General features: G+C 47.5%; 2 protein-coding genes across 3 annotated transcripts; one reads left to right on the top strand and one right to left on the bottom strand.

The window, feature by feature from the left end:
- Window positions 1–22010: 22010 nt before the first annotated feature.
- Window positions 22011–89341, bottom strand: LOC116958036 (BPTI/Kunitz domain-containing protein-like). Of its 2 annotated transcripts, XM_076058141.1 has the most exons (6): window positions 89131–89341; window positions 75500–75703; window positions 72815–73000; window positions 67020–67182; window positions 63869–64444; window positions 22013–22046 (listed from the first exon to the last, which is right to left on the bottom strand). In XM_076058141.1, exons 1-4 carry the CDS (start codon window positions 89222–89224, stop codon window positions 67025–67027), a joined length of 642 nt encoding a protein of 213 aa, XP_075914256.1. In that variant the 5' UTR covers window positions 89225–89341; the 3' UTR covers window positions 22013–22046; window positions 63869–64444; window positions 67020–67024. The 2 variants fall into 2 exon arrangements, with proteins under 2 accessions (XP_032836407.1, XP_075914256.1); XM_032980516.2 differs by having other exon boundaries at window positions 22011–22046; window positions 63869–67182; window positions 89131–89340.
- Window positions 23955–51136, top strand: LOC116958034 (E3 ubiquitin/ISG15 ligase TRIM25-like). The gene is made up of 6 exons (XM_032980514.2): window positions 23955–26951; window positions 30213–30308; window positions 34359–34592; window positions 35417–35439; window positions 42838–42941; window positions 46064–51136. Exons 1-6 carry the CDS (start codon window positions 26373–26375, stop codon window positions 46609–46611), a joined length of 1584 nt encoding a protein of 527 aa, XP_032836405.2. The 5' UTR covers window positions 23955–26372; the 3' UTR covers window positions 46612–51136.
- Window positions 89342–124839: the final 35498 nt, after the last annotated feature.

The raw sequence follows: 124839 nt of genomic DNA, 5'->3' as shown, positions 1-124839 counted from the left end.
CTGCTCTACTCTCTCTGCTCTACTCTCTACTCTACTCTCTCTGCTCTACTCTCTCTGCTCTACTCTCTCTGCTCTACTCTCTCTGCTCTACTCTCTCTGCTCTACTCTCTCTGCTCTACTCTCTCTGCTCTACTCTCTCTGCTCTACTCTCTCTGCTCTACTCTCTCTGCTCTACTCTCTCTGCTCTACTCTCTCTGCTCTATTCTCTCTGCTCTACTCTCTCTGCTCTACTCTATCTGCTCTACTCTCTCTGCTCTACTCTCTCTGCTCTACTCTCTCTGTTCTACTCTCTCTGCTCTACTCTCTCTGCTCTACTCTCTCTGCTCTACTCTCTCTGCTCTACTCTCTCTGCTCTACTCTCTCTGCTCTACTCTCTCTGTTCTACTCTCTCTGTTCTACTCTCTCTGTTCTACTCTCTCTGCTCTACTCTCTCTGCTCTACTCTCTCTGCTCTACTCTCTCTGTTCTACTCTCTCTGCTCTACTCTCTCTGCTCTACTCTCTCTGCTCTACTCTCTCTGCTCTACTCTCTCTGTTCTATTCTCTCTGTTCTACTCTCTCTCTGCTCTACTCTCTCTACTCTCTCTGCTCTACTCTCTCTGCTCTACTCTCTCTGTTCTACTCTCTCTGTTCTACTCTCTCTGCTCTACTCTCTCTGCTCTACTCTCTCTGCTCTACTCTCTCTGCTCTACTCTCTCTGCTCTACTCTCTACTCTCTCTGATCTACTCTATCTCTGTTCTACTCTCTCTACTCTTTCTGCTCTACTCTCTCTGATCTACTCTCTCTGCTCTACTCTCTCTGCTCTACTCTCTCTGCTCTACTCTCTCTGCTCTACTCTCTCTGCTCTACTCTCTCTGCTCTACTCTCTCTGCTCTACTCTCTCTGCTCTACTCTCTCTGCTCTACTCTCTCTGCTCTACTCTCTCTGTTCTACTCTCTCTGTTCTGCTCTATTCTCTCTGCTCTACTCTCTCTGTTCTACTCTCTCTGTTCTACTCTCTCTGTTCTACTCTCTCTGCTCTACTCTCTCTGCTCTACTCTCTCTGCTCTACTCTCTCTGCTCTACTCTCTCTACTCTCTCTGCTCTACTCTCTCTGTTCTACTCTCTCTCTGGTCTACTCTCTCTGTTCTACTCTCTCTGCTCTACTCTCTCTGCTCTACTCTCTCTGCTCTACTCTCTCTGTTCTACTCTCTCTGCTCTACTCTCTCTGCTCTGCTCTCTCTGCTCTACTCTCTCTGCTCTACTCTCTCTGCTCTACTCTCTCTGCTCTACTCTCTCTGCTCTACTCTCTCTGCTCTACTCTCTCTGCTCTGCTCTCTCTGCTCTACTCTCTCTGCTCTACTCTCTCTGCTCTACTCTCTCTGCTCTACTCTCTCTGCTCTACTCTCTCTGTTCTACTCTCTCTGCTCTACTCTCTCTGTTCTACTCTCTCTGCTCTACTCTCTCTGCTCTACTCTCTCTGCTCTACTCTCTCTGTTCTACTCTCTCTGCTCTACTCTCTCTGCTCTACTCTCTCTGCTCTACTCTCTCTGCTCTACTCTCTCTGCTCTACTCTCTCTGCTCTACTCTCTCTGTTCTACTCTCCCTGCTCTACTCTCTCTGCTCTACTCTCTACTCTCTCTGCTCTACTCTCTCTGCTCTACTCTCTCTGCTCTACTCTCTCTGCTCTACTCTCTCTGCTCTACTCTCTCTGCTCTACTCTCTCTGTTCTGCTCTATTCTCTCTGCTCTACTCTCTCTGTTCTACTCTCTCTGTTCTACTCTCTCTGCTCTACTCTCTCTGTTCTACTCTCTCTGCTCTACTCTCTCTGCTCTACTCTCTCTGCTCTACTCTCTCTGTTCTACTCTCTCTGCTCTACTCTCTCTGCTCTACTCTCTCTGCTCTACTCTCTCTGCTCTACTCTCTCTGTTCTACTCTCTCTGTTCTACTCTCTCTGCTCTACTCTCTCTCTGCTCTACTCTCTCTGCTCTACTCTCTCTGCTCTACTCTCTCTCTGCTCTACTCTCTCTGCTCTACTCTCTCTGCTCTACTCTCTCTGCTCTACTCTCTCTGCTCTACTCTCTCTGTTCTACTCTCTCTGCTCTACTCTCTCTCTGCTCTACTCTCTCTGCTCTACTCTCTCTGCTCTACTCTCTCTACTCTCTCTGCTCTACTCTCTCTGCTCTACTCTCTCTGCTCTACTCTCTCTGCTCTACTCTCTCTGCTGTGCTCTCTCTGCTCTACTCTCTCTGCTCTACTCTCTCTGCTCTACTCTCTCTGTTCTACTCTCTCTGCTGTGCTCTCTCTCTGCTCTACTCTCTCTGCTGTACTCTCTCTCTGCTCTACTCTCTCTGCTCTACTCTCTCTGCTCTACTCTCTCTGCTCTACTCTCTCTGCTCTGCTCTCTCTGCTCTACTCTCTCTGCCCTACTCTCTCTCTGCTTTGCTCTCTCTGCTCTACTCTCTCTGTTCTACTCTCTCTGCTCTACTCTCTCTGCTCTCCTCTCTCTGCTCTACTCTCTCTGCTCTACTCTCTCTGCTCTATTCTCTCTGCTCTACTCTCTCTGCTCTACTCTCTCTGCTCTACTCTCTCTGCTCTACTCTCTCTGCTCTACTCTCTCTGCTCTGCTCTCTCTGCTCTACTCTCTCTGCTCTACTCTCTCTGCTCTACTCTCTCTGTTCTACTCTCTCTGCCCTACTCTCTCTCTGCTTTGCTCTCTCTGCTCTACTCTCTACTCTCTCTGCTCTACTCTCTCTGCTCTACTCTCTACTCTCTCTGCTCTACTCTCTCTGATCTACTCTCTACTCTCTCTGCTCTACTCTCTCTGATCTACTCTCTCTGCTTTACTCTCTCTGCTCTACTCTCTCTGCTCTACTCTCTCTGATCTACTCTCTCTGCTTTACTCTCTCTGCTCTACTCTCTCTCTGCTCTACTCTCTCTGCTCTACTCTCTCTGCTCTACTCTCTCTGCTCTACTCTCTCTGATCTACTCTCTCTGCTTTACTCTCTCTGTTCTACTCTCTCTGCTCTACTCTCTCTGCTCTACTCTCTCTGCTCTACTCTCTCTGCTCTACTCTCTCTGCTCTACTCTCTCTGCTCTACTCTCTGCTCTACTCTCTCTGCTCTACTCTCTCTGTTCTTCTCTCTCTGCTCTACTCTCTCTGCTCTACTCTCTCTGCTCTACTCTCTCTCTGCTCTACTCTCTCTGTTCTACTCTCTCTGCTCTACTCTCTCTGCTCTACTCTCTCTGCTCTACTCTCTCTACTCTCTCTCTCTGCTCTACTCTCTCTGCTCTACTCTCTCTGCTCTGCTCTCTCTGCTCTACTCTCTCTGCTCTACTCTCTCTGTTCTACTCTCTCTGTTCTACTCTCTCTGCTCTACTCTCTCTGCTCTACTCTCTCTGCTCTACTCTCTCTCTGCTCTACTCTCTCTGCTCTACTCTCTCTGCTCTACTCTCTCTGCTCTACTCTCTCTGCTCTACTCTCTCTGCTCTACTCTCTCTGCTCTACTCTCTCTGATCTACTCTCTCTGCTCTACTCTCTCTGCTCTACTCTCTCTGCTCTACTCTCTCTGCTCTACTCTCTCTGTTCTACTCTCTCTGCTCTACTCTCTCTGTTCTACTCTCTCTGTTCTACTCTCTCTGCTCTACTCTCTCTGCTCTACTCTCTCTGTTCTACTCTCTCTGCTCTACTCTCTCTCCTCTACTCTCTCTGCTCTACTCTCTCTGCTCTACTCTCTCTGTTCTACTCTCTCTGCTCTACTCTCTCTGTTCTACTCTCTCTGCTCTACTCTCTCTGCTCTACTCTCTCTGTTCTACTCTCTCTGCTCTACTCTCTCTGCTCTTCTCTCTCTGTTCTACTCTCTCTGCTCTACTCTCTCTGCTCTACTCTCTCTGCTCTACTCTCTCTGCTCTACTCTCTCTGATCTACTCTCTCTGCTCTACTCTCTCTGCTCTACTCTCTCTGCTCTACTCTCTCTGTTCTACTCTCTCTGTTCTACTCTCTCTGTTCTACTCTCTCTGCTCTACTCTCTCTGCTCTACTCTCTCTGTTCTACTCTCTCTGTTCTACTCTCTCTGTTCTACTCTCTCTGCTCTACTCTCTCTGCTCTACTCTCTCTGCTCTACTCTCTCTGCTCTACTCTCTCTGTTCTACTCTCTCTGCTCTACTCTCTCTCCTCTACTCTCTCTGCTCTACTCTCTCTGCTCTACTCTCTCTGTTCTACTCTCTCTGCTCTACTCTCTCTGCTCTACTCTCTCTGTTCTACTCTCTCTGCTCTTCTCTCTCTGTTCTACTCTCTCTGTTCTACTCTCTCTGTTCTACTCTCTCTGCTCTACTCTCTCTCCTCTACTCTCTCTGCTCTACTCTCTCTGTTCTACTCTCTCTGTTCTACTCTCTCTGCTCTACTCTCTCTGCTCTACTCTCTCTGCTCTACTCTCTCTGCTCTACTCTCTCTGCTATACTCTCTCTGCTCTACTCTCTCTCCTCTACTCTCTCTGCTCTACTCTCTCTGCTCTACTCTCTCTGTTCTACTCTCTCTGTTCTACTCTCTCTGCTCTACTCTCTCTGCTGTGCTCTCTCTGTTCTACTCTCTCTGCTGTGCTCTCTCTTCTCTACTCTCTCTGCTCTACTCTCTCTGTTCTACTCTCTCTGCTCTACTCTCTCTGCTCTACTCTCTCTGCTCTACTCTCTCTGCTCTACTCTCTCTGTTCTACTCTCTCTGCTCTACTCTCTCTCCTCTACTCTCTCTGCTCTACTCTCTCTGCTGTACTCTCTCTGCTCTACTCTCTCTGCTCTACTCTATCTGCTCTACTCTCTCTGTTCTACTCTCTCTGCTCTACTCTCTCTGCTCTACTCTCTCTGCTCTACTCTCTCTGTTCTACTCTCTCTGCTCTACTCTCTCTGCTCTACTCTCTCTGCTCTACTCTCTCTGCTGTACTCTCTCTGCTCTACTCTCTCTACTCTCTCTGCTCTACTCTCTCTGCTCTACTCTCTCTGCTCTACTCTCTCTACTCTCTCTGCTCTACTCTCTCTGCTCTACTCTCTCTGCTCTACTCTCTCTGCTCTGCTCTCTCTGCTGTACTCTCTCTGTTCTACTCTCTCTGCTCTACTCTCTCTGCTCTCTCTGCTCTACTCTCTCTGCTGTACTCTCTCTGCTCTACTCTCTCTGCTCTACTCTCTCTGCTCTACTCTCTCTGCTCTACTCTCTCTACTCTCTCTGCTCTACTCTCTCTGCTCTACTCTCTCTGCTGTACTCTCTCTGCCCTACTCTCTCTGCTCTACTCTCTCTGCTCTACTCTCTCTGCTGTGCTCTCTCTGTTCTACTCTCTCTGCTCTACTCTCTCTGCTCTCTCTGCTCTACTCTCTCTGCTGTACTCTCTCTGCTCTACTCTCTCTGCTCTACTCTCTCTGCTCTACTCTCTCTGCTCTACTCTCTCTACTCTCTCTGCTCTACTCTCTCTGCTCTACTCTCTCTGCTGTACTCTCTCTGCCCTACTCTCTCTGCTCTACTCTCTCTGCTCTACTCTCTCTGCTGTACTCTCTCTGCTCTACTCTCTCTGCTCTACTCTCTCTGCTCTACTCTCTCTGCTCTACTCTCTCTGCTCTACTCTCTCTGCTCTACTCTCTCTGCTCTACTCTCTCTGCTCTACTCTCTCTGCTCTACTCTCTCTGCTCTACTCTCTCTGCTCTCCTCTCTCTGATCTACTCTCTCTGCTCTCTCTGCTCTACTCTCTCTGCTCTACTCTCTCTGCTCTACTCTCTCTGCTCTACTCTCTCTGCTCTACTCTCTCTGCTCTACTCTCTCTGCTCTACTCTCTCTGCTCTACTCTCTCTGCTCTCTCTGCTCTACTCTCTCTGCTGTGCTCTCTCTGCTCTACTCTCTCTGCTCTACTCTCTCTGCTCTACTCTCTCTGCTCTACTCTCTCTGCTCTACTCTCTCTCTGCTCTACTCTCTCTGCTCTACTCTCTCTGCTCTACTCTCTCTGCTCTACTCTCTCTGCTCTACTCTCTCTGCTCTACTCTCTCTGCTCTACTCTCTACTCTACTCTCTCTGCTCTACTCTCTCTGCTCTACTCTCTCTGCTCTACTCTCTCTGCTCTACTCTCTCTGCTCTACTCTCTCTGCTCTACTCTCTCTGCTCTACTCTCTCTGCTCTGCTCTCTCTGCTCTACTCTCTCTGCTCTACTCTCTCTGCTCTACTCTCTCTCTGCTCTACTCTCTCTGCTCTACTCTCTCTGCTCTACTCTCTCTGCTCTACTGTCTGCTCTACTCTCTCTGCTCTACTCTCTCTGCTCTACTCTCTCTGCTCTACTCTCTCTGCTCTACTCTCTCTGCTCTACTCTCTCTGCTCTACTCTCTCTGCTCTACTCTCTCTGCTCTACTCTCTCTGCTCTACTCTCTCTGCTCTACTCTCTACTCTACTCTCTCTGCTCTACTCTCTCTGCTCTACTCTCTCTGCTCTACTCTCTCTGCTCTACTCTCTCTGCTCTACTCTCTCTGCTCTACTCTCTCTGCTCTGCTCTCTCTGCTCTACTCTCTCTGCTCTACTCTCTCTGCTCTACTCTCTCTCTGCTCTACTCTCTCTGCTCTACTCTCTCTGCTCTACTCTCTCTGCTCTACTGTCTGCTCTACTCTCTCTGCTCTACTCTCTCTGCTCTACTCTCTCTGCTCTACTCTCTCTGCTCTACTCTCTCTGCTCTACTCTCTCTGCTCTACTCTCTCTGCTCTACTCTCTCTGCTCTACTCTCTCTGCTCTACTGTCTGCTCTACTCTCTCTGCTCTACTCTCTCTGCTCTACTCTCTCTGCTCTACTCTCTCTGCTCTACTCTCTCTGCTCTACTCTCTCTCTGCTCTACTCTCTCTGCTCTACTCTCTCTGCTCTACTCTCTCTGCTCTACTCTCTCTGCTCTACTCTCTCTCTGCTCTACTCTCTCTGCTCTACTCTCTCTGCTCTACTCTCTCTGCTCTACTCTCTCTGCTCTACTCTCTCTGCTCTACTCTCTACTCTCTCTGCTCTGCTCTCTCTGCTCTACTCTCTCTGCTCTACTCTCTCTGCTCTACTCTCTCTGCTCTACTCTCTCTGCTCTACTCTCTCTGCTCTACTCTCTCTCTGCTCTACTCTCTCTGCTCTACTCTCTCTGCTATATCTGCTCTACTCTCTCTGCTCTACTCTCTCTGCTCTACTCTCTCTGCTCTACTCTCTCTGCTCTACTCTCTCTGCTCTACTCTCTCTGCTCTACTCTCTCTGCTCTACTCTCTCTGCTCTACTCTCTCTCTGCTCTACTCTCTCTGCTCTACTCTCTCTGCTCTACTCTCTCTGCTCTACTCTCTCTGCTCTACTCTCTCTGCTCTACTCTCTCTGCTCTACTCTCTCTGCTCTCCTCTCTCTGATCTACTCTCTCTGCTCTCTCTGCTCTACTCTCTCTGCTCTACTCTCTCTGCTCTACTCTCTCTGCTCTACTCTCTCTGCTCTACTCTCTCTGCTCTACTCTCTCTGCTGTGCTCTCTCTCTGCTCTACTCTCTCTGCTCTACTCTCTCTGCTCTACTCTCTCTGCTCTACTCTCTCTGCTCTTCTCTCTCTGTTCTACTCTCTCTGCTCTACTCTCTCTGCTCTACTCTCTCTGCTCTACTCTCTCTGCTCTACTCTCTCTGCTCTACTCTCTCTGATCTACTCTCTCTGCTCTACTCTCTCTGCTCTACTCTCTCTCTGCTCTACTCTCTCTGCTCTACTCTCTCTGCTCTACGCTCTCTGCTCTACTCTCTCTGCTCTACTCTCTCTGTTCTACTCTCTCTCTGTTCTACTCTCTCTGCTCTACTCTCTCTACTCTCTGCTCTACTCTCTCTGCTCTACTCTCTCTCTGCTCTACTCTCTCTGCTCTACTCTCTCTGCTCTACTCTCTCTGCTCTACTCTCTCTGCTCTACTCTCTCTCTGCTCTACTCTCTCTGCTGTACTCTCTCTGCTCTACTCTCTCTGTTCTACTCTCTCTCTGCTCTACTCTCTCTACTCTCTCTGCTCTACTCTCTCTGCTCTACTCTCTCTGCTCTACTCTCTCTGCTCTACTCTCTCTGCTCTACTCTCTCTGCTCTACTCTCTCTGCTCTACTCTCTCTGTTCTGCTCTATTCTCTCTGCTCTACTCTCTCTGCTCTACTCTCTCTGCTCTACTCTCTCTGTTCTACTCTCTCTGCTCTACTCTCTCTGCTCTACTCTCTCTGCTCTACTCTCTCTGCTCTACTCTCTACTCTACTCTCTCTGCTCTACTCTCTCTGCTCTACTCTCTCTGCTCTACTCTCTCTGCTCTACTCTCTCTGCTGTGCTCTCTCTGCTCTACTCTCTCTGCTCTACTCTTTCTGCTCTACTCTCTCTGCTCTACTCTCTCTGCTCTGCTCTATCTGCTCTACTCTCTCTGCTCTACTCTCTCTGCTGTACTCTCTCTGCTGTACTCTCTGCTGACGCCTGCTCTCCCCGATGTGACGCGCCCGCAGGTGCTGTCCTGCTACGACCTGGTGCGCTATTGTGTGGGCGCGTGGCTGCAGGTGGCCGCCCACCTCCACGGCTCCGTGATGGTGGTGGCTCCGCCCAAGCCAGCGTCGCGACACCGCGACACTGCCAGACAACAACAACAACCACAACAACAACCACCTCAATACAAACAACAACAATCACCACCATCACCATACAAACACAGCTCCCAGCAGTGAACACAGAGGGCAGTGGGTCTCAGGGTCAGTGTGTCCTGAGGTTTTGAGACCGGGTCTCAGGGTCAGTGTCCTGAGTTGAGACCGGGTCTCAGGGTCTCAGGGTCAGTGTCCTGAGTTGAGACCGGGTCTCAGGGTCAGTGTCTAGAGTTGAGACCGGGTCTCAGGGTCAGTGTCCTGAGTTGAGACCGGGTCTCAGGGTCAGTGTCTAGAGTAGAGACCGGGTCTCAGGGTCAGTGTCCTGAGTTGAGACCGGGTCTCAGGGTCTCAGTGTCCTGAGTTGAGACCGGGTCTCAGAGTCAGTGTCTAGAGTAGAGACCGGGTCTCAGGGTCTCAGTGTCTAGACTCGAGACCGGGTCTCAGGGTCTCACTGTCTAGACTCGAGACCGGGTCTCAGAGTCACTGTCTAGAGTTGAGACCGGGTCTCAGGGTCAGTGTCTAGACTTGAGACCGGGTCTCAGGGTCAGTGTCCTGAGTTGAGACCGGGTCTCAGGGTCAGTGTCTAGACTTGAGACCGGGTCTCAGGGTCAGTGTCTAGACTCGAGACCGGGTCTCAGAGTCACTGTCTAGAGTTGAGACCGGGTCTCAGGGTCAGTGTCTAGACTTGAGACCGGGTCTCAGGGTCAGTGTCCTGAGTTGAGACCGGGTCTCAGGGTCACTGTCTAGAGTAGAGACCGGGTCTCAGGGTCAGTGTCCTGAGTTGAGACCGGGTCTCAGGGTCAGTGTCCTGAGTTGAGACCGGGTCTCAGGGTCAGTGTCTAGAGTAGAGACCGGGTCTCAGGGTCAGTGTCTTGAGTTGAGACCGGGTCTCAGGGTCAGTGTCTAGAGTAGAGACCGGGTCTCAGGGTCACTGTCTAGAGTAGAGACCGGGTCTCAGGGTCAGTGTCTAGAGTAGAGACCGGGTCTCAGGGTCAGTGTCTTGACTTGAGACCGGGTCTCAGGGTCAGTGTCTAGACTTGAGACCGGGTCTCAGGGTCAGTGTCTAGAGTAGAGACCGGGTCTCAGGGTCAGTGTCCTGAGTTGAGACCGGGTCTCAGGGTCAGTGTCTAGACTCGAGACCGGGTCTCAGAGTCACTGTCTAGAGTTGAGACCGGGTCTCAGGGTCAGTGTCTTGACTTGAGACCGGGTCTCAGGGTCAGTGTCTAGACTTGAGACCGGGTCTCAGGGTCAGTGTCTAGAGTAGAGACCGGGTCTCAGGGTCAGTGTCTAGAGTAGAGACCGGGTCTCAGGGTCAGTGTCTAGAGTAGAGACCGGGTCTCAGGGTCAGTGTCTAGACTCGAGACCGGGTCTCAGGGTCAGTGTCCTGAGTTGAGACCGGGTCTCAGGGTCACTGTCTAGAGTAGAGACCGGGTCTCAGGGTCAGTGTCTAGACTTGAGACCGGGTCTCAGGGTCAGTGTCTAGACTCGAGACCGGGTCTCAGGGTCTCAGTGTCTAGACTCGAGACCGGGTCTCAGGGTCTCAGTGTCTGGAGTTGAGATGGAGTGTTGAGGTAGTTGTGTCTCCCAATCCCTACGTATCAGTGGGTGCACAGATGGAGTGGCCCTGTGTTGGGGGAGTAACGTTTTACGTGTTTTAAAAACGCGAGCACCTCTTCCCCATGAATCACTTTTCGTTCGGCATGTAAAAAAAAAAACCGGGAGTAAAACGTTCGCCCCGCTGCTAAATATCAACCACCTTGGCGTACTAACGATGACGATAGCAATCGCAACAATAATATCGTCTCCCCCCCTCTCCCCATTTATCCGAGACTTTCCTTGCAAGTGGAGGTGCTCCCTGGTTTGGCCAGGTTGTGGATTCGATCCAGACCCTGCGCGTCTCTCTGCCCGTGATCACGTGGATTTTTTTTTCCCGGGTCCTCCGGTTTACAATGAACATCAACGCGTCCGTAGAGTTATTTGACTGCGGTACATCCGCGTTACCTGGTAAGATTTAAACAACAAAAGAAGTGCATTGCTGATTACATTTTAATTATTGACAATCGTGAACGAAATGGGATTTGCCTACTCCTGGAGCATTTTAGGATTTTGTTTCGATTTAAAGCTTTCGTGACTGCAATGATTCATCTTCTTTGGTTCTTTCGGTAAAGTCACCACGTGGAATGAGAATAAAATAATAAATTGATAAAATAAAATAAACACAATAATATTCTCACGACGTTTCGGCCACAATACAAGCGGCCTTCATCAGGTGAAGGGGCGAGACTGTCTGGTAGGACAGCGCTGGAGTGAAAGAGCCACGTTCAGATCACGACCTTTAAGCTGTGTGAGAGGCTAGAATTCGTTTTGCATTGAGAGAAGTTGCAACAGCAGAGGTCAGTGTAAATGCGGTTGGTATTACCTTAGAGTCGCGGCATCTCTTCAGAAAGGTGAGAGACTCGATTAGTTGAGCCTTCTTATCCCGAAGTCTGTTGAATGATCTTAAGGATGTGTGGAATCCCTCCCCGTAGAGGCGGTTAAATTTCGATTTAAAGCTTTCGTGACTGCAATGATTCATCTTCTTTGGTTCTTTCGGTAAAGTCACGTAGAAGGAGAATAAAATAATAAATTGATAAAAAAACGAATTCTAGCCTCTCACACAGCTTAAAGGTCGTGATCTGAACGTGGCTTTTTCACTCCAGCGCTGTCCTACCAGACAGTCTCGTCCCTTCACCTGATGAAGGCCGCTTGTGTTGTGGCCGAAACGTCGTGAGAATATTATTGTGTTATTTTATTTTATCAATTTATTATTTTATTCTCATTCTACGTGGTGGTGACTTTACCGAAAGAACCAAAGAAGACATTTTAGGATTCCTTGTGACTTATGGGATGTGTAACAACACATACGGAGCCGTCCTGGGGGTGGTGGGTGGGTGGGGTGGGTGGGTCAGACATTTGTGACGATGTGTGACGAGCGAGGGGTGAGGGGTGGGGGGGGTTTGAGAAATGTGACGTCACATCAAAATAACGCAACTTTATAAATAAATAAATGCGGACAACACGTTCTACTTAATTAAATAGACTTTTTTTTAATAAACGTTTTCTACCTACAACATCAGAGTGCGGCGCCACATTAAATACGCACTGCTACAATGACAATAGTTTTAAGCGATTTGAAGCGTGTTTAATTTTTTTTTTTGGGGCGGGGTGGGGGGGTCAGAGCTTTGTGACGTCATTTTTGAGGGAGGGGGGGGTCTGACTCTTTGTGACGTCACGTGACGACGACGTTGGGGGGGGGGGTGATCAAAAATCGCGTGACGCCATTTATGGACGGCGGCTACCATGGTAAAGTCGTCACTTTTTGTTGTGCTGCGATCATTTGTGACGGGCCTGGTCGCTTCTGCGGAAGGATCCACATAGCGGGACTCCGCCGGGGCCTTTACACCTGGTGTGTGTGTGTGTGTAAAAAATAATAAATCGAAAATTTGTAGTTAACAATGGCCACGTCAGGTGACTCTTGACAACATTCTGACATCTTGGGTTCAAGCCCCGGGTCTGCTTGGCGTCTTTTGACGAGGTTTATGATGTACACTTTGAGGAAAGTATCTCACAAGGCCCAGGTGCAAACCCCAATTGTCGGGTAGCTCAGGCACGTGGCAGCTATCTGTTTCTGTGTCTGTCTCTCTGTCTGTCTCTGTCTGTCTATGTCTGTCTCTCTGTCTCTCTATGTCTGTCTCTGTCTCTCTCTGTCTTTCTCTCTCTGTTTTTCTATGTCTTGCTCTCTGGCTTTCTGTCTCTCTCTTTGTCTCTGTCTCTCTCTGTGTCTGTCTCTCTGTCTCTCTCTCTGTGTCTGTCTCTCTGTCTCTCTCTGTGTCTGTCTCTCTGTCTCTCTCTGTGTCTGTCTCTCTCTGTCTGTCTCTGTCTCTCTCTGTCTCTATGTCTGTCTCTGTCTCTCTCTGTCTTTCTCTCTGTCTCTCTCTCTGTCTGTCTCTATCTGTCTGTCTCTCTATGTCTTGCTCCCTCTGTCTTGCTCTCTGGCTTTCTGTCTCTCTCTTTGTCTCTGTCTTTCTGTCTCTATTTCCTGTCTCTCTCTCTGTCTGTCTCGCTCTCTCTCTCTCTCTGCTCGCCTTTCTCTGTGTCTCTCTGTCATCTTCTGTCTCTGTCCCAAGTTTGCCGCGTGGGGGAGATTGTGGCCACAAACCCATCGACACGGCGCTCCGGAATGTATCCGACAGAAGTTACCTCCACGCCCGGTCACACGAAAAGACGAAAGGAGGATTCCCCCCTCCCCATGTGATGCGTTTTCTAACAGTCCGCTGGGGCGAGTGCTGTTAGCGAGAAGGCCGGAAACCACCTTTGGCACAGCCGTGTGATGAAGGCGTGACCAGAAAACCACACCCTACCCGGCCACCTTTGTCTCCCCCCCCTCCCTCCCAAGTGGCGATGTTTACTACCACCACCACTACTGCTACTATTACAACACCACCGCTACCCCAGGTACTCGTTGAAGGCCTGAGACGACTCAGGGGCGGGGAAAGCCACAATAACGCTGGTTAGATATTGGCTCTCGCCGTGGATCAAACACTCGGCAGTGGAGGGGGCGTCGGGGGGAGATCTTGTGCTGGGTTTCGTCGAGGGAGGGTGTGTTGTGGGGGTGTGCATTGCTAACAGCTACACCACCGCTCCCCTGCCACGCAAACCCCACTGATAGAGAGAGGGGAGAGTGCCGGAGTCTTGGGGTGGATGGAGGGAATGCTGCGTGTGTGTGTTCGCGCGCCTTTATGCTCCAGAGGAGTAAGTTCGGTATCAGAACTCAGGCCCCGTGTCTCTGCATGTCGCGTGTGCGTTGGACTTCTTTTGCACCGCGCATTGCCAAGCGTGCTAATCTATGGATCTCTGTGGGTCCTCCTATGGGTCTGGGTGTCCATGGGTCTCTGTGTGTGTGTGTGTGTGCGTTGGACTTCTTTTGCACAGTGCATTGCCAAGCGTGCTAATCTATGGATCTCTGTGGGTCCTCCTATGGGTCTGGGTGGCCATGGGTCTCTGTGTGTGTGTGTGCGTTGGACTTCTTTTGCACCGCGCATTGCCAAGCGTGCTAATCTATGGATCTCTGTGGGTCCTCCTATGGGTCTGGGTGTCCATGGGTCTCTGTGTGTGTGTGTGTGTGCGTTGGACTTCTTTTGCACAGTGCATTGCCAAGCGTGCTAATCTATGGATCTCTGTGGGGTCCTCCTATGGGTCTGGGTGGCCATGGGTCTCTGTGTGTGTGTGTGTGCGTTGGACTTCTTTTGCACCGCGCATTGCCAAGCGTGCTAATCTATGGATCTCTGTGGGTCCTCCTATGGGTCTGGGTGTCCATGGGTCTCTGTGTGTGTGTGTGTGTGCGTTGGACTTCTTTTGCACCGTGCATTGCCAAGCGTGCTAATCTATGGATCTCTGTGGGGTCCTCCTATGGGTCTGGGTGGCCATGGGTCTCTGTGTGTGTGTGTGCGTTGGACTTCTTTTGCACCGTGCATTGCCAAGCGTGCTAATCTATGGATCTCTGTTGGGTCCTCCTATGGGTCTGGGTGTCCATGGGTCTCTGTGTGTGTGTGTGCGTTGGACTTCTTTTGCACCGTGCATTGCCAAGCGTGCTAATCTATGGATCTCTGTTGGGTCCTCCTATGGGTCTGGGTGTCCATGGGTCTCTGTGTGTGTGTGTGCGTTGGACTTCTTTTGCACCGTGCATTGCCAAGCGTGCTAATCTATGGATCTCTGTGGGTCCTCCTATGGGTCTGGGTGTCCATGGGTCTCTGTGTGTGTGTGTGTGCGTTGGACTTCTTTTGCACCGCGCATTGGCAAGCGTGCTAATCTATGGATCTCTGTGGGTCTTCCTATGGGTCTGGGTGTCCATGGGTCTCTGTGTGTGTGTGTGCGTTGGACTTCTTTTGCACCGTGCATTGCCAAGCGTGCTAATCTATGGATCTCTGTGGGTCCTCCTATGGGTCTGGGTGTCCATGGGTCTCTGTGTGTGTGTGTGCGCGTTGGACTTCTTTTGCACCGTGCATTGCCAAGCGTGCTAATCTATGGATCTCTGTTGGGTCCTCCTATGGGTCTGGGTGTCCATGGGTCTCTGTGTGTGTGTGTGTGCGTTGGACTTCTTTTGCACCGTGCATTGCCAAGCGTGCTAATCTATGGATCTCTGTGGGTCCTCCTATGGGTCTGGGTGTCCATGGGTCTCTTTGTGTGTGTGTGCGTTGGACTTCTTTTGCACCGCGCATTGGCAAGCGTGCTAATCTATGGATCTCTGTGGGTCCTTCTATGGGTCTGGGTGTCCATGGGTCTCTGTGTGTGTGTGTGCGTTGGACTTCTTTTGCACCGTGCATTGCCAAGCGTGCTAATCTATGGATCTCTGTGGGTCCTCCTATGGGTCTGGGTGGCCATGGGTCTCTGTGTGTGTGTGTGCGTTGGACTTCTTTTGCACCGTGCATTGCCAAGCGTGCTAATCTATGGATCTCTGTTGGGTCCTCCTATGGGTCTGGGTGGCCATGGGTCTCTGTGTGTGTGTGTGCGCGTTGGACTTCTTTTGCACCGTGCATTGCCAAGCGTGCTCATCTATGGATCTATGTGGGTCCTCCTATGGGTCTGGGTGGCCATGGGTCTCTGTGTGTGTGTGTGCGTTGGACTTCTTTTGCACCGCGCATTGCCAAGCGTGCTAATCTATGGATCTCTGTGGGTCCTCCTATGGGTCTGGGTGTCCATGGGTCTCTGTGTGTGTGTGTGTGCGTTGGACTTCTTTTGCACCGTGCATTGCCAAGCGTGCTAATCTATGGATCTCTGTGGGTCCTCCTATGGGTCTGGGTGGCCATGGGTCTCTGTGTGTGTGTGTGCGTTGGACTTCTTTTGCACCGTGCATTGCCAAGCGTGCTAATCTATGGATCTCTGTGGGTCCTCCTATGGGTCTGGGTGGCCATGGGTCTCTGTGTGTGTGTGTGCGTTGGACTTCTTTTGCACCGTGCATTGCCAAGCGTGCTAATCTATGGATCTCTGTGGGTCCTCCTATGGGTCTGGGTGGCCATGGGTCTCTGTGTGTGTGTGTGCGTTGGACTTCTTTTGCACCGTGCATTGCCAAGCGTGCTAATCTATGGATCTCTGTTGGGTCCTCCTATGGGTCTGGGTGTCCATGGGTCTCTGTGTGTGTGTGTGTGCGTTGGACTTCTTTTGCACCGTGCATTGCCAAGCGTGCTAATCTATGGATCTCTGTTGGGTCCTTCTATGGGTCTGGGTGGCCATGGGTCTGTGTGTGTGTGTGTGCGCGGTGGACTTCTTTTGCACCGCGCATTGCCAAGCGTGCTAATCTATGGATCTCTGTGGGTCCTCCTATGGGTCTGGGTGTCCATGGGTCTCTGTGTGTGTGTGTGCGTTGGACTTCTTTTGCACCGTGCATTGCCAAGCGTGCTAATCTATGGATCTCTGTGGGTCCTCCTATGGGTCTGGGTGTCCATGGGTCTCTGTGTGTGTGTGTGTTGGACTTCTTTTGCACCGTACGTTGCAAACCTCGCTAATCGGAGGCGGTCGCCCCTTGTCCTATTCCGCGGTGTCTGCAGGTCGCAGGGGTTGTGGGTGGTGGTGGTGGTGGTGGTCGGTCGGTCTGTCTGTCTGCCCCGTTCGCCGGCTAATCTCGGAACCGCGCAAAACGGGCACAGCATCGATTTTACGTGGAGCGGCAGCGGCAGCGGTAGCGCCGCTGTTTTTCTCAGGACTTCGTTAACCGCGTGAGAGAACCTTAGCGCCGCGATGCGGCTGCCACCACTTCTCCACTTGCAGACGGACGCCAAAAAACCAGCGCCACACGGGCACGCCCCCTCCTCGCGAAAAGCCGCGGGATAGGCCAGCGAGAATCTGCAGCGACGACGACGGCGGTGGCCTCGCCGCGCCGCCGCATCGGGAGAGAGAGAGAGGGCAGGAGGCAGTGGGGGGTGGTTGGAGGACGATGTGGAGGCACATGGAGGACCCTCCCCCTCCCTCCCCGCGTCTCCTTACCGGACATCTGTGGGGGGGGGGGGAGGGGGGGAAACAAAGAGATTCGTAGCTCATTGGATTTCCTCCAGGATAAATAAAGATTCTCGATTTGAAGCTTTCGTGACTGCGAGGATCCACAAACTCTTTGGTTCTATTCGGTAAAGTCACCACGTAGTAGGTAAAAAAAATATAAAACAACAAAAATCTCACGACGTTTCGGCCACAACACAAGCGGCCTTCATCAGGTGAAGGGACCAGGCTGTCTCGAAGACTGCGCTGGAAGTGAAAGCGGAGTGAAAGCGCAGTCTTTGAGACAGGCCGGTCCCTTCACCTGATGAAGGCCGCTTGTGTTGTGGCCGAAACGTCGTGATTTTGTTTGATTTTTTTTACCTACGTGACTTTACCGAATAGAACCGAAGAGTATAAATAAAGATTCTGAACAACAGACGAGTTGGGGAAGGTAGCAGCAGCCAGCGCCGATGAACCGGCACCGCTGACCAATCTTCCCCAAGCTCTGCGGTCCTCTACACTTTGAAGGCGTTTATCTGCCCATTTATCACGAGTGCTTATGCGTGGAGACACCGGGCCGAGTTCTGCTCACGTGCGGCTGTTATCGTGGCAGATTTTCCGCATGGCGGTGGTGAGTTTTGAAGGGTTGCCTCGCTCTTCCCGTCCACCCATCCCCGCGCGGTCGTGTGTGTGTGTATGTGTGTGTGCGCTCGAATCGCCGGTTGGTTTAACGTGCGCCGGGTTGTTTAAGCGAGCGAGTTTGTTAATAACGCGCGCCGGGTTGTTTAAGCGAGCGAGTTTGCTAATCTGACGGATTGTTTTTGAATGCGAACGATGAATGAAAGTTATATTTTTGGTTAATTAAAAATTCAAAAAAAAAAATCTGAAGATAAAAAATCCGAACACCGTTATTTTACCACTCCCCCCCCCCCGCCGCCGGGGGAAAGAATCTCAAAGTCTCCGAGGATTTTAATTGTTTTGGTGGTCATTTCAAGAGGGTCCTCACTGCAACTGCAATGGGATTCGTGGCCACATTTCTTGGTGTCGCGTCTCTCTCTCTCTCTCGGGAGACGCGAGCACGTGACGAAAAAAAAATATATACGTATCGGCTACCGTGCGAGCGGGAATCGGACGGAGACGCGGCTGCGGGTAGTTTAACCTTTTCCCGTTTGGACGACGTACTGTGTGCACGTCATCGGGTCAGGGTTGGAGAGAAAAAAAAACATTGGCACCGAGACTCCCACAAGGCCATGCGAGGGAGGGCAATGCGCCACAGTTTGGCACCGGCCATTGTAGAGTTCTGGCGGTCATGTCACTACGGTTCTCTGCGGTGACGTCTTCATGAAAACAGCGGCGATGCTGCTACCCCTCTTTGAATTAAATTAATGCCGAGCCGCTTTTGCGCGTTCCGAGATTCGGCAGCGAATGGGGACACCAACCACCCTGCAACTTGCAGACATCTTGTGACGGGGAAAGGGTAAAGGCTGTTCCATACAGGTGAAGTGTCAACGATGCAGATACAGAGTTCCTAGGAGGCACGTTCTTCATTAACTTTCACGGTCTCGTCCACACACTCTCCACAGTAGATCATTAGACCTCCTTTGCCAGTACCAAAATGAAATAATAAGGGTTTTCCCCTTTTTTTCTGGCAACAAAACTGAAACCTTTTTACAAGGATTCGTGTCTGCATTAACCACAATACCTGCAAGTCAAAATGCAAAAAAAAAATGCAGACATGAATCCTCGTAAAAAAGGTTTCAGTCTTTTTGCCAGAAAAAAAAGGGGACAAACCCTATTATCTCCACAGTAGCTTAGCCTCGGCTGTACACAACACTAGCCGTCTAACACTGATGGCGCCAACTACAGTAAAACCTTGGGATTGCGAGCAGCATAATTCGTTCCGGAAACGTGTTTGTAATCCAAAGCACTCGTACATCAAAGCAACCGTACATCGGTGGTGTGATCACGTGACGCTCGGCAGTACAAAGCGTGTACACGTGCTACCGCTCGTATTGCTAAGACCCTCGCTCGTTTATCAAATTAATATTTTGTTTACGAATATTTTGCTCGTCTTGCAAAACACTCACAAGACCAAGTTACTCGCAATCCACAGGGTTTTACTGTACTCGCATTATAATCCTCACCGGAGAGTCGGGTGTCACCTGCAAAGCGTGTACACGTACTACCGCTCGTATTGCTAAGACCCTCGCTCGTTTATCAAATTAATATTTTGTTTACGAATATTTTGCTCGTCTTGCAAAACACTCACAAGACCAAGTTACTCGCAATCCACAAGGTTTTACTGTACTCGCATTATAATCCTCACCGGAGAGTCGGGTGTCACCTGCAAAGCGTGTACACGTACTACCGCTCGTATTGCTAAGACCCTCGCTCGTTTATCAAATTAATATTTTGTTTACAAATATTTTGCTCGTCTTGCAAAACACTCACAAGACCAAGTTACTCGCAATCCACAAGGTTTTACTGTACTCTCATTATAATCCTCACCGGAGAGTCGGGTGTCACCTGCACTGGGAGGCGGGGCTGCTGTCGTTTTACCGCGCCGACTCCATGGAGCTGCTGCACTCCATCCACCACTCGTTTAGTCAGCCTCTCTACCCCGCGCCGGGTGCGTGGGGTGATGCCGGCGACTCGGTGAGGATTCTGGATCCGAGTCGTGCGTCCTTCGTGGCGCGACATCTAGCGGAGACGCTCAGCGACGATGGCGACAGCAACAACAAGACGAGTCGCACTCCCAGAACCGGCAGCCTCGAGCCCCCCGCTCTCGGCTCCTTTTATGCTCCCGGCGCGGCCCTGGCTCCGCCCCTTGACCGCGCCCTCGCCTTTCTCGAACCCGCTAGCGGCAGGTTCCAGGGGCCTCCAGACGGGGTCCTCCGTGACCCTTGCCCCGGTTCCTCCTCTCCGCCAACACGCCCCGCGCTCACGCTCACCGGCGTGTGCGCTGTCTGTCCACCCACAGTTGCCGCCGCCGTCCACCAGCCGGCGCTATTGCGCTACGCAGTCAATGGGCTGCCGCAGAGAAAACTGGGCGATGCAGCGGCTACGTAGATGTTACCTCCCTTGCCTGGTGTGCGGGAGGTCGTGGGTTCGATGCCGACCCTGGCACCTGTTGCATATTTGCAGTTTGGGTGTTCCCTCTTTGTCCGCGGTGGCCATGCGGATTTTTCTCCGGGTCCTCGGATTACTCCCTGCACATTTAGAATCGACGTCACGCATTTAGAGTACGAGAATGTTGGCGGGCCTGTAGTTGCTTTGCTCGGGCTCCCAGTGGAGGGCATCTAAGCGCCTCGCCCGTCGCCCCCACTGATGTCCTCTTCTTCCCCCCCCCCCAAAATGTGAACAGATACCACTGACTCTATTGTATGTTGGATGTGTAGGCATATATGCCTACAAAAGACGTTTCTTATTTTGGAGTGGGGGAGTGAAAACACATTTTTTTTTGGGTGGGGTGGGAGGGGGGGAGGTGCCTGTCGACAATTTTTGTAAACTTCTTGGATAAACTTTTTACTTCCACATCTGACGGCGCGGGGTCAACTTTCTAGAACTTGTTGATTCAGGTCCTTCCGAAAGGCTCAATTTAGTTGACGGGCAAACAGACGAAAGAGCACAGACACACGGAACGTGGGGCTTTATATTTGGCTGCTCGTAGAGATTCCCACAACGCGAATAAGCAACTTCGTTGAGCTGCTATCATGGCCAGGTCGCTCCTTTACAAAGAGCTCCATAGCTCAGTGGGGTCTTACCTGGTGAGAACAAAAAGTGTTAAAAATAGTTTTATCTCAGAACACGAGCTGGCACCTGCGTAGGAGAGTTGGACGACGCCTCCTCGCTCGTCCTCTCCGGCGTCGTCCGTTACGAGGAGCCGTGCACAGCTCACAATTTAATTTGTGTGCAGCATTCCCTCGTTATACACGAACTTCTGTGAATCCGCGATTTTGGCTCTGCGCGAATCGCATCTGGAACCTGACTGCATCGCGAGAGAGAGAGAGAGGGAGAGAAAATGATGAGAGAGAATGTGATGCGAGAAAGTGATAAGATAATGCGATGATAAGGTGATGAGAGATAAAGTGCCGAGAGGTATAGTGACGAGAGAGAATGCGATGAGAGAGTGAGGAGGGATACAGTGATGAGAGAGAAAGTGATGAGAGACAAAGTAATGAGACAGTGATGAGGGATGAAGTGACGAAAGAAAGTTACGAGAGATAAAGTATTCACGAGCATTTCTAGAATGTATCTCTCGCAAATTACGAGGGAACACTGTAAAATAAAAATCCTACAATTGTATTGCAGACTAGCGGTAAGTACCCGGCATTGCCCGGACGAAAAAAGCAGACACACACATGGACTTACAGACATCGACCCACACACATAGAAACACATCGACTTAGGCGCACACACGCACATATGGTTAAACCCAAGATGGATTGTTAGCAGGCCAGCCTAAATATTTATAACCGGCGAAGATGTTCCATTAGGGGGGTGCACGTTTCGCAAGTATAGAGAAGGGAGGGAATTACCGTGGCCGAGAAGACCTGGAGCTTCAATCGAAGCGAGAGACCAGGTAGCTTCCACAGCATAACGCGGCCGATGAAAAGATAATGGCGCTCGATTGATTTGGAGTGAGACCTCTGCTGTTAAACCTGAGCAGGTCATGAGCACACTGGGCAGGTATGGGCATCTCTACAATCTCTCCACAACTGCCGCATCACCGATTGTGAGTTGTAAGGGTGGATTGTCTGATGGTAGAAAATACCCAAGCAAGTGTTTAGTTTTGGTGGGGCTGATGATAAGGCCCCACCTCTTAGTGGCAAGCTCCAGGTTCAGCAGCAGTGCCTCCAACTCAGATTGTGCTCTTGACACCATGCAATTAACAAAGATGGTCACCGCATCCCACGCTTTTCAGATGTGCTTCTGCGCCCATCTCGAATGCTCTTCCAATATTAGGGAGCCACTGGAGCTAAGCCCCTTCAAATCACGATTGAAAATTAATTTCTTTAGAACTGCTTTTTGTCTATAGCTTTTTGTCCCAACACACGCACCTCTGATTAGCACGGTTGGCTAGTTCAACGTGCACAAATATATACATGCTGGATCACATGGTGATGAGCAGTGAAACAGCCCCTCATGTTGGAGAACACCCCCACGGAAGCGGATATCACAGAGCAACCTCTTGAGATTCCTTAAAGTCACCGCTGGTGCACGCGCACACACAGGCCGTAGAGAGCAGCATTTGACCCCACTCGCACGAATGCGAGTGATGTTCTTCTTTGGTTCCTTCGGTAAGGTCACGTAGAATGAGAATAAAACAATAAAATAACACAATAAAATTCTCACGACGTTTCGGCCACAACGCAAGCAGGCCGTCTTCAGGTGAAAGGTACAGAACTGTCAGGACGACAGAGCTTTTATTCTCATTCTACGTGACCTTACCGAAAGAACCAAGGAAGATGAATCATTGCAGAGTGATGTTCGTTGAATTAATTTTGACAAAGTGGTAAATCTAATTTAAAGTGGGGGGGGGGGGGGGGGGGGGAGGGGGGCTTTTTTGTGCAGTCATTGGTGATTTAACGTAAACCATCGTCTCACTACAGGAGTGGAAGGTGGCAGCAGCCTTTAAACGAGGCCCACTGTTGTTGCGTGAGAAATCACAAGGAGCGCTGCCGTCAACGCGACTGAACATCGATTGTCGATCTCCCGGTCTCCAGAGTGACAACGCAAAGCCACGCTAACGGCCTTCGTTAGGGCCAAACAATGCGCCAGGCAGTCCGTCTTTCCTCTCCTTGCCTCTTGGTGTCCCTGTATATGTATTTCTGCTGACTTGTACCTCGTATTTGTTCACGCTGTCTATGCTGGTGTGTTCATTCCAAAAGGATGAACACGAAATTCAGCACTCTTCTGAAATTCGTGGTCCGCCAGGCAAGTGTCTGACTGTGTCATTGGCCTGACCGGTTTTGCATCACGGAAATTTTTTCTTAGGTTTGTTGAATTCTCGTCTCTCATCTACTTGTTGTATTTACCTCCGTGCAGTTTGGCGCTCTCTATGTGTTGCGTTGGTGTCGTCCTGTGTGCTCCCTACGCTATTTGGTTTTGACACCTGATGAAGATCGCTTGTGTTGCGGTCGAAACGTCGTGATTGATTTATTTTAATGTAATTTTATGGTATTTCTACATACGTGACTTTACACACGTAACACCGATGTCCTGACACTCCAAGAAACACACGTCTTGGATGTCCCATATTGCCAGTGACTACCACCGTCCATGAATACAACTTCATCAAGAACCATTATCACCCGAAATATGGTTTGGCCATATACGTGAAGACCACCATAACAGAGTTCTATGCCTTCCCACCAACTTCAAAAGAAGCCACCCACACCACCAGCATCAAGACAGGGGGAGCTGCACATCACCAACGCGTACAAAGCCCCTAACTCAAAATGGCCAAAGTCAGCTCCCCCAAAGTGCACCAATCCCAGCCCTCAATCTTGGTGTATTTAATAGCCGCGATACTACGTGGGGCCGATGCAGTGAATCAGGCCGACGGTGAAGGCCTCACCGACCGGAAGCCCACCGAAGATCCGCACCCTGGTTTTCGATCCCAAGCAGCGACCGACTTTAAATTCAAGCTTTTCCGAAAGTCAACAATACGCCCATCGTCACCCACATCGCCACTGGAACGCCCGTGATTGTGTCAAAAAACGATTACCAAGGAGGGAACCCGGGTCAAAGCTGACTTGGGAGCCGCTGAACGGAGGCTGTCGAGCAAAGTGGCGAGGCGAATTGCTGCTACACCAAACCAAAATGGCATCACCGTCTTCTTGTCCTCCTTACCGCATCCGCAGTGAAGAGCATCCCCCCGGGGCTGGACAGGAGAGACCCAATGACCTGCTCCGACAGCACAACCAGACGGGCAGCCCGCAGGTTGGAAAATGCCCCGCGAGTGCCTGCAGACTCAGCCAAGGCACCAGCGGCGGATTGAGTGCGTTGAAGGCCCTGGGACTTCGTACACTCCAGACACCATGCCTGGGCCCCACTACGATGCTTGGCTACTGCTGATCCAAGCCAGCAGAGATGTGATTCCCTCCCCCTCCCTCCCCCCCCCCCCCCCCAGAATTGCTCCCACCACTTAGGTCCTAGGGGACTCCAATGGATGGCAAAACTGTACATCAAAACAATGAAAACCGGATGCATCCCAAAAGCATGGCGGGAGGCGATGGTCATTGTCATGCTATCGCAAATAAACTCCACCTTCTTCTTTGGTTCTTTCGGTAAGGTCACGTAGAATGGAGAATAAAATAATAAAATAACACGATAAAATTCTCACGACGTTTCGGCCACAACGCAAGCGGCCGAAACGTCGTGAGAATTTTATTGTGTTATTTTATTATTTTATTCTCATTCTACGTGGTGGCGACTTTACCGAAAGAACCAAAGAAGATGAATCCTTGCAGTCACGAAAGCTTTAAATCGAAATTTAAACTCCACCTTGGATCGTTACCAACAAGACGATCACTCAAAAATGCTCTAGAGGAGTCGGACAACCAAAGCTGCCACTGTTATCCGGTGGCCTGAAATAAAAAAAATATAGTTATAGTTGACCGATGTATGAAATTATTATGTATTTTTATTATAGTGCGCTGCTACTGCTATTGTTAATCCGGCTGTTATGGATTGGCTTATGCATCTCGCGAAGGACGCTAGGTTTAGTGATGTGTGTTGCGTGTGTCGCTATTGTAAACTTGTAATCACATTTGTTGGGAAAACGGTCACGTTGTTTATATAGCATTGTTTTAGTAAGTTTTAGACGGGCTTGGTTTGGCCCGATTTTTTTTATTTAGTATAGATTTATACTTACATTTTTTAAAATCTTTATTGTATTATGATTGTTAATGGGATCAAACATCGAAATGGAATGTTTTGCACTTTTTGTACGCAGCATGGACGGGTTGCGCTTTTTCCCGTAGGATTTCGTTGTTTACGTGCTGTGACGTTTAGATTTGTGTACAATGAATTTCAGGCGTATCGTGTAAATGCATTGTCTGTTGCGATTGAACCCAAATCAAGAGCCGAATGGCTCCCAGGGTAAATCCTACCAAATGAAACTGAATACTGTCATACCCAAGGCGGGGCAAGCCAACCCGACGACTTGGCAGGCCTATAAACGACCTACAAAATTCCTGGAGAATCATCCCCCTCGTCGATTCGGTGATCCCTGAGGAACAAGCTGGATTTTTCCTGCCCAGGCACTTTGCGGCGCTGGGGCTGACTGATGTGTGTAAAAATAGACTTCTTTTTTCTTTAGACGGCTATTGATTTCTTTGTACAGACATTACTTCACTTGAGACTTAGCCGGAACAGTTTTGTAAATCTACAGCGACGCCTACACGGTTAAGTGCTGTAGCCTTGGGGCCACATTCCATGACGTATCTCGTGGCATTTGAAGCTGCGATCGAAGTCACGTTGTTTCCTTGTTCATTGCCACCGTAAGCCATGGTGATGGTGGTGATTAATGAATCGTTACTGCTGGATGATGATGATGATGATTATGATGACCACCACCCACACCCCCCCCATTAACTGGCCTTACCGGACACCTGTCAATCACTCACCACGACCTACTGACCCATCTTCAGAGCCGACCTACCCACGTGATCTCACTTCCGATCACTCTCCAGCCCTACCGCCTGCCCACCGACCCGCATCCGGCTACTTAACCGCCCTCCTGCACTCAGGCCAGCTCCATCAACCACCCACCACCCGGCCCATCATCTGCACATCTAGCCAAATCACCCACCCACCCAGCCAATCATCCATCCAGTCAATCGCCCACCCACCCGGCCGATCATCCATCCAGTCAATCACCCACCCACCCAGCCAATCATCCATCCAGTCAATCACCCACCATACCGGCCGATCATCCATCCAGTAAATCACCCACCCACCCAGCCAATCATCCATCCAGTCAATCACCCACCATACCGGCCGATCATCCATCCAGTAAATCACCCACCCACCCAGCCAATCATCCATCCAGTCAATCACCCACCATACCGGCCGATCATCCATCCAGTCAATCACCCACCCACCCAGCCAATCATCCATCCAGTCAATCACCCACCCACCCAGCCAATCATCCGCCCACCCGGCCAATCATCCGCCCACCTGACCACCTGTCCACCAAATCCAGATGACCACCAACCACCAGGACTAAGAATATTTTGCGATTCACACGTGAAGTGGAGAGACCACGAGGTAAAAAAAAATGAACGGGTGTTAGTTTGACAGAGATTTAAGACAATTCAAAACTCTGATACTTATACACACATTTTGAAAGGCAAAAGTACAATGACACAAGCAAGATTGTCTTTCACCTTTAAAGTGTATACTTTTTTTTTACCAAGGTGTGGTTTGCTATCCAAACACTCAGCCTCACCCTAGCCGGTGCAACCAGTCCGTGGGATAAACCATTACAGTTTCCATGGTTACCATGGTTTTTTTTTGGACAGATACAGGTGGAACATTCTCAGGGCGCGTCTCGAGGTATTTATAACTTAGCTGCGGGTGAAGTAATTTTATTCTTTCGTTCATCGCTGCTGTGCGAGCCTCATCAACCAGGGTCTCCTGAAAACCCCTGTGAATGATTATCAACATCTCACGAGATTGTGAACGGAAAGTATTTGATTTAAATATTTTTTTTGTTTGTTCCCGAGCCACAGGGAGCCACTAACTTCGAGTGCAGCCTCGGGCCATGGCGAGCACAGCTCCCGCCGCTGAGAACGTGGACCGTGAGTTGACCTGCCCCATCTGCCTGGACACGTTTGACTGCCCCTCCACGCTCAGCTGCGGCCACTCGTTCTGCCTCCAGTGCCTGGAGGACGCCTGGAAGGAGGCAGACTCCTACTGCTGCCCGCAGTGCCGCAAGACCTTCCCGCGACGACCCCAGCTGACGAGGAACGTGACGATCGCCAACCTCATGGAGCAGCTGCGAGTGACTGAGTCCATGGCTGCTGCTGCTACTGATGACGGTGTTGTTTTCTGTGACCACTGCCCAGAAGGCCAGACGCCTGCAGTGAAGACCTGCCTGAGGTGCGAGATGTCCTTCTGCACGGAGCACCTCGCGCCTCACCTGGAGAGGGCGAAGTTGAAGGACCACGTCCTGGTGGCCCCGATTGCGAACCTGGAGCGAAGAAGATGCAAGAGGCACAAACAGGAGCTCATGTTCTACTGCAAACAGGACGTGAGCCTCGTGTGCATGGCCTGCACCATCACCGGAGAACACCGAGGGCATGACGTCGACACGCTGGAGGACGAGCATCAGACACGGAAGGTGAGGTGTGCGTGGGTGCTACCGTCCCCCGCCATCACCGAATTGCCGGGGCCGCTGCCCCCCGACTCCCCCGTTACATTCATGCTACCGCCCCCCCCCCCCCTCCCTGGTTGTTCCGTGGGGTTCGGGTTACCGGCCTCCGACTCCTCGGCCCCCCCTGTGCCCCTGACTGTGTTGTCGACCGCGTGAGCGCGGCTCAATTAGTGGGCTCGGAGGCTTTTCGCCTGCCACGCGCTACCTGCCCAGCCCCGTGCACCAATCACACTCGAGGGAGTTGGGGGTCCGGGGTGAGAGGGCAAGGGGGGCGTCTGCCGTGCGCGCGCCCCACGCCGATTGGAGGGAGCCACTCCCGCTCCGATTTAAAGGGCCGCTTAAACAGCCGCGCGTGTGCACGCGAACGCCAGGCGCTTAGCTCTCCGCTTCGCTGTAAACATTCGCACGGGTACGCGAACGCTAAGTACTCCCGTAAACAGCCGCACGGGCACGCGAACGCGAACGCCAAGCACTCCGCCTCATTGTGAACAACCGCACGGGCACGCGAACGCAAGGCGCTACACTCCCCTATTCGCCGCAAACAGCCTCGTACGCGCGCGAACACAAAAAACGCTCCGCCCTCCCTCTTCGCACTCACGGCGATCACGACACAGTTTTATCCTCTATTAGCGGTTTTATTCCCCGCTGAAAAATATCCCGCTAAACTAGGTGCGTCTGTGGCGAGTCAGCAGACCCTAACTGGCCAATCCTGCGGGAATCCTGGGCTCAATCTATCCTGCCTGGCGCTCCCCTTTCTTCCCTCTGATCGGTTAGCCCAAGCTCACCTGTCTCTCACTTACGCTGACTTCCACTCTGATGCGCTGGGAGCTGTAGAAGGGCGATGCTGTGGGTCGTCTCCGTAGAAGATCGTGCCTGGCTGCGCCGAAACTCGTCACACGGACGATCCGAAACGGCCGGCTCCAATGCTCCGTGGACTTCGATGACTGGAAGAACTCTGCCTTTACTGCCTCAATCACCTGCCTTTTATCCTACCTATCACAAAGGCATTCCGCGGTGCCTGCACTTGCTCACCCGTGCCCTTTGATATTCGGATCTATAATCCTACCTACAACAAAAGGCATTCAGTTGCTCCCGCCCCCGTGCCGCCCTGTCCATTCAGAGGCCTGGTTATTCCTGTCCCTTTGTTATTTGGATCCCCAATCCTACCTATAACAAAGGCATTCCGACCCGTACCTCCCCTTGACCTCCTGCCCAATCGGAGGCCCGGGTTTTCCCTCCTTTTCGGTACTTTGATCTTACTCTGGTGACGTCACCGCGGTGGTTTCTCGGACGTCCGCTCTCCGTTCTCCCCGCTATCGGCCCACTGACTCGCGCTTGTGTGTGTGTGCGGTTCCACTCGCGGTGGCTCAACGGCCTCCGCCGTGACCACGTGACTTTAACGTCGGCACCACAGAGGCCCACGTGGTTCGAACGAGAGCTGCTCCACACGTGGGTTGAACGAGAGCTGCTCCACACGTGGGTTGAACGAGAGCTGCTCCACACGTGGGTTGAACGAGAGCTGCTCCACACGTGGGTTGAACGAGAGCTGCTCCACACGTGGGTTGAACGAGAGCTGCCCTACACGTGGGTTGAACGAGAGCTGCTCCACACGTGGGTTGAACGAGAGCTGCTCCACACGTGGGTTGAACGAGAGCTGCTCCACACGTGGGTTGAACGAGAGCTGTTCCACACGTGGGTTGAACGAGAGCTGCTCCACACGTGGGTTGAACGAGAGCTGCTCCACACGTGGGTTGAACGAGAGCTGTTCCACACGTGGGTTGAACGAGAGCTGCTCCACACGTGGGTTGAACGAGAGCTGCTCCACACGTGGGTTGAACGAGAGCTGCCCTACACGTGGGTTGAACGAGAGCTGCTCCACACGTGGGTTGAACGAGAGCTGCTCCACACGTGGGTTGAACGAGAGCTGCTCCACACGTGGGTTGAACGAGAGCTGTTCCACACGTGGGTTGAACGAGAGCTGCCCCACACGTGGGTTGAACGAGAGCTGCTCCACACGTGGGTTGAACGAGAGCTGTTCCACACGTGGGTTGAACGAGAGCTGCTCCACACGTGGGTTGAACGAGAGCTGCTCCACACGTGGGTTGAACGAGAGCTGCTCCACACGTGGGTTGAACGAGAGCTGCTCCACACGTGGGTTGAACGAGAGCTGCTCATGCCCCACACGTGGGTTGAACGAGAGCTGCTCCACACGTGGGTTGAACGAGAGCTGCTCGTGCCCCACACGTGGGTTGAACGAGAGCTGCTCGTGCTCCACACGTGGGTTGAACGAGAGCTGCTCCACACGTGGGTTGAACGAGAGCTGCTCCACACGTGGGTTGAACGAGAGCTGCTCCACACGTGGGTTGAACGAGAGCTGCTCGTGCCCCACACGTGGGTTGAACGAGAGCTGCTCGTGCTCCACACGTGGGTTGAACGAGAGCTGCTCGTGCCCCACACGTGGGTTGAACGAGAGCTGCTCCACACGTGGGTTGAACGAGAGCTGCTCCACACGTGGGTTGAACGAGAGCTGCTCATGCCCCACACGTGGGTCGAACGAGAGCTGCTCCACACGTGGGTTGGACGAGAGCTGCTCCACACGTGGGTTGAACGAGAGCTGCTCCACACGTGGGTTGAACGAGAGCTGCTCCACACGTGGGTTGAACGAGAGCTGCTCCACACGTGGGTTGAACGAGAGCTGCTCCACACGTGGGTTGAACGAGAGCTGCTCCACACGTGGGTCGAACGAGAGCTGCTCCACACGTGGGTTGAACGAGAGCTGCTCGTGCTCCACACGTGGGTTGAACGAGAGCTGCTCCACACGTGGGTTGAACGAGAGCTGCTCCACACGTGGGTTGAACGAGAGCTGCCCCACACGTGGGTTGAACGAGAGCTGCTCCACACGTGGGTTGAACGAGAGCTGCTCGTGCCCCACACGTGGGTCGAACGAGAGCTGCTCAGGAGCGAACGACACCGTGACCTGAGCTGATAAAGTGCAACAACAACAATAACAACAACATCTCATTAAATCAAAACCATCATGGACGGGATGATTCTCTCTCCACCGTCTTTTTTAAATTTTTTTTTTTATTTCAGGCCAACTCCCTTAGCCTCTTTTTTTCTCTGTTGGGCAATTCTTGAGCCGTCACTGTGGAGGGCTCCGTGTGGAGCGGGGCTGAGAGGGAGCCGCTCAGGGAGTGGAGTCTCCTCTGGTGACTTCGTCTCTTGCAGAGTGGAGTCGGAGCGGAGACGCGAGCGGTGGAGGAGAAGAGGATGGAGGCGGAGGCGTCCGTGGAGTGGATGGAGGCCGCACGCAAGGCCGTGCAGGTACCGCGCGTTGACTCTGTGACCCCGTGACCTCCACCCTGCGTGGAGTCTGTGACTGTCTCCCCATGAGCACGACTCCGTAGATTCAAGTGAACTCTGTTAGGCTTGAGTCGGTGTGTAATAGCTGTGCAGAATATCACATTATTATGGCCGTGGGTGCTTGAGATGTAAATAAGAAAATGCAGCATCATTAGACCTCCTTTGGCGGTGCCAAAATATAATAATAAGGTTTTTTCCCCCTTTTTTTTCTGGCAACAAAACTGGAACCTTTTTTTATTTACAAGGAATCTTGTTACTGCAATAACCACAATACTTGCGGTCAAAATGCAAACAAAAAACACACTATGATAATATGTGATGCATTGTCCTTGAAACCGATTGGTCCACACCAGAGACGGCTTTCTTTTTTTGTTGACCACAAGTATTGTGGTTATTGCAGTAACATGATTCCTTGTAAAAAAAGGTTTCAGTTTTGTTGCCAGAAAAAAGGGGTAAACCCCTATTCTCTTAAGAAAATACAACTTTTATAATAGAAATGTGAAATCTAGTACCACGGCAAAACATTGAATAAAATAATTTAACTGATTTTCTGCGTATTCTTGGTTCTTTCGGTAAAGTCACGTAGAAGGGAAATAATAAAAGAATACAAATAAAACAATAAAATCCTCACGACGTTTCGATTGCAACACGAGCAATCATCATCAGGTGTGAAAACCACAACAAGAAAATTCGAAAAAAATGTCTTGCTGTGGTTTTCACACCTGATGATGATTGCTTGTGTTGCAATCGAAACGTTGTGAGAATGTTATAGTTTTATTTGATTATTTTATTATTTCCCTTCTACGTGGTGACTTTACCGATAGAACCAAGAATATGAATCCCTGCAGTCACGAAAGCTTTAAATCGAAATTAGATTTTCTGCAGTTGAGAAAACAAAAGTGTATGGAGCAACGACTATATTTTAAAACTAGCAATTAATAAAACAAGAAAAGATTTCGGTACAATATGATAGGAAACCATAGCTATTGCATTCTCAGAAAAAAAAACCCATGTAAGATGTGACTTGAAGAGACATTCCAGGAAAACAAAAATATGTTTACTTTCATGAAACACACAACTATACGGCAATATATAAGCAAAGCATTTTCTTAAAACCTGTTTAAAATTGCTTTGTAGTTACCATTCATTTCAAAATGTTGTTGATTGAGTTTTAATGTCATATATTTCGTTGGTAAGGATAATTCTGTAATTGCATCTGCTTTTGAGATTTATGCAAGGCAATGGCTCTGAGCTGGTGTTATCAATTGCATGGTTTTCCATTGTAACCAAATATATGACACACACGAGGGCATATCCTCATGTAGAAAACTAGATGCCTTTGAACAGTGATGCTTGCGATGGAGACTTCGCATTCACTCTGCGAGCTTATCTCAAATACCGAAGTCCACCCATGAACAGCACGACAGCCACTGTCTGAAGCAGTCAGAGCCAGGAGGATCTGGCTCTTCTGAACACATTGCATGGGTTGACACGTTGACTGATCGCACAGGAAGCTCTGCGTGCGACCATTGATGACCTTCGTCGGGATAGGGGGTGGCCCAGGGTCAGGCCGAGGCTGACCTGGACGTGCGTGATAGAGGCCAAACTCAGGCATCGTGATCTAGGCGGCCAGTACTCTGCGTGGCGTGGAACCCTGTACAGGGTTGCTTGGCGATGTATCATGAGCACCGCTACGCCCTCCGCTGCTAATAATTGATTTGTATCCTCAATCAAGTCACCATGTGATAAGCGTAATTTACACCTTTTGTCAAACCAGTGCAACATTCTCCTCCTTTCGTATGGCTGATGTAGATGTCGAGCAACAGCTACAATTTAACATTCAGGTGACACAAGCCAGATAATTGCGCCAGGGGCAATGGAAGATATTGCTGCGAGCTCTCCTTCGTGTTTGTGCATTGGCCATTGCGTCGTTATACGTTGCGTGGTCTGTTCTGGGTGACCGCAGTCGCATGCCGGAGAGTTGATCATTTTCCATTTGTGCATCAGGTATCCGCATCTGCCGCGATTTTTGTGGCGATGCGGTTTAGGGTGGGGAACATGAGCTTTGTTAGAAGCTCAAACGCAGAGATCTTCTGAATTGCTTGTGAGTCGAGTGTTACTACTTCTGGTCCACGCTGGTGCTCAGTAACTCGGCTACAGAGTGCACAAGGGCCATCCATCGTTGATGTCTGTAGCGCTGGGTGCTGACGCTACCCAGCTTGTGCCTACGGTCCAGATTCACTCCGAGAGAGGTTGGAGTGGGGTCGTGTCACACGGTGTTGCTGCAGGAGGCCACTTTCAGAATGTGTTTGGGTATGGCGCTGACCATCACCTCCCTCTATGCTCTTGGGATGCATCCGGTGTTTATGGTTTTTGTGTACAGGTTTACCAGCCATTGGAGTCCCCTAGATCCCATCTCTATGGGGGGCAGCCTTTCCTTTCTTCATTGCAGCTAGACCCTTCCTCACTTCCTCTGCGCTGATGGCAGTGGGGTCTTGTGAAGAAATAGAGGACATTGTCTGGTATAGTTGGCGATGGACATCTCGCTTGATGGTTTTTTTTTTTGTCAAGCAGTCCTTTTGTGTTCTCCACTAGTTTGGAGGCTCTAGAGTTGGGCACGACTCTTGCGGTGCGGTATTCTGTTGGATGAGCGGCATCTCGGCAAAGTAGTAGGCCCCAGCCACGGTGCCTGGAGTGTGTCAAGTCCGCGGCCTTCAACGCACTCAATCCACCGCTGGCATCTGGCTGAGTCTAGAGACTCTAGCAGGGCCCTTCCAACCTGTGGGCTGCCCGACTGGTTGGTCGCACAGTTGGAGCGGGTCCTGGGTCTCTTTTGCCCAGCATGGAGCGGATTCTTTCCGCAATCCTCGGGGGATGCTCTTCTTAGCGCGCTGCAGTAAGGAGGCCAACAAAACGGTGATAGCATTCCGGTATCATTGGAATTTCAACTCACCACTCTTTCTACAGCCTCCTTATAGCGGTGCCATTCAGCTCTGGCCAGGTTCCACTCTGGTAATCGTTTTGACAAAATCACGATGGTTTCGATGTCGATGTGGGTCATGATGGGCCCATGTTGGCTTTTGGGGAAGCTTGGGAGTATTTTTTCGGGGTGCGTGAAGTGTGCTCCCACTTTGATCATGAGAAACAATGGTGAGGTCCGGGTTGTAGCCGCGTTGCCGGCGAACAGAGTGGAAAGTTGCTTGCTGCTTGGGATCGAAAGCCAGGTGCGGATCTTCGGCAGACATCCAGTCAGCGAGGTGCAGACACATAGAATCGTGGCTGTTAAAGTTACGAACGTATAGGGCTGGGATTGGCGCACTTATAAATGCTGACTTTGGCCATTTTGAATTAGGGGCTTGTACACATTGGTGATATGCAGCTCCCCCTGTCTTGATGCTGGTGGTGTGGGTGGCTTCTTTTTCGGTTGGTGGAAAGGCATAGAACTCTGTTATGGTGGTCTTCACGTATATGGCCAAGCCATAGTTCGGGTGGTAGTGGCTCATCGTCAGGTTGTATCCATGGATGTGGTAGCGACTGGCAGTATAGGACATCCAAGAAGTGGGTTTCTTGGAGTGTCAGGACATCGACGTTGCGTGTGTTCATTATTGTTCACGAGATACTCGCAATTCGCCCGGGAGAGTCCCTCAATGTTCATTTGGAGGATCCTTGTCCCAGGGCTTATCTGGCGCATTGTTTGGCCCTGAACATGACCGTAGGCGTGGCTTTTATTGTTGCACTGAAAACTGGGAGTTCGGTGATCCATGTTAGGGCACTTTCGTCGTGATTCCTGCCATCATCCACTTCAGTATAACATCGAGGTCTTGCCACAGCTGTTCGTTGAGCAGATTGTTTAACCATACTTTACCATATTTGTCCATGTGGGTTGGTGAAGGCAGCCCAGCATCCACTCACATATTACTTACCGCACAATTTGATGACCGCTACAACACCGCTACCTGGTGATAGGGCCATGAATATGAACTCACAGCATCCATCACACGCCCCTTGCAGGATTCTATGGTCCAGACCAAGGCTCGCATCTCAGGCGAGTTCACCCGCATGAGGGCGACGCTGGATGAGGACGAGAGGGCGGCTCTGGACCGCGTGGACGTGAAGGGGCACGAGCTGCTGTCCCAGATCGAGGAGAGCATCGCTCATTTCGAGCGCGAGATCGGCGAGCTCCAGGCAGCAGCCACGTGCCTGCGTACTCTGCAGGAGGAGAGGGACTCGCTCACGTTCCTGCAGGTAGAGCGCTCGCCGAGCCAGGACGAGTGCCCCAGTTCGCGTGTTCATTACATTTAAAAAAAAAAATAGAACACATGCGATGCAACACAAAGTTCAGAATATTTCAAACTTACATTAGAAATAAAATCTAATAATAATAATAATAAAAAATGACTGCTGAATTTACGAAGAAAAAACCATTAACGACGAACTCAAACATCCCACGAGTTAATGGTTGGCAATTTGTGGTTGGAAATGTATGCCAACAAATGTAACCACGTGGCCTTGCAATGTACAGATTGAGGCTACTTGACACTAAATTTAAATTATTCACGTAAACAAATGTAGACGCGCCAATAGTAATGCTGAAAACGGAAGGGCTTTTAACATCAGGAAAGCCAGGGACATTAGTATTTCAGAATTGACTGCTGATGAGTCTAAGAAAGTTGAAACCAATCCAGAGATTGCCTGCTTCAACAAATGTTCACCCTGATAAACTATCGACACTGGTAACGCGACGCTCTGGGTATTATTCACCATTGCAATGGAAATATTTGTGTATATTTGCATGTTGGTTAAATTCACTGTAACTCGATGTCGAGCGCCATGGACGCCTCTTCCCCGTGACATCGGGTACCGAGCGGCAACAGTTTCAGAGGCCACACCTTGCTGATGAGAACCATCGAGAGTCCGAACGAGTCCACGGCTTTGCCATGTTAACAACCGACAGCACTGGGATACGCCAATGGCTGAGCCCAGCCCAGCTCATCGCGCCTACCAATCACCGTGTGGTTAACGTGGCTAGAGGTGAACTGACTCGCGCCCCCTGTGTCTGACTCCTGCAGGTTCACCTTAAGGAGACAAACAGGTAAGGGACTCATGATGAACTCACACTGATGAACACACGAGGTGACGCCATGTGTGGGACATGGGCCACGTGATGGTGAGGATGATGATGATGATGGTGATGATGATGCTGCGTCATTCATAATACAGGTTTATTGTGTTGGATTGCCTAAATATAAACATCTCGTTAAACCCGCCACTACCCGCCACAGCGAATTAATAAGGTTTGTCACGTAAACAGAACATGCCAATTTGTTGCTAGTGTAGTGTAGCACAACATACTCTTTGATTCTATTCGGTAAAGTCACGTAAAAGTATAAAATAACAAAAAATATAAATAAAAATGTGTTGTTTTTTATTTTTTGTTATTTTATACTTTTACGTGACTTTACCGAATAGAACCAAAGAGTATGGATCCTTGCAGTCACGAAAGCTTCAAATCTAGAATAGTGTAACACAAGTCGAAGACGAAGTAGTTGCAGGAGGCACCTTCTTCATTGTAAAATTATTCCAGGTTCACACACAGGATCGCCTCCTCCCTTCCCGTCCAGCCCGGCCGAGACATAACTCGCAAAACCTGTCCATCCAGTTCATCATGGAAGTGAAAGCTGACGGAACTTTCCCATTTCTGGATATTCTGTTCGGGTGCGGTCGAAATGTCGTTCACCAAAAGAAAATGTACACTGACGTCTATCTGCATGGAGAGTCACACCATCACCCCGCACAGAAATCCTCCGTTATTAAGACCCTCATACATCGGGCTAAGAAAGTGTCAGATGATGATAGTTGAGAAGAAATTAACCATGTTAAATAAGCTCTGCAATTGAATGGTTACAATGATGCACAAATCAACAGGGCACTGAATTCCAAAACCAAATCAAATAACACGAGCGTTGAAACTAAGTAATTAAAACTATTAAAATACGGTACATTGCGGGAATAACTGATAAAGTAGCCAGATGTTTGGAAAAACAAAACATCCGAGTCAGATTTGGCACGGTACATAAAATACAGAAAATAATATCTGGTACAAAAGATGTATTACCGAAGCTATCAACAGATGGTGTGTACAGGATTAACTGCACTTGGTTTCAAATGCTATGCTGGGCAAACAGGACGAATGATCAGCACGAGACTAAAATAACATCAGATAAATATTAAATACTCCCAAATACAACTATCGACAGTGGCAGAACACGCGTGCCAACAAGTTAAGTGCAAAACTCGTTACTCCTGGCCAAGACTAATTAGATAATCTATCGAAATAAAATTAATTTTAACCGATCGGATAGCTACAGACTTAGTGCTGCTTGGAAGCGAATCATCAAATAATAAATTGTTTAAATGCATGCCTATATCCAGGCCACCACACTTCCATAGGGATTACCGTTGAACAATAGCAGGTCCGGCTATTTTAGTACACACATTCAACAGGGGGTACAAGAACAATGAGCTTGCATAATGTACATTGATTATATAACCCAACCAGCAATGGATAGCCATGGTCATTTATATGCATTCATTAACCCCCCCCACCCCTCTTCACTTAAGAAGGGCTCACAAGTGATGCCATCACGTCTACCCCTCTATTTAAGGAATGAAAGAGGTGGATTTCGCCACAAATCTGGCTGTCGCCTGGCTTTGCGCTCCAACACACCGGTGTGCTGTACTCGTAACGAATTGCCATGTTCTGTTTTACGTGACAAACCTCACTCATTTATTGTGTCGGGTGGTGGCGGATTTTCACGACACGTTTATATATTTACGCGATCTTACCAAGACAACTTCTATGGTGGATGATATTGCTTGTGGAAGCCTCCTACGTGTTATCCCGTGTCGTGACAGTCATACCTCGGTTAACGAAGTCGATGCGCTGCACGACGTCACTTATTTCTCGGAAACTTCGTTGCCAGAGTTGGATATGAACAGGGCGGAGTGATAGGGGGATGCATTTCTGAACTTCAGAGAAGGCGGGAGAGGTGGGGGATACAAAAGGACAACATTTTTTGCGCAGTAGCCTTCACTTTGTCCGTTTAACACGTAGGCTTTCGCGACCAATATTATTCATAATAAAGGTTTTTGGGTTAGATCGCGTTTATTTATAAATGTGTCGTAACCCTCCACCACCCGACACGGCCAATCAGCAAAAAAAGTGTCACGTTGACAAAAGACAAATAATTCACTACTTTAGCCCACCGGTGTGTTGAAGAGTTAATCCACATTTACAGTTTGAGTACGACGTTTCGCTGGTAAATACATCCAGCATCATCAAGCAATTCGCCAGAATGGTAAAGCCCTCGCTCGCTTGCTCCCGGTTTGTCCGCTTGCTTTAAAGTGGTCTTTCAAGGTGAACTCTGCTAACCCCGAACAAACACGCCTACTTCACTTTTCATCTCTCCCACCTCTACCGGTCTCGTGACCTGCATGTTTTGTTTCCAAAGAAATGGATTCACGCTGCACGCTTTTGCCCAGTAAGCCTACGAGCACTCACTCGGTGGTTGTTTGGATGACTTCAAGGGGGATGGCAAAATAACTTTTCACTGCAAAAAAAAAAACAACCCCCCACGATGCATTGCTTTTGTTCCCAACACGAGGAGCCCGAGCAATGGCGGGCACGAGAGGGAGACTCGCAAAGCTCTAAGCTGATTGGCTGCTGATAATGTAGAGCGAACAAACTCCACTCGGTCGTGCTTGCGGGGTACGGGCGCAGAGTTAAATGTCTTACCCTTTTCTATCGCTTCGCAAATACAGTCCGTTCTCTCGCAATACTAATTTTTGATGACGTGAATTGGATATGCCACAATCGAGTGAACAGAACTCGGTCATGCGAGTAGGAACAAGCGGCTGTACGGCTGCCTCAGCGTAGCATCACGCAGGGCACTGGGATGCTTCTAGATGACACTCGTGCGACTCAGCCTTTGTCGAGGCCTGCGTACGCAAACTCACGTGTTATCGCGGACTGTGCTTTGCCCCTATATTATTATTATTATCATATATCATTTAGTATAACGCGGTTTTTCCATAACGCGGCATTCTTCAGGAACGCCGCGACTACAGCCACGTTATAGGAGAACACGACTGTGGTGCGACTTTCATCCGATGCAAACCGCTGGCAGCGTGCGCTGCAGTGTTTACTGCACAGTTGCATTAAAATTGCGTCAATCGATTGAGGTCCGGCGAGGGTTAGGCTGAGGTGACCCCCGATGAGGACAGTTGAAGCAATTGGCGGGACCCCGGGGTCCCATCGCTGCCCAGGAGGCGGGAAAAACCGCGTAGCGACACGAGCCTTGTCGCCTTACCGACAACGACAACACTCTAACGGTCAATCGATCGGCCTCGTCGAGAGCTACTCGGAGACACTTAAGTTTCGTAAAAAGTTGAAAAATTACACAAACACGTTAAATTCGCCGCCTCGGAGGGCGGCGGTGGGGCTCGCCTTGGCAGAGAAGCCGAGGATCGACGGCTGACCGGAGGGCGTCGTCGTCGCCGCTCGCGACCGCGGCTGACGCCCCCCGGGGCTCTCGTTTGGCCGGTGGGGTGGCGCCCGTCGTGTCGATCGGCGCAGCCTGCTGCTGCTGCTGGCGCTTGTTGGTGCGAGTCCGGGCGGGCGGCGCGTTGATGTCGGGATCGCGAGTGTGGGCGGACTGGAAAATAATAATAATTATTATTATTGACCCTGGGGGTCCCGCAAAAATGATTCAATTGCCGGCTGTTTAGTAGGATGATGCCAAGTGCACGATCGCCAATGTTACAATTCAGCCGAAGCCTGAAATTAAGGTCTTCATCTGATATTTATGTATTTATTCTAGAATTATCCGAGCTTCTAAAGGATATCCATCCACACACGACAGCCAAAGTGACGCGTTTCACTCGTAAATCATTAATTACTCCGCGTAAATTTTTTTGTGCTCACCGGTAATATGCTTAACATTTCAAATTGCCTCTTCCAACATTTATTTGGTGAAAAATGATCTCACGCAGACGAGTCGACCCAACAACAACGAAATGAATTCACCGCATTTTGGAAACCCGGGGTCAACCGCCGTCATATTTTGAGGCCACTGTTACAGTGGCCTCAAAATACAAGATAAGGAAATTAAGAAAGCACACACACAAACAACGATCCCTCCCCCCCCACGTGTAGCCGATGCACTGCACAGAACCACGCCCTTCCCGTTTTTGGTTAGCCAGGTCACTCGTTTTTTCAGTTTCAGTTTCATTTATTTTGGTATAGCCCTGTGAGCCATTCGGCTCTTGAATCGGGTGCAACTGCAACAAACAAAAACATAAAAACATGAACAAGAAAACATCTTAAAGTGACTTTGTGTGTGACTGTGCAAACAGAAAATCCAGGAAACAAAACATCAAAATATTCCTGAAAAAGCACCGTTACACCAACTGTGTGTGCAAAAATCCCAGTGGGATGCAAGTCAAACAACAACAACAACCACAAGACAACTTAGATTAAGGCCATCAGTCTAACTCCGTACTACAACAACAACAACCACAAGACAACTTAGATTAAGGCCATCAGTCTAACTCCGTACTACAACAACAACCACAAGAAAACTTAGAATAAGGCCGTCAGTCTAACTCCGTACTACAACAACAACCACAAGACAACTTAGATTAAAGTCATCAGTCTAACTCCGTACTACAACAACCACAAGACAACTTAGAATAAGGCCATCAGTCTAACTCCGTACTACAACAACAACCACAGGAATACTTAGATTAAGGCCATCAGTCTAACTCCGTACTACAACAAACAAACATGGCCAAACCAAAGAACGTTTTCGAAATCACCAAAATAAAGCCATAAAAGCAATGTAACGGTGATCCTAAGAACTGTGACCGAATTTTCACAATAAACGACATAAACAACACGTAACACCAAACCCTAGAGCCATAGCTGGCTGCATGAGTCACTCCACAACAATAGTGCGTTGAGTGTGGGTAAAGTCGGGTGAGCGGCGAGGAAACTCTTCACCTGAAGGCGACTCATCAATAGGGGTTGGTCCGTCTTTAATTTTGGGCAAGCCACCTTAACAAGTTTCCACGCGGTCGTGCAACTTGTGAACATCAAGTTACTCAAAGCGTACAACATACAAACTCGAACGTACACTCGCACCTGTGTTCTAGCTCATTCCCGAACACACTGGGTTGCTGAACTAGTAACGAATTATATTCTTAGCTCTTTCGGTAAAGCCACGTTGAAGGGAAACAATAAAATAATAAAGCATATATAAAACAATAAAAATATATATATATTATTATTTTGTTGTTTCTCTTCAACGTGGTGACTTTACCGAAAGAGCTAAGAATATGAATTACTGCAGTCACGAAAGCTTTAAATCATAATAGTAACGAATCGTCATGTTTTGTTTTACGTGACAACCCTTACTAATTTCGGATGGTGGTGGGCTTAAAGATACTTTTATTATATTCACCTGATCTAATCCAGACAACCTGTTATAGATAATATTGGTCGTGAAAGCTTACTACGTGTTAAACACACACACACTCACTCTTAGATAAGGTAACCTTAGCCACTGCTGGCCATTAAGGGCTACTTTGCCTATCCTTCAGGATATGGGGATATTCCCATTATCGACCAAGGCATGGCGAGTGCCGCAGGATTTCACACTTTTGCGAGCAAGTCCTTGGGTTGCGGAAGACCCGACTTGCGGAAGACCCGACTTGCGGAAATCCGACTTTACAGAAATGCTCCCATAAATTATGTAAAAAAAAAATATGCGGAATTTTTTTGCGTTAGCTACGTAAGCGCAAATGGTTCAACGCTGGTGGGGTTTGCGGATGTATACCGAGGCGCCAGGCGTAATCCCCGCCTTATGCCTCGCTTCATGAAAACGCTGCCTTCACCAAGCACTAGGATTAAGGTAAATGGATTTTTTTGCAGCGTTAGATTTTATTTTCTTTCCTTTGTAGCATTACGTAATTGTTTATTTTCTAGGCTTAAAACTATTTATTTTTTTCCTCCCGTGTTTTTTTATGTATAGTTTTCTTCATGCTAAGTTGATTTGCTTGAGTTATTCAGGGTACGCACTTTATTTTTAACACAATTACACTTCGATTGCATATGGTCTCAGCCAACAGCGATCGGATAAGTCTCGGCCGAGCTTAATGCACGGTAAATGAACATTCGGAAGTGGCTGCTTTCTGTTAACAATCAACATTAAAATGTTTCGTGGCATCCATAAACAATTAGATAGAGCGTATGTTACATTAGTTTCATTATGGACAGTGTTAGCGTAGATATTCGATGAAATGAAAGAGTCATAGGAAGTGCAGGGCGTATGTACAGCGATACGGTACAGGTAGTGAAACATAATGGACGTCAGCACGATGCAGTACTGACGGTTTTCGAATTGGTAATCTGGTTAGAGCAGGCACAGCTAGTTCCGGCTATGGGATTTTATCTTGATTTCGGGGGGAAAATTATTCAGTGTCCAACGTACGGAAAATTCGCGTTACGGATCAATCTCGAGAACCTAACCCTTCCGTGAGCCGAGGACTGCCTGTGTTATGGAAGACGTTGGCTGAGTGATGATGCTGAGCGAGACGCTGGTTGCGTGTTATGATGCTGTGTTTTATGATGTGTGTGTGTGTGTGAGGATACTGTGCATGATGATGCTGTGTGTTATGATGCTGTGTTTTATGATGTGTGTGTGTGTGAGGATACTGTGCATGATGATGCTGTGTGTTATGATGCTGTGTTTTATGATGTGTGTGTGTGTGAGGATACTGTGCATGATGATGCTGTGTGTTATGATGCTGTGTTTTATGATGTGTGTGTGTGTGAGGATACTGTGCATGATGATGCTGTGTGTTATGATGCTGTGTTTTATGATGTGTGTGTGTGTGAGGATACTGTGCATGATGATGCTGTGTGTTATGATGCTGTGTTTTATGATGTGTGTGTGTGTGAGGATACTGTGCATGATGATGCTGTGTGTTATGATGCTGTGTTTTATGATGTGTGTGTGTGTGAGGATACTGTGCATGATGATGCTGTGTGTAATGATGCTGTATGCGATACTGCTGTAATTCATATGCTTAGTTCTTTCGGTAAAGTCACGTTGAAGGGAAACAATAATATATATATTTTATATATATTATTTAATTATCATATTCTTAGTTCTTTCGGTAAAGTCACGTTGAAGGGAAACAATAAAATAAAATAATAAAATATATTATATATTATTAAAATAATAAAATATATTATATATTATTTTATTATTTTATTGTTTCCCTTCAACGTGACTTTACCGAAAGAACTAAGCATATGAATTACTGCAGTCACGAAAGCTTTCAATCAAAATTTGATACTGCTGTGTTAAGATGATGATGCTGTGTAAGACGCTGGCTGTGTGGGTCACTGCTGGTTCTGGTCTCACAGGATAGATGCTTGGAAGGAAGCTGCACACTCATTTCCCAGCGAAGAAGACATTGAAGTGATCGACACTCTCCAGGGAGCTGTGGTCAGACTGCTGGCGTTCATGTGTGAGTTCCACGGAATCTTGCCGTGTGTGCGTGTCTGTTATTCTGTATCTGTGCTTGCACATGTATTGGTCTTTGCTTTTGCAATTGCAATTGCGAGAGTGGAGAGGTTTACGATCTTGGGCAGCGTGCCTATGACCAGCTCCAGTTTGGCCGCTGAGGTCTCACTCCGAATCAGTCGAGCGGTATTATCTTTCATAAGCTGTGTATTAAATTTTGATTTAAAGCTTTCGTGACTGCAGTAATTCATATTCTTAGTTTTTTCGGTAAAGTCACGTTGAAGAGAAACAACAAAATAATAAAATATATATAAAACAATAAAAAAATTCTCACGACGTTTCGACCATAACTCAAACGGTCATCTTCAGGTGTGAAGATGACCGTTTGACGTTTCGACCATAACTCAAACGGTCATCTTCAGGTGTGAAGATGACCGTTTGAGTTATGGTCGAAACGTCGTGATAATTTTTTATTTTTTATTGTTTTATATATATTTTATTATTTTATTGTTTCTCTTCAACGTGACTTTACCGAAAAAACTAAGCTGTGTATTGCTGTGTGGAAGCCACCTGGTCTGTCACTCCACATGAAGCTTTGGGTCTTCTCGGTCACAGTTAAGCCCTCCCTTCTCTATGTTTGTGAAACGTGGAGCCCTCTAAATCAATATCTGCGCCGGTTTGAACATTCAGGCTGGCCTGCGTACGATCCATTTTGGAATTAACCAGACTGGATTGTGTGATAATTGTTTTTTACCCTTTTATCTGGCAACAAAACTGACACCTTTATTTTACAAGGAGTCGTGTTTACATTTACCACAATACCTGCGGTCGGAACGCAAACAAAAAAACAACAACTCTGATAATGTATTGGTACTGTCCTTGAAATTGATTGGTCCACACCCGAGACGGCTTTCTTTAGAGCCTCGTCTCACATGGTGTTGGACCAGAAGACGCCAAAAGGCGCACAGTATGCATTGTCCTTGAAATTGATTGGACCAATCAATTTCAAGGACAGTGCCAATACATTATCAGAGTTGTTGTTTTTTGTTTGCGTTCCGACCGCAGGTATTGTGGTCAATGTAAACATGACTCCTTATAAAATAAAGGTGTCAGTTTTGTTGCCAGATAAAAGGGTAAAAAAACAATTATCATATTTTGTTACTGGCAAATGAGGTTTCCAATGGTTTGTGTGAGTTTACAGATCGTTGTAGATCTGGACACAGTCCCATCAGTGAGCTCTTCCGGTAAGCAAGGCTGCACTGCCCAAATAGCTTCTCTTCAGTCTGGCAGATGGGCTGAAACGGCCACAGCAATGGAGGGCAGAGGAGTGACGCTCACAACAACGAGTGGAGCGCCAGGTAGCTAAAACGCAGAAAATTGCCCCAATGGGGAGCATAGTTGGTGCACCTCCCAGTCATCTCGGTAAGTCAACCCATGGGCCTTCACGTGGCCTCAAAGTGCACCTAGCATGGCACAAGTGCCGTGGTGACGTCACCGCCACTTACTGGTGAACGGCGGTTGTTGTAGTTGTGTCTTTGTGCGTGTGTAGAGTTTATAATGACGAATAAACGTCTTATGAGGCACACTCTGTTTATTGTAATACTTCTCTTTGCACAGTCCTTAACACACAGAGGGGTATACGGTTCCCTCACCGGATACCCTAAGAAGGTACAGCCTCCGGACTTAGCGTGACCTACACACAAGTCTCTTTGCTAACCTAAGCAGGTACAGCCTCCTATCTTGGCGGGACTTACTTATGCGTCTACCGCTATCCTAGCCTAGAGTCCTCTGGTTGGGACCTAGGGGAGGCTATCTGACCCACCGCTGGCCCGGTGGGTCTTGACCACTGGATGCGCCGAGCCTTAGCCCTGAGAAGGGCTGGAAGGCTGGGTCCAGGGTCCTGGCTATCTTCAACCCGGGCTTCGGTCTTCGTGTAGGGAGAGAACTCCCCGTGCTCTGCGTGGTCACCCTTCCTATACTCGTTCGTGGCCAGGTGTAACCAATCACACATTCCCACGTGGAACTGTCTGATTGGTTCTTACCAAACTGTGGCTACCATCCACTTCACTTCGTCTGACGCCAACCGTTATGTACACAGAGGTAACGCTGCATTGCCCCTTTGATACCTAGTGGCAATGCAGGTTACCGAACAGTGAGTAGTTAACACCTCTACACGTGTATGGATAAGTGGGAGTGTGTATGTGGGCAGCGGTAGTCTAGCAGTTATCGCGCTGCGCTATGAACCCACCCACTCAAGTTCAATCCTGCTCATGGCATAGAGACCTCATCAAGCAGTGGATTGACAAAGTGCTGTACATGGTATCACACTGGTAGTTACGTACAGGCATACCCCATTTAGCGTGGGGGGTGCGTGCCTGGAAACGAGAGCGCTAGGTGAATCAGTGCTATATGGGGTCATTATAGCATAGGCCCTATGGAGATGCGTTCTCGACATCATAATTTATAATGTACGACCAACATATTAGGGGTTCATTAGGTTATTGGAACAATAATACAAATGATAAACATTATTTATCAATACCGACGGTACAAAAATGTAAGTAAGATAAACAGTGTACTCATCAGTACATAGTGTGACCGGATATGGTGAACTTGGCAGCATTGGGAGACAGGGTGGGAGCTACAACTTGCACCTGGTGGTTCAGTCAAGTCCATGACCAGACACCCCCCTCTCCCCTTCTGTGAGTGGTGCAGTCCAATCTGTGACTTGACGCCCTCGTTTTTAGTGGAAAGCGCTCATTGGTGGAGAGTGAACGCCGTGCCAACTCAAGCATGATGATAGCGCTCGTTCATTGGCTGAGGGCAGAGAGCCTAAATGGGCGCTAACCCTGTACAGTATTGGGATGAGAGCGTACACTGCTATAAAGTACGGCTTTTCATCCTTGTGTAATATTTTTAGATATACTGTACACAAATAACTATTTAAACAAATATTTTACCGGGAACAGCCCTATAACGAATCAGCGCTGTACGAGGTAGCGCTAAACGTGGTATGCCTGTTTTAAATTATGAGTTTACGTGTTATAATATACGTGCATGTTAATGCATGAGTGTTATTGTTACAGTTGTGCTATTACACAGATACTGTTATTATCGTTACAACAGATGGACGCTCACCGACTCTGGACCCAAACTCAGCCCATGACGAACTCCAGACCTCCGCGGATCTCAGGACGGTGACGTGGATCGGTGTCGCCCAGGGTCGCTCCGTTCACCCACAACAGTTTGATCGCTATTACCAAGCCCTGTGCTCCGAGAGCTTCTCGTCGGGTCAACACTACTGGGAGGTGGACGTGGGGGCCGTGGGGGAGTGTCGGGTTGGAGTCGCGTACGGGACGATCGCGCGGAAAGGTTATGGCGATGAGTGCGAGCTGGGACAAAATTACTCCTCCTGGGTTTTATATAAAAATGACAACATCTGCTGCATGGTTCATGGTGGTGTCGGCACCTCACTGCCGGTGAGAGATCCTCCCCGGAGAGTCGGGTGTCACCTGCACTGGGAGGCGGGGCTGCTGTCGTTTTACTGTGCCGACTCCATGGAGCTGCTGCACTCCATCCACCACTCGTTTAGTCAGCCGCTCTACCCTGCGCTGGGTGTGTGGGGTGATGCCGGCGACTCAGTGAGGATTCTGGATCTGAGTCGTGCGTCCTGAGAGCACGGAGCGTCAGCAGCGCAGACAACAGGCCCAAACGCACAGACTCGTGCACACAAATGCAGCGGCATCATTGAACGTTGAGTGGAACTGCCGCTGTAGTGACGGCCTCGAGCCAACAGGGAGCAGAAGGGAAGCCGAGATGGAGATGAGTGAGGCCGTTAGGCCAAGGTAAACCCCAGTGTAGCTCGGGACCAGGGGTACAGACCCCAGACCCCCCAAGAGGGGTGCTGGGGGACAACGTCACGCTCCAGGCCCCTCCACACGGTTCCAGAAGGGGGGAGTGGCTAGGGGCGGAGTGAGCCAGAAACCGGTATCAAAGCCGGTCCCCTGAACGGGACTGGCAGTCATCGTTTACCTGAAGACCGAAGAGCCACCCCAGATACCTGGAGCTGCCACCTGGAAGACCCGAAGCGAAGAGCCCAAAGGACAGAAGCAGAACCCCTGGCTAGGGTCGGGACAAAAGTTTAACCAGTGTAGAGTCAGTGCTTAACCAGTGTAGGGTAAGAGGTTAACCAGTGTAGGGTCAGAAGTTAACCAGGGTAGGGTCAGAGCTTAACCAGTGTAGGGTCAGAGTTTAACCAGGGTAGGGTCAGAGTTTAACCAGGGTAGGGTCAGAGTTTAACCAGTGTAGGGTCAGAGCTTAACCAGTGTGAAGGTCAGAGTTTAACCAGTGTAGGGTCAGAGTTTAACCAGTGTAGGGTCAGAGTTTAACCAGGGTAGCGTCAGAGTTTAACCAGTGTAGGGTCAGAGTTTAACCAGTGTGAGGGTCAGAGCTTAACCAGTGTGAGGGTCAGAGTTTAACCAGGGTAGGGTCAGAGTTTAACCAGTGTAGGGTCAGAGTTTAACCAGTGTGAGGGTCAGAGCTTAACCAGGGTAGGGTCAGAGCTTAACCAGTGTAGGCTCAGAAGTTAACCAGTGTAGGGTCAGAGTTTAACCAGGGTAGGGTCAGAGTTTAACCAGGGTAGGGTCAGAGCTTAACCAGTGTAGGGTCAGAGTTTAACCAGTGTAGGGTCAGAGTTTAACCAGTGTAGGGTCAGAGTTTAACCAGTGTGAGAGTCAGAGCTTAACCAGTGTAGGGTCAGAGGTTAACCAGTGTAGGGTCAGAGATTTACCAGGGTAGGGTCAGAGCTTAACCAGTGTAGGGTCAGAGTTTAACCAGGGTAGGGTCAGAGTTTAACCAGTGTAGGGTCAGAGTTTAACCAGGGTAGGGTCAGAGTTTAACCAGGGTAGGGTCAGAGTTTAACCAAGGTAGGGTCAGAGTTTAACCAGTGTAGGGTCAGAGCTTAACCAGTGTGAGGGTCAGAGTTTAACCAGGGTAGGGTCAGAGTTTAACCAAGGTAGGGTCAGAGTTTAACCAGGGTAGGGTCAGAGCTTAACCAGTGTGAGGGTCAGAGTTTAACCAGTGTAGGGTCAGAGGTTAACCAGGGTAGGGTCAGAGGTTAACCAGGGTAAGGTCAGAGTTTAACCAGTGTAGGGTCAGACCTTAACCAGTGTGAGAGTCAGAGCTTAACCAGTGTAGGGTCAGAGCTTAACCAGTGTAGGGTCAGAGTTTAACCAGTGTGAGGGTCAGAGGTTAACCAGTGTGAGGGTCAGAGTTTAACCAGGGTAGGGTCAGAGCTTAACCAGTGTGAGGGTCAGAGTTTAACCAGGGTAGGGTCAGAGTTTAACCAGTGTAGGGTCAGAGTTTAACCAGTGTAGGTTCAGAGGTTAACCAGTGTGAGGGTCATAGCTTAACCAGTGTAGGGTCAGAGCTTAACCAGTGTAGGGTCAGAGTTTAACCAGTGTGAGGGTCAGAGGTTAACCAGTGTGAGGGTCAGAGTTTAACCAGTGTAGGGTCAGAGCGTGACCAGTGTGAGGGTCAGAGTTTAACCAGGGTAGGGTCAGAGTTTAACCAGTGTAGGGTCAGAGTTTAACCAGTGTGAGGGTCAGAGTTTAACCAGTGTGAGGGTCAGAGTTTAACCAGTGTAGGGTCAGAGTTTAACCAGTGTGAGGGTCAGAGTTTAACCAGGGTAGGGTCAGAGTTTAACCAGGGTAGGGTCAGAGTTTAACCAGGGTAGGGTCAGAGCTTAACCAGTGTGAGGGTCAGAGTTTAACCAGTGTAGGGTCAGAGGTTAACCAGGGTAGGGTCAGAGGTTAACCAGGGTAGGGTCAGAGTTTAACCAGTGTAGGGTCAGAACTTAACCAGTGTGAGGGTCAGAGGTTAACCAGTGTAGGGTCAGAGTTTAACCAGGGTAGGGTCAGAGTTTAACCAGTGTGAGGGTCAGAGTTTAACCAGTGTAGGGTCAGAGTTTAACCAGTGTGAGGGTCAGAGTTTAACCAGGGTAGGGTCAGAGCGTGACCAGTGTGAGGGTCAGAGTTTAACCAGTGTAGGGTCATAGCTTAACCAGTGTAGGGTCAGAGCTTAACCAGTGTAGGGTCAGAGTTTAACCAGTGTGAGGGTCAGAGTTTAACCAGGGTAGGGTCAGAGCTTAACCAGTGTAGGGTCAGAGTTTAACCAGTGTAGGGTCAGAGTTTAACCAGTGTAGAGTCAGAGTTTAACCAGTGTGAGAGTCAGAGCTTAACCAGTGTAGGGTCAGAGGTTAACCAGTGTAGGGTCAGAGGTTTACCAGGGTAGGGTCAGAGCTTAACCAGTGTAGGGTCAGAGTTTAACCAGGGTAGGGTCAGAGTTTAACCAGGGTAGGGTCAGAGTTTAACCAGGGTAGGGTCAGAGTTTAACCAAGGTAGGGTCAGAGTTTAACCAGTGTAGGGTCAGAGCTTAACCAGTGTGAGGGTCAGAGTTTAACCAGGGTAGGGTCAGAGTTTAACCAAGGTAGGGTCAGAGTTTAACCAGGGTAGGGTCAGAGCTTAACCAGTGTGAGGGTCAGAGTTTAACCAGTGTAGGGTCAGAGGTTAACCAGGGTAGGGTCAGAGGTTAACCAGGGTAAGGTCAGAGTTTAACCAGTGTAGGGTCAGACCTTAACCAGTGTGAGAGTCAGAGCTTAACAAGTGTAGGGTCAGAGCTTAACCAGTGTAGGGTCAGAGTTTAACCAGTGTGAGGGTCAGAGGTTAACCAGTGTGAGGGTCAGAGTTTAACCAGGGTAGGGTCAGAGCTTAACCAGTGTGAGGGTCAGAGTTTAACCAGGGTAGGGTCAGAGTTTAACCAGTGTGAGGGTCAGAGTTTAACCAGTGTAGGGTCAGAGTTTAACCAGTGTGAGGGTCAGAGTTTAACCAGGGTAGGGTCAGAGTTTAACCAGGGTAGGGTCAGAGTTTAACCAGGGTAGGGTCAGAGCTTAACCAGTGTGAGGGTCAGAGTTTAACCAGTGTAGGGTCAGAGGTTAACCAGGGTAGGGTCAGAGGTTAACCAGGGTAGGGTCAGAGTTTAACCAGTGTAGGGTCAGAACTTAACCAGTGTGAGGGTCAGAGGTTAACCAGTGTAGGGTCAGAGTTTAACCAGGGTAGGGTCAGAGTTTAACCAGTGTAGGTTCAGAGGTTAACCAGTGTGAGGGTCAGAGTTTAACCAGTGTGAGGGTCAGAGTTTAACCAGGGTAGGGTCAGAGTTTAACCAGTGTGAGGGTCAGAGTTTAACCAGTGTAGGGTCAGAGTTTAACCAGTGTGAGGGTCAGAGTTTAACCAGGGTAGGGTCAGAGCGTGACCAGTGTGAGGGTCAGAGTTTAACCAGTGTAGGGTCATAGCTTAACCAGTGTAGGGTCAGAGCTTAACCAGTGTAGGGTCAGAGTTTAACCAGTGTGAGGGTCAGAGTTTAACCAGTGTAGGGTCAGAGCGTGACCAGTGTAGGGTCAGAGTTTAACCAGTGAGGGTCAGAGTTTAACCAGGGTAGGGTCAGAGTTTAACCAGTGTGAGGGTCAGAGCGTAACCAGTGTGAGGGTCAGAATAGTCCGGAGGAAATACCTCCTGAGGGTATCTGGTAGAAGGGGCCGTACCCCTTTTGTGTTATGTAAATTTAAAATAAACGTGCTGCCTCCGGAGGAGAGAAGTCTCCTCAAGTTTTGTACCCACTACACAGACATAATACAAATACCCCCCCCCAACCCCCCCCATATAGCCGTCAACAAACTGTTGGGGCAAGTTGCGTCAGTGAGCACTGCAAGTTTGGCCGATCTACTGGCTCAGGTGGAGGGGTGAGCTCTAGTTAGGGGAGCTGTGTATAATATAGGTGACACGGGATGGCTCCAGAGGCTCAGCGGTGGGGGTCCAGGATTCTGTGAGTTCTGAAAGCCACTCCCACGAGCGTTAATACGCTGAATGCGTCATCACGAGAGTACCGGCAGTAGTGAGGCAGCGAGGGTTTTGCCGATCAACTACAGCAATGCTCTTTTCCCGTGGGCGTTGAGGAGCCATAACCTGGCTCACAAGGAGAAAGTGGTATCGCAAAAAGAATGTGAACTCCGCCTATCCCTTCTACATGGGACAGAGTGATGCCCCTTTGCACACAAACGTGGGCTTCTATGGGCGCTCCGGTTTCCTCCCACTTGTAAGTACACTAATGCCGTAATATGTGTGTTATAAATGACTTCCACGTCAATTCTTGTAAGGGGTGCTTCTTTCTTACTCTTTGGCTTCATTCGGTAAAGTCACGACGTAGAAAAAACAAAACAAAATGAAAGAAAACAACTAAATTAAATCACGACGTTTCGGAGGCAACACAAGCTTCCGTCTTCAGGTGGAACAGTCACAGCAGAATATCTGTCCATAAAGGATTTTGGGATAGATCGCGTTATTTATAAATGTGTCGTAACCCTCCACCACCCGACACGGCCAATCAGCAAAAAAAAGCGTCACGTTGACAAAAGACACAAATAGTTCACTACTTTAGCCCACCGGTGTGTTGTTGAAGAGTGAATCCACAACATTTAAAATTTTTGAGTACGACGTTTCGCTGGTAAATACACCCAGCATCATCATAATATTGGTCGCGAAAGCCTACGTGTTAAACAGAATATCTGTGTCAGGAGCACAGTTCAGAGACGACCGGGATTTTACACAGGTTAAGGGGTGGGGGGGGGGGGGCGGTGGAGGAGTCAGTTATGGGCGTGGGTGGGTGGGAGGGCTGGGTTAAGCAGCCTTTTGATAGACTGCAGGGGTTTCGAGGGTTAGGGCGTGGTGTACCGCACGAGAGCGGGTAAAACCCACCTTTTGTTATGCTGCGTGGGGGGTGCCGGGGGGGGGGAGGAGGAGACGTGCTGCGTGTGCACAGCTCCATTTTTTTGAAAGCGGCGACAAACGGCTGTTCAATTACGAGGTAGCCAAAGTTTTTACGTACAACCACTGACGAAAGGAGATGGCTGTTGGCGTGCCGGAGAGGAGAGGCGAGCTCCGCCGGGGGATCCGCCACGTGGTCGGTGGTGAAGACAGGAGATGACGAGTGGCGACGCAGTCCCACACCGACCACGAGACCTCCCCTGCCCCGGCACGTCATCCCCCACCACGGAGCCAGCCAGGGTCCGCCTCTGAGCCACGCCCTCTCGTTGAACCTTCCCAATGGTTCCCGAGGCATCTCTCCCGACTTTGCCAATCTCATTTTTTGGCCCAGATGTTGTTCCCTCCTAGGATTGGATGGCGATTCACATCACGGTGCCTGCACCAAGTTAACCTCTGGCAGCCACTGGATGTCGCTCTCTCATTACATCACACCCCCACCACTTCCCACCCCCTCCCGGAATAAAAAAAAAACTAGCCGTCCCAGCTAAAGATACAACCCATATAAGTAACGAGGAGACCCGCACACGGGAGGATTCGTGGTGCACACCCGGAGGGGTGGCTCCCAAGAGGGATGAGAACCCCATAATAATGCGCAACCCATAACAAGGGAACGAACATTAAGGGACGAATCCAGTAACATAAGGAGGTAAGAACAGCAACACGGGCGACTTCAACGAAATCGCAGCATCCTGGAGCGAGTTCGCGACGCCGGACCGTCGACGGGAGCGGCGTCCTGCTCCACTCCGGTCGGCACGACGGGCAGCAGGAGAGGGGGGGGGGGGGCGGGGGAGCGGAAAGGCTCCACCGCGGTAGGGTCGGTCCGGGCGAGGTCGTGGCTCGCATCGGCAGTCACGGGGCTCGGATGCTGTGGGCGACGAAACAGAATCTTTCGGGTGTCCGTCCTGTAACCGCACCGTCCCCAGCCCATCGGACACATCAGACCCCGGCAGTCCAATCTTTGGAGACGAGGGAGCAACTGGCGGAGGGATAAACGCTTTCAACTGAGAGGGATGGACGAACCAACATAGGCGGCCGGCCCAGATACGCACACCCTGCGGACGATTAAATCTCAGCCACCTCCACAGGTCCGTGCCAGGGCTTATGTAACTTAGGGGGGAGGTGCCACCGGGCACCCGAGGGCAATGTAGCCAAACCCTGTCGCCGATGGACCGCGACAAGTCATGGTCCGACCTACGCGCATTACTTTCATTGCCCGCCTGCGTTTTGGCGGTGTTGATCCAAGCCGCCTCCCGAGCCTCGGAAAAAAACACTGCAAGGAAACACGAACATGTTCCAGCAAGGATTAATCTTCTTTGGTTCTTTCGGTAAAGTCACCACCAGGTAGAATGAGAATAAAATAATACATTGATAAAATAAAATAACACAATTAAATTCTCACGACGTTTTCGGCCACAACACAAGCGGCCTTCATCAGGTGAAGGGGACGAGACTGTCTGGCTCCAGCGCTGTCCTACCAGACAGTCTCGTCCCTTCACCTGATGAAGGCCGCTTGTGTTGTGGCCCGAAACGTCGTGCGAATTTTATCGCGTTATTTTATTTGATCAATTTTTTTATTTTATTCTCATTCTACGTGGTGGTGACTTTACCGAAAGAACCAAAGAAGATGTTACAGCAGTTTAGATTCAACGTTATCTAGCGGTGACCCCAATTGGGTATATATAGGGGGTACGTTCTCCCTCCCATACATCCTGTACTCAGCAAGCACGCTCGGCACATGTAAATCCCAATCAGCTTGTTTGGCGTATACCGTCTGACAGAGCATGGCGGACAAACTCCTCCTGTTCAGGCGTTCAACCATCCCATCCTTCTGAGGGTGGTGCTGCGACGTTCTGATTCTCTTAGTGCCCAATGCGTCGCAGAACCTCGCGCGATGATTTAGAGGAGAAGTTCCGACCTTGGCCTGTAGGCAGCTGTTCGGGAGCACCTTTGCCCATCGCGTAGCCGTTCAAAAACGCATCGGCAATGGAGGCCGCCGACTGATCCGGCAGCAGCCAAGCCATCAGCCGTCAAGAAAAATATTCCACTCCCACCAAAAGGAATTTTTATTACCCCTAGAAGTGTCCGGAAAAGGGCCAAGGACATCGATACGTGAAACCGAAATAGATTGAAGTGGCGCATGACACTTCCGCTGCGGCGGTTTCCTTTGCGCACATTCTGTACAACATCGAGATCCATTTGGAGACATGGGCTGTCATCCCCAGCCAATAATAATGATCACGCTGCAACGTCAACAAGGATTTTTTTGGACGCCGAGGTGCAACAACTTCTCCTCGTGCAGCGCTCGAACCAAGCTGTCCAGGAGGGCCATGGGAACAACAACTCGCCAGCGATACAGCATTTCCTCTCTCCACATCAAAAGGCCATCGTGAAGAATCAACCGTCCCCCTTCACTCGAGGCGTGAGCTGCCAGGATTTTAATCCTTCTGAGAAAATCGGTACCCAACAAGCAGGGCACGGCCAACGACCCAGACATTAGCACAGGGTCCCGATACGGCAACATCGCCGATTTCAATGCGGGCGTCCACCTGCCCAATGACGCCCAATCATGCTACCCCAAACTCGCTGCAACACCAGCGTCAGTGACCGGACGGATTTGAGTAGCGGGGATCGGCGGCGATTGAAAAGTTACGTCCGCGAAATAATGGTAGCGGAAGCCCCCGTGTCAACTAAGAGGCGCGTGGCTGCCCTCTGTGTCGAATCAGAGAACGCCGAGAACCCCGCCGCTGCCGCGAACACGCGACGCGCTAATTTATTCCGGTGTGTTGTCGAATTGGGCCAACCAAGTGCAACCGAACTCGGTTGTTAACAAATGAACCGCGCTGTGAACGGACAAAGCCCCGAGTTACGAGATGCCTGAGGTTGCGAAATGGTCCGGGAGTCCGACGTGCACCAACTCGCCCGTGGGGGGGGGTGGAGGTTGAGCCGTCGGAGGGGCAGCCGAAGTCGGAGATCGAGGGCGACTCCGGCATTCCCTCGCAAAGTGCCCCAGCCAGTAGCAGGTAAAGAGCGGCCTTCGTGCCCCCCCCCCCCCTCCCCCGGTCTTCATGCTGACGTGGTCTCTCGTTCCATTCGGCGACGTGCGGCGTTCGCCCCGTCTTCGAATCCACTACAGGAACCGCAGCAGCGGCGGAATCACCTTCGGAAGACGTATCACCGGGCGGAATCTCGACGACTTTAGTCTGCCGTCCGCGCCGCCATTTGAGACCATCGCTGCGGGCTTTCGCGTGGTGAAGGGCTTGAGGGGTGATGTCATCCCCCAGCCCCCCTGCTGGGGTCTGGGGTATGCATCTCGGTTACCGTTGGGCCCCCGTGGCCCACAGTCCTTTAACACTGGGGCTCAGCTCCTCTTCCGCCCCCTATTGGCACGGATGAGATACCACCGGCAAACGGCACGGGAAAGTGAACAATAATACCTCGACACACGTAACGGCATCGAGATAGAATCAGAATTTGTATTTTTACCGGGGGACTCCGATGAGCCATGAAGCTCCGTTTCACAGATATCCAGTATGGGGCTGGTAGGAACGTTGTTGTGAGCGGAGCGCCGGGCGTTTAAAATGCAATGGGTTGGCACATGGGGTGGGGGGTTGGCACAGTTGGGGGGTACAGCTGGTGGTGCATCTACCGGTCATCTCAGTCAGCCATCCCATGGCACCCGATGAGTCTCTCCCGTGACCTCTTGCCAGCGAGCCTTCGACACTTCACGTTGCTCTCAAAGTGCGCCTAGCCTGGCACAGGCGCCGTCACTTGGTGGCTAATAGTGGGGATTGGTATTGGTAAGAACGTTGCACAGAGACAGACAGGGATGATAAGACACGTGCCTTGTTCATGCATTTCATTGCAACTCCAATGCTGGACAATTTGAAAGTGAATTTCTTTAGAACTGTTTTTTTTGTATGTTTAGTGTTGTTGCCCTTCCCCCGCACCTCCGATGAGCACGGCTGGCTACGTACGGTGAGAAAGAAGTCCAGCATACATACAGGCCAAGTGTAGTACATTTCTGTCACGTCACCTTGTTAATCCACCACAGGATGGATGAGGGCCTCCTCCTTGCCGTGTGGGTCTTGGGTATTGTTTGACCATACTTCGCCGCGCTGGTCGGTGCGGGTTGGTGCTTTTAAGGAGGGCTCTAAGAATAAGTGTCGATATAAGTCGCCACTGCCGTGAGTTTGGTCGTCTGTGGGAATCAAATTCGGGGTCATCGGGTTCATTGGCAAGCTACGCCGCTACCATTGCGCCACCGCTCCACCCAGCCACCTCCGTCACAACACACGATGCTGTGTTCAGAAGTGAAATGTTAAATAGAATGAAGAACAGTAAGATGGGATGTTAACTACCTCGCCTGGTGTGCAGGAGGTCGTGGGTTCGTTCCCGACCCTGCGAGATGTTAACTACCTCGCCTGGTGTGCAGGAGGTCGTGGGTTCGATCCCGACCCTGTGAGATGTTAACTACCTCGCCTGCTAAGCAGGAGGTCGTGAATTCGATCCCGACCCTGCGAGATGTTAACTACCTCGCCTGGTATACAGGAGGTCGTGGGTTCGATCCCGACCCTGCGAGATGTTAACTACCTCGCCTGGTATACAGGAGGTCGTGGGTTCGATCCAGACCCTGAGAGATGTTAACTACCTCGCCTGGTATGCAGGAGGTCGTGGGTTCGATCCCGACCCTGCGAGATGTTAACTACCTCGCCTGGTATACAGGAGGTCGTGGGTTCGATCACGACCCTGCGAGATGTTAACTACCTCGTCTGGTATGCAGGAGGTCGTGGGTTCGATCCCGACCCTGTGAAATGTTAACTACCTCGCCTGGTACGGAGGAGGTCGTGAGTTCGATCCTGATCCTGATGAGATGTTAACTACCTCGCCTGGTATACAGGAGGTCGTGGGTTCGATCCCGACCCTGCGAGATGTTAACTACCTCGCCTGGTATGCAGGAGGTCGTGGGTTCGATCCAGACCCTGAGAGATGTTAACTACCTCGCCTGGTATGCAGGAGGTCGTGGGTTCGATCCCGACCCTGCGAGATGTTAACTACCTCGCCTGGTATACAGGAGGTCGTGGGTTCGATCCCGACCCTGTGAGATGTTAACTACCTCGCCTGGTATGGAGGAGGTCGTGAGTTCGATCCTGATCCTGATGAGATGTTAACTACCTCGCCTGGTATACAGGAGGTCGTGGGTTCGATCCCGACCCTGCGAGATGTTAACTACCTCGCCTGGTATGCAGGAGGTCGTGGGTTCGATCCAGACCCTGAGAGATGTTAACTACCTCGCCTGGTATGCAGGAGGTCGTGGGTTTGATCCCGACCCTGCGAGATGTTAACTACCTCGCCTGGTATGCAGGAGGTCGTGGGTTCGATCTCAGACCCTGTGAGATGTTAACTACCTCGCCTGGTACGGAGGAGGTCGTGAGTTCGATCCTGATCCTGATGAGATGTTAACTACCTCGCCTGGTATACAGGAGGTCGTGGGTTCGATCCCGACCCTGCGAGACGTTAACTACCTCGCCTGGTATGCAGGAGGTCGTGGGTTCGATCCCGACCCTGCGAGATGTTAACTACCTCGCCTGGTATGCAGGAGGTCGTGGGTTCGATCCCGACCCTGAGAGATGTTAACTACCTCGCCGGGTATGCAGGAGGTCGTGGGTTCGATCCCGACCCTGCGAGATGTTAACTACCTCGCCTGCTATGCAGGAGGTCGTGGGTTCGATCCCGACCCTGTGAGATGTTAACTACCTCGCCTGGTATGCAGGAGGTCGTGGGTTCGATTCCGACCCTGTGAGATGTTAACTACCTCGCCTGGTATGCAGGAGGTCGTGGGTTCGATTCCGACCCTGTGAGATGTTAACTACCTCGCCTGGTATGCAGGAGGCTGTGGGTTCGATCCGGACCCTGTGAGATGTTAACTACCTCGCCTGCTATGCAGGAGGTCGTGGGTTCGAATCCGACCCTTACGGTGCCTGCTGCTGTATATTTAGAATTTGCGTCTCTCTCTGTCTCTCCCACACCCGTGGTCATGTGGATTTTTCTCCGGGTCCTCCGGTTTTTCCCTCCACATTTAGAATCAACGTCACGCGTTTAGAGTATTCGGCTACATTTCCACTCGATAAGCCACTTTGTTGAGCTATCATTTGTGGCCAGTCGCTTCTGAAACATAGCTATACAGCTCAGTTGGGCATTGCCTGGTAAAATAAAAAAAAACATTTAAAAATTTAGTTTATAGTTTGAATTCTTTTTCAGGGATTTCTGCAGAAAAAAACGAACGTCAACATCTTAGCTCTCTCTCTCTCTCTCCCCGGGTGTTTATTCATCATCGGCGTCTTGGATTTTCCCCGAACGCCATCGCGCCAAGCCAGCACCCGTGTGATCTTGGGACCAAGTTTTAAATTGGTACAAATCCCCGCTGGATAACGGTCGGGATGGCCTCAGCTCCAATCACGACGATTACACAAACCTCTACTCACACTCGCCCTCCCCCCCCCCCCCAACTACCCCCCCCCCCCCCCCCCCAATAAGCAACAATTGATGTTTGCACTTAATTTGGGCAACCCGCAGCTCTGGTGGTACAAACATTGTGACGATACAACGCTCGGGAAATCGACATTCGCTTGTTGTGCGACTTCACGCAGATGCGCTGCGAAGATTGATCTCTCTCTCTGTGATCTTCTTCGTCTCCGTCCATCAAAGGCGAATGTCCTTCCGGTGTCGAGCACATTTCAGTGCCCGTCACTGGCCGCACGCCGCGAGGTCTCGCGCCGCGCAGGTGGGGCGGGGAGGCCTCCCCTTCGAGCGAGAGCTCTCTCCTCCTGGTCCGCCTCTCGCGGCGATGGTTGCTGGAGCAGCTTGGCACGCTCCCTTGACGCGTACTCGGGCTGCACCTCGTTCCGTTGGGTAACGACGGCCTTTCCACTTGCTGAAAGTTCAGTCGAGTTCCTCAAGAAGCGCAAACTCCTTAAGAAGCTCCCGAACGTGTGCAGCGAAACGTCGGACAGCTTTGCCGAACGGCGCAGATTTTCGGCAGGAGCTCGCTGGGAATTTTTTTTTTGTCGGGAAGCGAGCTTCTTTTTCGGTGAACGAAAGTTTACGAACTGAAGAGGCTCCCAGCATGTTCAGCGAAACGTCGGGCCTCGTGCCTAGTAGCACGCGATTACAACCCGAGTGCACATCGGAGCTACAGTAAGCGCTTGAACCTGCCGTTGTAAGTGCACCCTGAGTAGCGACAGACAAAGAAGACCGCTGACTGAGTGACGAGATGCCGGTCTGCCGGTTTCCCAAGTCTTAATAATGTTCCCAGCCAGACAGGAATGCACTGACCGCTGACTGAGTGACGAGATGCCGATCTGCCGGTTTCCCAAGTCTTAATAATGTTCCCAGACAGACAGGAATGCACTGACCGCTGACTGAGTGACGAGATGCCGATCTGCCGGTTTCCCAAGTCTTAATAATGTTCCCAGCCAGACAGGAATGCACTTCATTGATGGAAGCAGCAGTTCCAGCGGCGGACGCAGCTATGTAATCTGACCTCGGTGCTGGTAGCACAATAGCAAGCGTTTCCAATATAAACATGAAACGGTAAATGTGCAGAGCCCTGCGATTCTCGCTCAGGTCACTGCCGGCAAGGAGGGCATCCCACTCGTTCAAGCCAGACGTCTTGGAAGAGGTCGGAGTACCCACCCCACCACGCGTGATCCCTGCCCATCACCACGTTTTGGTGAACCCATTCATGCTGCCGGGCGGGTAGGAGCAGCGGGGGCGAGGGAGGGGTGGGTAAGAAAAAGTGCCCCACTCTTTCAAATTGCCGCGCCGGGAGATCGAACCGAACCGGCGACCTCTCTGAATTGCGAATCCAGTTGCGCCGCTTGCCGTACACACCGCTGTGGCAAGGGTCGTCTTCCAAAGCCAAAAATCCCATTCTTTCATCGGGATCAGTTTCTAAAATAAATTATTTTTCAAAAAGCCGCTTGACAAAACCGACTGCCACCCGTATACATATAATGCAAGGTCAGTTTAACACGTAGGCTTTCGCGACCAATATTATTCATAATAAAGGTTTTTGGGTTAGATCGCGTTTATTTATAAATGTGTCGTAACCCTCCACCACCCGACACGGCCAATCAGCAAAAAAAGTGTCTTTTGTCAACGTGACACTTTTTTTGCCGATTGGCCGTGTCGGGTGGTGGAGGGTTACGACACATTTATAAATAAACGCGATCTAACCCAAAAACCTTTATTATGAATATTATGAATGCAAGGTCCCCCAGAGTGTAAGCTTATCACGGAAACACGAGTTTATATTATTTAGATTACTTGGCTTCTATGCATTTCCAGATGATAAGCCACTTCGTTGAGCTAGGTCGCTTCTGAAAAATAAGCTAATCGCTCAGTGGCCTTTTGTATTGTTTGAAGTTGTGACTTTCTGACCCGATACCTACTGGACACCTGTGAAAAAAGAGCTTGATAGCTTATCGGATTCCTCCACTATAAATAAAGATTATGATCCTCATTCAAAGCCACCGTGGCATACATTGTCTCAGCACCCTAATGTTTGATCACCTGCCACAGGAATGTAAGCAGGGCTTACATTGAATGTTGGCACTGATGACAGTGCCAACATTCAACTGTCAAGCCATGAATCTTGATTTAAAGCTTTCGTGACCGCAGGAATCCATACTCTTGGGTTCTTTCGGTAAAGTCACGTAGGTAGAAAATACAATAAAATAAAACAAATCACGACGTTTCGATGGCAACACAAGCAATCCTCATCAGGTGGGACAACCACAGCAAGAAAACATGCTGAAGTCGTCGGGAGAGCTGCTGTGGCAAGAGGCTATACAGGTTATAAAGGGGGGAGGAGGCAAGGGGGGAGAGAGGGGGGGGGGTGTCAGGTTGGGGGGGGGGGGCATGAGCGCTAGGGGAAGAGGGGTGGGGGAGTGGGCCGGGCTATAATTGGGAAGATGGAGAAGAACAGATAAAAATGTGCTAGTAAACCGGCAGGTACCATAGAAACAACAACAACCAGTTAAGGCATTACCTGGTTGATAACATACTTCCAATGATTGCTCAATTTGTATCCATCTTCTCGGTTGAAGTTTTGTCTATGTTTATATATCTGGATGGCTTCATGAACAAATCTTTGATAGTAGCCCCGAAGGTTTGCGGAGTACCTTGGTCTCGGAAAAAAAACATTATCATGCGAGCTCACAGCATTATAGCAATGGTCAGCCACGGCAGAGGTGTTGGTTCTGCCGTGTTTCAGATCTGCCTTGTGTTCGCGAACACGGTCCGAGACATGTCGTTTCGTTTCCCCAATGTAACTGTTTCCGCAGGTACAACTCAGTTTGTAGACTCCAGGGTATTGCGTGTCAGGAATGACCTTCTTCACAGATGGGATTAGATCACGGATTTTGTGTACTGTATTGAATCGAACCTGGATCTTGTGTTTGTTTAAGATTTTGGAAATATTTTTGGTAACACCTGCTATGTATGGTAGCGTGATGGTTTTGATCGGCTTCTCAGGGGGTTGTTTCTCCATGGTTGGAAAAACAGCTTTGCGAATAATTCGGTCCGAGTTCCCATTCATCTTGGGGGCCTGGTGTACGTATTCCAGTTCACTGGCTAGGTGGTGTTGGTCGGAGATGCAGTGGGCCCTGTGGTGTAGCGTTTTGATGAGGGAATTCTTCTGTGCTGGATGGTGGTGGGAATCAGGTTTTAGATAGGAATCTGTGTGGGTGGCTTTCCTGTAGACAGAGTGTCCCAACGAGCCGTCAGGCCTCTTCTCAAACAGAACATCCAGGAATGGTAGCTTACCATCCTTCTCCACTTCCATTGTGAATTTGATGGATGGGTGTAATGAAATTGATGTGGTTGAAAAATTGGTTCAATGCTGGCAGGCCATGTGGCCAAATGACGAAAGTGTCACCTACGTATCTCTTCCACAATGAAGGACGTAGGGTGGATGTCTGAATGGCATCTGTTTCAAATTTCTCCATGAATACATTCGCTATCACTGATGATAAGGGGGAACCCAAGGGGGTACCTTCATTTTGTTTGTAGAAAGTGCCATTCCAGGTGAAGTAAGCGTTGGTAAGGCAGTGCCTAACCAAAGTTGGTACATCAGGATTCAGTCCATGTTGGACCAAGTCTTCAATTATTGCTAAGGTGTCAGGTACAGGAACCTTGGTGAACAGAGAAACTACATCAAATCATCTGGAGGCAGTGAGATGCCCTTGATTAGAGAGACCAAGTCAGCTGAGTTAAGTACTGCTGAGGTAGTCTTTCCCGTGAATGGAAGCAAGGTGTCAGACAGAAAACGGGCCAGTTTTTTGGTAGGTGAGTTGATAGTGGAAATGATGGGCCTAAGTGGAGTACCTTCTTTATGGATTTTAGGAAGACCATAGAATCTGGGTGGTCTAGCAGCAGAAGGTTTTAGGGAGAGCCGCTTGAATGGTTCGATTAGAGAAGTCGAACTGGTAATGATATTGTTGGTTTTTGTAGCCAGGCGGTTGGTAGGATCTTTGTTCATTATGGTGTAACTGCCATAATTAAGAAGGTCCTGGATTTTGTTGTTATATGTGGTTTTATCCATGATGACAGTGGCATTGCCCTTATCGGCTGAGAGGATGACTATGTCCTCTCTCTTTTTCAGAAAAGGAGTGCTTACTTACGCTGGCACTGGTTCCAACAACAACAACAAAAAAAAACGCTCCAGCTAATGAGACAAAATTAGCATACACAAATGAACGTTCACGCTTTCAATTTCGCTGTATTGATGGCATGCTTTGGACACTGGGGATTAGCTAAAAACAGACCGAGACTAAAAAGCTAAAGTCGAAGCAATTTCCTTTACAGATGAGCACGGAGGGCAACTCCTCCCTTTCCTGTTTACAGGCGTAAGCCTGGCGGTGGAAATTCCGTGTTCATAAGGGGCCGTCCATAAATGACGTGACGCGATTTTCGACGATTTTTGACCCACCCCCCCCCCCCAAAACCAAAACCATATTTCCATTTTGAAAATAAAACATGGTACTCTTTAAACTATTGTCATTGTAGCGCGTATTTAATGTGGCGCTGCACTCTGATGTTGTAGGTAGAAAACATTTATGAAAAAGTCTATTTAATTAAGTAGAACGTGTTGTCTGTATTTATTTATGAAGTTGCGTTATTTTTACGTGACGTCACATTTCTCAACCCCCCCCTCCCCCTCCCCCCTCGTCACACATCGTCACAAATGTCTGACCCCCCCCCAGGTGCGTGACGTCATTTATGGACGGCCCCTATGGCGGCGTGGGGGGGGGGGTGGGGGCGAGTACATCCACAGGTCAACTGTTGACCTCTCCACCACGCGGTTACTCATTTTAGTCGACTCGAAGAGAGCGGGATGATTGGCCGAGTCAACCCCCAACCCCATACCCCCTCCCCCCACCAAGGACCCACCAAAACAGGATTCGACTCCCAACCGGAGCGATCGCTGCTCGCCCCTGAGGCCACACCGCACGTGAGCGCGGCTTATTTGAGCAGAGAGAAGCGTGGCCAATGCATTGCCGCTGACCACGACACAGACAACCGTTGGACCGTTACGTCCCAATGACACGTGTGCTGCAACGGCCCTCCGGCGAAGTGCCCTTTGTTACTTAAAAGAAGAAGGTACATGTGGTGCATCGATCGCTGAAGTGTGTGAATACAACGTTTTTTTATTTTTGCAAGCGTATAACAACGAAACAACAAAATCGCGTGACAACTTTTCTTTACCTTCTTTGGTTCTTTCGGTAAGGTCACGTAGAAGGCGAATAAAATAATAAAATAACACGATAAAATTCTCACGACGTTTCGGCCACAACGCAAGCGGCCGTCTTCAGGTGAAAGGTGCAGGACTGTCGGGACGACAGAGCTTCAACATTCAGAGCTTCAACATTCAAAATGTTGAAGCTCTGTCGTCCCGACAGTCCTGCACCTTTCACCTGAAGACGGCCGCTTGCGTTGTGGCCGAAACGTCGTGAGAATTTTATTGTGTTATTTTATTATTTTATTCGCATTCTACCTTACCGAAAGAACCAAAGAAGATGAATCCTTGCAGTCACGAAAGCTTTAAATCGAAACGTTTCTTTTAGCGAGACGAACACGACGGACAAACATACGATGCGAGTGAATACTCGTCGTGTCGTTAAGCCATCGTGTTTGGTGACGATTACAGACGATTTAAAAAAAAAAAGAAAACACGAATTGTGGCACAGTTAAGATCACCACTGCCGTATATTCTATATGGATTATAAGACGCACTATATATCAATTTGTTTTTTAAATCGGTATTTTGGAAGCAAAACGTGTTGCATGCATCTTCCGATCCGCGTGTAGAGGTGTGAGCGTGCACTCGACCGGGCGAGTACAGACATCGACACAGGACGCACGTTTCGGTGCCGTGACGTAGCGGTTAGCAATACCGGACTCATACTCTTTGGTTCTATTCGGTAAAGTCACGTAGTAGGTAAAAATACAATAACAAAAAATCACGACCTTTCGGCCACAACACAAGTGGCCTTCATCAGGTGAAGGGACCGGACTGTCCAGAGGACAGCGTTGGAGTGAAGACAGCCAAGCCCAGGTCGCGTCCTTTAAGCTGTGTGGGAGGGAACAACAAAAAAACGCCTTGACAAAGGAATTAGCATAACAATGATGTACTGGACCGGCACGGGGGGGGGGGGAGGGGGGGGAAGTTTACATAATGTTGGTGTGAAGGGAAATAAGCTGCTGTGAAAGTTTGGAATACCACTACCGGACTCGCAATCCAAAGGTCACCGGTTCGATTTGACCTCTCGGTTTTGGTCGGTCGAAACAATGACGCAGGTGCGGGTAACTCCCCGCTTCTTCCACGACGTCTGTCTGGTGGGCATGGAAGAGTAGGCCAAATCCTGTCCCCTCCAGGAGCGCTCTCTGGGGATGGCCCTAATGCCACCAGTGGCATGAGCAAGGATTTTGCGGGGCTGCACCTCTGACTTAATTACTATTTTGATTTGAAGCTTTCGTGACCGCAGGGATTCATATTCTTGGTTCTTTCGGTAAAGCCACGTGACCGAAGGAACCCAAGAATATTAATTACTATTTTTTCATGTTGCCAGTTGGCCAGAGGTCGGAGCACTTAAGCAGCCAATGCTGAGAACCGGGGTTTCAAATCCAGGTTTCACCCACCCGTGATTAAACTGGACACTCACTCAGCTCAAGCAAGTCGAGAGTTACGGATGACCGTACAAATAACCCACCGTGTCAAATGAGGTTTGGCGCTCAATTTGGCTAAAATTCCCAGGCGCTGAGAATGAAACATACGGGGGGTGGGTGGGGGGGGTCTGACGGTCACGTGATAGTCGCGTGGCCGAGCGTGCAGGGCAGTACGTCCCGCTGCTGTGCGTAGAGAATTAAAATTAAGAGGCGCCTTCAAAAATCCCTTCCACAGCAGCCCTTATCAGGGATGCTTCTCTGCTCTCATGAGATCTGGGGGAGGGGCGGCGGGCGGGGTGGGTGGGGGAGGCGGTTGGAAACCGACTAAGTATGCGCACGCTATGTGTGATTTAATTTATTTTATTTTTTCCCACCTACGTGACTTGACCGAAAGAACCAAAGAGTATGGATCCCTGCAGTCACGAAAACTTCAAATCTAGAATTATGGGCAGGAGACGGTGAATGGCGATGCGAGGGACGGGCGCGTTGCGTTCGGTAAGAGCGGCCGCGTGACTCTTATTGAAGCGAGTTGAAGTGGAGGAGCCGCCGCCTGAACCGGCAACATCGCGGGGGGTGGGAAAAACCCGGTTCTCTTTTTTTGCCCGACAAATCGGGTTATTGGTTTCGATGGAATTTTGCCTATTAAAACCTGCTTTTATCATCGGCGTCTCGTGCACGCTTCAATCCTGCTCCTCCTCCTCGTCGTCCTCGTCGTCGCTCTCGCCGCTTGACTCGGTGTTGAGGTTCGACTTGACGAGGACGAGCTTCTCGACTGCGTTGGGCGCCAGGCTCTTTACTCAAACTTGGAATGGGACAAATCCCATCGTCGAGAAGTTTCGCTCAGACGCAGCAGCGGCGGCGGCGGCGGTCGACGCGGCCATGCCATAGGGGCGGCTGAGCCCGGGCCCCCGGGCCGAACGCCGCCAACGGGGTGTGTGCGACTGAAATCCCGACTTGACTTTAATTCAACCGAATAAAACCGGATTTGGGCAGGATCCAGGTGAATTCTAGATTTGAAGCTTTCGTGACTGCAAGGATCCATACTCTTTGGTTCTATTCGGTAAAGTCACGTAGGTAAAAAAAATAAAACCGACAGAGGGAGCTGCTTTCAAGTAGTGGTACCACAAACTTTCGCAGCTCTTAAAAATTCCCTTTTTTAAACCATCAATAGGTAAACTCCCCCCCCTCCCGCGCCAAACGGCAAGTCCACCCGCACGTACACCACCGCTATGCTAAGTCGGCCAATCAAATGCTAATTTTTATGCTAATTCCTTTGTCAAGGCACCTTGTTTCCTCGCACACAGCTTAAAGGTCCGCGGTCTGAGCGTGGCTCTGTGTTTCACTCCAGCGCTGTCCTCGAGACAGCCTGGTCCCTTCACCTGACGAAGGCCGCTTGTGTTGTGGCCGAAACGTCGTGATTTTTTGTTGTTTTTTTTTTACCTACGTGACTTTACCGAATAGAACCAAAGAGTAAGGATCCAGGTGCTCCGGTTTTATATGAAAACCGATTAAAGCCCGAATGAATAAAACCGGGCCGTGCCAGCCTTTTAACATCGGCGACTCCGCCTCGACTGAGTCAACTTCCGCCCACACGCAGCCACGTTCGTCTCTCCGCAACCGAAACTGGTGAAGCGGGTTCAAAAAATAAAGCAGTAAGTGCATAACTCTTTGGTTCTTTCAGTAAAGTCCACGTAGGGTTAGAAATAAAATGAAATAAACCACGACGTTTCGATCGCCGATTCTGCAGCTGTCCTGCTGTATCGGTTCCGCCTGATGACGGTCGCTTGCGTTGCGGTCGAAACGTCGTGATTCATTTTATTTTATTTCCAACCTACGTGGACTTTACCGAAAGAACCAAAGAGTCATGGATCCCTGCAGTCACGAAAGATTCAAATCAAAAAGTAGGTACGTCAAATATGTGGGCCGGTGCCTCTTGCTATGAAACCCAAACCGGCAGAGGGAGCTGCAAGTGTGCCTACTCTTGTCAGATCTGCCCTCGATGCTCCGTGCGGTCTGCTCGCTCGCCGTTCTTCGACAGCTGTATTTGCTTTATCCTCCACTCGCTGGTCCTCACGCCCGCTCTCATCCGGCTGGACATTGGTTTGCCTCTGGGTTGGATCATCGAAGTTGAGGCTCCCATATCTTTCGGGGGGGGGGGGGGGGGCGGAGGAGGGGGAAGAAACAGAAAACAGTGATGTTAAATCAACAATCCATGCGCAAGTGTGGACGTGTGTGTCTGCGTACGTGTGTGTCTGCGTGTGTGTGTGTGTGGGGGGAGCGGTGGTGTAGCGGTTTGGTACGCTGCACTACGAATATGGCGACCCGGGTTCGATTCACGGCCAAAACCAGTGACGATTATAAGAACCGGTCCTGGGCCTACTCCAGGTCGACTCAGCCTCAAATGAGTACCTGGTGCGGTGTGTAAACATCGCCACTGGGGAGACAAAGGCGGTCTGTTGTGGTGTTGGCCACCCACCCCGCTCGTGTGCCGTGCCGGCCTTCATACTGTAGGTGCTCGCTAACAGCACTTGCCCTAAGAGTCTGTTAAAGCTACGTACGGAGGATCTTTGTTGTCTTTGTTTGCTGTGTAGTGTGCATCCGCAAGTCATCTCGACCAGTCGACCCGTGGCACCTGGGTCTGTTCCGCGACCTCCTGCTTGCGAGCCATCCAACACTTCCACGTGGCCTCAAGGTGCACCGCGCACTGGCACAAGCGACGTGGGGATGTCGCCGCCACTTAGTGGCGAACGGTGGTTTTCGTGAATGTAGTTAGACGGCCCCCCTTTGCGCGAGGTTACTGGTTCGATGGGTGCAGTGGAAAGAGCGGTGCAAGTATCTCGAATCCGCCCCCGCCCCCCGACGATGCCCACCCAGCAGTATGAACAGATAAACCACAGTCGTTTGGCAGGTCGCACGCAGTGGCATAAAGTGTGGGTACTCCCTCCTATTCTAAGACGTCTGGCGGGTGTATAGGAGTAGGTCGCAGATGTACAAACATAGACACAACTTCAAGCGAGAGGATGGTTTTAAATTGAGCAACCATTGGAAAGACGTCATCGACCAAGTCAAACTTGAGCCGCCTTATAATTGCACAGCCGTTTCCATTTCTGCCAGTGGGTTTTAATCGCTTGCGTGCAGTTACACCACCGCTACCCTCTGCAGCATAACAAAAGGCGGCTTAACTTAGCCCCTCCCCTTCCCACCCACGTCACTTCCTGGCTCCTCCCCCCCCCCCCCCTTAACCTGTATATATAATCTCGGGCGTCTCAGAGCTCTTCACTTGACACAGCTGATTCTGCTGTGACTGTTCCACTTGAAGACGGAAGCTTGTGTTGCCTCCGAAACGTCGTGATTCAATTTGGTTGTTTTCATTTATGTTATTTTACCTCCGTCGTGACTTTACCGAAAAAAACCAAAGAGTTTGTCACAATACCCAGCCAGAGTGGTTATCGAGAGCTCCCCCCAGTAGCGGCCCTTCCGCCAACAGTGGTATCAGCAAGCAATTGCAGGACTGCCCCCTTTACATTTTATATAGCGTGCAGTTGACTCGGCAAGACTGACGAGTGCACCGCAAACCAGATGAGCCACCTGTGAATGAATTGCATTTGCATTGCGTGAATAGATGAAGAAAAGTCCGTTTTAGTATTCTCTCCGCTCGCACGGTTACCGCCCCCCGCCTGACAACAGGGCCCCAGAAGATGAGATCACAGAACTGTTTCTGAAGTCACTTCATTGAGTGCCTTAACAGCACACTGGGATCAACGGGCCCCCAGAAAATGAGATCACAGAACTGTTTCTGAAGTCACTTCATTGAGCGCCTTAACAGCACACTGGGATCAACGGGCCCCAGAAGATGAGATCACAGAACTGTTTCTGAAATCACTTCATTGAGCGCCTTAACAGCACACTGGGATCAACGGGCCCCAGAAGATGCGATCACAGAACTGTTTCTGAAGTCACTTCATTGAGCGCTTTAATAGCACACTGGGATCAACGGACCCCAGAAGATGAGATCACAGAACTGTTTCTGAAGTCACTTCATTGAGCGTCTTAACAGCACACTGGGATCAACGGGCCCCAGAAGATGAGATCACAGAACTGTTTCTGAAGTCACTTCATTGAGCGCCTTAACAGCGCACTGGGATCAACGGGCCCCCAGAAAATGAGATCACAGAACTGTTTCTGAAGTCACTTCATTGAGCGCCTTAACAGCACACTGGGATCAACGGGCCCCAGAAGATGAGATCACAGAACTGTTTCTGAAGTCACTTCATTGAGCGTCTTAACAGCACACTGGGATCAACGGGCCCCCAGAAGATGAGATCACAGAACTGTTTCTGAAGTCACTTCATTGAGCGCTTTAATAGCACACTGGGATCAACGGGCCCCAGAAGATGAGATCACAGAACTGTTTCGGAAGTCACTTCATTGAGCGCCTTAACAGCACACTGGGATCAACGGGCCCCAGAAGATGAGATCACAGATCTGTTTGTGAAATCACTTCATTGAGCGCCTTAACAGCACACTGGGATCAACGGGCCCCAGAAGATGAGATCACAGATCTGTTTCGGAAGTCACTTCATTGAGAGCCTTAACAGCACACTGGGATCAACGGGCCCCAGAAGATGAGATCACAGAACTGTTTCTGAAGTTACTTCATTGAGCGCCTTAACAGCACACTGGGATCAACGGGCCCCCAGAAAATGAGATCACAGAACTGTTTCTGAAGTTACTTCATTGAGCGCTTCAACAGCACACTGGGATCAACGGGCCCCAGAAGATGAGATCACAGAACTGTGTGTGAAGTCACTTCATTGAGCGCCTTAATAGCACACTGGGATCAACGGGCCCCAGAAGATGAGATCACAGAACTGTTTCTGAAGTCACTTCATTGAGCGCCTTAACAGCACACTGGGATCAACGGGCCCCAGAAGATGAGATCACAGAACTGTTTCTGAAGTCACTTCATTGAGCGCCTTAACAGCACACTGGGATCAACGGGCCCCAGAAGATGAGATCACAGAACTGTTTCTGAAGTCACTTCATTGAGCGCTTTAATAGCACACTGGGATCAACGGGCCCCAGAAGATGAGATCACAGAACTGTTTCTGAAGTCACTTCATTGAGCGCCTTAACAGCACACTGGGATCAACGGGCCCCAGAAGATGAGATCACAGAACTGTTTCTGAAGTCACTTCATTGAGCGCCTTAACAGCACACTGGGATCAACGGGTCCCAGAAGATGAGATCACAGAACTGTTTCTGAAGTCACTTCATTGAGCGCCTTAACAGCACACTGGGATCAACGGGTCCCAGAAGATGAGATCACAGAACTGTTTCTGAAGTCACTTCATTGAGCGCCTTAACAGCACACTGGGATCAACGGGCCCCAGAAGATGAGATCACAGAACTGTTTCTGAAGTCACTTCATTGAGCGCCTTAACAGCACACTGGGATCAACGGGCCCCAGAAGATGAGATCACAGAACTGTTTCTGAAGTCACTTCATTGAGCGCCTTAATAGCACACTGGGATCAACGGGCCCCAGAAGATGAGATCACAGAACTGTTTCTGAAGTCACTTCATTGAGCGCCTTAATAGCACACTGGGATCAACCGGCCCCAGAAGATGAGATCACAGAACTGTTTCTGAAGTCACTTCATTGAGCGCCTTAACAGCACACTGGGATCAACGGGCCCCAGAAGATGAGATCACAGAACTGTTTCTGAAGTCACTTCATTGAGCGCCTTAATAGCACACTGGGATCAACGGGCCCCAGAAGATGAGATCACAGAACTGTTTCTGAAGTCACTTCATTGAGCGCCTTAATAGCACACTGGGATCAACGGACCCCAGAAGATGAGATCACAGAACTGTTTCTGAAATCACTTCATTGAGCGCCTTAATAGCACACTGGGATCAACGGACCCCAGAAGATGAGATCACAGAACTGTTTCTGAAGTCACTTCATTGAGCGCCTTAACAGCACACTGGGATCAACGGGCCCCAGAAGATGAGATCACAGAACTGTTTCTGAAGTCACTTCATTGAGCGCCTTAATAGCACACTGGGATCGCACAGGTCGTTTAGATTCTTTGTACAAAGTTCCGGCATGTCAAACTGAAAACATCCCTCATCGGGGCTGGAATAAACCAGACTATGTTTAAAAAAAAAGAAACACTAATTTAACGCGATGTTTTTTTGTTTGTGAAGTCAATTGGGACTTTGCTGAGACCATACCTTTTTCTGAAAGTGCTTAAAGAAAAGTTTAAATCTTATTTCACATAAATAACCTCGTGTTGTAACAGCTCTCTCGCTGTGTTCACCAGTTTCCACTGCTGGATTATAATTGTTTTCCGCCCGAGGACGACCGCTTGTGTTGCGATCGAAACGTTCGTGATATATTATATATTTTTTGTTTTGTTTAATTTTTCTACCGACGTGACTTTACCGAAAGAACCGAAGAGCATCATTTCGTGTTGAACCGTGTGACATTTTAAGAGCCCAGAATAAAGTTCCATTTGCAAGAGTGACCTGCGACATTCACTTGTTGTGTGTTTAGTACCCACTGAGTAATTTGGCGTTCGCAATTTTCGACTTTGGCAAATTTGGACCCTGACGCCAGCACACACAATGGCCAGCTCTTGTGAATGGCAAAGGAATAGGTTTTACCCTTTTAACTGGCACAAAAACTGACACCTTTATTCAAGACATCATGTTTGCAATAACCACAACACAAGCAGTCAAAATGCAAACAAAAAAGACAACTCTTAAAATAATATTGGCACTGTCCTTGAATTTGATTGGTCCACACCCGAGACGGCTTTTCTTAGAGCCTAGTCTCCACTGGTGTTGGACCAGAAGACGCCAAAAGGCGTACAACTCAAAAACAGCAGCGCACTATCAGAGTATTGAGGGCTCGGGGTGAGCATTTATATTATGAGACCTCCTTTGCCAGTAACAAGATATAGTAATAGGTTTTACCCTTTTAACTGGCACAAAAACTGACACCTTTATTCAAGGCGTCATGTTTGTAATAACCACAACACAAGCAGTCAAAATGCAAACAAAAAAGACAACTCTTAAAATAATATTGGCACTGTCCTTGAATTTGATTGGTCCACACCCGAGACGGCTTTCTTTAGAGCCTAGTCTCTATTGGTGTTGGACCAGAAGACGCCTTGAATAAAGGTGTCAGTTTTTGTGCCAGTTAAAAGGGCAAAAATTTATTCCTATATCTTGTTACTGGCAAAGGAGGTCTCATAATGTCTTGTGAATGACGTCAAGGGATATTTAACGGGCGCATAGTATCGTCACGGTTAGTACACCCGCGGTTATAAATCTTAGGAACATTCAACCAGTGCATACGCGCTGCTTGTGAACTAGCGGGTCAGCAACATAGACAATGACAAACAATGGGTTTTTTTACATTATGAGACCTCCTTTGCCAGAAACAAGATATAGGAATAGGTTTTACCCTTTTAACTGGCACAAAAACTGACACCTTTATTCAAGGCATCATGTTTGCAATAACCACAACACAAGCAGTCAAAATGCAAACAAAAAAGACAACTCTGATAATAATATTGGCACCGTCCTTGAATTTGATTGGTCCACACCCGAGACAGCTTTTCTTAGAGCCCCTTAGTCTCCACTGGTGTTGGACCAGAAGACGCCAAAAGGCGTACAACTCAAAAACAGCAGCGCACTATCAGAGTTATTGAGGGCTCGGGGTGAACAACGCATCACGCGTTGGGGCCCAGCGGCGCACGGACCTTTGGCCTTGGGGCGCCTGCAGCTCTCCACGCACTCCTCGATCGTACGGAAGTTGTTGTCGTTGCCTCCGCAGCCGCCGTAGACGAAGCCCTCGCACCGGCCCGTGGTCATGTTGTAGAAGTGACGCGCGATGGCGGCCCGGCAGTTGCCTGTCTCCGGCTCCAAGCGGCACTTCTTGGGCACCTCTGCAGTGGGTGGGGAGAGTGGGGGGGGGGGTTGTGGAGGCACGGCGGGGAGTTTAAACACCGACGCGCAAGGGCAATGACTATGGCGGGGCGTGCAGTTGCGTGTCGCCGCGGGACTAAATTCTCTGGCGCATTACGAGACCGCCTTTTGCCAGTAACAAGATATAGGAATAGGTTTTTACCCTTTTAACTGGCACAAAAAACTGACACCTTTATTGAAGGCATCATGTTTGCAATAACCACAACACAAGCAGTCAAAATGCGTTTTGTCAAAATGAACCACAGTACCTTGCATTTTGTCAAAATGCATTTTGTCAAAATGCATTTTGTCAAAATGCATTTTGACTGCTTGTGTTGTGGTTATTGCAAACACGATGCCTTGAATAAAGGTGTCAGTTTTTGTGCCAGTTAAAAGGGTAAAAACCTATTACTATATCTTGTTACTGGCAAAGGAGGTCTCATAATGTAAATGCTCACCCTGAGCCCTCAATACTCTGATAGTGCGCTGTTTTTGAGTTGTACGCCTTTTGGCGTCTTCTGGTCTAACAACAATGGAGACTAAAGGGGCTCTAAGAAAAGCCGTCTCGGGTGTGGACCAATCAAATTCAAGGACAGTGCCAATATTATTATCAGAGTTGTCTTTTTTGTTTGCATTTTGACTGCTTGTGTTGTGGTTAATGCAAACACGATGCCTTGAATAAAGGTGTCAGTTTTTTGTGCCAGTTAAAAGGGTAAAATCTATTACTATATCTCTGGCGCATGTCGTGATGGGTACTCTAAGATAGGACGTTCAGTTCTCGCCCGAGCTGCTTTGGTTTCTGGTGGCTGAACGAATACATGATGAGGTCGCGCTCGTTACGCACAAAGTGCTCGCCACAAATGAACCACAGTACCTTGCTGATCTCATCAAGGAGCATACACCACCGCGCAAACTCCGATCATCCCCGCAGCGGATTTTGGCTAACCAAGACGGTCACCGCATCACGCGCTTTCAGATGCAGCCGTCTGGAATGCTCTTCTGTCCGATATTAGTAAGCCAATATGGACGTATGCACTTTAAAATCTAGTTTGTTAACTAATTTCTTTCGAACTGCTTTTTTTGTGTTTAGTTTGTTCTCCTTCCCCCGCACCTCTGATTAGCACGGTTGTCTACGTACGGTGCGAAACACGTTCAACAAACATAAATAGTGCTGGTGGCAAGCGGGCATTCTCACCACAACCACGTGCTCAGGGGCTCATCCTTACACTGCAAGTCGGTTCGCGGTGGCAAGATGTTAAATCCCTCGCCTGGTATGCAGGAGGTCGTGGGTTCGTTCTCGACCCTAACACCTCCATATATATTTTGAGTTTGCTCATCTCTCTCTCTCTCTCCCCGTGGTCGCCTTGATTTTTCTCCGGGTCCTTCGGTTTTTCCCTCCACATTAAAAAAACAACAACAACATGAATTTAGAGTATTTGGCTGCTATAAATGTCCGCATGATAAGTCACCTTGTTGATTCATCACTTCTGAAAAGGAGCCGTGTAGCTCCGTGGGCCTTACCAATTAGGCCCCTCTGTCTGCCTCCCGCCCCCTCCCCCTCTTCATAGCCCAGTGTGAGGGAGTGTTTAGACCCCTGTAGATTTCTGACGTTGGGAGTCAGGACATTGTGAATAATTATTATTATTATTAGCCTTTTGTCCGTCCAAGGACGGGTATATTGCAGTGAATCTGAAACTTGCAAACGGAAAGCATCAATTCGTGTGCAATTTGTAAGGGCGCGGTGACACGGACCTATTTCATTTTAAGGTTACAATCCCTTGCTCATCGCGACGTCCTTTTTACTTCGATGTCTCAACAGCGTGACGGAGATCACGTGATGACGTAGTGAGGGTGAGATAACGTGATGACGTAGTGAGGGTGAGATCACGTGATGACGTAGTGAGGCTTCTGCCTTTGCAGTGAGGGTTGTCAGTTGACGCCGGGGTGGGGAGAGGAGGCGCCTCGCCCCCCACCCACCCTCCCTCCCATGTGGAGTGACGTCACCTGCTCATGATTATTAATGAGGGGGGGGGGGGTCCATGCGGAGGACGTCACCTGCTCATGAATATCAATGAGTGGGGGCTGGTCGACGTGGAGTGACGTCGCGAGCGTTCCGGACAGACATTTCTGGATGATTATTGTAGGCATTAGAACCGCAACCATCCCCGTGGTCCTTCAGCCCCAACCGCCACCGCTTTTCTCACAGATGCAATTATTTTTGGGGCGTACGGCTTATTACGGAGTTGCACATCAATGCGGACAAAAGCCAAACTGAACAAGCTTCGTGAGAAACCATGGGCGGACACGCTAACCCATTATAGTAAACCCACCCCGGGCGGGGGGGGGCGGGGACGGTGAACATATCCCATGATTCCCAGGGTTCATATGAGACGTAGTGATCTGACCACCGTGGGCCAAAATCTATGGGTTTTAGAAAAAAAACCCCCCACAATATTTCACCCTGGCATGCGGGCGCTTACTCTGCACTGTCTTGCAGGCGATGCGGCACTCCCTGTGCGTCTCGAAGTTGTTGGCGTTGCCGTAGCAGCCGCCAAAGTAGAACTCCTCGCAGCGCTGCGTGTAGCGGTTGTAGAAGAAGCGCGGGATGAGGGCCTCGCAGGGCCCGGTCTCGCTGTCCAACGTGCAGATGGCGCGCATGGAAAGCTCCTCATCGGTCTCGTCGCCTGCAGGGAGAACGGGGAGGACCCTATAGCAAGGAAAACTCTTTTGTATGCTGCGCATGTGTACGCCGAACTTCTTTTCGAACCGTGCGTAGCCTAACCGTGATAATCGGAGTTAAGGCCCACTGAGCTAAATGCCTCTTCGGACGCGACCTGGCCGCCTCAAATTTAAGCGTGACGAAGCGGCTTATCGCGTGGACGTTTATGGCAGCCGAACACTCGATGAATGCACCTTGATTCTTAACGTGGAGCGGAAAAACCGGAGGACCCCGGAGGAAAATCCACACGACCACGGGGAGAGAAACTGCACTACTCCAAATATACAGCAGGCATCACCGTAACATCCGTTTGCACGCCATGTATTAGCTCTAGAATTACCACAGTTACCCAGGCAACGGTCGAGCGGTCAAAGGAACCACAACTGATCCAATGAGCCATTCGCAGTTTCAATCAGGGTCGGGATCAAACCCACGACCTCCTGTATACCGGGTGAGCTAGCGAACATATCGCCACCGCGGCACCACTCTAACCACTGTGGCACCCCAGGGTTTTAACTCCCGTCGTGTAAAAAAAAACAACAACAACAACAACGATGGTTTATTGCGCCGTACATATTTGTCCCGTCAATGTCGTGTTCAATCGCAATGCCGCAGGCGACAACAACACGCTCACCAGCCCAGCCGCTCAGTCGCTCATGCACGTCGAGACGCTGCTTCTCTTTCTGTTTCTTCAATCGCAGTCATCGACTGTGGAATTCCCTCCGTCCACCATCGCCTCTTTTGCCGAGATTTTTATTTTATTTTATATAATGATTGGCCTTGCTCAATTGAACAAACACGTTAAACAAGTATTTATTTACAATTTTGACAAGTGCTGTTGGTTGCTGGCCGTTTTAACGTTTTGGGTCGACGCTCAGCCTCTGTGTTGAAAACATAACGTGCGGTATTCATGGCATTCGTAGAGCTACCGTGAAGGCTCATCCATAAATGACTTCATTGGTCAAGTTCATTGTGGAATGACGCACAAACATGTTTTAACAAAATCGGTAGCAGTGTAACAACATCTTTTCTCTCCATGTGTGTGTTTTTGAGTTCAACGTACGATAATTTCACTTTTAAGATCATACTCCAGTGAGGATCGCCGCATTCTCTGGGTTATTGCTTGCGCGTGTGTGCGACCCTACTTAAATTAAATTACATTATTGACACAGAGCACAAGTTTGGGGTGCATCTTACTCTCTGGAGCATATCATAGTAATTTGAAGGATGCAATATGTGCGTGTGTAGTGTTGCTCCGGAGATACTTCGTAGGGGGCACGTTTTTATTATACACACGCACCCTAACTAATATACATCAATTCTAGATTTGAAGCTTTCGTGACTGCAAGGATCCATACTCTTTGGTTCTATTCGGTAAAGTCACCACGTAGGTAAAAAAAATGAAACAACAAAAATCTCACGACGTTTCGGCCACAACACAAGCGGCCTTCATCAAGGTCGCGGTCTGAGCGTGGCCGTGTTTCACTCCAGCGCTGTTCTCGAGACAGTCTGGTCCCTTCACCTGATGAGGGCCGCTTGTGTTGTGGCCGAAACGTCGTGATTTTTCATTATGAGACCTGTAAATGCTCACCCCGAGCCCTCAATACTCTGATAGTGCGCTGTTTTTGAGTTGTACGCCTTTTGGCGTCTTTTGGTCCAACACCAATGGAGACTAGGCTCTAAGAAAAGCTGTCTCGGGTGTGGACCAATCAAATTCAAGGACAGTGCATATTATTATCAGAGTTGTCTGTTTTTGTTTGCATTCTGACTGCTTGTGTTGTGGTTTTTGCAAACATGATGCCTTGAATAAAGGTGTCAGTTTTTGTGCCAGTTAAAAGGGTAAAAACCTATTCCTATATCTTGTTTCTGGCAAAGGAGGTCTCATAATGTAAATGCTCACCCCGAGCCCTCAATACTCTGATAGTGCGCTGTTTTTGAGTTGTACGCCTTTTGGCGTCTTTTGGTCCAACACCAGTGGAGACTAAAGGGCTCTAAGAAAAGCCGCCTCGGGTGTGGACCAATCAAATGCAAGGACAGTGCATATTATTATCAGAGTTGTCTGTTTTTGTTTGCATTTTGACTGCTTGTGTTGTGGTTTTTGCAAACGTGATGCCTTGAATAAAGGTGTCAGTTTTTGTGCCAGTTAAAAGGGTAAAACCTATTCCTATGTCGTGATTTTTTTATCGTTTTATCTTTTTACCTACGTGGTGACTTTACCGAATAGAACCAAAGAGTATACATCACATTCTTCATACAGCTGATCTTGAGGACCTCTTCCACTTGGTATACTATATGCCTCCTGTGTAGCGTGCCTAACCCGACTACGCTCCAGGTCCTCCGGCTGTAATATAACTACGTGAGACTACCCGATCTGACCCGGCCAAGGTACGGGTCCAACACTGACCCCATCACAGAGCTTCGGCCCTTAAAAGGACGGCGAAGCTAAGGGGGGAGGTTCAGAGTCCTACTCTAGCAGCGTCTTCTTGCTTCAACTGCTTCCGTCTCCAACTGCTTCGGTTTTCAAAATTTCGGTCACAGTCCCTATGAGCACTGTAACATTGCATTTATGGCTTTATTTATTTTGGTGATTTCGAAAACGTTTTTTTTGGGTTTGGCCATGTTTTTGTTTATTGTAGTACGGAGTTAGACTGATGGCCTTAATCTTAGTAGTCTTGTGGTTGTTGTTGTTGTAGTACGGAGTTAGACTGATGGCCTTAATCTTAGTTGTCTTGTGGTTGTTGTTGTTGTAGTACGGAGTTAGACTGATGGCCTTAATCATAGTTGTCTTGTGGTTGTTGTTGTTGTTTGAGTTGCATCCCACTGGGATTTTTTGCACACAGCGTTGGTGGTGTAACGGTGCTATTTCAGGAATATTTTGATGGTTTTTTTCTTGGATTTTCTGTTTTGCACACAGTCACACACACACGTAGCCACTGTAAGATGTTTTTCTTGTTCGTGTTTTTGGTTTTTTTTTGCTCGTTGCGGTTGCACTCCGATTCAAGAGCCGAATGGCTCACAGGGCTCTATACCAAAATAAATGGAAACGGAAATGGAAACTGCCTGGACCTCTCCCAGAGGTTCGCCTTGTATCCGCTTCTCAGCCGAGGCGCGGACCTCAGTGAGAGACGCGGGTGATCCCACCGAGGTCCGCATGTCTGCCGTTGCAGGTCAGTGCAAGCCGTAGTTCCCCCCGCCGTTGGGAGTGTTTGCGAGGGATCGTGGAATCCCACGCAGCCACCCCAAAACGCTTCTGGGCTGCCCCGTCATCGCCTGCAAGCGCAGCCCATCCGTGGCGCTACACGCGCATGATCTTTTGCTAGCCTTGACCAACATTTGGCAAATTGCAACCGCGCATTTTCAATCAAAACCAGAGGTACTAACCAGATTTTTTTTGTTTGTTTGTTTATCAGCTTCTCATCTGACAAATGGAATTCATTGTTTTCTCCCCAGACTCAGAGCTTGCGCGCCACGCTTACAGGGGTTATCATGTCCACCGCTGGATATATCTATGCACAACGACATATGTACAAATCGCTGCGCTCCATTTGAAAGCGTGAAATTTAATAATGCTGCTTCATAAAAAATAAAATAAAAACTCCCGATAGCTTTCATGTAACATCTTTACAACAACAAAAAACACCATCGCAATAATATAAATGGTGTAAAACTGTTAATGAATTAGTTTAACACGTAGGCTTTCGCGACCAATATTATTCATAATAACGGTTTTTGGGTTAGATCGCGTTTATTTATAAATGTGTCGTAACCCTCCACCACCCGACACGGCCACTCAGCAAAAAAAAATTGCTCTGTTATTTGTTTGCATGTAAGCTATCGCAGAACGCGACTGCCTAATGTCCCAAAACGCAAATGGCTAAATGAGGAAGCAAACTCGCGCTTCCTGGACTTCACCCTGTCTTGCGTGTATTATTATGAGAGTAAAATAAATAAAAACCCCTCGCCGTTGTTATTATTGCTGTGATGTGATTTTTTTTTTAGTAAAAAATGAACACAGTTAGCGAGTTTATTTCGGTTGGCGAGCGTTAGTGAGCCGAGAGGCCACAAATGGAGAAATCCCCAAATAGCGTCTCAACAGCTAGCGAACAACGTTCATTCGCAACATTGGGCTCGTGTTCATCACGATGGACGGTGAGCTTCCCGGTTTAACACGGAGGCTTTCGCGACCAATATCGTCCATAAATAGAGTTTTTATTTTATTTTTTTAGGGTTAGATCGCGTAAACATATGAATGTGTCTTTTTGATTTAGAGCTTTCGCGACTGCAGTAATTCATATTCTTAGCTCTTTCGGTAAAGTCACCACGTTGAAGGGAAAACAATAAAATAATAAATATATATAAGACAATAAAAAAATTCTCACGACGTTTCGACCATAACCGTTTGTGTGTTATGGTCGAAACGTCGTGAGAATTTTTTTTATTGTTTTATATATATTTTATTATTTTATTGTTTCCCTTCAACGTGACTTTACCGAAAGAGCTAAGAATCCTGCATAGATTTTGATTTAAAGCTTTCGTGACTGCAGTAATTCATATTCTTAGCTCTTTCGGTAAAGTCACGTTGAAGGGAAAACAACAAAATAATAATAATATATAAAATAATAAAAATATATAAATATATATTTCTTAATTTTACTGTTTCCCTTCAACGTGGTGACTTTACCGAAAGAGCTAAGAACATACAAATGTTGTGTCGTCAAAACCCTCCACCGCCCGACCGCAACCAACCGGTAAGGGTTATCACGTAAACAGAACGTGGCCAATTCGTCACCCATTTACGCCCCAAAAATAAGCATCACGTTCGTGCGCGGCCTCGCCCCCTCAATGGCGTGTCTTAAGGTCGGGGAGTCCGCGGGGGTTGAAGAGGATAACGACTCACGGGCACACCTTCATCGCTCCGCGGCGAGGCAAAGGGCTCCCCAATCGATGCGCGTGTGTCGTGCGGATCCGTCTGGCTTTGCTTCAGCGCGCTGCGGTGCGAGCGGGCTAACCCGTAGGAAAGACTGCGCGAAGGGGGATGGGTGCAGATGCAGCACTTGTCGTAGTTTAACTTTTTTTAAATAATATTACAAATATTGAATAGAAAACACAGGGGGAACATAGACATGGAGTTTGGAGAGAGGGGGTAGAGAGAGAGAAGAGAGAGGGGGTAGAGAGAGGGGGTAGAGAGAGAGGGGGGGGGGTAGAGAGAGAGGGGGTAGAGAGAGAGGGGGTAGAGAGAGGGGGTAGAGAGAGGGGGTAGAGAGAGGGGGTAGAGAGAGAGGGGGTAGAGGGGGGGGGGGTAGAGAGAGGGGGTAGAGAGAGGGGGTAGAGAGAGGGGGTAGAGAGAGAAGGGGGGGATAGAGAGAGGGGGTAGAGAGAGAGGGGGTAGAGAGAGGGGGTGGAGAGAGAGGGGGGGTAGAGAGAGAGGGGGGTAGAGAGAGGGGGTAGAGAGAGGGGGTAGAGAGAGAGAGGGGGGGTAGAGAGAGGGGGTAGAGAGAGGGGGTAGAGAGAGGGGGTAGAGAGAGGGGGTAGAGAGAGAGAGGGGGTAGAGAGAGAGAGGGGGTAGAGAGAGAGAGGGGGTAGAGAGAGAGAGGGGGTAGAGAGAGAGAGGGGGTAGAGAGAGAGAGGGGGTAGAGAGAGGGGGTAGAGAGAGAGGGGGGGTAGAGAGAGAGGGGGTAGAGAGAGAGGGGGGTAGAGAGAGAGGGGGGTAGAGAGAGAGGGGGTAGAGAGAGAGGGGGTAGAGAGAGGGGGGGTAGAGAGAGAGGGGGGTAGAGAGAGGGGGGGTAGAGAGAGAGGGGGTAGAGAGAGGGGGGGGGGGTAGAGAGAGAGGGGGTAGAGAGAGAGGGGGTAGATAGAGGGGGGGGGTAGAGAGAGAGGGGGGGTAGAGAGAGGGGGTAGAGAGAGGGGGTAGAGAGAGGGGATAGAGAGAGGGGGTAGAGAGAGAGGGGGTAGAGAGAGAGGGGGTAGAGAGGGGGGTAGAGAGAGGGGGTAGAGAGAGGGGGGTAGAGAGAGAGGTAGAGAGAGAGGGGGTAGAGAGAGAGGGGGGGTAGAGAGAGGGGGGTAGAGAGAGAGAGGGGGGGTAGAGAGAGGGGGGTAGAGAGAGAGAGGGGGTAGAGAGAGAGGGGGTAGAGAGAGGGGGTAGAGAGAGGGGGTAGAGAGAGAGAGAGGGGGGGTAGAGAGAGGGGGTAGAGAGAGAGGGGGGTAGAGAGAGATAGAGGGGGTAGAGAGAGAGGGGGTAGAGAGAGGGGGGTAGAGAGAGAGGGGGTAGAGAGAGGGGGGTGGGTAGAGAGAGAGAGGGGGGTAGAGAGAGGGGGTAGAGAGAGGGGGTAGAGAGAGGGGATAGAGAGAGGGGGTAGAGAGAGAGGGGGTAGAGAGAGAGGGGGTAGAGAGAGGGGGTAGAGAGAGGGGGTAGAGAGAGGGGGGTAGAGAGAGAGGTAGAGAGAGAGGGGGTAGAGAGAGAGGTAGAGAGAGAGGGGTAGAGAGAGAGGGGGGGTAGAGAGAGGGGGGTAGAGAGAGAGAGGGGGGGTAGAGAGAGGGGGGTAGAGAGAGAGGGGGTAGAGAGAGAGGGGGTAGAGAGAGGGGGGTAGAGAGAGGGGGTAGAGAGAGGGGGTAGAGAGAGAGAGGGGGGGTAGAGAGAGGGGGTAGAGAGAAGGGGTAGAGAGAGATAGAGGGGGTAGAGAGAGAGGGGGTAGAGATAGGGGGTAGAGAGAGGGGGTAGAGAGGGGGGGTAGAGAGAGGGGGTAGAGAGGGGGTATAGAGAGAGGGGGTAGAGAGATAGGGGTAGAGAGAGGGGGTAGAGAGAGAGAGGAAAGGGGTCAGGAGTGGTTTACACAAAGCAAAGCATTAAAAAAAAAACCGCAGAAATAATGAACGAAGCAAAGCTTCGACTCCACCGAGACATCTTCTTATTTACCTCTGATCGTTAAAAATAACAAAAAAAAATAAAAAATAATCGAGCAGCGTGCCTGGTGAAGCTATATGGAGAGGGGGGTGGGAGCCCAGGAGCTGTTCACCTATCACTCGCCACCGCTTTGCCCTTGACCGTGTGAGGCCGTCGAACTCAGGCGTCACTCGGCTCGTAGTGCAGTGCACCGGCCACCGCACGAACGCCGCCTCTTACCGACTCTTAAACCCCTTGACAAAATAACCCCCAAGGGGCGCTTCGACCGATGTCGACTTGACCTTCCACGGTCTGCGTGCTGGCATCTCATAAATAGTCTCCGGCGCTGTCCTACCAGACAGTCTCGTCCCTTCACCTGATGAAGGCCGCTTGTGTTGTGGCCGAAACGTCGTGAGAATATTATTGTGTTATTTGTATTTTATCAATTTATTATTTTATTCTCATTCTACGTGGTGGTGACTTTACCGAAAGAACCAAAGAAGATGAATCATTGCAGTCACGAAAGCTTTAAATCGAAAAGTCTTGCCGTTGTTTTATAATGCACGCTGGTGTTTTACATTTTTTCCGCTTACAAAACGCGTGCGTGGGCAAACGAAAGCAACGTATTGCCAATCATCATCATCATCACCGTCATAATAATGATGATAGAGCAACTAAAACAAACATTTGATAAGGAGTGCGACATTTATTCTTCGCATGATGGTTTTACATCTTTCACGAACAAACGTGTTTGTCATCATCATTATCATCATCGTCATCGTCAGCATCATCATCACAACGATAGAGCGACATTTCGCAAAAGGAAAAAAACTAAAATTTGATAAGGGGTGTGACGCACTTGTTCCACAGCACTCCACGACACCAACGTGCCCTTGATAAGGGTCTAGAGGCACAAGATAAACTCTTAAGCGCAGCGTGACATTCTAAATAACCTTGCTTCTTCCGTTCTAGATTTGAAGCTTTAGCGACTGCGAGGATCCACAAACTCTGTGGTTCTATTCGGTAAAGTCACCACGTAGTAGGTAAGAACAAAAACAAATTAAAGCGACAAAAAAATCACGCGACGTTTCGGCCACAACACAAGCGGCCTTCATCAGGTGAAGGGACCGTGTTGTCTCGAAGGCTGCGTTGGAGTGAAAACACAGAGCCAAGCTCAGACCGCGACCTTTAAGCTGTGTGAGAGGACTTAAGTCCGCCAATCAAATGCTAATTTTTTTTTACACTAATTCCTTTGTCAAGGCACCTTAATCCCTCTCACGCAGCTTAAAGGTCCGCGGTCTCAGCTTGGCTCTGTGTTTTCACTCCAACGCAGCCTTCGAGACAGCCCGGGATCCCTTCGCCTGATGAAGGCCGCCTGTGTTGTGGCCTGAAACGTCGTGAGATTTTTTTGTCGTTTTATTATAATTTTTTTTACCTACTACGTGGTGACTTTACCGAATAGAACCAAAGAGTTTGTTTCTTCCGAGCAGATAATCACGTTTTTTTTTTCTTATTTTCTTTCACAGCCGTTTTCCCCCTCCTTAAATCTATCAACCGTCCGGTTCAAAGATCCCCCTTTGCGCACTGTCCACCGTGCACGGCCGACAAAGTCAGCTGGACGGTTAACCCAAATGGTCTATGAGCACGCCATTAAAACGCCTCTTATTCTTCAGCATTACACGACGTGCGGTCACGAAGTGCGGTCACGAAGTGTTTTATTGGCGAAGCTGAAATGTCAAATGAATGACTCGGTGGAGCGTGAAGCATGACTAAAGGGGTGAGAAAACTTGCACGCAAGTACGATAACCGCCACGCAAGCTTCTTGAGGGCTGTGCTCGCAGAGGACTCACACGTGCTGTTCAGTCTGATGTCCCTGACGTTTTTGCTCCGTGTCGCTGGGAGCTTCTTCAGCAACTGATTGGGCATAGCTTCATGTTCTCACTCGGTTGCATAGAGGTGCATCACCCTGGCATGCATGGGATAAATAATAATAATAAAAATGCCTCTTTCCCATTATTTGTCCGTCCGCAAAAAAAAGTAACATTTTGTAATTTTTCCTACATCCCATCGGCTGCACGGGGCTTCTGGGACTCGCATCATCTTATCAGCGGCACTGTTCGATACGAAGCAAAAACTCTGGCCAAGTTTTGTCATTCAGCGTCTCGTTAGCAGAGTCATGCTTCCGCGAACCTCAGGCTGGTGAACTGCTGAAACTTGTATAGGCAAGGGAGAGCCCTCTCCGGTCTCACAGCAACATATGCGCAAAGCGACCAGCTCGTGTGCCACACGGGTGACGAAGTTAAGGGTGAACGTCGTCCGGTCAACACCAAACATCATCATCAGCATCATCATCAGCATCATCATCAGCAGCAGCAGCAGCAGAACGGCGGCTACGTAGCTGAGAGAGACCGCGGCACGCGCGCGAGCTGCTCCGTCGGTTCTTGCTGAAGAAGCTCGCGGTGATGCGGATTTAAACTTCGGTGCGCGAATAGCCGCGCGTTGCAAGCCCGAGAGAGAGAGAGAAAGATAAAAAAAATAAAGAGACGTAGGAAATACGCCCCGTGTTTTTTTTTTAAATTCGCAATGCAGAACTTTAAACCATCGGAACCGTTCTCTCTCCCTCTCTCTTCTCTCCCTCCCTAGAAGCCGCGGTCACGATGCATTTTAGAATTTCAGGGGATGAATTACGACCACGCACACACGCACACAAAAAAAACACACACAATTCACCGGGTCACCGATTGCACGTGAGCGTTTACGAACAATAAATAATGAGACCGGCGGGTTTTAAAATTGCATTACCAGTACTATAACACACCAGCACATGACATCCTCATCCCCATAAGTCGCGTGTATTTTACCACGCGTTTTTTATTGAAATGATGACGTCACCCTGCTGCTGTTCTATTTAAGACCGGGAGCAAGTGGAGAGGGCTTTACCATTCTGGCGAATTGCCCGATGATGATGCTGGATGTAATTAACCAGCGAAACATCACAGTACAACTCAAACTGTAAATGTTGTGGATTCACTCTTCAACAACACACCGGCGAGGGGCTAAAGTAGTGAACTATTTGTGTAATAATAAAGGTTTTTGGGTTAGATCGCGTTTATTTATAAATGTGTCGTAACCCTCCACCACCCGACACGGCCAATCAGCAAAAAAAAAGTGTCACGTTGACAAAAGACAAATAATTCACTACTTCAGCCCACCGGTGTGTTGAAGAGTTAATCCACATTTACAGTTTGAGTACGACGTTTCGCTGGTAAATACTTGTGTCTTTTGTGTCTTTTGTCAACGTGACACTTTTTTTTTGCTGATTGGCCGTGTCGGGTGGTGGAGGGTTACGACACATTTATAAATAACGCCATCTAACCCAAAAACCTTTATCGTGATTAACTCACTCTGTCTGTTGTTGTTCTTTTTGTTGTTGTCGTTGTTGTAGCCTCAAAATCTTGTAACTCAATTTTTACCCAACATTCCCAATGTGCTATCCACAGCAAACTTGCAATACGTACGTCATACTGATGACAAGACTATATTCTATCGTTAAACATAAAAAAAACATTTATTTTTAAACAATGTTTCGGCTTGGGTGCTAATTGTCCACTGCTTAGCTCACGTTGGCTGTAAATCACCACGGGAGGGTCCCCCGTACGTTGTGGCCAAGCTTCTGGGCCACTTCCTCGAGTCGTGGTGGAGTTCTGCCAATTACTCGTACGGTACATTTAATTAAAGCGCGTGTTGTTAAAAAATATATTTATATATTATTTATTTCAACAATCATTAGCACAAGCGTAAAAAAGCAGCGCGTAACTCCTGCATAGCTTTTGATTGAAAGCTTTCGTGACTGCAGTGATTCATATTCTTAGCTCTTTCGGTAAAGTCACGTTGAAGGGAAACAATAAAATAATAAAAAATATATAAAACAATAATAAAAAAATTCTCACGACGTTTCGACCATAACCGTTTGTGTGTTATGGTCGAAACGTCGTGAGAATTTTTTTTATTGTTTTATATATATTTTATTATTTTATTGTTTCCCTTCAACGCGACTTTACCGAAAGAGCTAAGAATCCTGCATAGATTTTGATTTAAAGCTTTCGTGACTGCAGAAATTCATATTCTTAGCTCTTTCGGTAAAGTCACGTTGAAGGGAAACAACAAAATAATAATAATAATATATAAAAGAATAAAAAATATATCAATACATATTTTATTATTTTATTGTTTCCCTTCAACGTGACTTTACCGAAAGAGCTAAGAATCCTGCATAGATTATTTGGTGCACATTTCAACTTTCGTCAGTGCTCATGTTTCAAATTGATATGTCGTCATCATCATCATTGTCATCAGCCATGATCAATCCACTGCTGGATGAAGGCCTCCTCCACAGGCTTTCACCGTCTCTCATGGTCCTGCGATGCATCGATCCATCGATCACCTGCACGCAAGCTCATTTTTATCGCTCCGTCTCCTTCGTTGAACGCCCGCTTGGACACGCTCCGTTCCTCGGCTGCCGCTCCATCATCATTCAGGGCCATCGGCAAATCGTCCACATCTAGCCAAGTAACTGGCACAACAAAAACTGACACCTTTATTCAAGGCGTCATGTTTGCAATAACCACAACACAAGCAGTCAAAATGCAAACAAAAGAGACAACTCTGATAATAATATTGGCACTGTCCTTGAATTTGATTGGTCCACACCGGAGACGGCTTTTCTTAGAGCCCTTTAGTCTCCATTGGTGTTGGACCAGAAGACGCCAAAAGGCGTACAACTCAAAAAGAGCGCACTATCAGAGTATTGAGGGCTAGGAATGAGCATTTACATTATGATACCTCCTTTGCCAGTAACAAGATATAGGAATAAGTTTTACCCTTTTAACTGGCACAAAAACTGACACCTTTATTCAAGGCATCATGTTTGCAATAACCACAACACAAGCAGTCAAAATGCAAACAAAAGAGACAACTCTGATAATAATAATATTATGCACTGTCCTTGAATTTGATTGGTCCACACCGGAGACGGCTTTTCTTACAGCCCCTTAGTCTCCACTGGTGTTGGACCAGAAGACGCCAAAAGGCGTCTTGTGCCAGTTAAAAGGGTAAAACCTATTCCTATATCTTATTTCTGGCAAAGGAGGTCTCATAATCTAGCCAAGTGTCCTGCCCGACCCTACCTGCCATTCTTAACAGTTGTAATTGTCTTACAACTGCAAATATATATTTGCAGAATCCACGTGTTCCTATTTCTGTCTCTCAATATACTGCCAAATGTGCATCTTCGTGAGTAGATTTAATTTTTTTGTCCGTGTTTTGTTTGTTTTACTGATCATGTTACCGAACCACGTGCGGTTCACGTCATCGTAAGAGGATCGCAAAGTATATGGGCTTACTGGAAAGTGTTTCGATCATGAATATTGCTATTTTGCAAGGGACAGTGCATTCTGTAGAGTATGTGGCCGCTATGTAGTTCCACGTGATAAGCCACTTCGTTGAGCTATCATTTGTGGCCAGGTAGCTTCTGAAAAAAAAAATAGCTGTGTGGAGCACAGTGGGCCTTACCTGGTAAAATAAAATGTTATTTTTTTAAAAAAAATAGTTTTAAGTTTCTACTGTCAGGGCAGATATTGGAGGCCATGTGTCGAACGTGCATCTGCTGTGGGATCAGCCGGAGGGTGGAAGATTTCGTTTTTTTTTTTAAATTGGAATTTGTCGTTCAACTAAACGACAAATTCGAGGAGGGGTCCTTAACGCAAACGCGCTCACCTCATACGCTTTGGTTCTATTCGGTAAAGTCACCACGTAGGTCAAAAAAAAAATAAAACGACAAAAATCACGACGTTTCGGCCACAACACGAGCGGCCTTCATCAGGTGAAGGGACCGGGCTGTCTCGAGGACAGCGCTGGAGTGAAACACGGCCACGCTCAGACCGCGACCTTTAAGCGTTCACCTCCACAGCCACCGTTCCCCGACACGTACGCGCAAAGAGACACACTTACGGTACGGACACGCGACCACCAAGAACACGGCACAGAGAGTTTGTCGAACCAACTCTTGAGTTGTGCCACGTGGTTCTTGTTGTTGTTGTTGTTGTTCGCCACGATTGTCCGACGTTTCGCCGCACGAGCCGGGAGTTTCTTCCCATGAACGTCTCCCCATACACCGGCCACCTCGTCCCCGAAACATTCTTCCGGACCCGTCTGCCAATTGAATCGAGCGCCGCAGAGAAGCTCCCCCGGCAACGTGGGGCGAAACGTCGGAACATCGAAACCGGACGGGCGCGTGCACAACAAAGATCCCCCATACGGCCTGTAACAGACTGTAGGGGCAAGTGCTGTTAGCGAGCCGCACCTATGAAGGTCTGTAACGGTACACGAGCGGGTGGATTGGCCAGCACCACACACACGCACACACACACGCCCAAAAAAACCCACCACGGGGTTGACAAACAGTCGCCAATAAACCGCGCTACGTAAACCCATCGTTTGACTCTCTCACTCACCCGTGACCTCTTGCGAGTTGCAGGTGATGGCCGTGTACGCCAGGAGGCAGAAGAACAACGCGGCAGAAGTGATCGTCAACGCGGCAGAAGTCATCGTCAACGTGGTCGCTCGTCTTCTCGATGCCGTCGACTCACTCACGAGATGTCTCCGAGGATTTCTGTCCGTCGGCTCCGGCTGGATAAGTCGGTCGGGATTTCCGCCCTCTTCCCCTTTTTTATTCTTCTTCTTCTGCTGCTGCCGCTGTATAAACTTTCACCGCCCACACCTCCCCCATCACCACCACCACCACCCACCCCACCCACACAGAGCACACACGCGCAACCAACCCACAACTCACCGCAACACACACACACGCGCAACCAACCCACAACTCACCGCAACACACACACACGCACACACAGGCGCGCGCAGAAAACCCCCAATAAAATTACGCTTAGTGAGTAAAAACACACGCAGATTGTGGGCGTAAACGTCCAACTTCAATGCGCTTAAAGAGTAAGCAAAGAAGATAATGAGTATGTGTGTGTGTGTCATCACGCTTTATACGATGCTAAGCACATTCTTTAAAGATTACTTGACCCTACCCCTCCCCCCCCGTTAACAACCTCATGATGCTACTCGCGTAGCCCCCCATATCATGAGTGTAGCACGGGGCCAGATCAAAAACGAATTACCGGAGACAAAATCCTCCCTAATTTTCACAACAGCTTCTGGCTTTTCGCTGCCACCAGGCCTGTCCAGGGTAATCCGGGACGTTTCGTAACCGAACTTTTACTCCACACTCGTTGCGTTTACGTACGAGCTCCATTCAATCGCTCTATTGATGTAGTCAAACGAATGAATCAATTATCGAACTAATTTCAAAAAGAAGAAGCGGACCCACTGAGATGCACCAGCTCACGAACAAGGGGCTATCGCTCGGTTGAAAATTGGGTTTGTTTTTATTCGTGGAGGACGCATTATTTTTACGCACTGAATATCATGGCCTGGATTTAGCGTTAGGGGGATGGGGGGACATTTATCCACGGTCCAAGATCCAGAGCGGACCATGAAGAAAAAAATAATGCGTCAGTTTTCTTTATTGGCAAATATGTGGCTGTTTTTTTGATTCTTTCGGTAAAGTCACCACCACGTAGTAGAAGGGAAACAGTAAAATAATAAAAAATATAAAGCAATTAAATTCTCACGACGTTTCGACTGCAACACGATAAGCAATCATCATCAGGTGTGAAACCCACGGCAAGAAAATTTGAAAAAAAAAGTGGCGTTTATGTATTTTTTATTTTATTGTTTCCCTTCTACGTGGTGGTGACTTTACCGAAAGAACCAAGAATATGAATTTTATTATTCTTAGTTTTTTCGGTAAAGTCACGTTGAAGAGAAACAACAAAATAACAAAATATATAGAAGGGAAACAATAAAAATATAAAACAATTAAATTATTGTAAAACAATAAAATTATTTTGATTTAAAGCTTTCGTGACTGCAGTAATTCATATTCTTAGTTTTTTCGGTAAAGTCACGTTGAAGAGAAACAACAAAATAACAAAATATATATTTTTTACAATAATTTAATTGTTTTATATTTTTATTGTTTCCCTTCTACGTGGTGGGGACTTTACCGAAAGAACCAAGAATATTAATTTTATTGTTTTACAATAATTTTATTGTTTTATATTTTTATTATTTTATTGTTTCCCTTCTACGTGGTGGTGACTTTACCCAAAGAACCAAGAATAATAATTTTATTGTTTTATATTTTTATTATTTTGTTGTTTCCCTTCTACGTGGTGGTGACTTTACCGAAAGAACCAAGAATAATAATTTTATTGTTTTACAATAATTTTATTGTTTTATATTTTTATTATTTTGTTGTTTCCCTTCTACGTGGTGGAGACTTTGCCGAAAGAACCAAGAATAATAATTGTATTGTTTTACAATAATTTTATTGTTTTATATTTTTATTATTTTGTTGTTTCCCTTCTACGTGGTGGTGACTTTGCCGAAAGAACCAAGAATAATAATTGTATTGTTTTACAATAATTTAATTGTTTTATATTTTTATTATTTTGTTGTTTCCCTTCTACGTGGTGGTGACTTTACCGAAAGAACCAAGAATAATAATTTTATTGTTTTACAATAATTTTATTGTTTTATATTTTTATTATTTTGTTGTTTCCCTTCTACGTGGTGGTGACTTTGCCGAAAGAACCAAGAATAATAATTGTATTGTTTTACAATAATTTTATTGTTTTATATTTTTATTATTTTATTGTTTCCCTTCTACGAGGTGGTGACTTTACCGAAAGAACCAAGAATAATAATTTTATTGTTTTATATTTTTATTATTTTATTGTTTCCCTTCTACGTGGTGGTGACTTTACCGAAAGAACCAAGAATAATAATTTTATTGTTTTACAATAATTTTATTGGTTTTTATTTTTATTATTTTATTGTTTCCCTTCTACGTGGTGGTGACTTTACCGAAAGAACCAAGAATAATAATTTTATTGTTTTACAATAATTTTAATGTTTTATATTTTTATTATTTTATTGTTTCCCTTCTACGTGGTGGTGACTTTACCGAAAGAACCAAGAATAATAATTTTATTGTTTTACAATAATTTTATTGTTTTATATTTTTATTATTTTATTGTTTCCCTTCTACGTGGTGGTGACTTTACCGAAAGAACCAAGAATAATAATTTTATTGTTTTACAATAATTTTATTGCTTTATATTTTTATTATTTTATTGTTTCCCTTCTACGTGGTGGTGACTTTACCGAAAGAACCAAGAATAATAATTTTATTGTTTTACAATAATTTTATTGTTTTATATTTTTATTATTTTATTGTTTCCCTTCTACGTGGTGGTGACTTTGCCGAAAGAACCAAGAATAATAATTGTATTGTTTTACAATAATTTAATTGTTTTATATTTTAATTATTTTATTGTTTCCCTTCTACGTGGTGGTGACTTTACCGAAAGAACCAAGAATAATAATTTTATTGTTTTATATATTTTTATTATTTTGTTTCCCTTCTACGTGGTGGTGACTTTACCGAAAGAACCAAGAATAATAATTTTATTGTTTTACAATAATTTTATTGTTTTATATTTTTATTATTTTATTGCTTCCCTTCTACGTGGTGGTGACTTTGCCGAAAGAACCAAGAATAATAATTTTATTGTTTTATATTTTTATTATTTTGTTGTTTCCCTTCTACGTGGTGGTGACTTTACCGAAAGAACCAAGAATAATAATTTTATTGTTTTACAATAATTTTATTTTTTGATTTAAAGCTTTCGTGACTGCAGTAATTCATATTCTTAGTTTTTTCGGTAAAGTCACGTTGAAGAGAAACAACAAAATAACAAAATATATATAAAACAATAAAAATTCTCACGACGTTTCGACCATAACTCAAACGGTCATCATCAGGTGTGTCGGTTTGCATAAATTTATTTTGAAAACGGCATATTTATTTATTTATATAAAAAATAACGTTTGCGTCACGCGCAACGATTGGCTGTTTGCCAGGACTAGTCCATCTATTTTTTGAAAAGAGGAGGGGGGAGACGAAATTTGTTTTTATGTATGCTGTCTGAAAGCCACTGTAAGCGTGAACAATCAATCAAGAACTGAAATGATTTATCAAATCTTTCCAATGATTGCTAAGATAGAATCCATCTTCTCGGTTGAAATTGTCTCTGTGTTTGTATATGTGGATAGCCTCATGAACGAATCTCTCATGGAAGCCAGATGGCTTACAAAGAACCTCCGTCTTGGAAAAGTCAATGGCATGTGAGCCTACTGAATTAGAACAATGATCTGCTACGGCCGAGGTGTTGGTCCTACCGTGTTTAAGGTCTGCTTTATGTTCACGAATGCGGTCCGAGATATGGCGTTTGGTTTCTCCAATGTAACTACTACCACAGAGGCAACTTAGTTTGTAGACACCAGGGTATTGTATGTCCGGAATCACATCTTTTACAGACGGAACCAGATCACGGATTTTATGTAATGTGTTGAAACGGACCTGGATCTTGTGTTTATTCAAGATTTTGGAGATCTTTTTTGTGATCCCAGCAATGTAGGGTAAAGTGATGGTTTTGAAAGGCTCCTCAAGAGGGTTCTTCTTCATGGTTTGAGTGATAGCTTTGCGGATTGTATAGTCGGAGTAACCATTAGCCCTAAGAGCTTGGTGTACGTGCTTGAGTTCACTGCTTATGTGTTCCTGGTCGGATATGCATTGGGCTCTATGATACAGAGTCTTGATGAGAGAATTCTTCTGTGATGGATGGTGGTGGGAATCCGGTTTCAGATAAGCATCCGTATGGGTAGCTTTCCTGTAGACAGAGTGGCTCATTGAACCATCAGGTCTCTTTTTAATTAGGACATCCAAAAAAGGTATCTTGCCATCTATTTCGACTTCCATGGTAAATCTGATGGCTGGGTGTATGGAATTGATGTGGTCGAAGAATTGGTCTAGAGCAGGCCGGCCATGTGGCCAGATGACAAAAGTGTCATCCACGTACCTCTTCCATAAGGTTGGGCGCAGAGTGGCAGTCTGGATGGCGTCAGTCTCAAATTTTTCCATGAAAATGTTAGCTATAACTGGAGAAAGGGGGGAGCCCATTGGGGTGCCCTCAGTTTGTTTGTAGAAAGTTCCATTCCAAGTGAAGTATGTATTGGTTAAACAGTGTCTCACCAGGGGGGGTACCTCAGTGTTTAGTCCTTGATGAACCAAGTCTTCAATGATTGCAATGGTGTCAGGTACAGGAACCTTGGTGAATAAGGAAACTACATCAAAACTGACAAGCAGGTCGTCTGGGGACAGGGAAATACCCTTGATTGTTGATACCAGGTGAGTAGAATTTTGTACCGCAGAGGTGGTCTTTCCAGTGAAAGGACGCAGGATTTCAGACAAAAAACGAGCTAGTTTGTAGGTGGGGGAGCTGATAGTAGAGACTATGGGACGAAGAGGTGTATCAACTTTATGTATTTTTGGTAAGCCGTATAATCTTGGTGGCCTGGCAGCAGAAGGTTTCAATTAAAACTGTTTAGATTGATCAATTAATGCGGTTGAATCAGAAATTATTTTGTTGGTTTGTGTGACGAGGCTGTTGGTGGGATCTCTTTTTATTTTTGTATAACTACCATCATCGAGTAATTCTTTAATTTTGTTGTTGTATTCTATTTTATCCATGATAACAGTAGCATTGCCTTTGTCAGCTGAGAGAACTACAATATCATTCCTCTTTTTTAATTTATATAATTAAAAACGCTCATTTTTGCTGAGGTTGCTAGCTGGCATCTTAGCGTTTTTGAGGGTTGCAGCGATTTCAGATCTTGCTACGTCTGCAGCGATGTGACCCAGGCCCCTGAGAGCAACGTCTACTTGGGCAATTATATCATTAACTGGTATGTGTTTAGGTGTGACTGCAAAGTTTAGACCTTTAGCTAAAACGGATTTCAGACCATCGGAAATAGAACTGTTACTGCGATTAATTACGACTTTATTAACGTCTAACTTTTTGGTGTGTGGGTCCGGTCTTTTGTTGAATAGGAGGTTAAATTTGGAAATCAGGTTTTCCTTACATTTGGTCGACATAGTAGCAGCTGAAGAGGCAGTCATATTGTCTACATGTTCCCAATCCGATGTGGACATTATTGCCGTCAATGATAAGTGTGATTTGTAGAGTGTCTTGTCTAACTGATCTAGTTCTGTGCGTATAAGTCTGATTTTTTCTGAGATAAGAGCTAAGCTAGTTTTGAAAAGAATTCGTTTCGCATTAGAAGAAGTTACAGTAGCAGAGGTGAGTGTAAATGCGATTGGTATTACCCCAGAGTCGCGGCATCTCTTCAGGAAGGTGAGAGACTCGATCAGCTGAGCTTTCTTATCCCGGAGTTTGTTGAAAGATCTTAAAGTTATGTGAAAACCCTCCCCGTAGAGGCGATTAAATTTTGATTTAAAGCTTTCGTGACTGCAGTAATTCAACGTGACTTTACCGAAAAAACTAAGAATATGAATTACTGCAGTCACGAAAGCTTTAAATCAAAATTTAATCGCCTCTACGGGGAGGGTTTTCACATAACTTTAAGATCTTTCAACAAACTCCGGGATAAGAAAGCTCAGCTGATCGAGTCTCTCACCTTCCTGAAGAGATGCCGCGACTCTGGGGTAATACCAATCGCATTTACACTCACCTCTGCTACTGTAACTTCTTCTAATGCGAAACGAATTCTTTTCAAAACTAGCTTAGCTCTTATCTCAGAAAAAATCAGACTTATACGCACAGAACTAGATCAGTTAGACAAGACACTCTACAAATCACACTTATCATTGACGGCAATAATGTCCACATCGGATTGGGAACATGTAGACAATATGACTGCCTCTTCAGCTGCTACTATGTCGACCAAATGTAAGGAAAACCTGATTTCCAAATTTAACCTCCTATTCAACAAAAGACCGGACCCACACACCAAAAAGTTAGACGTTAATAAAGTCGTAATTAATCGCAGTAACAGTTCTATTTCCGATGGTCTGAAATCCGTTTTAGCTAAAGGTCTAAACTTTGCAGTCACACCTAAACACATACCAGTTAATGATATAATTGCCCAAGTAGACGTTGCTCTCAGGGGCCTGGGTCACATCGCTGCAGACGTAGCAAGATCTGAAATCGCTGCAACCCTCAAAAACGCTAAGATGCCAGCTAGCAACCTCAGCAAAAATGAGCGTTTTTAATTATATAAATTAAAAAAGAGGAATGATATTGTAGTTCTCTCAGCTGACAAAGGCAATGCTACTGTTATCATGGATAAAATAGAATACAACAACAAAATTAAAGAATTACTCGACGATGGTAGTTATACAAAAATAAAAAGAGATCCCACCAACAGCCTCGTCACACAAACCAACAAAATAATTTCTGATTCAACCGCATTAATTGATCAATCTAAACAGTTTTAATTGAAACCTTCTGCTGCCAGGCCACCAAGATTATACGGCTTACCAAAAATACATAAAGTTGATACACCTCTTCGTCCCATAGTCTCTACTATCAGCTCCCCCACCTACAAACTAGCTCGTTTTTTGTCTGAAATCCTGCGTCCTTTCACTGGAAAGACCACCTCTGCGGTACAAAATTCTACTCACCTGGTATCAACAATCAAGGGTATTTCCCTGTCCCCAGACGACCTGCTTGTCAGTTTTGATGTAGTTTCCTTATTCACCAAGGTTCCTGTACCTGACACCATTGCAATCATTGAAGACTTGGTTCATCAAGGACTAAACACTGAGGTACCCCCCCTGGTGAGACACTGTTTAACCAATACATACTTCACTTGGAATGGAACTTTCTACAAACAAACTGAGGGCACCCCAATGGGCTCCCCCCTTTCTCCAGTTATAGCTAACATTTTCATGGAGAAATTTGAGACTGACGCCATCCAGACTGCCACTCTGCGCCCAACCTTATGGAAGAGGTACGTGGATGACACTTTTGTCATCTGGCCACATGGCCGGCCTGCTCTAGACCAATTCTTCGACCACATCAATTCCATACACCCAGCCATCAGATTTACCATGGAAGTCGAAATAGATGGCAAGATACCTTTTTTGGATGTCCTAATTAAAAAGAGACCTGATGGTTCAATGAGCCACTCTGTCTACAGGAAAGCTACCCATACGGATGCTTATCTGAAACCGGATTCCCACCACCATCCATCACAGAAGAATTCTCTCATCAAGACTCTGTATCATAGAGCCCAATGCATATCCGACCAGGAACACATAAGCAGTGAACTCAAGCACGTACACCAAGCTCTTAGGGCTAATGGTTACTCCGACTATACAATCCGCAAAGCTATCACTCAAACCATGAAGAAGAACCCTCTTGAGGAGCCTTTCAAAACCATCACTTTACCCTACATTGCTGGGATCACAAAAAAGATCTCCAAAATCTTGAATAAACACAAGATCCAGGTCCGTTTCAACACATTACATAAAATCCGTGATCTGGTTCCGTCTGTAAAAGATGTGATTCCGGACATACAATACCCTGGTGTCTACAAACTAAGTTGCCTCTGTGGTAGTAGTTACATTGGAGAAACCAAACGCCATATCTCGGACCGCATTCGTGAACATAAAGCAGACCTTAAACACGGTAGGACCAACACCTCGGCCGTAGCAGATCATTGTTCTAATTCAGTAGGCTCACATGCCATTGACTTTTCCAAGACGGAGGTTCTTTGTAAGCCATCTGGCTTCCATGAGAGATTCGTTCATGAGGCTATCCACATATACAAACACAGAGACAATTTCAACCGAGAAGATGGATTCTATCTTAGCAATCATTGGAAAGATTTGATAAATCATTTCAGTTCTTGATTGATTGTTCACGCTTACAGTGGCTTTCAGACAGCATACATAAAAACAAATTTCGTCTCCCCCCTCCTCTTTTCAAAAAATAGATGGACTAGTCCTGGCAAACAGCCAATCGTTGCGCGTGACGCAAACGTTATTTTTTATATAAATAAATAAATATGCCGTTTTCAAAATAAATTTATGCAAACCGACACACCTGATGATGACCGTTTGAGTTATGGTCGAAACGTCGTGAGAATTTTTATTGTTTTATATATATTTTGTTATTTTGTTGTTTCTCTTCAACGTGACTTTACCGAAAAAACTAAGAATAATAATTTTATTGTTTTATATTTTTATTATTTTATTGTTTCCCTTCTACGTGGTGGTGACTTTACCGAAAGAACCAATAATAATAATTTTATTGTTTTACAATAATTTTATTGTTTTATATTTTTATTATTTTATTGTTTCCCTTCTACGTGGTGGTGACTTTGGCGAAAGAACCAAGAATAATAATTGTATTGTTTTACAATAATTTTATTGTTTTATATTTTTATTATTTTATTGTTTCCCTTCTACGTGGTGGTGACTTTACCGAAAGAACCAAGAATAATAATTTTATTGTTTTACAATAATTTTATTGCTTTATATTTTTATTATTTTATTGTTTCCCTTCTACGTGGTGGTGACTTTACCGAAAGAACCAAGAATAATAATTTTATTGTTTTACAATAATTTTATTGTTTTATATTTTTATTATTTTATTGTTTCCCTTCTACGTGGTGGTGACTTTGCCGAAAGAACCAAGAATAATAATTGTATCGTTTTACAATAATTTTATTGTTTTATATTTTTATTATTTTATTGTTTCCCTTCTACGTGGTGGTGACTTTACCGAAAGAACCAAGAATAATAATTTTATTGTTTTACAATAATTTTATTGTTTTATATTTTTATTATTTTATTGTTTCCCTTCTACGTGGTGGTGACTTTACCGAAAGAACCAAGAATATGAATCCCTGTAGTCACGAAAGTTTTAAATCAAAAATGTGTGACTGTTTCGTCATTATTTTAATACGAAGCATACATACATAAAACGAGTACTTAATTGATTTCTGGGGGGGGGGGTTAGGTTTTAATTTCATCCTTCAATTTCCTCCGTGTGACACTGAGAGTTGGGAATTGTATAAGTATCTCTATGTGTATGGGGAGGGTGTCATTTTTTTGTTTTGCCCCTGGTGTCAGGGGCAAAGATACCAAAAAAATGTGGCCTTGGTGAATGAGTTATAGGCCTTGGCATGGTGAGGGCATCTTGCACGAGGAGAAAGAACCACCTCAATTAACCCAACACGCACGTACCACCATGCACATAACAACACACGGGGTCTCCCGTCTCATCCTAAGCTGCACGAACAGGAGCCGATAGCACACTTGCGTTAGGCTGCCGATGTTTAAATCTTCATTCGGTTTCAGTTTCATGTATTTGCTATAGCCCTGTGTGCCATGCGGCGCTTGACTCGGGTTCAAGCGCAACAAACAAAAAAACGTGAACAAGAAAAACATCTTAAAGTGACTGCGCGCAACAGAGAAATTTCAGGAAAAAAACCAGCAAAGCCTTCCAGAATACCGCACAACGACGTTCAAAGCTAACCGTACCACTTGTACAGCAACATAATGAAAACACATATTAGACCAATTTTGCTTTCAAAATCAGCGTGCGGTCATATGGTTTGAAAGTGAGCGGCTTTAATCGGTACGGTTGGCAATCACGATATACATCCGGGTGAAAAAGCGGGCGCCTGTGATCCAGAGCTTGGAACGAGGGTTGGTGGGTCACACAGAGACTTGTGAAGTTTCCAAAACCACTGGGCGGCGAAGTGGCCAGGAGAAGAAAATGGCCAAAGTGAAATTTAGTTTAAGCACCTCCCCACCGTATTCTGCATTTTAGTTTTCTCGAACCTCGGTCACTCATGAAATGTACTAAAACTGGAAGAGACGACGTTCCACAGCACGTGAGATTAGCGAGATTCGTCACGTTGTAATGATAATCATCATCGGATCCACGCACGGAGAATGTGACCTCACGGCCGCCCGAAGTAAAGAGGATTTTTTTTTTTACGTATTTCATTTCGATTTAAAGCTTTCGTGACTGCAGTAATTCATATTCTTAGCTCTTTCGGTAAAGTCACGTTGAAGGGAAACAATAAAATAATAAAATAATAAAAATTCTCCACGACGTTTCGACCATAACACAAACGGTCATCATCAGGTGTGTCGAATTTGCATTGCAAGCCGACACACCTGATGACGACCGTTTGTGTTATGGTCGAAACGTCGTGAGAATTTTTATTGTTTTATATATATTTTATTATTGTGTTGTTTCCCTTCAACGTGACTTTACCGAAAGAGCTAAGAAATATGTATTTAATTTCGTTTCGATTTAAAGCTTTCGTGACTGCAAGGATTCATCTTCTTTGGTTCTTTCGGTAAAGTCGCCACCACGTGGAATGAGAATAAAATAATAAAATTAAACAATAGAATTCTCACGACGTTTCGGCCACAACACAAGTGGCCTTCTTCAGGTGAAAGGAACACACCTGTCGGGACGACAGAGCTCCATTGAACGCTGCTAAGATTCGCAGCGTCTTTTTTTTGTTTTTTTTTAGCAGCGTTCAATGTAGCTCTGTCGTCCCGACAGGTTTGTTCCTTTCACCCGAAGAAGGCCACTTGTGTTGTGGCCGAAACGTCGTGAGATATTTTATTATTTTATTTCGGTCAAGGAACGTTAGAAGGGGGAAGTGAGTTGGGTCAGTCACATAATCACTTCAAGATGTTTTTCTTGTTCATGATTTTTGTTTGTTGCGGTTGCACTCGATTCAAGAGCCGAATGGCTCACAGGGGCTATACCAAAATAAATTAAACTATGAACTAAGGGAGGCAAAAAGAGTTGAGGTATCAGAGGCAGGGGAGTGCGGCGTGGGGAACAAGGGAGCGAGTTGTGGTAAATCGGTGAGTGAGGTGTGGTAAATCGGTGAGTGAGATGTGCGAGGCACGGGCGGTTCAGAGATCAGGGCTCGGAAGTTAAAGCCCTCAGATCCGCACGCGGCGCCTGGAACCACGAGGGAGGCTCGGTGTTACCTCGGCTCTCAGTGGGACTCTGAGCGCAGATGGGGAGACACAGGCGGTTACAATGCGGCTTCAAATTCAACCCGAATGACCGAAGTTGGATGTCAGCATTCGCACAAAGCGTTAGCACGCTGCCCACTCTGAGCCCGGTGGTCTCCGTTCACTTCTCGGCCCCGGCTAATAGTGGCGGGCGACATCTGAACCAACTTCTTTACCAACCCATACTAAGAGTGGTGAAGTATGGTGAAACATAGCCCCATAACTAATGCTGCATGGTGAAGGCCTTGATCCAGGTTTGAGAAAGGGCTGAACGTCATTCTTAATTACGGCTGCTATTCTAGATTCGAAGCTTTCGTGACTGCAAGGATCCATACTCTTTGGTTCTGTTCGGTAAAGTCGTCACGTAGGTAAAAAATGAAACAACAAAAAATCACGACGTTTCGGCCACAACACAAGCGGCCTTCATCAGGTGAAGGGATCAGGCTGTCTCGCACACAGCTTAAAGGTCCGCGGTCTGAGCGTGGCTGTGTTTCACTCCAGCGCTGTCCTCGAGACAGCCTGATCCCTTCACCTGATGAAGGCCGCTTGTGTTGTGGCCGAAACGTCGTGATTTTTGTTGTTTTATTTTTTACCTACGTGGTGACTTTACCGAATAGAACCAGAGAGTACGGCTGCTATGTTGGTGCAACCCTAGGCGTTACCTGTGGGGGGGGGGGGGGGGAAATAAACCACACATTTCCGACATTTCGAAAATCCCAACAGACGTTTGAATGTTTTATACTCAAGGCTGTACTTATAACATATATATTGGGGGGGGAGGGGAACACATCCCCCTTCAATATTCAAATATGCTTAAAATGTCCCCCCCCTCCCAATATATTGCTATAAAATAGATTTATCTTAATATGATTGTGGTTATGGCTGTACATTATTAATCCCCGATCTCTGCCATTACATCCAATGAAACAAGAAAATGTAAAAAAATAAAAAAAACAGAGCAATGTAATACAATACACTATTAGACATTATTGTAAAAAAAAATAGTAAAAAAGTCCATCCTATATGTGTTAGTGATTTTTTAAAAATATTTTAGGCAGGAAATGGCAGGGAATTCATTTTCAAATTTAGATTTTTTTTTTTCCTGGGGGGTGACCCACGACCCCCTGGAAGATTTGGTCTGCCCCCCAATGTTGATTCCATGGCTACGGCCTTGATTATACTAGTTTTTTTTTTAAACGCTCCATTTAAAGTTTATTTTTTATTGAAGTTTTAACTTTACGTGATTTATAACTAAACTTATTTTGGAAAGAGCAAAAACGAACCCACACTAAATTTCGATTTAAACCTTTCGTGACTGCAGGGATTAATCTTCTTGGTTCTTTCGGTAAAGTCACCACGTAGAATGGAAATAATAAAATAATAAAAATTAAAGATAATAAAATAAGTCGAAAAAGATGGCAAGCTACCCTTTTTGGATGTCCTAATTAAAAGGAGACCTGATGATTCAATGAGCCACTCTGTCTACAGGAAAGCTACCCATACGAATGCTTACTTAAAACCGGATTCCCACCACCATCCATCCCAGAAGAATTTCCTCATCAAGACTCTATACCATAGAGCCCAATTCATTTCCGACCAGGAACACATTGCCAGTGAACTCAAGCACGTACACCAAGCTCTCAAGGCAAATGGTTACTCCGACTAGACAATCCGCAAAGCTATCACTCCAACCATGAAGAAGGATCCTCTTAAGGAGCCATTCAAAACCATCACCTTACCAAAATCCTGAATAAACACAAGATCCAGGTCCGATTCAACACAGTACATAAAATCCGTGATCTGGTTCCGTCTGTAACAGATGTGGTTCCAGACATACAGTACCCGGGCGTCTACAAACTAAGTTGCCTCTGTGATAGCAGCTACATTGGAGAAACCAAACGACATGTCTCGGACCGCATCCGTGAACATAAAGCAGACTTGAAACACGGTAGGACGAACACCTCAGCCATGGCAGATCACTGTTATAATTCAGTGGGCTCACATGACATTGACTTATCCAAGACGGAGGTTCTCTGCAAGCCATCCAGCTACCATGAGAGATTCGTTCATGAGGCCATCCACATATACAAACGCAGAGACAATTTCAACCGAGAAGATGGATTCTGGCTTAGTAACCATTGTAAAGACGTTATAAACAATTTCGGTTCTTGATTGATTGCATTTTACGGTGTAATGTTTAACATAATTCATAAGGCAATATATAGTATCATAATTGTATAGTGAATATACATCAGTGTGGCATACAGTAGGGTTGGTAGAATAATACATAGTGTAATACTACAAGTCTAATATTTTATAGTTTAAAGTATAGGGTAGTGTATAGTAACGCATTGTATAATTCAAGGGTGGGGTTTGTCTATGGCGGTGTATATTACGGTGTATAGTCGTGTAATGTAGAAAAAAGTTTAGTTGGAGACATATCAATATAATGCATAATGTTAGAGCTTACATTGGGCTGTGTATACGATATTATGCAATGTAGTTTAGATTGGAAGGTATAATATTGTAATGCACAGTAGTCTAGTTTATAGCATAGTTGTAACGCAAGACAGGACAGAGCAGCGCATCGTGGCTGTTTCTCTCTCTCCCCCCTCCTACGTTCCGAGCATAGATGGACTCGTCCGTCTGAACAAAGCTCGTCGCTTTCCGTGGTGCTAACGTTGAGAATAAAAAAAAGAAACCGCCACTTTTTCCGACGTAGAATTGTAATGTATAACGACTTATCGTTAGTAGCTCAGCTGATTGGAGAGTATATTGAGCTTATTGATAACATTGATGTACTTTATATTTTAGTTTTTTTATCAGTTTGCTATATGGTATTCATTATATAGTGTAGTGTATACCCAGTTACTTTATGTTAATAGCTCAGCTTATTGGAGAATATATTGAGTACATTTATTATATTGATGTAGTTTATACTTAGTTATTTCACATCGGCTTATTGTATGATAGTTGGGTAGTTGCAGTCCTTTGGCGTCAATATACTAAATGCCTCTGTTGATATGTAAACTCTGTCTTTAACATAGCTACTTCCGTGACCAGTTACATGCTAATCCCTCGCACTAACATCATGCTAATCTCCCAGTTACATGCTCATTTCTGACTTTAACATCCTGCTAATCCAACACATTAACACGGCTATTTCAATGCTAAATCCTTGTGTTGATATGTAAACTCTGACTTTAACATAGCTACTTCCGTGACCAGTTACATGCTAATCCCTCACACTAACATCATGCTAATCTCCCAGTTGCATGCTCATTTCTGACTTTAACACCCTGCTAATCCAACACATTAACACGGCTACTTTAATGCTAGATTCTTCTGTTAATATGTAAACTCCTTTGTCGAGGAGCTCTGCTCCTCCGACCCAGCTTAAAAGACGCTGCCAAGCTCAGCGGTGTTCATTGAAGCTCTATCGTCCCGACAGTTCTGCTCCTTCACCTGAAGAAGGCTACTTGTGTCGTGGCCGAAACGTCGTGATAATTTTATCGTCTTATTTGTATTATTTTATTTCCATTCTACGTGACTTTACCGAAAGAACCAAGAAGAAGATGAAGCGACACTAGTTTCGCAGAATGCACAAACTGCACTCTTCCAGAACATGTTTTGCTTGGTAAACACATTTATCTGCACGTGTTTTCCATTCTAATTCTCGTGAAAAAAAAAAAACAATATATAACCTTCGTGGAATCTGCGAACAGTCAACTGAAGTTTTCGCCCAAACATTCCGAATATGCGCAACAATAATTCGGCCTCGGTGTTTTTTTGTTTGTTTGTTGCCGTTCAAAAGCAAAACAGGCGACAACGTTGGACCCAGGTTCCAACAGAACCCTTCTTCACCCGAGTATGATCGCTTCTTGCCTCCCTAACAACAGAGCTCCTGCAAAGTACACGTTGAGCAAGGGTTAAACTTACATTGATTATAATGGCCCAGTAAATAAAATAAAAAAAATGTAATCGTTTACCTTCCGTGAATGCAGTCGGTCACACGGTTCGCATTTTCACTCCCAACGCGGCGTTCTGGGGTGTTCCGGCCCGTCTCCACCACTGCTGAGAACACCGCAGTATATATATATAGGACTGCAGAGCTTGGGGAATTGTTGGTAGCTCCGGCTAGCCATGTGGTTGTTCCTGCCACCTTCCCACTCGCCTGTGGTTCCTCCCCACGACTTTGAGTCGTTCTCTCTCTCTGAGTCGAGAGTGAATCCTGCGGTGCGGCCACGCGTTGCAAATGTATTCCTTATTATGAACCCCTTAAAATGGGACGCCAATTTGGTGTGAACCTAACCCTTGTTCTCAGGCTGTTCAGCAACGTGCAGATGAATTTGAATTCATTAATTATACAGTGAGGGGGAAAAAGTAATTTAATCCCCTGATGATTTTGTACGTTTGCCCACTGACAAAGAAATGATCAGTCTATAATTTTAATGGTAGGTTTATTTGAACAGTGAGAGACAGAATAACAACAACAAAAATCCAGAAAAAAACGCATGTCAAAAATGTCATACATTGATTTGCATTTTAATGAGGGAAATAAGTATTTGACCCCTCTGTAAAACATGACTTAGGACTTGGTGGTAAAACCCTTGTTGGCAATCACAGATGTCAGACGTTTCTTGTAGTTGGCTACCAGGTTTGCACACATCTCAGGAGGGATTTTGTCCCACTCCTCTTTGCATATCTTCTCCAAGTCATTAAGGTTTCGAGGCTGACGTTTGGCAACTCAAACCTTCAGCTCCCTCCACAGATTTTCTATGGGATTAAGGTCTGGAGACTGGCTAGGCCACTCCAGGTCCTTAATGTGCTCCTTTTTGAGCCACTCCTTTGTTGCCTTGGCCGTGTGTTTTGGGTCATTGTCATTCTGGAATACCCATCCACGACCCATTTTCAATGCCCTGGCTGAGGGAAGGAGGTTCTCACCCAAGATTTGACGGTACATGGCCCCGTCCATCGTCCCTTTGATGCGGTGAAGTTGTCCTGTCCCCTTAGCAGAAAAACACCCCCAAAGCATAATGTTTCCACCTCCATGTTTGACGGATGGGGATGGTGTTCTTGGGGTCATAGGCAGCATTCCTCCTCCTCCAAACACGGCGAGTTGAGTTGATGCCAAAGAGCTCCATTTTGGTCTCATCTGACCACAACACTTCACCCAGTTGTCCTCTGAATCATTCAGATGTTCATTGGCAAACTTCAGACAGGCATGTATATGTGCTTTCTTGAGCAGGGGGACCTTGCGGGTGCTGCAGGATTTCAGTCCTTCATGGCGTAGTGTGTTACCAATTGTTTTCTTGGCGACTATGGTCCCAGCTGCCTTGAGATCATTGACAAGATCCTCCCGTGTAGTTCTGGGTTGATTCCTCACCGTTCTCATGATCATTGCAACTCCAGGAGGTGAGATCTTGCATGGAGCCCCAGGCCGAGGGAGATTGACAGTTCTTTTGTGTTTCTTCCATTTGCGAATAATCGCACCAACTGTTGTCATCTTCTCACCAAGCTGCTTGGCAATGGACTTGTAGCCCATTCCAGCCTTGTGTAGGTCTACAATCATGTCCCTGACATCCTTAGAGAGCTCTTTGGTCTTGGCCATGGTGAAGAGTTTGGAATCTGATTGATTGATTGTTTCTGCTGTGGACAGGTGTCTTTTATACAGGTAACAAGCTGAGATTAGGAGCCCTCCCTTTAAGAGTGTGCTCCTAATCTCAGCTCGTTACCTGTATAAAAGACACCTGGGAGCCAGAAATCTTTCTGATTGAGAGGGGGTCAAATACTTATTTCCCTCATTAAAATGCAAATCAATTTATAACATTTTTGACATGCGTTTTTCTGGATTTTGTTGCTGTTATTCTGTCTCTCACTGTTCAAATAAACCTACCATTAAAATTATAGACTGATCATTTCTTTGTCAGTGGGCAAACGTACAAAATCAGCAGGGGATCAAATACGTTTTTCCCTCACTGTATCGCACCCATTGTGTGAATGCTAATCACATTGTGGTCTGGGCGATGTGTTTGACTTGTTTAGCTTTTTTCATTTTTCGTCACCCAAATCAGACTTATCCTGGTCTCCCGAGTTATCACCTCGTCGAACTCAAATTCAACTTGACTCAATGATTAGCAGCATCAGCAGAATTAGTAACAGCAGCAGGAGTAACAGCAGCAGCAGCAACTCCATGATTTCGATTTAAAGCTTTCGTGACTGCAATGATTCATCTTCTTTGGTTCTTTCGGTAAAGTCACGTAGAATGAGAATAAAAACGTCGTGAGAATATTACTGCTTTATATTATTTTATTCTCATTCTACGTGACTTTACCGAAAGAACCAAAGAAGATGGACTACATGATTACCAGTAGCATCGTCATTATTATCATCATCGTCAGCAGTAGTATCAACAGCATCAATACCAAAGTCGGCAGCAGAAGCAGAATCATCAGCAGCAACATCATCACTCTTGAGTTCTCACCAGGTTAAACAAATCGACTTTAACACGTAGGCTTTCGTGGCAATTATTATCCGTAAACAAGGTTTTTTTGTATTCTTAGTTCTTTCGGTAAAGTCAACGTGACTTCACCAAAAGAACTAAGAATATGAATTACTGCAGTCACGAAAGCTTTAAATCAAAATTTAAGTTTTTGTTGGGTTAGATCCCATCAATATGAATATACTTGATTTTGTTCTGGGTTACCAATGAGCTTTAATAACATTTTATTCTGGATCAAGGGTCAATGTGTTTCTGGGAGAATAAAATGTACATCTGAAACTACATTTTCAAGATCGTGATCCAGGCTGTTAATGTGTTTTTCTCAACAAAACGAGCCTGACTAGCTTGTGTAAACATGTTATTTTTGAATGGTTACTGTTGTTTATTTGTACAGCTGTTATATTATCCTAAACCTAGCCGAGTTTGTCAAATCTACAGCTATGTCTACACAGATTAGTGTGGCAGCCTTGGGACACATTCCACGGCGTGCTGCATGGTATTCATAACATTGTTCATTGTCGCCAGTGAGTGATGTTGATGATAATAATGAAAGGATCGTGACTGGTGAATGCTAATAAAAAATAACAATAAAACACAGTCCAAACGATTTTAAATTTTACCAGTTAAGGCCCACTTGAGCTATATAGCTCTTTGTATAACCTGGCCACAAATGATAGCTCAACCAAGTGGCTTTTTCACTGCGTGGACAATTATAGTAATCAAATACACTAAATGCGCATTGATTCTAAATGTTGAAGGAAAAACCTCAGAATCCAGAAAAAAAAATCCATGCGTCCACGGGGGAAAAGACGCAAAACTAAAATTAGACAGCAGGTTTCGGGGTCCGGATCGAACCGACGGCCTTCTGCATACCACACGGGGTTGTTAACATCTACCATGGCACTCCCTGTCCACCTGCCCACCTGTTCACCAGCCCACATAATGAAGTTCATGATGATTATGATAACCATGCTTAACAATTAATGGCCACCACCCACTCGTCACCCGCGCCCAGCATAAAAGGACGTCATTAACCAGTTTAAGTCATAACTGGCTGTGATGTTCCCACCCCGTCACCTTCCGATGTTAGTTGTTTATTCTGGCTCTCTGATCCGCCATTAATATGCTAATTTTTTTCTTTCTTTCAGCCCTTTGATTGGTGGAAAACCCACGTCCGCCGTAGTCGCTGCCCACCACTTACATTCTCATTGGCTGATGACATCTGGGCCACGCCCATTTGAAACCTTTATAAACAGTTTGCCTTTAGAAGCTAACCCCCCTTTTCCCGATGATGGCCGCTTGTGTTGCGATCGAAACGTCGAAGTTTTTTTTGTTATTTTCTTTGAACCTATCTACCTTGACGTTATCGAAAAAGACCCAAAGAATATGAATTTCTGCAGTCGCGAAAGCTTTAAATGAAAGGACTGTTAAATACTACCAAATACAACTGTCAGCAGTAGCAGAACATGCGTGCCAACAAGGACACTCAATTGATTTTGATAATGTTGAAGTTCTGTGCAAAACTAGCTACTACTGACCAGGACTAATTAGAGAATCTATCGAAATCAAAAGCAAAAAAAATATATATTTCAACCGTTCGGATAGCTACCGCCTTAGTGCTGCGTGGAAGCGAATCATCAAATAACCCGTTGTTTAAATGCATGCCTATACAGGGCACCATACTTCAATTGGGAATACCGTCGGTACGGCTATTTTAATACACACACAGGACAGGAAGGACAAGATCAAAGGGCTCGCATAATCCAGATGCATAATGTCCGTCGGCTCATTAATCCCCCTTACCACCTCCCCACCCTTGTGCAAGAGCAGAAGAGAAGGGTGGTCACCACATCTACGCCTCCATATAAGCAACGAAACCGGTCGACTTCTCCACAAATCTGGCTGTCGCATGATAAAGCCAATGGTAGTTACTGGCGAAACGTCGTTACTCAGATTGTAAATGTTGTGGCTTGGCTCTCCAACACACCGGCGTGCTGTACCAGTGACGAATTGGCCACGTTCTGTTCACGTGACAACCCTCACTAGTTGGCTGTCAGGTGGTGGCTGGTTTTAACGACACAACATTTATATATTTATATTTACTAGCCTTTTGCTCATCCAAGTACGGGTGCGTTGAAATAAATCTGAAACCTTCAGGCGAAAAGCCGACCGCGACGTGATATATTCATTGCATCAAACTCGTGTGCAGTTTGTAAGGGCGCGGTGACACGGACCTATTTCATTTCAAGGTCACAATCCCTCGTTCATCACGACATCCTTTTTACTTCGATGTCTCAACAGCAGCGTGACGGAGATCACGTGATGACGTAGTGAGGGTGAGATCACGTGATGACGTGGTGAGGGTGAGATCACGTGATGACGTAGTGAGGGTGAGATCACGTGATGACGTAGTGAGGGTGAGATCACGTGATGACGTAGTGAGGGTGAGATCACGTGATGACGTAGTGAGGGTTCTGCCTTTGTAGTGAGGGTGAGATCACGTGATGACGTAGTGAGGGTGAGATCACGTGATGACGTAGTGAGGGTGAGATCACGTGATGACGTAGTGAGGGTGAGATCACGTGATGACGTAGTGAGGGTGAGATCACGTGATGACGTAGTGAGGGTGAGATCACGTGATGACGTAGTGAGGGTTCTGCCTTTGTAGTGAGGGTGAGATCACGTGATGACGTAGTGAGGGTGAGATCACGTGATGACGTAGTGAGGGTGAGATCACGTGATGACGTAGTGAGGGTGAGATCACGTGATGACGTAGTCGAGGGTGAGATCACGTGATGACGTAGTGAGGGTGAGATCACGTGATGACGTAGTGAGGGTGAGATCACGTGATGACGTAGTGAGGGTTCTGCCTTTGTAGTGAGGGTGAGATCACGTGATGACGTAGTGAGGGTGAGATCACGTGATGACGTAGTGAGGGTGAGATCACGTGATGACGTAGTGAGGGTGAGATCACGTGATTACGTAGTGGGGGTGAGATCACGTGATGACGTAGTGAGGGTGAGATCACGTGATGACGTAGTGAGGGTGAGATCACGTGATGACGTAGTGAGGGTGAGATCACGTGATGACGTAGTGAGGGTGAGATCACGTGATGACGTGGTGAGGGTGAGATCACGTGATGACGTAGTGAGGGTGAGATCACGTGATGACGTAGTGAGGGTGAGATCACGTGATGACGTAGTGACGGTGAGATCACGTGATGACGTAGTGACGGTGAGATCACGTGATTACGTAGTGGGGGTTCTGCCTTTGTAGTGAGGGTTGTCAGTTGACGCCGGGGAGGGGGGAGAAGGCGCCTCGCTCCCACCCCCCCCACCCCCCCCCCCCATGTGGAGTGACGTCAGCCGCTAATTATTATGAATGGAGGGGGGTGGGAGTCCTTATAATGATTATTAATGAGGGGGAGGGTGCTATATGTGGAGTGATGTCACATGCTCATGATTATTAATTAAGGAGGGGTGGGGGTCCATGCGGAGGACGTCACCTTCTCATGAATATTAATGAGCGGGGCTGGTCGATGTGGAGTGACGTCACTTGCTCATGATAATTTGTGGGGGAGAGGGAGGGGGTACTCCATATTGAGTGACGTCACCCGCTCATGATTATGAATGAGGAGGGGTGGGGGGCGTGTCCATTTGGAGGACGTGCGCCTGCTCATGAATATTAATGAGTGGTGTGGGCTGGTCTACGTGGAGTGACGTCACGAGCGTTAAGGACAGACATTCCCCGTGTGATTATAGTAGGTATGCCATCTAACCCAAGAAGCCTCTAATATGCATGATATTGAATTTTGATTCAAAGCTTTCGTGACTGCAGTAATTCATATTCTTAGTTTTTTCGGTAAAGTCACGTTGAAGAGAAAGAACAAAATAATAAAATTTCGATTTAAAGCTTTCGTGACTGCAATGATTCATCTTCTTTGGTTCTTTCGGTAAAGTCACGTAGAATGAGAATAAAATAATAAATTGATAAAATAAAATAACACAATAATATTCTCACATTCTACGTGACTTTACCGAAAGAACCAAAGAAAATAATAAAATATATATAAAACAATAAAAAATTATCACGACGTTTCGACCATAACTCAAACGGTCGCCTTCAGTCTTCAGGTGAAGACGACCGTTTGAGTTATGGTCGAAACGTCGTGAGAATTTTTTTTATTGTTTTATAAATATTTTATTATTTTGTTGTTTCTCTTCAACGTGGTGACTTTACCGAAAAAACTAAGAATATGCATGATATTGGTCGCGAAAGCCTCCGTGTTAAATTCAATTCTAGATTTAAAGCTTTCGTGACTGCAAGGATCCATACTCTTTGCTTCTATTCGTGTTAAACCCTAGGAGGTACCGACCATGACAGGGGAGGAAGCGGACATTCAAACAGGGTGCCAGAGATACCGAGGTTAGACAGTGCCGACGAGACGGCGGAGTGATCAGAGGGTCTCGAAAGCCGCAGACAGTTCGGACGAAATTAGGACGGAGGACAGGCCCAGGTGATGCGAGTTTGCCAAGCGGTTGTGCACGTGGAGGAGAGCGGGTTTTTGGTGGAAGGCAGAGGGCGGACACCCGACTGGTGGAGGGGATAGAGAGAGAGAGAGAGTGGGAAGGGGGTGTAGGAAGTGAGATGGGGTGTGAAGAACTAAGCGTCCAAGGAGTTTGGAGAAGTAGTAAAAGCAAAGATAATAGGGCGATAGTGTGCAGGGATGGAAGGCTCTCGGAACGTTTTTTTGTTTGTTTTGTTTTCGAGAAGGGGTAGGATGATGGCGTCTTTCGAAGGAGTTACGCAAGATGCCAGAGGAGAGGGAATAGTTGAAGAGAGCTAGGAGGAACGGGGGGGGATAGTGTGGATGACAGATAGAAGCAAGGGGAAGTGGTAGGGCATCAAGGGGGGAAAAGGTGGGGTGAGTTTTAGAGACGATGTTTGACAGCTCCAAGAGATACGCAGGGTAAAGGGTATGCAAGATAGATGAGGAAGTAGAGGAGGTAGGAGAGTTTCGATTTAAAGCTTTCGTGACTGCAAGGATTCATCTTCTTTGGTTCTTTCGGTAAAGTCACCACCACGTAGAATGAGAATAAAATAATAAATTGATAAAATAAAATAATGGTATGGTTTACAACATGGAGTATAACAGCGCCTCGCAGCTGTCTCTCTCCCCCTCCTCCGTTCCGACCATGGATGAACTCGTCCGTCTGAACGGGGCTCGTAGCTATCCGTGGTGCTGAAGTTGAGGGTCCGTTCCTTTCACCTGAAGAAGGCCACTTGTGTTGTGGCCGAAACGTGAGAATTTTATCGTGTTATTTTATTTCATTAATTTATTACTTTATTCTCATTCTACGTGGTGGTGACTTTACCGAAAGAACCAAAGAAGAGGGAGGAGAGTTTTCAAGTTTCAAGTTTTCAAGTTTTCATTTATTAGGTATAGAGTCCTGTGAGCCATGCGGCTCTTGAGTCGGGTACAACCGCAACAAACAAAATGTGAACACAGAAACATCTCAAAGCGAGGACGACACGCACCAGAAACATCCTGGGGTAAACCAGAAAATATTCCAGAAAAAAAACAAAACACCGTATTAGAACGCCGTGTGCACAAATCCCAGTGTGATGCAAGTCAAACAATAACAACCATGAGACAATTTAGATTCAAGTTATCAGGCCAACTCGTCACTTCCGCAAGAAACACGGCTTAACCATGCATTTTAGAAATCACCAAAATAAAGCTATAAAATACAATGTAACAACAGTGATCATAGGAACTTTGATTCAAATTTAACAATAAACGATATGCGTCACATGTACGAACAAACTTGCAGCCATATCTGTCAGCATGACACTCCCCGTGTATGATGTGTGAGTGAGTCAATGGTAGTGAGTGTATGATGTGTGAGTCAGCGTATGATAAGTGAGTCAGTGTATGATGTAGTGTGAGTGAGTGTATAATGTGTGAGTGAGTCAGCATATGATGAGTGAGTGTATGGTGAGTGAATCAGTGTATGATGAGTGAATGGGTCAGTGGTTGTGTGAGTGTATGATGTGTGAGTGAGTCAGCGTAAGATGAGTGAGTCAGTGTATGATGAGTGAGTCAATGTATGATGTGTGAGTGAGTCAGTGTAAGATGAGTGAGTCAGTGGATGATGAGTGAATCAGTGTATGATGAGTGAATGGGTCAGTGGTTGTGTGAGTGTATGATGTGTGAGTGAGTCAGCGTATGATGTGTGAGTGAGTCAGTGTATGATGAGTGAGTCAGTGTATGATGTGTGAGTGAGTAAGTGTATGATGAGTGAGTCAGTGTATGATGTGTGAGTGAGTCAGTGTAAGATGAGTGAGTCAGTGTATGATGTGTGAGTGAGTCAGTGTAAGATGAGTGAGTCAGTGTATGATGAGTGAATCAGTGTATGATGAGTGAATGGGTCAGTGGTTGTGGGAGTGTATGATGTGTGAGTGAGTCAGGGTATGATGGGTGAGTCAGTGTATGATGTGTGAGTGAGTCAGTGTAAGATGAGTGAGTCAGTGTATGATGTGTGAGTGAGTCAGTGTAAGATGAGTGAGTCAGTGTATGATGTGTGAGTGAGTCAGTGTATGATGTGTGAGTGAGTCAGTGTAAGATGAGTGAGTCAGTGTATGATGTGTGAGTGAGTCAATGTATGATGAGTGAGTCAGTGTATGATGTGTGAGTGAGTCAGTGTATGATGAGTGAGTCAGTGTATGATGTGTGAGAGTGTCAGTGTAAGTTGAGTGAGTCAGTGTATGATGTATGAGTGAGTCAGTGTAAGATGAGTGAGTCAGTGTATGATGAGTGAATCAGTGTATGATGAGTGAATAGGTCAGTGATTGTGTGAGTGTATGATGTGTGAGTGAGTCAGCGTATGATGTGTGAGTGAGTCAGTGTATGATGAGTGAGTCAGTGTATGATATGTGAGTGAGTAAGTGTATGATGAGTGAGTCAGTGTATGATGTGTGAGTGAGTCAGTGTAAGATGAGTGAGTCAGTGTATGATGTGTGAGTGAGTCAGTGTAAGATGAGTGAGTCAGTGTATGATGTGTGAGTGAGTCAGTGTATGATGTGTGAGTGAGTCAGTGTAAGATGAGTGAGTCAGTGTATGATGTGTGAGTGAGTCAATGTATGATGAGTGAGTCAGTGTATGATGTGTGAGTGAGTCAGTGTATGATGAGTGAGTCAGTGTATGATGTGTGAGTGAGTCAGTGTAAGATGAGTGAGTCAGTGTATGATGTGTGAGTGAGTCAGTGTAAGATGAGTGAGTCAGTGTATGATGAGTGAATCAGTGTATGATGAGTGAATGGGTCAGTGGTTGTGTGAGTGTATGATGTGTGAGTGAGTCAGGGAATGATGGGTGAGTCAGTGTATGATGTGTGAGTGAGTCAGTGTAAGATGAGTGAGTCAGTGTATGATGTGTGAGTGAGTCAGTGTAAGATGAGTGAGTCAGTGTATGATGTGTGAGTGAGTCAGTGTATGATGTGTGAGTGAGTCAGTGTAAGATGAGTGAGTCAGTGTATGATGTGTGAGTGAGTCAATGTATGATGAGTGAGTCAGTGTATGATGTGTGAGTGAGTCAGTGTATGATGAGTGAGTCAGTGTATGATGTGTGAGAGAGTCAGTGTAAGTTGAGTGAGTCAGTGTATGATGTATGAGTGAGTCAGTGTAAGATGAGTGAGTCAGTGTATGATGAGTGAATCAGTGTATGATGAGTGAATAGGTCAGTGGTTGTGTGAGTGTATGATGTGTGAGTGAGTCAGCGTATGATGTGTGAGTGAGTCAGTGTATGATGAGTGAGTCATTGTATGATATGTGAGTGAGTAAGTGTATGATGAGTGAGTCAGTGTATGATGTGTGAGTGAGTCAGTGAAAGATGAGTGAGTCAGTGTATGATGTGTGAGTGAGTCAGTGTAAGATGAGTGAGTCAGTGTATGATGTGTGAGTGAGTCAGTGTATGATGTGTGAGTGAGTCAGTGTAAGATGAGTGAGTCAGTGTATGATGTGTGAGTGAGTCAATGTATGATGAGTGAGTCAGTGTATGATGTGTGAGTGAGTCAGTGTATGATGAGTGAGTCAGTGTATGATGTGTGAGAGAGTCAGTGTAAGTTGAGTGAGTCAGTTTATGATGTATGAGTGAGTCAGTGTAAGATGAGTGAGTCAGTGTATGATGAGTGAATCAGTGTATGATGAGTGAATAGGTCAGTGGTTGTGTGAGTGTATGATGTGTGAGTGAGTCAGCGTATGATGTGTGAGTGAGTCAGTGTATGATGAGTGAGTCAGTGTATGATATGTGAGTGAGTAAGTGTATGATGAGTGAGTCAGTGTATGATGTGTGAGTGAGTCACTGTAAGATGAGTGAGTCAGTGTATGATGTGTGAGTGAGTCAGTGTAAGATGAGTGAGTCAGTGTATGATGAGTGAATCAGTGTATGATGAGTGAATGGGTCAGTGGTTGTGTGAGTGTATGATGTGTGAGTGAGTCAGCGTATGATGGGTGAGTCAGTGTATGATGAGTGAGTCAGTGTATGATGTGTGAGTGAGTCAGCGTATGATGAGTGAGTCAGTGTATGATGTGTGAGTGAGTCAGTGTAAGAAGAGTGAGTCAGTGTATGATGTGTGAGTGAGTCAGTGTAAGATGAGTGAGTCAGTGTATGATGTGTGAGTGAGTCAGTGTATGATGAGTGAGTCAGTGTATGATGTGTGAGTGAGTCAGTGTATGAGTCATTGTATGATGTGTGAGTGAGTCAGTGTAAGATGAGCGAGTCAGTGTATGATGTGTGAGTGAGTCAGTGTAAGATGAGTAAGTCAGTGTATGATGTGTGAGTGAGTCAGTGTATGATGAGTGAGTCAGTGTATGATGTGTGAGTGAGTCAGTGTATGATGAGTGAGTCAGTGTATGATGTGTGAGTGAGTCAGTGTAAGATGAGTGAGTCAGTGTATGATGTGTGAGTGAGTCAGTGTAAGATGAGTGAGTCAGTGTATGATGTGTGAGTGAGTCAGTGTAAGATGAGTGAGTCAGTGTATGATGTGTGAGTGAGTCAGTGTAAGATGAGTGAGTCAGTGTATGATGTGTGAGTGAGTCAGTGGTAGTGTGAGTCAGTGTATGATGTGTGAGTCAGTGTATGATGTGTGAGTGAGTGAGTGTATGATGTGTGAGTGAGTCAGTGTAAGATGAGTGAGTCAGTGAGTGTATGATGTGTGAGTGAGTCAGTGTAAGATGAGTGAGTCAGTGGATGATGTGTGAGTGAGTGAGTGTATGATGTGTGAGTGAGTCAGTGTAAGATGAGTGAGTCAGTGAGTGTATGATGTGTGAGTGAGTCAGTGTAAGATGAGTGTGTCAGTGTATGATGTAGTGTGAGTGAGTGTATGATGTGTGAGTGAGTCAGTGTAAGATGTGTGAGTCAGTGTATGATGTGTGAGTGAGTCAGTGTAAGATGAGTGAGTCAGTGTATGATGTAGTGTGAGTGAGTGTATGATGTGTGAGTGAGTCAGTGTATGATAAGTGAGTCAGTGTAATATGAGTGAGTCAGTGTATGATGTGTGAGTGAGTCAGTGTAAGTTGAGTGAGTCAGTGTATGATGTAGTGTGAGTGAGTGTATGATGTGTGAGTGAGTATGTGTATGATGTGTGAGTGAGTCAGTGTAAGATGAGTGAGTCAGTGTATGATGTAGTGTGAGTGAGTCAGTGTATGATGTGTGAGTGAGTCAGTGTAAGATGAGTGAGTCAGTGTATGATGTGTGAGTGAGTCAGTGTAAGAAGAGTGAGTCAGTGTATGATGTGTGAGTGAGTCAGTGTAAGATGAGTGAGTCAGTGTATGATGTGTGAGTGAGTCAGTGTATGATGAGTGAGTCAGTGTATGATGTGTGAGTGAGTCAGTGTATGAGTCAGTGTATGATGTGTGAGTGAGTCAGTGTAAGATGAGCGAGTCAGTGTATGATGTGTGAGTGAGTCAGTGTAAGATGAGTAAGTCAGTGTATGATGTGTGAGTGAGTCAGTGTATGATGAGTGAGTCAGTGTATGATGTGTGAGTGAGTCAGTGTATGATGAGTGAGTCAGTGTATGATGTGTGAGTGAGTCAGTGTAAGATGAGTGAGTCAGTGTATGATGTGTGAGTGAGTCAGTGTAAGATGAGTGAGTCAGTGTATGATGTGTGAGTGAGTCAGTGTAAGATGAGTGAGTCAGTGTATGATGTGTGAGTGAGTCAGTGTAAGATGAGTGAGTCAGTGTATGATGTGTGAGTGAGTCAGTGGTAGTGTAAGTCAGTGTATGATGTGTGAGTCAGTGTATGATGTGTGAGTGAGTGAGTGAGTGTATGATGTGTGAGTGAGTCAGTGTAAGATGAGTGAGTCAGTGAGTGTATGATGTGTGAGTGAGTCAGTGTAAGATGAGTGAGTCAGTGTATGATGTGTGAGTGAGTGAGTGTATGATGTGTGAGTGAGTCAGTGTAAGATGAGTGAGTCAGTGAGTGTATGATGTGTGAGTGAGTCAGTGTAAGATGAGTGTGTCAGTGTATGATGTAGTGTGAGTGAGTGTATGATGTGTGAGTGAGTCAGTGTAAGATGTGTGAGTCAGTGTATGATGTGTGAGTGAGTCAGTGTAAGATGAGTGAGTCAGTGTATGATGTAGTGTGAGTGAGTGTATGATGTGTGAGTGAGTCAGTGTATGATAAGTGAGTCAGTGTAAGATGAGTGAGTCAGTGTATGATGTGTGAGTGAGTCAGTGTAAGTTGAGTGAGTCAGTGTATGATGTAGTGTGAGTGAGTGTATGATGTGTGAGTGAGTATGTGTATGATGTGTGAGTGAGTCAGTGTAAGATGAGTGAGTCAGTGTATGATGTAGTGTGAGTGAGTCAGTGTATGATGTGTGAGTGAGTCAGTGTAAGATGAGTGAGTCAGTGTATGATGAGTGAGTCAGTGTATGATGTGTGAGTGAGTCAGTGTAAGATGAGTGAGTCAGTGTATGATGAGTGAGTCAGTGTATGATGTGTGAGTGAGTCAGTGTAAGATGAGTGAGTCAGTGTATGATGTGTGAGTGAGTCAGTGTAAGATGAGTGAGTCAGTGTATGATGTGTGAGTGAGTCAGTGTAAGCTGAGTGAGTCAGTGTATGATGTGTGAGTGAGTCAGTGTATGATGTGTGAGTGAGTCAGTGTAAGATGAGTGAGTCAGTGTATGATGTGTGATTGAGTGAGTGTATGATGTGTGAGTGAGTCAGTGTATGATGAGTGAGTCAGTGTATGATGTGTGATTGAGTGAGTGTATGATGTGTGAGTGAGTCAGTGTAAGATGAGTGAGTCAGCGTATGATGTGTGAGTGAGTCAGTGTAAGATGAGTGAGTCAGTGTATGATGTGTGAGTGAGTCAGTGTATGATGAGTGAGTCAGTGTAAGCTGAGTGAGTGAGTCAGTGTATGATGTGTGAGTGAGTCAGTGTAAGCTTAGTGAGTGTATCACGGCCTCCTCCCCGCCATCGCGGCCTCCTCCCCGCCAGGAGGGTAGAACGAATTTGAGTAATCTCCAGGAAAGAGTTGGAGAGGACTCTAGGGGAGGGGGCCAGACGAATAAATAGAAATTGAGGATGGAGAAGGATGTAGCAGAGTGTTTAAGGTAGAAAATAGCAGAGCAGGGTGCTCAGAAAGAGAATACATGAGAGAAAGAATATCGGATTGGCCAGCGGCCTTCAGTACACAAGTGAAATCGGAACGTGAGGAAACGTAGGCAGAGTGGCAATCAGGAGTGGGGTAGGGACTTCCGGGTTCGCTTGGCTTTGTGTGCGAGGCGACACTGAACCTTTAGCACAGATGTCAGCCACGGCCTAGGAGGGTGATTAGGAGCGGCAAGAGCGTCTCGTGAATAGGATAGTGTTCTTTGGTTCTTTCGGTAAAGTCACGTAGAATGATAATAAAATAGAATGATAATAAAGATGAATCATTGCAGTCACGAAAGCTTTAAATCGAAATAGGATAGTGCATAAAATAGGATGGATGATGCTTTATCTGAGCGGAGGCCAGAGAAATCAGACGAGGGGCAGAAGGTAAGAGAAAACTAGGGAAAGACGTGCAGTGATTAAGCTTTCGGTGGAGGCGAGGAGGGGGCAGAGGAAGGGTTGGAGAGTGAGCGGGAGGGAATTGAGATGGAATCACGGTCAGTAACAGGTGATCGGGTGGAGGACGAGGTTTATCTCGGGCATGGGAAGCTGACCAAGCGGAAGTGGAGACAAGGTCAAGCGTGCTACAGAGGAGGGAGTCGGAGGAGAGGAGACGAGGTGTAGGTTGAAAGAGCCCGTGAGAGACATTCAAGTCGAGGACGTAGATGGGGAATGAGGATGGAGGTTGGAGCCTCGGAAAGAGTCGGCGGACTCAACGTCGGCAGTCCGAGCCGTCAATTAGAACGAGGAGGGGCCGTGAATGATCTGAAAGGAAATTGCAAAGCGGATGGAGAAGAAGGAAAGTTGAAATTGGAAAGAGGGGAAAGGATGGGAGGGCGACAGATGTAGGCAAGGTGATCCAGGTGGAGGAGAAAGCAACACAACACCACCACCAGGCTTGCCAGAGGGTCGTGGCCAATGGATAAAGTTGGTGCAGCTGGGGTGGCAGTGTTCAATGCAGATATCCAGGTTTCTGTAATTGCTAGGGCTTGAAGATTTTTTTTTTATAAAGGTGTCTAGGGTGGAAGCGGTCTTGCTGCAGACTGAGCGGGAATTCCAGAGGCCCGGGTGAATGGAGCCGATGGGGTGGAGGGAGCGGGGAAGGAGAGTGGTGGGGCATGGCTGTTTTAAGAGTGTCGAGGAATGACCATCAGCTTAGAAAGAGTCACAAGTCGTGAGAATGGGGGGGGGGGGTGGGTGGGCGTATAGAGGGTGGCCAGACGGCAGGGATGGAGAGGAGGATTTAGGTGATATGAGGGGGGTAATCGATTTAGGTGGTGTGGCCATGGCCGGTGGGGATCGGGGTTGTGGACCGGGCCACCTCCCTGTCGCTGCGAGCCGCGCCGCTTGGCCCCTTCCGCCCCAACAAACCCCTTCGGCAAAAAAAAAGTTCCGTGGCGTTCACCTTTCAGGAGGCGATGGTCCTTCAGGAAGTCGGTTGCGGGGTTAGCGCGACCGGCGTAGACTGGCGGGGATAATCCCGGGAGAAATCACCCTGAGCAGGCCACCAGTTGTCTTCGTGGAGCTATCAACGGTGGGCCGCCCCGCGGGGTCCGTCCCAGCAAAACCCCCACCCAACGCGGGCGCCATTGGGCACGGGAGCCCCAGTGATTAACACTGACACCTATGGGAGCCCCAGTGATTAACACTGAACCCTATGGGAGCCCCAGTGATTAACACTGACACCTATGGGAGCCCCAGTGATTAACACTGAACCCTACGGGAGCCCCAGTGATTAACACTGAACCCTATGGGAGCCCCAGTGATTAACACTGAACCCTATGGGAGCCCCAGTGATTAACACTGAACCCTATGGGAGCCCCAGTGATTAACAGTGAACCCTATGGGAGCCCCAGTGATTAACACTGAACCCTATGGGAGCCCCAGTGATTAACACAGAACCCTATGGGAGCCCCAGTGATTAACACTGAAGCCTACGGAAGCCCCAGTGATTAACACTGGACACTATGGGAGCCCCAGTGATTAACACTGAACCCTACGGGAGCCCCAGTGATTAACACTGAACCCTATGGGAGCACCAGTGATTAACACTGAACCCTATGGGAGCCCCAGTGATTAACACTGAAGCCTATGGGAGCCCTGGTGATTAACACTGAACCCTGTGGGAGCCCCAGTGATTAACACTGAACCCTATGGGAGCCCCAGTGATTAACACTGAAGCCCATGGGAGCCCCAGTGATTAACACTGAACCCTACGGGAGCCCCTGACATTAACACTGCACCCTATGGGAGCCCCAGTGATTAACAATGAACCCTATGGGAGCCCCAGACATTAACACTGAACCCTACGGGAGCCCCAGTGATTAACACTGAACCCTATGGGAGCCCCAGTGATTAACACTGAACCCTACGGGAGCCCCGGTGATTAACACTGAACCCTATGGGAGCCCCTGACATTAACACTGAACCCTAATGGAGCCCCAGTGATTAACACTGAAGCCTATGGGAGCCCCAGTGATTAACACTGAACCCTACGGGAGCCCCAGTGATTAACACTGAACCCTATGGGAGCCCCAGTGATTAACACTGAACCCTAATGGAGCCCCAGACATTAACACTGAACGCTATGGGAGCCCCAGTGATTAACACTGAACCCTATGGGAGCCCCAGTGATTAACACTGAACCCTGTGGGAGCCCCAGTGATTAACACTGAACCCTATGGGAGCCCCAGTGATTAACACTGAACCCTATGGCAGCCCTGGTGATTAACAATGAACCCTGTGGGAGCCCCAGTGATTAACACTGAACCCTACGGGAGCCCTAGTGATTAACACTGAACCCTACGGGAGCCCCAGTGATTAACACTGAACCCTATGGGAGCCCCAGTGATTAACACTGAACCCTACGGGAGCCCCAGTGATTAACACTGAACCCTACGGGAGCCCCAGTGATTAACACTGAACCCTATGGGAGCCCCAGTGATTAACACTGAAGCCTACGGGAGCCCCAGTGATTAACACTGAACCCTATGGGAGCCCTGGTGATTAACACTGAACCCTATGGGAGCCCCAGACATTAACACTGCACCCTATGGGAGCCCCTGACATTAACATTGAACCCTATGTGAGCCCCAGTGATTAACACTGACACCTATGGGAGCCCCAGTTATTAACACTGAACACTACGGGAGCCCCAGTGATTAACACTGAAGCCTATGGGAGCCCCAGTGATTAACACTGAACCCTATGGGAGCCCCAGTGATTAACACTGAACCCTATGGGAGCCTCAGTGATTAACACTGAACCCTACGAGAGACCCAGTGATTAACACTGAACCCTACGGGAGCCCCTGTGATTAACAATGAACCCTATGGGAGCCCCAGACATTAACACTGAACCCTATGGGAGCCTCAGTCATTAACCCTGAACCCTATGGGAGCCCCAGTGATTAACACTGAACCCTATGGGAGCCCCAGTAATTAACACTGAACCCTACGGGAGCCCCAGTGATTAACATTAAACCCTACGGGAGCCCCAGTGATTAACACTGAACCCTATGGGAGCCTCAGTGATTAACACTGAACCCTATGGGAGCCCCAGTGATTAACACTGAACCCTATGGGAGCCCCAGTGATTAACACTGAACCCTATGGGAGCCCCAGTGATTAACACTGAAGGCTGTGGGAGCCCCAGTGATTAACACTGAACCCTATGGGAGCCCCAGTGATTAACACTGAACCCTATGGGAGCCCCAGTGATTAACAATGAATCCTATGGGAGCCCCAGTGATTAACACTGAACCCTATGGGAGCCCTGGTGATTAACACTGAACCCTATGGGAGCCCCAGTGATTAACACTGAACCCTATGGGAGCCCCAGTGATTAACACTGAACCCTATGGGAGCCCCAGTGATTAACATTGAACCCTATGGGAGCCCTGGTGATTAACACTGAACCCTATGGGAGCCCCAGACATTAACACTGCACCCTATGGGAGCCCCTGACATTAACAGTGAACCCTATGGGAGCCCCAGTTATTAACACTGAACACTACGGGAGCCCCAGTGATTAACACTGAAGCCTATGGGAGCCCCAGTGATTAACACTGAACCCTATGGGAGCCCCAGTGATTAACACTGAACCCTATGGGAGCCTCAGTGATTAACACTGAACCCTACGGGAGCCCCAGTGATTAACACTGAACCCTACGGGAGCCCCTGTGATTAACACTGAACCCTATGGGAGCCCCAGACATTAACACTGAACCCTATGGGAGCCTCAGTCAATAACACTGAACCCTATGGGAGCCCCAGTGATTAACACTGAACCCTATGGGAGCCCCAGTGATTAACACTGAACCCTACGGGAGCCCCAGTGATTAACACTGAACCCTACGGGAGCCCCAGTGATTAACACTGAACCCTATGGGAGCCTCAGTGATTAACACTGAACCCTATGGGAGCCCCAGTGATTAACACTGAACCCTATGGGAGCCCCAGTGATTAACACTGAACCCTATGGGAGCCCCAGTGATTAACATTGCACCCTATGGGAGCCCCACTGATTAACATTGAACCCTATGGGAGCCCCAGTGATTAACACTGACACCTATGGGAGCCCCAGTGATTAACACTGAACCCCATGGGAGCCCCTGACATTAACACTGAACCCTATGGGAGCCCCAGTGATTAACACTGACACCTATGGGAGCCCCAGTGATTAACACTGAACCCTATGGGAGCCCCAGTGATCAACACTGAACCCTGTGGGAGCCCCATTGATTAACACTGAACCCTATGTGAGCCCCATTGATTAACACTGAACCCTATGGGAGCACCAGTGATTAACACTGAACCCTATGGGAGTCTCAGTGATTAACACTGAACCCTACGGGAGCCCCAGTGATTAACACTGAACCCTATGGGAGCCCCAGTGATTAACAATGCATCCTATGGGAGCCCCAGTGATTAACACTGAACCCTATGGGAGCCCCAGTGATTAACAATGCATCCTATGGGAGTCTCAGTGATTAACACTGAACCCTATGGGAGCCCCATTGATTAACACTGAACCCTATGGGAGCCCCAGTGATTAACAATTAACCCTATGGGAGCCCCAGTGATTAACACTGAACACTATGGGAGCCCCAGTGATTAACAATTAACCCTATGTGAGCCCCAGTGATTAACACTGAACCCTATGGGAGCCCCAGTGAGTAACACTGAACCCTATGGGAGCCCCAGTGATTAACACTGAACCCTATGGGAGCCCTGGTGATTAACACTGAACCCTATGGGAGCCCCAGTGATTAACACTGAACCCTATGGGAGCCCCAGTGATTAACACTGAACCCTACGGGAGCCCCAGTGATTAACACTGAACCCTATGGGAGCCCCTGACATTAACACTGAACCCTATGGGAGCCCCAGACATCAACACTGAACCCTACGGGAGCCCCAGTGATTAACAATGAACCCTATGGGAGCCCCAGTGATTAACACTGAACCCTATGGGAGCCCCATTGATTAACACTGAACACTATGGGAGCCCCAGTGATTAACAATTAACCCTATGGGAGCCCCAGTGATTAACACTGAACCCTACGGGAGCCCCAGTGATTAACACTGAACCCTACGGGAGCCCCAGTGATTAATAATGAACCCTATGGGAACTCTGCATTCATTCATTGAAACCCAAGAACCCAGGCGGAAGCGGAAATTCAATCGCAGAACGAAACCGGAAATGAAATATTTCCGGTGACGTCAGAGTCAACCAGTACAGACGCCGCGGTGAGTGGCGATGGTGATGGTTGTGGTGGTGGTGATGGTTGTGGTGGTGGTTGTGGTGGTGGTTGTGGTGGTGATGGTGGTGGTTGTGGTGGTGGTTGTGGTGGTGGTTGTGGTGGTGGTTGTGGTTGTGATGGTGGTGGTGATGGTGGTGGTTGTGGTGGTCATGGTAGTGATGGTTGTGGTTGTGATGGTTGTGGTGGTGGTGGTGGTGGTTGTGGTGGTGGTGATGGTGATGGTGGTGGTTGTGGTGGTGGTAGTG

Source organism: Petromyzon marinus (genome assembly GCF_048934315.1).
Source record: "Petromyzon marinus isolate PM22_M1 ecotype Great Lakes invasive population chromosome 68 unlocalized genomic scaffold, UKy_Petmar_22M1.pri1.0 chr68_unloc.1, whole genome shotgun sequence".
Taxonomy (NCBI): domain Eukaryota; kingdom Metazoa; phylum Chordata; class Hyperoartia; order Petromyzontiformes; family Petromyzontidae; genus Petromyzon; species Petromyzon marinus.
This window is presented reverse-complemented; position numbering and strand designations above follow the sequence as displayed.

Coding starts and splice junctions, on each gene's coding strand:
- LOC116958036 (XM_076058141.1), bottom strand. CDS start 89,224: ATGACTTCTGCCGCGTTGACGATCACTTCTGCCGCGTTGTTCTTCTGC. Junction 75,704..89,130: donor CAACTCGCAAGAGGTCACGG/GTGAGTGAGAGA, acceptor TTCTCCCTGCAG/GCGACGAGACCGATGAGGAG. Junction 73,001..75,499: donor CGCCTGCAAGACAGTGCAGA/GTAAGCGCCCGC, acceptor CACCCACTGCAG/AGGTGCCCAAGAAGTGCCGC.
- LOC116958034 (XM_032980514.2), top strand. CDS start 26,373: ATGGCGAGCACAGCTCCCGCCGCTGAGAACGTGGACCGTGAGTTGACC. Junction 26,952..30,212: donor ACGAGCATCAGACACGGAAG/GTGAGGTGTGCG, acceptor CGTCTCTTGCAG/AGTGGAGTCGGAGCGGAGAC. Junction 42,942..46,063: donor CAGACTGCTGGCGTTCATGT/GTGAGTTCCACG, acceptor TCGTTACAACAG/ATGGACGCTCACCGACTCTG.